General features: G+C 45.1%; 2 protein-coding genes and 1 long non-coding RNA gene across 9 annotated transcripts in view; 2 read left to right on the forward strand and 1 right to left on the reverse strand.

Annotated features, from left to right (window-relative positions):
- LOC121461684 overlaps positions 1-4,997 on the reverse strand; it is a 5,695-nt gene extending 698 nt beyond the window's left edge. Inside the window, exon 1 of the long non-coding RNA XR_005976218.1 lies at positions 4,949-4,997. This is a non-coding gene — a long non-coding RNA (uncharacterized LOC121461684). The remainder of the gene's footprint in view (positions 1-4,948) is intronic.
- Positions 4,998-5,145: 148 nt separating this feature from the next.
- Zbtb21 (zinc finger and BTB domain containing 21) lies at positions 5,146-19,906 on the forward strand. Of its 5 annotated transcripts, none has more exons than XM_041673227.1 (4): positions 5,146-5,245; positions 10,245-10,386; positions 14,317-15,907; positions 16,508-19,906. In XM_041673227.1, exons 2-4 carry the CDS (start codon positions 10,318-10,320, stop codon positions 17,494-17,496), a joined length of 2,649 nt encoding a protein of 882 aa, XP_041529161.1. In that variant the 5' UTR covers positions 5,146-5,245; positions 10,245-10,317; the 3' UTR covers positions 17,497-19,906. The 5 variants fall into 5 exon arrangements, with proteins under 5 accessions (XP_041529161.1, XP_041529163.1, XP_041529158.1 ...); XM_041673229.1 differs by having other exon boundaries at positions 14,317-14,482; XM_041673224.1 differs by having other exon boundaries at positions 14,317-19,906.
- A 22,489-nt stretch (positions 19,907-42,395) lies between these two features.
- C2cd2 (C2 calcium dependent domain containing 2) lies at positions 42,396-115,616 on the forward strand. Of its 3 annotated transcripts, XM_041673293.1 has the most exons (15): positions 42,396-42,977; positions 53,596-53,694; positions 69,320-69,439; positions 76,215-76,319; positions 80,502-80,624; positions 84,347-84,470; positions 85,994-86,102; positions 87,423-87,487; positions 89,684-89,808; positions 90,568-90,736; positions 91,798-91,911; positions 99,934-100,061; positions 101,223-101,544; positions 106,135-106,169; positions 111,412-111,555. In XM_041673293.1, the coding sequence occupies exons 1-15, from the start codon at positions 42,717-42,719 to the stop codon at positions 111,421-111,423; spliced, it is 1,911 nt and encodes a 636-aa protein (XP_041529227.1). In that variant the 5' UTR covers positions 42,396-42,716; the 3' UTR covers positions 111,424-111,555. The 3 variants fall into 3 exon arrangements, with proteins under 3 accessions (XP_041529227.1, XP_041529225.1, XP_041529226.1); XM_041673291.1 differs by lacking the exon at positions 106,135-106,169 and having other exon boundaries at positions 111,412-115,616; XM_041673292.1 differs by lacking the exons at positions 53,596-53,694; positions 106,135-106,169 and having other exon boundaries at positions 111,412-115,616.
- Positions 115,617-120,160: the final 4,544 nt, after the last annotated feature.

Raw genomic sequence — 120,160 nt, forward strand, 5'->3', positions numbered from 1 at the left:
GCAGATTTCTTCTGAATCACAGCCCTAAGAGCATAGGCTCCTGGTATTTGTTTGTGGAGAAGACACCAGTTCCCCGATGGCAGAGACCATCTTCAAGGTATTTATTTTCATAATGCCAAAGCCCAATAGACTAGTAAATAAGTGAAGACGGAAAGTGAAAGTGACAAAGAGGTGGGCTGGCTCTATGTCCCCATATACCTCTTCATAAAACAGCTCATCCACAAGTCACTGACCAAACACAGGCCCTGCAATAGGAAGCTCTGTGCTTCGTGTTTCGTTTTAGCTTGTTCCTGGTTGTGCACATATTTCTCCCTTCCAGATTCACTGTACAAGAGTGTTGTGCTCAGTTAGGTAGTGGTGGCACACGCTTTTAATCCCAGCACTCAAGAGGCAGAGGCAGGCAGATCTCCATGAGTTCGAGGCCAGCCTGGTCCACAAGAGCTAGTTCCAGGACAGTCTCCAAAGCACTGTCTCGAAAAAAAAAAAAGAAAAAGAAAAAAGAAAAGAGTGTTGTACTCTAAACTCATCTTTCCCATCAGGGAAAAGATGGGCTTTTAGGTTAATACATTTAACCTCATGAATCTGAAATGTTCTCAGAGTAGCTTAACTTGACTATCCTGAATGGGTTCACTCAATGTTCTCATGCCCGTCTTTGTGAGCCTCACTTTTTCAGTGTGTGGAATGAGAATTTCTACACTTAAGTATGATAGCTGTGCTCACAGTCACAGTTGAGGGCAAGGGTGGATACAGTTAAACTCGAGTTGCCATCCCTAACCCCATTCTTAGGGGTTTCCCAAAGATACCCTATTGTGCCGAGTTCAAAGGCATTATGTTCTGCATCCTCTTTCCTTCCATCTCAAACTTCCTATTGTGCACAAAGTCCATAACCAGAGTTAGGCATGGTGGCTATGCCTGCAATCCCAGTACTCAAAGAAATGAGGCAGGAAAACTGGGTTTGAGGTAAGCCTAGACTATATGATGAGACACTACCTTAAAATAAAATGATAAACAAATAACCAGAATTACTACACACACACACACACACACACACACACACACTTACTTCCTACTTAACTAAATGCTGAAGGTTATCCATGCAATCCAGTTATTAGTTGTGCCATTTGCTGACTTGCAGGTACAGCAAGGCTGGTGAAGAGAAGTAGGCTGGATACTGCGGGAAAGAGAAAGACACAGTAGTGATTGCTGTTTTCTTAGGGTGCCATCCTTCAGCCTATTATCCATTCTCTTTTATCATATTTTTAAAGAAGTATTATTTATGTGTGTGTGGCTGTGCAAGTTTATGTGTACTATGTACATGTAAATGCTCATTGAAGCCAAAGGGTACTGGATCTCCCAGAACTGGAGTTATAGTGAGAAGCATGATATGGGTAAAGAGAACTGAACTAGATCCTCTGAAAGGGTAGTAACATCTCTCCAGCCTCTTTTATGTGTATGCTATTTTTAAAGACCAGCCTTCTCAGCAATGAAATAAACATTTAATTCAATCCAATTTCACCCATGTCAAAGGAACCATGATGATGCAAGTCTCCTGGGTTTTGTGCCTACCTGGATCTGAGCTGAGGAGGCTGAGATATGGGGATGGGGAATTCCTCTTCAGATATCTTTATACGAGGCAGAGAAAGACTGGGCAGACAGGAGAGCCCACTTGATGGTGGAGGCAAAGGCTTCAGAGACATAGCTATAGGCAGAGTTGCCAGTAGCCACCAGAAGTAGAGAGGCTATTAGGATACTGTGCCAGTACCGCCCACGGGAACAGGACCCTGCAGACACAAGACTTCAGTCTAATGGTACTAACTTCAGACACTTGCCTCCTGAACTGTGACTAACCTACAAAAAGCCTCTAAGTTTGGGGTACTTTATCACAGCAATTACAAGACACTAATATTACCACCTCTACCCTCTATCCCAGCCTAATTCTTTAGAGGAACAACTACTCAAACCACAAGTTGGGCAAACTTAGATGTCTAGGTATGTGTTCAAAGTGAAGTGATATTTAAGAGATGCGTAACTGAGTAAACTCTTCCACTTGCAAAGTTGCAGAAATTCGTTTAAACTCCACCTAAAAGTGCCTCCCCCAGTTTGCAAGAAGAACGTGTTTGTTTAGCACAAGAAATTCAGACAGAATTTTATTACACCACAGCATTATACAGCATTGTAACCCAGTTTTTGAGGGAAAACTCTAGCCATGGGGAGCAACTGGGCCAGGACACAGCCCTAGCAACGAGCCCAAAGGTCTGGGAACACCCAGGTTACTAGGCAGTCTCAATACCAAAGGAACATTCATGCTAGGGAAGTAAAGGGCCTTCAAACAGCCAGAAAGAGATGGCACAGATGTTACAGAGATGCAACTGAAGCATAAAGGAGGCTGTGGTTTGACCATGAGAGAGAATGTGGGTCTGCTATGTAGAGGGAGCAGGGAGCTGGTAAGGAGTACTTGGAAAGGGGTGGTGAGCACTGGTGTAGGACAAGCAGAAAGCCAAGCAGCCATGCCTGGGGTTGCTGAGGCAGCAGACCACTGGATGCCAAGGGAGAGTGTACCTGAGTACAAGTTCATAAGACATGCATTTAAAAGGATGCATTCAGCTAAAAACAATACACTGGGGGAAGGAGAATCAGAAATAGGTCAAGTAGCTTCAGACTGGCCAGAGTTAGGACTGGAACCCACGAAGAGAAGAGTTAGAGCCAGTGAGGGAAGACCTGAGGGATAGTTGAGGGTAACCTGATAAGACCTAGTGACAGCTGAAGGCAGAAACTGAAAAGGAATCCCAAGTTTCCAATTGGGCAGTAGAGCAGGCAGCAGCCCCTTTAAATAGGAAGAGCAAATAAATTCATCTCGGAATCCCCTTCATGGACTCCAGCTTGTGAAACCCATGGGTAGGGGTCATTCAAGTGGTAACTCCTGATGAGGTGGTTAAGTAAACAATGTGTGTATAAACATGTACATGGAGGCAGAGCTAGAGATCCCACTTTAGTGCTTATCAAGGGGTAGAATCATAATGGACTTCTACTTCTATTTCAGTCCAGAGGCAGGCATATCGGAAACAAATCCGATGGTACATACGGGAAGTCACAGTCAACCCCTACAAAAGACACTACTGAGCACAGAGGTGTAGCGTCAATCCCAGGACAAAGCTGAAGTGATCGCAGGAGGGCAGAAGTGGGAGCATCCCAGGGCAATTGCAGGCAACAGGACAGGGTAGAAGGTACAGTTTAGTTCCAGTGGAGGAAGCAAGACACCTGAAGCTCCGAGGTGAGCTGAGAGGAGAGACAACATAAATATGGGCCACACTAGGATAAAGTTTAACTCTCACCTAAAAGCAATGGAGAACCCAGTGTTAACACTGGAGCAAAAGAACATTTTAAAAGACTTGTTTGGTTGCAAAGTCAGGGTGGAGTAAAACCTGGAGGCTGCAAGAGCAGTTATAAAGTGTGTGTGTGTGTGTGTGTGTTTCACAGGGGGTAGTGCTTAAAGTGACTGACTGCATTGCCAGAGCATCTTCCCTGCCACGGATGAAGTGGCACAGAGTAAATGTAACAGGACAGGCAAGGCCACAGCCCTCAGAAATCCAAAGTGTAGGGATGGGCACAAGGCAGAGGAAACAGCACAGAAGGCCAATAAGGTGCAAGTCGGGGGCAGGAAACCCAGGGCAAAGTGACATAGCTGCTGCCATTGGGTCCAAAGAAGGAACAGATCAAATATTACATGCCAGAGGTCACCTGAAAGATCCAAAAGTTTCTTTTGTATTTGGGAAAGTTATGTCAGATTCAGAGAACTGGCAACCATAGCTGAACATGGAGGCACCAAGTGTACAGGCAGCAGGCATGGAGACAGGGCAAATGAGCTGCAGCTAGCTGGGAAACAGAGAGAGGCTGCTTTGCACTCCAGGTGGTTAAAAACAAACAAACAAAAACAATAAGTCTGGCTTTTATCTGGACCTCAGGCTCTGCAATGCAATGATTTTCTAGCCTGAAAAAGAGGGGCAATGATGCATATTAACAGCGTCATCACAAGTGACCTTCTGAAAGCCATCTTACAAAACTTCTTGCTTTAACTGCTAAGCATTTCAAAATACAAAGACATTTTTTTAAAACCCTTGAATGATCGAAAACTTAAGGGTGAAATTCTAAAGTCTTGAAACTAAAGAAACTAAAATATTCAAAACTATTTATTTGAAGACTTTTTTTTTCACTTGGATCAACCCTAATTCAAGATTCCTTCTCCCACATATTTCTCACACACTTCATAAAGCTATTTTACTTTGATTCATGTGGCTAAAACCCACCTTCAGAAGTAGATTTGAAAATCACATGCTTCTTAAAATTTAGGACACCTAATTTAAGAGCTAGGCATTTTTAAGGTCTGTTTTAGAAATGCCTCTTGGTGAGACTGTCTGTTGCTATGTTCCAGTCTCTAGAGAACTGTCCTGCTGTCCTGTGGCCGGAAGTCCCTTTCTTCACAGCTGTGATTTGCAGTTTGGCATTTGTTACCCAGCTGTCTGGTTTTGGCTGAATACAATGTCATCTGACAATGGAACTGTAATTTTTCATACAAAGAAGCTAAAAGAGAATTGGTGTTGTCGAAAGAGTTGTGTGGGTTCTCTCTCTCTCCCTCCCTCCCTCTCTCTCTTTAATGAGACAACGGTCTCACTCTGTAACAGAATTCTGCCTCAGCCTGTCAGCCTGCTTTGTGCTGGGATTACTTTCATAAACCACCTCGCCCAGCTACGACACCGTTTTAAAAGGGAGAGGTTTGAATCTGTGATTGATAGGCAGACGCCACAGAGTGAATACGAGAAACTGCTGATCTGAAAGGGGGCGAAGCCTGAGAGCTCAATTTGTTCACTACAGCTCTTTCCAGGAGGAAGAAATGGAAATGAGCCACTTTCCGATAGCTCCGAATTCAGGGGCTTCCCACACCGCCACCTACCCTCGGGGCGTCCCCGAGCTCCACTGTTCGTCGCTGCACCTCCTCGGAGAAGCACCCACGCTCGGGACCCAACGCGGCCGTGCTCCCGCAGGCCCGCCCCCAGCCCGCCCTCCGCCGCCCGGCACCCAATCCCAGCGCCGCGCACGTGACGAGCGCTGCCTGCGATGACCTCATCCCTGGTGTGGGATGACGTCAAATTCAAGATGGATGGAATCACAGCGGCAGCGGCGGCTGCGGGTTGCTCGAGCCGAGTGTGAGAGGAGAGGGGCCCGGCGCCTGCCCCGGGGCTGAAGAGCGGTGAGTAGCCGTCACGTCCCGCGCCCTAGGAGGACGTCGGGCCCTGTTCGGGGCTACGGCCTCCCCGCAAAACGCGGCCTTTCCTGACGTAACTCTGAGGTGATTTCTCTCCTTTTTTCCTCCACCAGAGGGTTGCGGGCGCCGGGCCCTTCTACGCGTGCGCGGGACCGCGGTCCTCACGGAGCATGCTCAGACTCCCACGTAGCCGAGTGTGTCTTTACACTGCGCATGCTTTATGCCCGCAGTTGGCCTCGCCCTCGCTCCTGCGCATGCTCGGCCTCCGGCCCGCTGAGCTGCTAACCCTAGCCCGGGTGGCCTGGGTAGCTAGGGAGCGCAATCGGGGCGCGCGCCCCCACAGAACCGTTGAGACGCCGCTGCAGGCAGTGGTGCACACTGCGGGCCCGGCGGCACGCGCGCGCTCGAGACCGGGTAGCCGGGCAGCACCCCGCACCTGCCGCGGTTGGAGCGTGACAGCCTGTCGTTCAGCTCCCCCGCAGACACCTCCTGAGCCCCTGCCATCCCTCTCCCTCCCCAGAAAGACCCTCCTCGCCCAGGGACTTAGAGCAGAAGACCTCCCTGCAGCCCTTCCGTCTCCCAGGCCTGGTTATCAGGAGCACCTTGAGTGTCCCTCTGAAGAGAACGCACCTTGTAATCAAAGAACCGTGCGCTGTGCATCCCTGAGACCCTGGGTGCTGGAGAACCACACACTTCAGCACTTTGTTGGGAGCTTTAGACAGATACTCCTTGAGGTTGCCTGACACAGGGTGCGGTGTTGAGGGACACTGAGCAGCCCTCCGAAGCCTGGAATTTTTGCGTTGGTGCATAAGCTCCAAACTCCTCTACGTCCTCAGACATCTGTGTTACAGCATAGTCCGGTGATTGTTCATCAGCATGACCCTGAGTCATGAGTTCCTGGATTTGTTTCATGAACTTCTCCACCTTGTTTAAAAGGGCCAAAAATAGGTTAATCCATGTTAGCGTTTCCACCGAAAACACTCCTCCATGTCTGGCAATTAGTCATTATCCTTAACCTTACCCCTAAATATTGGCGTTAAAGAAGAAATTTGGCTTACTTAAAAGTGACTCTGATTCAGCCTATCCACTTATCAATATAGCATTTTTATTTAGTGAAAGTATAGGGAGGAAATAGAAATTGTCAATAGAAGCTCTCCCTCAAGGAATTGACAGTATTATGTAGTGGGGGAAGTTAGGTATGGGAACACTAAAAGCAACAAAAGGGATCTCCAGACAAGGTGATAACTTGAGAAGCCATTTTAGTTGTCCCTGTACTAGAGCTGATTGAGGACTGGATTTACAGGTATCAGAAACTGGCCAGAGGGCAAAGGAAAGAAAATACCTTTCTGCCTGAAGAGACCTGGCTGACATCACCCCAAACTAAGGAGGCGATGTATGAAGACAAGCAGGGGTGAGGGTGTGGATCACAGTGCCATGTAGGACAAGTGGGATAACTGAAATTGATCTGTTCGTAAGGCAGCCAGGGACTGAAGTCTGAGGAAGTCTGAGCAGAGATACAGGTGGAATCATAATTCAATTGCTAGTGTAACTACGAAAGTTCAGAAAAAAAAACTTAGAAAATGCCCTGTGCTGGGTTCTACAGGGCTCTGAAAAGATAAAGGTGAGAAGTCTAGTGAACTTTCTCTGCTTGGTAGACCCCTGTCAAGCCTGGTGCTAGGAATTCACAGATGAAAACAGGGACTTTTTGAGGGGAGCATGTGGGATCTTCTGAGGTCTCCACATACAAAAGCTGATGCATTGAAATCACTAGGGCATTATTGCAGAGGAATGTAGTATTGCTGTTGGCAAATTGCAAAAGCTTTGTAGTTCCACGGTGGCCAAGTAAAGGAGAAGTAGAAGTTACTTTTAGGTTTCAGAAACTGGAAATGCAGGTTTATGGATTACTTGGTAAGGAGTGACACCCAGGTATGGTACAGAGAGAACTGACATTAGAGAAGCCTGTGTGCTAGTCTGTAGTTTGGGTTTTTCTAGAAAATAATAATTTAAACAAATTGTAGTCTAAAACAGGGCAGTAAAGTGGCCAACTTTATTTGGAGAAAGCAATCAAAGAGCTTCATTTTTACTCCATAATTTGAGTAGAGAGTAGAAAATAATCACATATTTATTCTGTAGGATTCCAAGTCGGGCATCATGGGGAGTGTCAGAAGTAATGTATTGGACTTTAAAGAGCTTGCAATCCTAGTGGGACACACAGCCAGCTAGCATACGACAGTGAATAAACACAATGTAGTGGTGTGCCTGTTCAGTGTGGCAAAGGATGACAAGGGTTTGTAACCCACATTGGCCTGGACTCATCCTCCTCCTATGTCAGCCTCCCAGGTGCTGGGTGTAGAAATGTGCCACACTGGATTTGGTTTACTTGTTCTAAGCTCAAGTAAGTTAATGGCTATGTTTTCTGACCTGCTTTAATTTAGTATATAGACCAGTGACCTAAACAACACAGTTACAGAAACTGGAAATTGGAAAGATGTTGTTGGCAGGCCAGGTGTCTTCTGGGGTCTCTGCCCTTGGCTTGTAGACAGCATCTTCTTATATCTTCATAGGATCTTCCCTCCATGTTTGTCTCTGTTCTAATTCTTTGTTTAAAGATACCGGTTTTATTGGACTAAGGCACAGTTTAATTTAATTAGCTGTGTAAAGACTTCAGCCCCAAATATGATTGCCTTTTGAGGTGCAGAGGTTAGGACTTCTCCATACGAACTCGGGATGTTGGCTGGGAATGTCCAGCCCTAAGGGATTCCCAATGAGTAGAACTTGAGCTGAGTTGGAAAAGGAGTTTATCACAATCTAGGATGGTTCAGGTTGAGTGGTGGAGTGGAGGTGGGCAGATTTGTGTCTCTAGGACAGAAACAGGGAAAAGTCACAGGAGGTAACTAAAGAATTTTAAAAGTAGTCTGAATACAGATGTCTATAGAGACTTAAAGGCCTTTTATTAAAGATTTTGTGTTTTAGCCTCCTTTGTTTTAACTAGGATAGAGGGCACTGTGACATTATCCATTCTTTTCATCTTAACAAAGCATTACAACAAGACGGCTCCTGAGTTCCCTCTGCACTCCTGAGAAGCACACCAGCCATCAAACTTCTCTCTCCATCAAGATATTTAACACATTAAAATCAGCTTTGGGGGTTTCCTTATTACTAGACAGTGGGGCTTTATCTTGAGTACCCATGTGTTCAGATACATTTAACCATGCCTTGCACATGGAGACAGCCAGTGAGCAAGCTGCTTCTGTGGAAGAGATTGTGTGTTGGTACAGTAATGAAAGCCTTGCTTGAGGTATCTCACATATGAAGGATAAGCATGAAAGGCAGGGCAGGATGCAGGGAGCATACAGAAATATGCCAGAACAGAAACTGACTGGTTGAAAAAGAAATTTATTGTAAAAAATACTTGAGGGATGGAGAGATGGCTCAGAGGTTAAGAGCACTGACTGTTCTTCCAGAGGTCCTAAGTTCAATTCCCAGCAACCACATGGTGGCTCACAGCCACCTGGTGCCCTCTTCTGGCCAGCAAGCATACAGACAGACAGACAGACAGAACACTGTATATATAATAAATAAATAAATCTTAAAAAAAATTCAAAAAAAAAGAAATACTTGATTATTCTTGAGGTTTGAGGAAAATCTTTGAGAAAAAAAAAACTTGAACCACAAAGACAAAACCAACCTACTTGCAGGAATGTATGAGTCAGGCACTAGCACGTTGAATTTTCAGCCCCCACTAAGATCAGTCCATCACTTCCACTCAGCTATTGCCCTTGTCTTGTCATGAACTGTAGTCTAGGGAGAAAGTTTCTAGTTGGCTCGGTATTCAGTAGTGTCTACAACCGTCAGCTTGCACTTGCTAGGCACAAGTGTTCTCCCAAAGCAACACAGAAGGTCTCTGCAGACGTGCAGAGGCTGCTTGTCTGCTGTATAGCTAAGAATCTAAACAGCCACAGTGGAGCCGTCCTCTGGCGGAGGCTGACAGTCTGAACTAGAGACAGAGACTGAAATGTGTTGAAGTCGAGTCCAGTAACTTGATACCATGAAGGATCCCCTCAGCCAGTCTGGCTGTGAAACCTGAGGCACTTGAGATAATGTCTAGATGTCTGCAGTGTTACCAGGTGAGTGACGATAAAACTGAAGCTCAGCGCCAGCTTTCTGTCACCATGTAGTAAAATCAAGTGGAGAGAGAAGTGAGGACCTGGGGATCGGCTGTGTGTGTGTAGTCAGGTGTTGGATGTTCACCTGTGTCACCGGATCCCTAGAGTTCAGGATCGTGTTAGGTTTTTGTCAGCACTCTCCAACATGGCACAGGGACAGTGTTCCCAGAACTTAGCTTAGGTTAGTAAAGGGACATTTCCCACAGAGCTGTTAGAGTTTTTTTGACTAGCCCAGAGCCTAGCTCATTTGTAATAATCTTTAGCTATTGAACCAGTCTCTTAAATTAAAATAGGGGAAATCGTTTTGAATCCTTTCCATCTCCTCCTCACCCTCCCTTTGTAGTGTCCTACTGTGGTTTTGACTATGTGCTCTCTTTCTTATACATTTATCCCCAGATACTCTGTTCCAAAAGTACCTACCTTCCTTAAACCCCATGTAACATGAGAATGGAAACACTTGGGTTGAATTAATTTATATTAAGATACAGGTGTCTCACCTCAGCATCTAGTATATCAGAGGCATTTGTGTGATGGCATGAAGTAATTTCATTGAGTCTAGCTGTGAGGGGCCTTAGGGTTCTTCTGGGGAGTTGACTTAAGGTCAGGGCAAACTTCCAAAGATTTTAAGCCTGGGCTAATCAGATAACATTCATGGAAGTTCTGAGCCTTTGGCTTTAACTTCAATACCAAGTGAGTCCCAAGCCTTTCCTGATGTCACTTAATCATCCACCCTCCCACCTCCTGGCCACTTTGACAGTCTCCTGACATGAGTGTTCTTCCATATTCTTGCCTTCTTTATCACATTGTTGTCTGCCCAGTCACAGGAATGTGAGGTGCAGGAGAACAGGAAGCCAGCCTGCAAGCTCACCTCCCACCATCAGCACCTCTGTGATGCACAGTGTGCAGCGGGCTCACAGACACTCGGGAGAGGACGAGAGAAGGAAGATGTGTACTTGCCAGGTGGGATTTGCTCTGGACCTTTCGCAAGTTGCTTTGTTTATGTCTCGTGAGATTGCCACATGGTATAGGTAGGGCTAGCACTGAACAGGCAAGGATACTACTGCTCAGAAAGGATGAGCGGTCCTAATAAGATTGCATTCCTAAAAGATAGCAGTAGACCAAAGACTTCTCTGTGGATAGCAATCTACCATGAGCTTTTACTGTAATAATTCTCTCCTCGCCACTCCCCACTTGAAGCTCCAGGAAACAACATTAAGTAGAACTATCTCAGGCAGAGTTTGGAAAGGTATTTGTAGGGAGATCCAAGTGATGAGGAGTCAGCCTATTTCAGAATCTGGCTTTCTAGGGAAGTTTGTCTCAGCCGCTTCTGCTCTTCAGTGGGCCTTTTCTTCCACAGCCCAGTACCTTCCAGGATTTTCTGCCATGGTTAAGTGATGGGATTTCTGCATTAATGAGTCAGGTGGAGATGAGCACACTAATAGCTGTGTGGTTTGTACATGAGATTTGTTGCTGCTGTGAGTTGTAGCTAACTCATACAGGAAAATGAGTCTGCCATACCTTAACATTGACTGAGAAAGTACACCTAGCAGCATAACTGCTGTTCTGATGCCTGAGCAGCTGAGATATCAACAGGTCAGGTCCAGAGGGTTCGTCTGCACTTCCCCATCATAGCGTACTGGGTTGCCAGACAACACTCAGAAGCTCTGCTTTTGCCCTTTGCTTGTTCTGTCAAGACAGTGTTTATACTTTAGTTACTAAACTCAATAGACAGTTATACCTGCTGTAATCAAATGTAAGAATTCAAATAGTCCTAGTTTTCAGGTAGACCAGGACTGGGACCATGTTTTCAAGTACTTATAATAGAATTAAAGTGAAGGTGAATCATACCACCTAGCCTTCTCTTCCGTCTCTCCAGAGACTGTAGGAACAGGTGTCACTCTTCTGCTTATGATTTCCAGTGTCTTCATTTTGGTTCCCGAAGCCTTTCATCTAGATCAGCGTCATGACACTTTCCAGGAAGACTTTAGTTCTCTCTTGTTTGTAGTGCTGCACGTACTGCCCCTGTGCCTTTTTGGGTTACCTTACCTTTCCTGCCTGGCTCTTCCCCATGCTTTGGTCCATCCTCTGACTGCCTCTCACCTGGGTCTGGTGGCTGTCACCTATACTGCATCTCCTGTGGTATCCATAGACATTGTTCTGTACCTGCATAACTGTCAACAGATTGTTGTGTGCTAGTCCTATGCAAGACTAAACTCCAAGAACTAGGCTGTGCCTGGTTTTTTTGTTTTGTTTTGTTTTGTTTTGTTTTTGATATCCTATGTGGTTAGAGTTTTAGCACATTCTGGCTAACTTGCACCTGTGGTTTTAGGCTGTCTTGGTGTCTTGGTTTTCCTCTCAAAAGTAGAGCCTGAAACAACAGTTTAGATATAGATGTTTGTGTGGGCAGAGATTCCAGGGAGCTCAGAAAAGGAAATAGAAAGATGCAAAGGCAAGATTGATAAATTGTCACTCGCCTGTAGAGTGTCAGAACTGAAACCCCTAGAAAAGGAGAGGCAAAGAGGGAAGCAGCCTGATTTCTCTGCCAAATCCATTTCAACAAAGGCCATCTTTTTCCCTGTCCTGGCAAGGTCCTTGACTCTTCCTATTGCTCTGTAGTTACTCCATTAGGAAAGCTAATGGCTCTGCCTTTACATCCAGTACCAGCCTCTGCCAAGCCGTCGTGGCAGTAGCCTTCTCTTTTGTCCTTTGGTTTGTTGTCTGCTGTCCACAATAAAGCCAGATATGTTATAATTAAGACATAACTAGGGCTTATTCCTTGTGGTCTTCCCAATGCCTCACCCCCATTTCCTACACTGAACAATCCTTTTCTAGCTACGCAGCCTTACAGTCTGACTCCTGAGATGATATTGTCTGTGACTCCCAGCTCTTTTTGGCTCTAGTTCTACATGACCGTAGTATAGTTCTTTCCTCTGTTGTGTTGACTTTACTTCATAATCTCCAGGCTTATGCCCTGCTCTCTTGAGTCTTCTCAAATGTACTTCCATGAGTGATTGGATAGGTAGGTGGATGGATTTTAGGTAGGTAGGCACTATTTGTAGGTACTAAGTGATGCCCCTCAGCAGCATTGTGTGGAAGCTGTTACTATCCCTGTTTGCTGTGCAAGGGAAAGATTGGGACGTAGGTTAACTGACTAGCCCAGAACATAGGTGACTCTGACCTCCCAGAAAAAAATTCTTTTACCACTCATCTGGATGCATACTTGCACACAGAGCATATGTCTGTCTATCTGGAACTAGTTTCTCAAACCCTGACACACTTAGTATTTTCTAACATTTTCTCTCTTGGTGCTTTATCTGTTCTTAATTGCTGGTTTCAATTACTTGAGAAATACCTTCCTATCCTTTGCTTCTGGTCTGCTGTTTCCCTTGTGTCAACATCTCCAGAAATTTTCAGTGCTACAGACTGCTAGTGCTGGCTGAGTCAGTCCTGTGGTTCTGCTGACCCCTGTAAAAAATGAGACGTGTCTTTATTCAGATGCGTGGTTCTTACAGTGAACTAGGAGTGAGGGAGAAATGGAAGAAAAGGATCTAATCCAAGCTACATGTCACTATTAAAGAAAAGCAGGCAGGAATGAAGAGAAACCTGGTGGGTGCTAGATTCATCTCTTGTGGCAGAGCCACACCCCTGTCTGATCTTGTATTCTATTCTTTCTGAAAACCAAAGAGCCTAGTCTCCGAGTGACCAGTAAAGGCTGCCCCTGGAGAGCTGGGGGCTGGGGACTTGTTGGCTTACATCTGGGGCTGGGTGTGGTCCTTGGCAGCATTCCTTCTAGAATAAGCCTGTCAAAGATGTATCTAGTCACTATGGATACATTCTAATAGTAAAAATCAGTGTCTGTCTCTGTCTCTCTCTTTCTCTGTCCTGTCCACATCACCTCCACCTCTCCACCCCACCCCCGTGGTGCTGGTGATGGGATTTGGGGCCTTACTCAACCACTAAGCTACATCATCCTCCCAGTTCTATGACAGTACTGTTAGTAGGAGTCAGTGATAAAAAAACCAGACCACGAGAGGAGGTGCTCATAGAGCAGAGCCCACACATCATGTCCCATGAACAACCTGCTTTATGCTAGAGCACCAGGGAGGGAGTGGAAATCTAGACCGTCTCCTTTGATGCTAACTTAGGCCTATTCTTGCAGTCCTGACAGTTAGCTGCATATTTATTGTTTGCTGTAGAAGCTTGCACATCTAATCTTTGCCACACACTTGCAAGAAGGCGCAGTTGTTACCATACTTCACACACAGCCCTGTGTACAGAGGACATCAGCTCACAGGGTAGAGCTAGCACAGCCAAGTGTCTGTCCCCAAAGCTCACACTCACCAAGTTGCCTTCTATTACCTTTAGGTTTGAGAAGAATATCAGTGACCCTTCAGTTCAAACTCCCTAATCAACTTTACAGTCAGGCTAAAGTTCTCTATGCTGTTGAAAATGACTAGTGAGAAAATAGCATTTAAAAAATCGCAAGCAATTAGTGTAAGAAAGAAAACAACCTTTTAATTTTCTAATGTTTCTAACCTTTATTGAACAGTCTTACCTAGTAATTAGCAAGTAATTCCCTTTCCAAGTTCATTTTAAAAAGTCCACAATCTATTATTAATTTTTGGCAGTCATGTTGCATTTAAGTATATATCTTATAAAACAAAATATAAGATAATAATAAAAACTAAACTAGAATTATAGACTTGAGGAATTTTGACAATTCAAATTTAGTTTATTTTCTGAATAAACTAAATGTAACCAAGCATCAGATGGGTAAGGACCCTAAATGTTAAACCTCATTTTCAAGTGTCACCTATGTGTCTACCTATTAAGTTCGAGCAGGCCTTTCATGGAATACAAATGCTGATGGTCTCACCTTCTGTCTTCCAGATCAATTGCAGGATGGAGGGACTGCTACATTACATCAACCCAGCACATGCTATCTCTCTGCTCAGCGCCCTCAATGAGGAGCGCCTTAAGGGACAGCTATGTGATGTACTCCTGATTGTTGGGGACCAGAAGTTCCGAGCTCATAAGAACGTCTTGGCTGCCAGCAGTGAGTACTTCCAGAGTTTATTCACGAATAAGGAGAACGAGGCACAGACTGTCTTTCAGCTGGACTTCTGTGAGCCTGATGCTTTTGACAACGTTCTGAACTACATTTACTCTTCCTCCCTTTTTGTGGAGAAGGGCAGCCTTGCTGCTGTGCAGGAACTGGGGTATAGCCTTGGTATCTCCTTCCTGACCAACATCGTTGCCAAAGCCCCTCAGGCTCCTTTTCCAGCCTGTCCCAACAGGAAAAGAGTTCCGGTGGAAGATGACGAGACCAGCTCTCAAAAGCGAAGTGTCATCGTGTGTCAGGGCAGAAGCGAAGTGCCAGGGAAAGCCAGTGGTCCAGCTGTGCAGGACCTCAGCCATGCTGCCCGGGCATCCCCGAGTGGTGCAGTCAAGACCAGCACCAGTAAACCACATGTGGCCAAGCCGCCAGAGCAGCTTCACAGCCTGTCCTTAACTGAAAAGAGTTGGCCGAAGGATAGCGCTGCAGTATATGCAAAGTCTGTGGAACAACCTGGGGCTTTGGATGATCCTAACAGGGGTAGTTTGGTTAAGAGAAATGCAGTCCTACCCTCAAAGCCTTCACAAGATAGGGAGGCCATGGATGATAAACCAGGAGTGAGCAGCCAGCTTCCCAAGGGGAAAGCTATAGAGCTGGCTCTGAAGAGACCACGGCCACCTGTTCTGTCTCTTCGTAGCTCATCAGAGACTCCATATCTCTTAAAAGAGACTAGCAAAGGAGGCAGTCAGGGGGAGGATAGGAACTTGCTCTACTACTCTAAGCTAGGCCTGGTGGTTCCATCCAGTGGGCCTGCCTCTGCAAACCAGAGCATTGACAGAAGTGGCCCACTAGTGAAAAGCCTCCTCAGGCGGTCGCTGTCTATGGACAGCCAGGTTCCTGTCTACTCCCCCTCCATAGATTTGAAGTCGTCCCAGGGATCATCCACAGCAGCAAATGAGGCATCAGGCAGTGTGTTCTGTGCAGTGTCTCAAAAGTCCTCTTTAAAAGATGGCAGTGACAAAAAAACCCTGGATGACAGGCCTCAAGTGCTCCAGCCTCATCGCCTCAGGTCCTTCAGTGCCTCTCAGTCAACAGACAGGGAGGGAGCCTCCCCTGTGACTGAGGTGCGCATTAAGACTGAGCCTAGCAGCCCTCTGTCGGACCCCTCAGACATCATCCGGGTCACCGTGGGAGATGCAGCAACAACTACGAGAGACCTGCCCCTCAAAACAGAGGAAGACCAGAGGGACATTAGCAGACTCCCAGCAAAAAGAAGGTTCCAGACAGACAGAAGGTCACCCTTGAAGAAAACAAGGGCAAATGAGCATGGGCCTTCTGTCTCAGAAGAGAACTGTGAGGAGGGCAGGAGCCCTCCTTCCCTTGACAGCAACTTCCCAGATTCTGAATTAAACAGAGAGGAGTTTGGTGAGTTGGAGGGGACGAGACCAAACAAAAAATTTAAATGCAAACATTGCCTTAAGATTTTTAGATCAACCGCGGGTCTTCACCGCCATGTTAACATGTACCATAACCCAGAGAAGCCTTACGCTTGTGACATCTGTCACAAGAGGTTTCATACCAACTTCAAAGTGTGGACACACTGTCAGACCCAACACGGCATAGTGAAGAACCCATCGCCAGCCTCTAGTTCCCATGCAGTGTTGGATGAGAAATTCCAAAGGAAACTGATTGACATAGTGAGAGAGAGGGAGATTAAGAAGGCCCTGGTCATTAAGCTCAGGCGCAGCAAGCCTGGCTTCCAGGGACAGAGTAGCTCCCCAGCACAGCAAGTCATCAAGAGGAACTTGCGCTCCCGAGGCAAGGGGGCCTACATTTGTGCCTACTGTGGCAAGGCGTACCGCTTTCTCTCTCAGTATAAGCAGCACATAAAGATGCACCCGGGAGAGAGGCCCCTCGGAGTGAGCAGAGCTGCTAAGCCGAAAGAGCAGGCTCTGGCACGCGCGGTAGAGAGCAAGGAGGTTTTCCCGTGCCGCCTCTGTAATGCTAAGCTCTCTTCTCTTCTAGAGCAAGGCAACCACGAGCGCTTGTGCCGGAATGCCACCGTTTGCCCTTTCTGCAGCCTCAGGTTCTTCTCCCCAGCGCTGAAGCAGGAGCATGAAGACAGGTGTGAGTACAAAAAGCTGACCTGCCTGGAGTGCATGCGCACCTTCAAGTCTTCCTTCAGCATCTGGCGGCACCAGGTGGAAGTGCACAACCAGAACAACATGGCTTTAGCAGAGAACATTTCCCTGCCTACCCTGGACCACAATGGTGAAGTGGCAGCTGCTTCCAGGCCTCAGTCTGAGCCTAGCAAGGTAAACCATGTGACTGCTCCAAAAGAGGACACAGTGTTTAGTGACTCTTCAGAGCAAGTGAACTTCGATTCTGAGGATTCCTCCTGCCTCCCTGAAGACTTGAGTCTTTCAAAGCAACTGAAAGTCCAAGTCAAAGAGGAGCCTGTGGAGGAGGCTGAGGAGGAGACTCCTGAGGCCAGTGCACCTCCCAGGGAGGCTGGTCCCAGCAAGGAGGCTGGTCTGTGGCCCTGCGAGAAATGTGGGAAGATGTTCACGGCACACAAGCAGCTGGAACGACACCAGGAGCTGCTGTGTTCCGTGAAGCCCTTCATCTGCCATGTGTGCCACAAAGCCTTCCGTACCAACTTCCGGCTCTGGAGTCACTTCCAGTCCCACATGTCTCAGGCCACAGAGGAGCCTGCACAGAAAGAGGCTGAGGTGTGTCCTGTGCCCACAAATTCCCCCTCACCACCACCTCTGCCACCTCCACCGCCCCTGCCTAAGATCCAGCCCCTGGAGCCCGACAGCCCCACAGGCCTTCCTGAGACTCCGACCCCTGCCACAGAGAAACTGTTTGCACCCCAAGAGTCAGACACCCTCTTCTACCATGCCCCTCCCCTTTCAGCAATCACATTTAAAAGACAGTTCATGTGCAAACTCTGCCATAGGACATTCAAGACCGCTTTCAGTCTTTGGAGTCATGAGCAGACACACAATTAAATGACCTACCCCTCTCACCTGTCACAGAACAGCAGCCCCTGGCTTTGTGAACTGTGTCCTAAGACAACTTTTTTTAAAAAAATAATAAAGGTTGGAAACTGTTATGTTTGAATTTAGATTTGGGATAAATTAATGTTGGCTAGGAATGTTCTAACAACTTCAGAAACAAACTCTGAAATATTGTGCTTCTGGACCTCAGCCAGCAGGGCTTTGATTCTGTTACTGTTGAAGTTGAGTTAATGTTGCTGAACTGCATGGTTCCTCATTCCAAGGCGTCGCTATAATCACTTGACTGAGGTTTTTGGGTTTTGTTTTCTGGGTAGTGGGATACTAGGGTATTGTTGGGTTTTTGGTTTGGGGTTTTTTAATTTATTATTTTGGACACCTAAGTTTGAAGTAACCCTTAGCCATGTTTTTAAGGCCAAAAACATACAAGGAAGAAAGGGAGTTGTTTGCAGTATTGAGTCAGATTTTAGAATAACTTAGCAATAAGAAAAAAAAAAACCCCAACTTTAATAAATTATCCTGACACTTGATAAAACAAAAATTTGGTATTTTGTGGTCCTATGAAACCTTTTTTATGAAGATTGTGAGAATTTAAATCAGCAATAGTCACACTTAGTTTTTTTTTTAATAAAATAAGCTGTCAGTCACTTCATATAATCAGTGATGGTCACATGCTAAGGAAGGCAAAGAAATGGAAGCCTGACTGGAGTGCTCAGCCGTCAGCAGCAACAGATCAGTTTGAAAACCACAGGACTCTGCTGTGCCGTCTGCACCACAGCGGCTCACAGCTGGCGCTCCGGAACTGACATGGTCTCTGCCAGCTTGAAACTCGGGTGTCGCTGGGATAGGCGGTGCCAGCATGAGGTTAGCACAGCACAGCCTGACCACATCCTAGCCCACCATTCATTCTAGGCCTTCAGAGATTAGAGGAAGTGCCACATTGTAGCTTCCATGTGCTCTCCAAGAACTCTCTGCACAACATACACATTTCTGCCTGTCTGATGTGAGGACTTCGGTGGGAGTATTGACGTGGATAGCAGTGAGAAGTCACTCTCTGACATGCAAATGTGTATTGAAACACTAGCAAAGGTCCAAAATTAGTTTTTGCAACTTGATTTGGTACTTAGGGTTTGAGCTTTTTTTCTGTTCCATGTAGGTTGTAATTAAAACCCTCTCCATAGGCAATATCCAAAGTTCAGTGGAGTAATTCAAAAGGCAAACTTTTGATTTCACTCCCTCGAGGGAGGAACACACCTGGAAAGAAAATTAGGGGAGGAGAAATTCCCTATTCACTTTTGCTGTATGCTGTGTCTTCACATTTTCAAGGTGTGCTCTAGCAGAGACACCACCTGTCTGCTCACCAGCATTCTACACCCAAGGTAGCAAACGTTTTTTTTAAAATAGTCATTGACTTTATATACTCAAGAAGCTATATGTGGAATTTTGACCTTTATCCTTTCACTTGAAAAGGCTATTGTAAATCCATAAATATGTCTGCATTTCCTATTTCATTCCTTAAATTTTCAGGAAAGGGAAATAACATTAGGTTGCAGTTACTGATTCTTGCCATCTGCTTTTTTGAACTATGCATTTTAAAGATGAACTGAAAGTGTCCACCTTTAATGAATGAAGCTAGTGCCAGGCGAGGTAGCTGTCCATTGAACTCATTCCGTGTGGCGAGTGTCTGGCCTCTCCCTCTAAGCCCCTTGGGGTGTCACTTTTCTTAAGACCATCTCCCTGCATGGTCATCTCCTGTGTAGCTACAGAGCGATAATCTCCAAACCTGGCATTGCTAGTACAGTGCCCCAGGACTTGAACCTATGCTACATTTTTGAAAATTTATAAAATAACATTGTTGTAAAAAAATAAATAAAAGAAGTATTTTTGATCTAAATGTAAGGTCTGCATATCTGTTAGGTTTTACAAATTACCAGTGTTTGTCACCTTTTTTGTTTAGAATAAAACATAAGATTTCAAATAAAATTTTGAACCAAAAACATTTATAATGCAGTTGTGGTTTTTCTATTGCTTTTTATACTGTATCTTAAAGGACGTCAGACTGAAAGAGTTTATTTTGGTGTCAAAAACTATCCTTCCACTCATGTAACTATTTTAAATGCTAAGAAACAAAATAATGAAAGACATTAATCACTGTATTCAGTAAATAGTTTTTTAGAGGATGTTTATTTCAGCCAGCAGGCAGATATTTGGTGTTCAATAAATAGGTCTTTCACCATTGTAAATCTTTAGATAGTAAAGATATTCTTGTAAATGTTTTTCTGATTGTAATTAATTTTTGCAAGTATGGAAAGCACATTGTTTCTTGTAATTATTTAAGATGCCTGCTTTTTATGCAGTTGTGGAAAGAATGTAAACTGTTTTAATATATTCTTTGTTAACCTGAGAACTTGTTACTGAATTGTTTTTCTTTATGTGGGGAGGATTAAATACATTGGAAACATGTTTTTCCCATTCCGGGCTACTGAGCAGATTCTACCTTTACAACTAGTTCTTACATCTGCAGTTTTGCCAGATGTATAGCTGACCAGGACTGTGTGTGACTGTGTTCTTCTCAGTCATTTACCACCTGAACCCACACGTAGCCTGTGCTGGCGCTAATGATAGTGGGACTGAGATGGTAAGATGGGCCTTCTCCTTTTGACAGAAGCCTGAACACCGCCTTCCCAGGCCTGGTGGCCAGAAGGCAGGCCTGCAGCAGGACTGTGTTTCCAGTAGTTGGACTCCCGTGGACGTGTGTGTGTGTGTGTGTGTGTGAGAGAGAGAGAGAGAGAGAGAGAGAGAGAGAGAGAGAGAGAGAGAGAGGGAAGTCGGTGCATTTCCGTAGTACAAAATGAGTAGCTTTCATTCCTTCAGATTTTTTTATCAATCTTACATATTAACCTTTGCTTAGAAATTCAGAGTCAGTTTGTTAATTTCTAATTTCTGATTGGTGGTTTGGGGGTAGTTGTGAAATGCATTAATGACTTAAAGTGTTTTTTTAAAAATAGATTTCAGTTCGGGTGTGGTGGTATGTACCTATCATCACTGTATTCTGTTTAGGAAGCTGAGCCCAGCAGTAGCATAGAGACTGGCTCCAAAAAACTAGTCAAAGTGTTCAAGTAGGTTTCCCTTGCTGTAGCTTTAGCACTTTAAGACATTGGATATTTTCATGACTTTTTTTTTTTTTTTTTTTTTTTTTTTTTTTTTTTTTTAGCAAGCTCTTCAGAGCCCTCTGTGAGGACTCCAGTTGGGAAGAAGACCACTGGGGACTTTTCTCTGGGGCAGAGAGCTAAACTGGGGTTCCGATTATAGAAAAGAAAGGAAAGTTAAGTGTCTGATGTTTTAAAGATTCCTTTTAGAGACAGACTTTGGGGAATCCAAAGTATTTTCCTATAAATCTTTGAAATAATTGGATTCCACATTCTTGGATCATTTGTGTATGCTGCCTGAGTCTCCACATTCTTGATTAATATTGAGTCTCAAAAGGTGGCCATTTATAGCTGGCTTTAATCCAAACTGCCCTGAGCAGTTTTTCATCAAATTCTATCTAACTGAAAGTAAGCAGGTTTTATAATTGTATACAAATTTTGTTGTTACAAGCCTTTACAGAATAGACTGCTTGGATTTTTTTTTTTTTTTAGAAATAATCTTTTAGGAACTGAAAATGCATAGTAAGAGGGATGTAACGATACTCCATTGCTTACACTATCCAATTCTGTAATCTTTCCTTGGTTTAATGGTATCAGCAATGGATGGGTCAGTAAAATCTGTACTGTGCTCTGCTCTGAGTTGTGACACTGGAATCCTCTATACTTTGAAAATCACCAGTGGTGTTGGTGATAGTGAAGGGAGATTCTTCTGTCAGGATGATGGGAGCAGCACTAGAGAGTTTGGGAATACTTGATTTCCTTACCCCACCCTCACCCCTACCTATTCCCCCACCCTCACCCCTACCTATTCCAAGTTGCCTGTGATGTTAAGTTGCTAGAGCTCTCAGTTTTGTGGGGTACCACAGTATGTAAACATTAAGACTAGATGCATGGGCATCTGTGCCTGTCTGCTTCGTGTTATTCCTGCTCAGATTCAGTGAAACCAAGGTTTTCTTTACTTTCACAAGGGTGATCTTGTGTTTGCAAGGAGGGTGTAAATACATGACAGCACCTAAGTACCCTTCACGTTTGAGCAGAGCAGTTGATAAGCTAGTCACATTTCCTGATTATAACACTTTTGCTGTAGGAAGTCTTACAGTCAGTGGTTACCTGCCCCCTGGGGTGTGACCTCTTATGCTATATATGCTTATGTAGAACAGGGGTTCAGCCTCTTTTTCCAGCCTCTCTGTTCCAGTTGCAGATTTTGGTTTCTGATCTCCGTTCAAGCAGAGGACTCTGATTTGTGAGTCTACTCCTAAATAAATAACCATCTATTTCTCAATTCTGAGTTAGTGTGGGATTTCTTTTAAGCATCCTTCACACTTCTTACTGTAATGAGGCTCCTTTATCACAGGGATATAGTCCTACTTTATTTTTGCAAATACCTGGCTGTGGATATGTCACCAAAGTAACAGAAAGGGCACAGAGAGAACAGGCAAACTCCTCCACTGATGGATGGAGCTGCTTGCATCCCCTCCAGTGGCTTTGCTTCCCTTGCCAGCATCCAAAGCTAGACTGTGTTGGGTGCATGTGCCTAGATTTTTTTCAGCATACCACACCAGGGACCAAGGATGCCGTTTGTTAACCTCTTTCCTCCCCCTGCTTACCCAGTTGTTCAACACAGAACCATTCCTCTTGCCAGCCATCAGCTTTCTGGGTTTAGATTTGTTGCTCTCCTGCATCCTCTGCAGACCTCATCATACACAAAATCTCTTAAGTGTCGTACTGCCAAAACTCATGTCCAGTGTCTAATGGTTTCACAGAAAGAGACCACATTTTATCTTGGTTTCTTATGGACATGGGCTATAGGGGCCAGGAGAGCCAGGAGGGCCAGGAGTACCACCCATGCAGGGCATTGGAGAGTACGTCCCTGTGATGCATAGTACTATACAGACTAGCCACCTAAGTCCCAGCTATAGCTTTGGTTTGGAGATGGTGTAACTGGTTGCCTGCCATGTCTTCCACAGTGGGACTGTGTTAGCTCCATGTCATGACAAAGCCCTGAAGCTGATTTGTTCTGTGGTGTCAGAGATTGCAGTCTGTGGTGAGCTGCTCCATGGCTTTGGGCCTGTGACAAGGCAAAAGGTCGTCGTTGGAGCACATTGTAGAGCATAGCTGCTTGCCTTACAGCCAGGCACTCGGTCCCCTTTGAGGTACTTGAAGTTGACTTATTTCAACTAGATTTCCCTCCCAAAGACTATACTACCTCTAATGGGACTCTGGTCACCAAGGCTACAGGCTGTGGACATTTTAGATGGAAACATAACAGATCCCTCAGTCCATCCACTCTAGGGGATCGCAAGCCCATAATTTGCCCACTTGAGTGCCCTGAACCCTACTTGCTGTGGGTGGCATTGTGTCCTCCAGGATGAACATCTTGGCCTCTTCCCATTCTTTTTTCCCCACCCAAAGTAGCTCTTCTCTTAAATGACCCCATAAAGCCCTGACAGCTACTCACCTCCTACTACCTTCTGTCCTGTCCATTTCTTGTCTACCTTACTAGATGAAGCAGGCCTAGGACATGGTATTGCATCTTTAGTATTCCCATGCCTGGCATAGAATGATGCCTACTAGATATCTGACAAATAAGCAACAACTTTGGCCACAGGCAAGGGACAGCCATGTCAACTTATCTTCTGCTAGTAAAAAAACAGTGAGTTTCTATAGCCAGGTATTCAGTGAGATCCAGAGTGTATTTTCATTTCTAGATGAATTGCAGCCCCAAAAGGAACGGCCAGATTCAGACAGGCAAGCTCCTCATACTTAAGTACCACTAGATGCTAGCAACACAGTCACAGGTATGTGACAAGCTAGGTGCTTCTCAGGGTGCAACTCAAATGAGAGCGTCAGTATCCTTAAGAAGAGATGTAACAGCTGACACCAGTGTTTGGAAGACACCAGAGCAGGGCTTGCTTTCTCACTTTATTCCCGTTTCCAATCTTGGGCAGTCTAGTCATAGCTGGTCTTCTTCCATGTGAATATTTCTTAACCTATGATTCTTCTAGCGCGGTCATTTGACAGTTATGAGCTGCTCCTTTGGTAAAGTGTCCCTTGATTGGATTGGCCCCTGCCATGTGTATGTTTGGAGCCAGAATAACACAGAAACTGTATTCTCTTCACATCCCGCCAGGGGTCACAAACATACACAACTGTAGTGTAGTTGTCCTGTTTCTAGTGTGTTCCTTTCATTCTTATGCCTGATGCAAATGCTACCCATCTTCTCTGTACTTTTCCCCCTTTGCTGCCAGAACATAATTTATGGGAGATGTTTCAAGACTCTAAAATCCTATTCCTTTCCTCAACCTTACCCTGTAGTTTTGGCTAATACCCATTGCCTAAGTTATTAATTTTTTTTTGTAGTCACTGCCAAGTAGGGATTGCCTCATCTCACCTTTGCTTCATTTATTTATGGATTTTCTTTCCTGAAAAATAAAAAAAAAACAGCCCCACACTCTCCCATCCTCTTATTTTGACCTACCCATCTAATCGTGTGTGCTGTGGAGTTTCTGATCCCATTCTGTCCAACTGGCTATAGCCTGTTGCCTTCAGTCTTTATTTAATGCTTAAATTAATCTAAATATCCCTTCATGTGTTTTGCTTCAGGGCATACGATGTTATATAACCTTATTGCATTCTTTTCCTCCCACATGTCTGAAACCAGCCATTTCCTTAGTAAGTTCAGTTACTTTGGTAAGGGTCAGAAAGCAGAAGCATGGATACTCATTTGCACGCAAACGTGGATACCCTAAATTCTTCAGCAACCAGACTTAAAGGAGGACAAATACATACATATGACTGAGAAGATTGCTCAGTAAATATAAGAACATGAGTTTTATTCTTAGGACTTGTTAAAATAAATAAATAAAGAGCCCAGCGGTGGTGGCGCACGCCTTTAATCCCAGCACTCGGGAGGCAGAGGCAGGCAGATCTCTGTGAGTTTGAGGCCAGCCTGATGTACAAGAGCTAGTTCCAGGACAGGCTCCAAAGCTACAGAGAATCTCGTCTAAAAATAAATAAATAAATAAATAAATAAATAAATAAATAAATAAAAATAAAAAAATAAAAAAATAAAGCTTCGTATTGCCAGGCAGGGTGGTACTCACCTTTAATTCCGGCACTTGGAGGTCAGAGACAGGAAAATAGATCTCTGTGAGTTTGCAGCCGTTCTGGATACATAGTGAAGCCCTGTGTCAAAGATAATAAATAAGCAACTTAGAATTAACACCTGGGGCTGTCCCGCACACATGCACACGTGGGGCTGTCCCCGACACACGCAGACACACATGAGGAGGAGGATGGGGCTGAGACATGGCTCAGGGTTTAAGAGTGCATACTGACTGCTATTTCACAGAACCTAAGTTTAGTTCCCAGCACCCACACTGAGCTGCTCAAAACTGCCTGTCCTTTCATCTGCAGGGTGATGCCCTTTTCTGGCCTCCAAGGGCACCTGTACTCAGTGCATAAACTCACACATATACTCACACAGGCACATATATTTACTTAGAATAAATATCTATAAACAAAGAAGAGGAATAGGAGAGCTAATTAGGGTGAAGGGAAAATAATGCTTGGTTATGTGTGTGGTCACAGTTTTATAGAACCTGCTTGCCAAGATAAGATACTTCTAGCTTGGAAGTGACTCATGCGTATAGGGGCTTGACGCTTTTTATCTTCATAGGAAACCTGGGTGACCTTGCTTTTCACTTCCAGTGGCCCTCTAAGCCACAGCCTAGAACTTGAAATTGATAACTTGACAATGGATGTCACCTTACCTTTAGGCAGCTTTTACTTACCTTTAAAAAAAAATGTGTGTATATTGTGTGTGTGTGTGTGTGTGTGTGTGTGTGTGTGTGTGTGTGTGTGTGTGGAGAGAGAGAGAGAGAGATGCACACATACCACAGAACACAAGTGGACACGAGAGTGCAACTTTTGTTGTGCCCAGCTTCTCAGGTGCAAAGCTACACCCTAGAGGGGAGGATAGAATGGTTCCTCTGGGAAGAAAGTCCCTGTGGCTTCTCTCTACCTTTGGAAACAGAGGTGGTCTATAGTTAAAACAGCAAGCACACTGACCTGCCTGATGTAATGGGAACATCAGGGAGTCAGGATAGGCATCTTTTGTCTGCCTGATGTAATGGGAACATCAGGGAGTCAGGATAGGCATCTTTTGTCTGTGCCCCTGAGAAAGGACATTTGGCACGTAAGGAGACAGAGGTTTTATTCTGTGAGACTCCATGATCATTGAGATGGGTCTACAAGTTAATTCTGTAGAGTTCATCAAAGGGACTCAGTGCTTGCCTAGCATGAGGAAACCCTTGTTTTGCTCCTTAACATCACAATCTTAGCATAGTGGCACTCAGGGAGGTGGAGGCAAGAAGATCAAAATAAAGTTCAAGGTCTCCCTCTGCTATATACATAGTTAAGGTCAACATAGACTACATGAAATATGCCTTTAAAAAAAAAGATGATGACTTGGTAAAGGCCACCAATCCTGACACCCGGAGTTCAGTTGATCTCCAAGAGTATGGAGACAACTTGTGCTCTGACTTCCACGTGTGTGCCTATTCTTACACACACACACACACACACACACACACACATACACACACACAGTATCTTTTCAAAAAAGAAAAAAAGCTGTCCAGATCAAAGATTACAGGAAGATTATTGAGCTGTGTGTAAAGTCAGGTGCTATTTTTGTCTGTTTTCTTTGTAAGGTCCAAAAACATGTAGTGTAAAACACCCTGCTAGCTCTTTCATTGAGCACAAAAGCACTTGCCTTAGGGCTGTTGTGTCTCAGCAGAACTGGGCTCTTTTCCACAACCCCATCACTACCACCCTGTGCATTGCTATAGAACTGTCTAGTGGGGGATGGTCCTTGTTGTGTGAGAATTTAGGCCTGGTGGTGCTTACCACCAAGGGGAAGTTTGTGGTGCAAGGAACTCTTTCCCACATACTTAGATTGGCCAGAGTGATGGGACAAAGAGGTAATAGAATTCCACTCAGTCTCACAATGCACATAATTTAGAAACTCTAGTCTTGGAGGTCAGCATTTTTCCAGGACACACCTAACAGAAAGGGCGGACGTTCTGTGCTCCTATAAGTGTCAGGCTGGTCCTGTTCCAAGGGGAGGATGAGGCAAGCAGGATTGAAGGAGGAGATTGCACAGGCAGCCAGGAGAGCTAGATTTACAGATATAGGAATAGAAAGTTGTTCTGTTGATGACAATCTCCTGACAGATGTCAGAATGAGAGCCTAGGCTATGAGGACAGAAGTTTTTTGGTTTTGGTTTTGTTTTTTTGTGACTTTTTTGTTTGTTTATTTTTGTTTTTTTAAGAGAGTTTCTCTGTGTAACAGACCTAGCTGACCTGAAACTAGCTCTGTAGACCAGGCTGGCCTTGAACTCACAGAAGTCTGCCTGCTTCTGCCTCCCACGTACTGGAATTAAAGCGTGTGTCACCACTGCCCAGTGAGGACAAAAGTTTTTATATCTATTTATTGTGTGTATGAGTCTGGTCATGTATATACCACAGTACAAATGGAGAGGTCAGAAAACAACATTTCAGTATTTGATTCTCTCCTTCCTCCTTGTTTGAAGATAAGGTCTTTAGTTTCTGCCGCTGTGTTGCATCTGGTAGACTATCTGGCCCTAGAGCGTCCAGCAAACTCTCCCGTCTCCACTTCTCATCTTGCTGTAGGGGTTCAATCCCCAGCATAGCATGATCAAGCCTGGCGGCTCAGCCTTAGATACACTGTGAATTCAAGGCCAGTCTGGACTACCTAAGACCTGGTCAGAAAGAATGAAAGGAAGAGAGGCAGGGAGAAAGAAGGAGTGCACATTAGATGGACAAGTAACATCATGGGGGCTCAGCAGATGGATGTGAGGAGAAACAAATAGCACTTTAAAAAGAAAAATTGAAAAATCCAGAAATGAGTTGATGGACACACTTGTATAGAATGAAAAAGAGTAAATAAACAAGCAGGCACATTAGGAAAAAAAATAAATTCTGATGATGATGTTGGTAAAATATTTTATCCTGAAAGAAATTTCATAAGATGACTATTTTCTCACCTTTCAATATGCTCCAGCTACTTTGATGTTCTAAAAGAAAGCAAACTTTTTAAAATATGGAGGTGGGTGGTGGTGGCACATGCCTTTGATCTCAGCACTCAGGAGGCAGAGGCAGGCAGATCTCTGTGAGTTCGAGGCCAGCCTGGTCTACAGAGCGAGATCCAGGACAGGTTCCAAAGCTACACAAAGAAACCCTGTCTCAAAAACAAAAGTAAAAATGAAAACATGGAGAATTGCTCCTGTCAGAGTCACTGAGTGGTTTTATAATTGCACACGCTTCTTTCTACCTCAGGGATGTGGCTCTGTGACCCACCATAGTGCTTTCCCACAAGAGTGAGAGATATTCCCTGCTAACCTATGTTGGGAAACTGCCCCAGGACCCCAAAGAGGCAACACGGGTAATAAAAGGACCTATGGCTGATTGCCCTGGAGCTACGTGTGTTGTGGGCAAAGGGACTGCTTTCTGTAGGGACTATCTCGTTTTAAAATGGTTTTTATAAGATATACATATTCTCTCCCCTTCTGTAGTAAGGAGGCTGCTTATTCGTTCCATCCACCCAGAACCAAAATAACCACACAGAAACTATATTATTTAAAACACTGCTTGGCCCATTAGCTCTAGCCTCTTATTGGCTAACTCGTATATATTAATTTAACCCATTTCTATTCATCTATGTATCACCACAAGGCTGTGGCTTACTGGGAAAAGTTCCTGCATTCCAGCCTCTATGGGGGATGGGAAGGAGCTCCATGGCTTCTCTCTGACTCTGCCCTTCTTTCTCCCAGCATTCAGCTTAGTTTTCCCTGCCATAGGCTCAAAGCAGTTCTTTATTCATTAACCCCCATCTACTCTCTCCTGTGACCCCCATGCTCCCAATTTACTCAGGAGATCTTGTCCTTTTCATCTTCCTTTGTAGATCCATGTATGTCTCTCTTAGAGTCCTCTTTGATATCTAGTTTTTCTGGGGTTGTGGCCTGTAGTAGTTATTAGTGTCAGAACCTAGACCCTGATGGCCCTGGCAAGCCATACTCAGCAATCTGTCCTCAATAGGCTGCTTATGTGACAAATAGCAATGGAAAGCAGAGAGAGGAGATGCAGTCAATGTAGTCACTGGTCACAAGTGCCATTTGGGGGGTTGTACATGAGTTTTAGGTTTCAAAAGAGGAGAAGAAGCATACATAGCTAAGTAGTCCTGGTCAAGGTGTGGTCCTATCCATCACTAAACTATAATTGTCCCAACTCTTATCATTTCTGCAAGGTGGACTGTGTACCTCTTTGAATATCTTTATTTCTATAAGGATGATTACACTTAGAAGATGCAGAAAGAATCAAAGAATCTCACAGACACAGAAGTGAGCATTTGTCAGTTGCCTTCCATCTCCTGGCACCCATTAACCTAGGTCTGCTCCCAGAGATAATGTACCTCACTTCAAGACCCGTGAATGCTACACAGCATGGCAACAGCTTCCCTCAGAGTCAGTAAAGAGACCTGGATAGGAATCAGCCCATGGTGTAGCTGAGGCAGAATGATGCCAGGGCCCATTTGAGCACAGACTTTGCCAGAGTGAGGTTGAGTCACAAGGTAGGTCAGGAGGACACCAGCATGTGGCCTCAGTCATGTAACCCCAGGCACATTGCAACTCTTTCCAGGTGTGGCCCAGAACATGGACTGCACACCTGGTATTTGATAGGCTATGGCCTCTAGAATACTGAATGAAGAATGAACAGGAGCAAGTGACCTTTCTTTTCTTCATGCGTTCGATGGCCTTCTTGGTATATCCAAGGAAGGAACCACAGCTGAGTACTCAGAATCAGGCATACTTGTGGGCAGGATAAAACTATGTGCGCCAAGCATAGGACTATCCGTGGGGAGCCAGCCTTCAGAGTGCAGGTCTGGGGCTGGTCTCCCTCACTAATTCTTCCACATCTTTGACACATCCTCTACTATCAGTACCCATCAAGATGATGAAGACTATGAAGTCACCCTGATTCCTATCACATTCGTAGATATAATCAAGGATGGAAGAATGGTAAAAACCTTCAAAGAGAACACAGACAATTAAAGAATGGTGGAGAGACAGGAAAGAGAAGACTTTGGAACATACATTGGTGGGAAGTGGGAAGTTAGCAGGGACTCCAGAATCCTTGCCTGACCCTGAGTCAGGTAATAATACTCTCTCCAAAGTGAGTGAGAAACAGTATTGGGGTACAGCAAGTGAAAACTGGCCTGAAAGCATGTAGGACAGGGATGCTATAGGTGTTTGGTAAAAAACTCAGACTCTAAAAACAGAAGGAAACAAACTTTGACTCTATAACAAAAGATGGAAATAAGAACATGAGAAGTGAAGACAAAAGTTAAAAATTGACTCCACACACATTTTGTTTTGCAAAGACATCTTATTTTGCAGAACACTGCTATGATGTCTTCTGACCCCCTTACCAGAACCCATAGTCTCCTTACTCTTTCAGGTAACAAGCAGAGACTCAGTACCCAATGTCCAACCTTTACCAGGGGCATGGGACACCTGAGGACCCAAGGCAAGTGAGAAAGCACCAGAAAGCCCTGATGCTGTCTTTATCGGCACATATCCAGCCTGGTACTTAATGGCATCTCAATTGTCAACTTGATGGGATTTAGAATACTCATGGCAACAAACTTCTAGGCATGCCTGTGATAGAGTTTCTAGATAAGTTAATTAATACAGTGCCATCTGGTGGGCTGAGCACCAGCACTTAGCATTGTCTGCTCCATGAGCATGGGTAGAATGATCCTCCCCCTGGTGTTCCTGCTGCCTTGGCTTCCACAGTCTGATGAACTCTACACTCCGGAACCCTTTCTTCCTTAAGCTGCTTTTGTCAAATATTTTGTCACAGTAACAATAAAGAACTAATAGACTCAGTTTTTTTGGAGACAGGCTCTTAGACTGTATTCCAAGCTTCTCTTACACTCACTGTGATCCTCCTTCCTCAGCCTCTCATATGTTGGCATTATGGGCACAAGCCACCACACCTAGCTCTGGATTTTTTTTTCTGTTCATACAAATCCTCATGCTTTAATTCACAGGTTTCCTCTTTCATCTGCATTCCTTAGTGTGATTCTCTTTATATAAGGATATATACGAAACAGAGTACAGACCAGAACAATTAGCATCAAAGCCAGTCAAGGGCAGACCTTGTTAGGGGATACCTGCTGAGATCAGAGGCATCTGGGAAACAGCCAAGTACAGTGACATCTTATTTGAACTGATATGGAAGGCATCTTCAACTCAGATACCATGGCTTCAATAAGACCATGTCCCCTCAAATTCTCATGCTGCAAACAATCCTTAATGCAACCATATTGGCAATGGGCCTTAGCGGGGGGCTGAAGCAAAGAGGATTTATGCTGAGGCTCAGAGAGTGACTAGCTGTCCTGAGAGAGGTGAGTCATGGATGGAGCTGGCTCATATGTGCTGAGGTAGGTCATGCCATAGGCTCAGTCCTCTTGCTGGTTCTTACTCTCTATTGCCTCACATGGTAAAGTATGAGGCCTTCACAGATACTGGAGTTATGTTCTTGGATTCTCAGCATTCGGTACCCTAAGCGCCAAATGTCTCTACTCACTTACCCCAGATAAAGACAAAGCAGACTATTCAAAGCTAAAGGTAGAGCTTGAGGAGAGGGTGCAACTGGTAAAGTGTTTGCTAAGGACCTGAATTTGATTCCAAAATCCATATAAAAGCCAGGCAGAGTAGCCAGTGCTTGTAATCCCAGCCCTGTGGATGGGGAGACTGATGGATCTCTAGTACTCACTGACCAGCCAGTCTTGCCTACTTTGTGAACTCAAGACCCTTGATAGCTCCTGTCTCAAAACAAAGTAGAGGGTGAATGAGAAACAATGCCTGAAGTTCACACACACACACACACACACACACACACACACACACACGTGGGGGGAGATCTGAGAAATTCTTCCTGTGTCAGTGGGTACAGCTATTTTGTATTTTGTCTTGTTTCTCCTCATAATCCAACTTAAAAGTTTCAGCCCAGAAGAAAGTCTCTGGAAGCATCTCTGTGACCCTCTGCCCCTCAGAGTCTCATGACAGTCCTGTAGAAGTCACTGTAGGCCACATTTTATGTAGCATTTCCTACCAGTGTTTCAAGGGGCCGGTTGAAGGCACTTCGTCTCTAGGACTCTTGGTCTGCAAGGGAGCCGTCCACACACATGTGCCCCCAGCATGAGGCACGTAAGACTCAAGGCCTCCGCAGGAGCCCTGTGCTCAGCAGATGCCTGAAAACTGGCACTGCCACAGCCACGACCATGCTCCTGCCACAGCCACGACCATGCTCCTGCCACAGCCACGACCATGCTCCTGCCACAGCCACGACCATGCTCCTGCCACAGCCACGACCATGCTCCTGCCACAGCCACGACCATGCTCCTGCCACAGCCACGACCATGCTCCTGCCACAGCCATGACCATGCTCCTGCAGTGAATGCCAGTGAGCTGGGGGACCAAGGGCATGTCTTCCTAGGCTCTTGCTCCTTCCCATGGTGCCTTGGACTCAAGAAGGCAGGAGAATTCCAGCAGAGGATTCCCGTAACACCAGTGCCAGGGTTTGGCACTCCTAGGCCAAGGCTTTTCTGAGTTTTTTGTTCTCCTGACAGCTGTCGGGGTCCGATGCCCCAACATAAAACTACTTTTCCCTAACTGGACTGGTGCAGAGGAGCGGGAAATAATGAGACACAGTTCACACAGCAATATCGGAAGGGAGTTTCAGGCTTCATCCTTTCCTGAAGATCACCCGTGTTTATTATTCAAACACCTTTTCTCCCCACCCTGTAAACCAAGGTGGAAACTCATTAATATTCTCTTTCCGGGGATGCGGGAGTCAGGAGTAGTACTGTCACCCCTGCAACTCAGTCACCAGCTCGGAAACCACACCTCCCCAGGCGATCTACATAATAACAAAAGAGAAGGAGCAATATATCCTGATGTTTGTTAGGTAACCACAGCTCATCTGGCAGGATGGTTCTGCCTTGGAATCCAAGCATGGCCAGAGAACTTGGCTGTAAACATCTCTTATGAAATATGGGCCTGCAGACAGCCACCTATGGAACCTGTCCAGGTTCTCTCTCTTTCCACCCAGAATGGAACAGAAGGCAGCTTCCCTGAGTTTCTCTCAATAGGAAGAGGGACTGTGACTCTGCTCACACCTGCCTCTGAGGACATGTCCTACAGAGCGTCGTGGTTGACATCAGTGTGGATGACTAGGGAAGGGCAGGGGCCACTCCTCCTTGGCAGCAGTTGAGGGGTGACTGATTCCCAAAAGCATAGCAGGTAAAACCAAGGTCTTAGAACATTGTTTGTGCTGTTATTTATTACTTTGACATAAGCTAGAGTCACATGGGAAGAGGGAACCTCAACTGAAAAGATGCCGCCACCAGACTGGCCTGTGGGCAAGCCTATGGGCCATTTTCTTGACTAACAATTGATATGGGATGTCCCAGCTCACTGTGGGTGGTTACACCCCTGGGCAGGTAGTCCTGGGTGCTTTAAGACTGAGCAAGCCACGAAGAGCACGCCAATAGTATGCTCTCCTCCATGACCTCTGCATTAGCTCTTGCCTCCACATTCCTATCCTTCTTCTAGTATTGCCCTGACTTCCTTTGATAAATGGACTGCGGTGTGGAACTGTAAGTAAAAGAAGCCCTGTCCTCCCCATGTTGCTTTTCTTTGTGGTGTTTTTATCACAGAGATGTAAACCCTAAGACGCTGTCCTCAGAACAGTGGCTTTGTCATTGCAGCTGCTCTTTTAAAGGTGAATTTGCAGCTAGTGAAGAGGAAGGACTGTTTGTGAGAAGGCAGAGAACCTCACCTGTCTGTTGAGAACCATAGGATCCTTGCTTCAGCCAGATCTCTGGACTTCGTGTTCCTTACTTATGAATGAAAGATAGTAACATTTTTTAATATGTTCTTTTCCATACCACATTGTGTTCCTAAGAGCTAAATGCAAAGTCTGCAGCATCTGATTCCTTTAGTGTTTCTAATTCCCTTTATAGCATCTTTGGTCAGTTTACTTATGGGCTAGTACAAAATCAATAATGTTGGCCAAAGACCTCAGTGCCAGTCTTTGCTGTGCCTGATGGCTTTCCCTGGGATTCTATATCTGAACCTGGTTCTATGGCATAGTTTAGCTAAGGAGTCTCTGGGGGTACCCACAAAATTGACTTCCAGAGAGGCTTCTGACAGGGATGCCAAGGACTCTCAGTCTGACACCCCTGCATGCCTCTCTCCCCCACACAAATACATTTATTAAAATTCCAACCTGATGTGATAAGTTGAGAAGGGGACCTTTGGGAGTTAACTAGGTGGGTAGTGATAAGGGTCTGATAATTAGTGCCCTTATAAAAAGGACCCCAGAGAACTGGAGATATATAACTCAGACGTAGAGCTATGCCTAGCATGCATCAGTTTATATCCCCAGCACCACAAAAAAATGTAATAAACAAATTATTAAATGTACAGGGGATCTGAAGAGCTCTCTTTACCACATGAGGACATCTGAGAAGATGATCATTTACAACCAGTACTGTATTATGCTGCACCCCACCCTTGGGCCTCAGGCTCCAAACTACAGACATTTCATTAATCAGCCACAGGTCTCTGTTATGATACTCCTACCCAAGACACTTCCTTTCATAAGACTGTCTGACAGAGTTTTGAGGTTGTGAGTTGGTGTGGGTGTGACACCAGAGCAGTACTCTTGACTGTGTCCTAAGTCCCCACAGTGTTCTTTCTCTTGCTTCTCTGGGAAGGTTCTGTTGGGGTAGGGTCTCAGGTCTGTCTGCCCCTCTGTGGTCTTACACACTTGCTCCTTAGTAACAAGTGACCCCCGTGCCTGCTTCAGAGCAATGAGAGCACAAGCTCCCTCCCACTGTTTGCTTGTTTCCTGTTCCTTGTTAAGCTCTGGGACTTAGCCAGAGGATACTGGCTGGATTCCAAGCAGCTCTGCAGGTGGGTGGGAGTACAGCTCACCCCAGGTTATACTGGCTCCCTTTGTGACCCACAGTTACTTCTTTCCTGATGCCTGATGTTTCTGCAGCCTAGAGAAAGAGCCTGGAGATGGAAGACTGGACCACTTTCCTCTTGACACTGTCTTCCTGGATCTGTAGCGTGGAGAGTCCACAAACTCAGCAACAGAAACTTGGGGTGGCTTGAAGACCCAAGGACCTGGAGATGGTGACTGATCAGTAAGGCTCTTCCCTCCCCTGGGCGCATTCCAGAGGGCACATGCCTCTGTGCAGAATGATGCTCCAGAGATGTCCTTTGACTCCAGAACTCACTTGTGTAGTCACACACCACTCTGGAGATGCCCATCAACCTCCAGGAAGATGAGGTGTCATGGGCCACCTGTATGTCTGTGCCTCAGGGGCTACCATCTCTGCTGCACAAGGTGACACAGACTGACTTCAAGCATGAGCCTTCTCCAGACTCTTGTTTTGGTTAAGTGTCCTAAGCCTCCAGCTTCTCCCTAGAGCAATGGTACTTCATGCTTCTGACTGGGAGTAGGGTAATTGCAAATTGCCATCATTATACAACATAACATAAATTTGTGATTGATGTGTACCTTTAATTGTCAGTTCCTTCATCCATTTATTTATTTATTTATTTAGATAGAATCTTGTTGTATAGCCTAGGCTAGTCATGGACTCAAGATCCTGCATCAGTCTCTTATTAAGTTCGGGAATTGCAGGTGTATACCACGGCAGCTCATTCTGATGCTGTTCTTGTTTGTTGTTGTTTGACAGTCTCACTGGAGAGCTCTGGCTGGCCTTGAACTTGCAACTATCTTCCTGCCTCTGGTTCCCCAGTGCTGGGATGAAAGATGTTCACCACTACATCTAGTATGCTTTAACTCTTAAAGAGAGTAATTTCATACCAAGAGGACGGGAACTGGGATTGGTATGTAAAATAAAAAATAAACAAAAAGAGACTACTTTCTCTCTGGATTATTTCTATATTCAAATAGGATTTTTTTTAAAAAAAATCACAGAGGAAAACATTGGGTCCAGAACTCAGGACAAACATCAATTATAAGGAATGTACACTGTTCCCTGGCAAGAAATGCTGTCCCATGCCCCAAGTTGAGTGGCCGAATCTGTCCTGTCCTGGCTTTAGGAGTTGACTCCTTTCTGATAAAGCCATTAGGCTTGCCTAATAAATCCAGCCAAGGTTTTATTCTAAGGTCAACTGCTGAGATTAGGGAAGCGAGTCCAGATTGTATAAGCAGTGTTTTTCAGGCTGCCCTGGGAGACTGCATTTCACAAGCAGCTCTGACTCCATTCTGAGGGAGGATGAAGACTGCAGCTCCTGGGTGGACCACAAACTGTCAAGGCACTACCCATAAATCACGGACTGATAAATGACTTGTTCCTGAGACCAGAAAGGGAGTCAGCTTTCTGTTGGGTATATTGGGGTGAGGTAAGACTGTAGGGACACAGTGTGTGTGTGGGGGGGTAATATCAAAATCATATCAAGAAAACCAGGCCCAAGAACTTATTAGACATGCCAGACAGAAGAAAGGAGTACAACTCCCTTGACTGGACCCCATACAAAGATGAACAGCTAGCAGAAGGATGGCATACCCCCACCTACCTGACTCCAGTGTGTGTCAGGGACAGACAGATGTAGCACGATTAATAAAAACCCAGAGACAGATATTGGGGTCTAACTTGAAGGTCAGAAAAGCAAAACAGCAAGCCACTGACTCTTACCTCTACCTTAGTCCAAAATGGCGATCCTGCCTCCAGAAACCGTTAGAATGAAATTGTGTACGAAAGATGTCTCTTCCCATCTTCTATTCGTCTCTAGTGCTGAGATTAAAGATGTGCACTACTACCTAGTCTCCAAGGCTGTCCACTGTAGTTGTTTTACTCTCTGATCTTCAGGCAAGCTTTATTTAATATAATATCACCGCATCGACAGACAGGAAAATCCTGACTCTCCTTGGAACTTCAGCTCACATCTGCTCCAGCTGCGGATATAGCTTGACTGCCTCCCCACCATTTGTTCACCTAATTTGGATCTGAACCCACTGTTTTACTGCTCTGGTCTGCTCTGCTCTTTCACCTTGCAGATAGCTGAATTCCACCCTGAGCCTTGCTTTCAAACCTGACTCTTGGAACTAACAGACCTCTTTAAACTAAGAGCTTCATTGCAGCTTGTCTGGGTTCACACCCATTATCTTATCTATAACAAATTTTATTAGCATTTCTATAAGCCTACTTCTTGGACCTTTTGAACTCTACTGCAGCCTTTTAAACTTGTATACATTATATAAACTACATATATGGAGATTGATGGTATGTTTATTGTATACTTATGATATGACTTAATGTTAGTAATTAATATTAGGTAAAAAAGAAACTGTATCTGTCTGTGTCAGAATTGAAATCACTAAACTTGGTTATTAAATATTAAATTGATTATTATTAATGAATTAATTAAATGTAATTGAAATAATTGTATTAAGTAAAGTTTGATATTGTGGAAAATACAACCATGCCCATCTATAGTTCTAGCATAGTATGATCATAGCATCAACCCTGGAACAACCATGGCAGCAGGGCCACAGAGGCAGATCTAGTGGGCACTGGGAAGCTGGCCCTCAAGACCTTCCCCAACAAGCATGGATGTCAGTTCCCAGGCCAGCTTCAGGTGTGCATGCACAGGAGGGGCCGGTACTCCTTGGAGTTGGGAAAACCCAGAATAAAGGGAAAGTTTTAGAGAATTATCTCACCATGTTGGCTTCCTGCTTTTTGCTCTTAAGGGTATTCCCACCCAATCAAACAAGCAATTGCTCCTGAGAACTCCTGTGGGAAGCCCATTTAAGCTTCCTGCCAGAGGCAGGCTGTCACCCAGCCACATTCCTTTGTAGGTTCAGCTTCAACAGAATCATGGGCATTTCCTCAGTCTGTCCAGGGCAGGTGGCCCTGCTCAGATCCTGATAATACCTCAATGTTTCTGTGACTCGGGCTCATCAGTAGATATCACTTGGGTGGGGATGTGGGGGCATGTCCTGTTGTTTGATGGGTATTTGCACTAGGATGCAGACCCATTAAAATGAACATGTGATTGACTGACCATCTCCACAGAGGTGCTGGGACTGGATTCATTTAGATATTTCCCAGATCTGGCTGGAAGGCATGCAGATACCCTCTACTGTTCGTTAATCGGGTTCCCGAATGACTGATCTCTCAGGTTTAAGAGCCCCCGTGTTTCATTTAGATAAGTTTCTACCTGTGATCAAGAGAAAGGGACTCCTTTACTTCCAGCTTTTGAAACTTGAAGTATAAAATTTGCTTGGCTCTGTCTTTATAAAGTAGGATAGGACGTTGGGTTTGGTCACAAAGAACCCAACGGGGTTAAACCTTAGTTCAGTCATTTTCTTGCTGTTACCTTGGACAAATTTCTCCTCCTCTCTGAACAAAGTTTCTTTTCTAACGTGGGATAATGTTTTCCTTCCAGTGTTTCCATGAGTAGAAAGTGAGTCTATAAAATCCCAGTGTCTTGGGCAGGATCTGATGGCAGCTGAGGTGACCTTCATGAGTGCCTACCAGGTGTCTCACCTAGCTGGTATATCTTTGTGAGTTGGAGTACCATTCCTGTCAGAAGGGGTCCTACTTCATAATACTGTTATTTCTGTTGACCACATTCAAGGGAGACAGCTGACTCTTCTCCACCCATAGAGGCTGCACTTTTTCTTACGGAAAGTTCTGGGAAGAGTCGCTACCCTCAAGAAAGGCAACAGGAAAAAGGACCCAGCCACAAGCTCAGAAAGTGACATGATAAAAGAAAGGGATGTTTCGATTGGGACTGGGACTAGTTCTGATAGGAGGGGTGTGTGTGTGTGTGTGTGTGTGTGTGTGTGTGTGTACCTTCCTGTTTCATTGGCTTCTTGCTTGGGCTCTACAGGCATGACAAGAAGCTGGCCTAAAGTCAACTGGAGACAGGATACTGAGCCAAATGCCTTCTCACACTCTGGTTACTCCCTCAGCATAGCCCTGGGTATTGCACCACAAAGTCAGCTGAAAGGAAATTCTTGGGGTGACAGGGGCATCAGAGTAGAGGCCCTGCTGGCTTAACTGGCCTGGGAGGCAACCATGATAGCTCCCCCAACAACTGCTATCTGCCCCGGTGCTGGGTACAACTTGATAATTCCAGTAGGTACGCCTAAGAGAAGAAACAAACTAGAGAGTTCCTGGAACTCGCTTTCCCTTTTGTTCAGACATTTAAGATAATTATATCGGAAGTTTAACAAAAGTCCCACTTCTTTGGAAGTATGTTTATAAGTCTTTAAGTGAGCTGGGGATGTAGCACAGTTGGTAGAGTGTTTGCCTGACATACATGAGGACCAAGGTTCCCTCCCTTAGTATCACATAAAGCTGGGCATGGTGGTATACATCTATAATCCCAGCACTCAGGGGTCAGAGGCAAGAGGATCAGGAGTTCAGAATTATCTACATGGCTACATGGCTAGTTAAAGGTCAGCCTGGGTTAAATGAGACTGTCTAAGAAAAAAAAATCCCCATAAAATAACTGTTCAACAATAATGAATAATTTCTCATATGAATGAGGATAACTATATACAGACACAAAACTTATAACACTAGATATGTTTATTTCTGAAAATACAGCATCCTCATATCTTCTGAATTTGAAGATGGCAAAATATGCCTAACCTTGACATGTAGATGAGGAAATTGCCTTGAAACAGTGATGCGGGATTCCCCTCTGTATGCTGTGAATACCATTGGTTAATAAGGTAACCCTTGGCCTGTTGATAGGGTAAAACTTAGATAGGTGGGGAAAAACTAAACTGAATGCTGGGAGAAAGAAGGCGGAGTCAGAGAGAAGCCATGTACCCCCACTGGAGCCAGGCAGAACTTTAGCCATTAAGACACAGCCACGTGGCGATACACAGATTACTAGAAATGGGTTAAATTAAAATGTAAGAGCTAGTCAATAAGAAGTTAGAACAAACAGGCCAAGCAGTGATTTAATTAATACAGTTCTGTTTGATTATTTTGGGTCTGAGCTGCTGAGCAATTGGGAACAAACTAGCAGCCTCCTCCAACAAAACAGGGTGAGTCAGCATAAAACATTCAACAGGTAACTCTTGACTGGGTGATGAGCATCTCAGAAATGTCTGGAATGAAAATTGGAACAGTGGGGCCTTTCATTCTAGGCTCTGGGGGGTGGGGGGATGGCTAGCTCTTGGAAGCGTGCTGGAGAGGAATTCAGAACATGGGTCCTCTGCTTTCCTCCTCTCTGCCACTATATGCAGCACGAAGGGAGATCCAGTTTAAGTTCAGAACGAAGCCTCTGGAAGTCCTCCAGGTAGGCAGCTGTTTCTGGTGGCTCCTGGGGTTTGATGTAAAATGCTAGAAGCCCAGGCTAAGCTGCTGGGAAATGTTTCACCATCCACTAACTACCTCAGGGGAGAGTTGACTTGGGGGCAGCAGCCAGCATGCCTACGGTCCTCCTCCAGGCACAGACCCCCTAACCCACCTACTCATAGCAACTCAGAGTCGCAAACTTTTACGTTGAAGAGTATTTCCACCTGAACTAGGGAGATGGATCAGTGGGTAAGAGCACTTGCTGTGTAGGGCCTGAGTTTGAATCCCTTGAACACATGTAAAAAGCCAGATGTGGGTGAAGCCTGCCTGTAACACTGTAACACCAGAGCTGGGGGAAGGGGGCAGAGATAGAAGAGTGCTGGAACTTGTTGGTCAACAACCTACCTCCAGAGTCAGTAAAGAGATCCCGTCTCAAGGGAGTAAGGTTGAAAGTGGAGTGGGACACCCGATGTCCTTCTTATCCTTTGCTGCTGTGTATGGGTGCATGGACCTGAAACACACACAGGCCTCTCTCTCTCTCTCTTTCTCTCTCTCTCTCTCTCTCTCTCTCTCTCTCACACACACACACACACACACACACACACACACACGTGGTTAAACTCAACAAACAACAGTCACAGCCAAATGTGACTGAAAACGAGACCTATTAAAATCGACTGTAGTGAGGCCAGGTGCTCCTCACAGAACTGTATTCTGCTCCCCAGGTCAAAGATGGGTGCGGGAAAGAACAGCGTCCTCATGGGGAGCAAGGAATGTCATGACAAAAAAAGGTAAAAAGGTGTGTATTACTTTTGCCAGAAAACGCCTGATCTCTTTATGAATTTACAAGGTGTTTCTGCTCTAGTTACAAGCGTGTTTTGACTACTTGCATTGTCCCATAAGCCCATGTTGTTTCTAGAAGCAGATACTGACCCTCTGTATATCTGTATATCAACAGTCTCTTTGTAGACACATATGGAAATGTGGCACATCCCAGACTGAGGTGGTGGCTAATTTGCAGTTTGTTACAAGCCTGCAGCTGTGTCAGAGTGTGAGTAGCCCCGGAGACACGTCAGTGGAGGAATAAGACGGGTTGCACCAGTCACACAGGATGGATGAGCTCCTCCTCATCCCCACCCACACAGTAGCAGCCAGCATGCACGTGAACGCACATGAACACACACAGGAGGGCTTGGGCACAGGTAGATATGGTCTAGACTTTCAGGTGCCTGATAAGACCCGCACCACTCAATTGCATAGATCTAGCTATAGGTCAGAAAATAATTGACCCTTTCTTCAAATGAGAACTGATTTCATTTACTTTTGCTTAAAATACCAGGTGTAAAGAGGGGAAATGGGAACAGGTCAGAGCCTCTGGTCTTTGGACTATACCAGTGCTCATCAGCCTATGGTAACTTACTTGGTTTTTAATCCCATATCCTGACTAGGAAAGGCTCAGGTTCAACACCAGCAGCCTTGAGAGGATTCCATTCTGTTCCCACAAGTTCCCTCTGTCCAACTGCCACCCAGTCTTTCTCCTCAAAGATAGAGGTGGAGGGGATACTGATTCTAGGTTCAATTCTCTACCCCCACTCCCGTGAAGCCAGTCATTGGCTAGCAGACTCCTACATAGTAAGAGAAGACTGAATGTTAGGTCCACCTTGCCCAACTCGAAATCTAGTTCCATTGGCACAGCTGCAAATAACACAGCTGAACCATTTTAAGAGATAAGGCTGTGTCAGGTCTTAGAGAACCTGGCTACTCTGTTTCTGACAACTTTCTTAACATTTCTTTCTCAAATTGAGCATGAAGAAGTGTGTCACAAATGCACAAAATAGACACAGGGTGCACCCCCCCCCCCCAAAAAAAGTCAGCGATCCATCCACATCCTGAGCTAGGACCTGGGTTTGACAAGCACATTCCAGGATCTTGAATTAGCACAGGCGTTGACCCCATATGGCAGCCCATAAGCCTACTTTAGGGTGACAGCTACGTGCTGCCTTTGCTGGCTGGCCTTACAAAAACCCAGTCCCGGTGGTCGCGAAATTCTTGGAATTCTCACTTCATTGGGGCATCGCTTACCAAAGCGCACGCGCGCACAGACCACAGCCTGGGCGCCTGGCAGTAGCCCTTGAGGTTGAAGGCGCCAAACGCGGCTCCCCAGGAGATCACCATCTTGCTACCACTCAGGGTTGTGGTGGGAGAGGCCCTGAGCACTTAGCCTGTGCAGGCGCCCGGGACCTTTAAGGGGCGGAGCTGTGAAGGGAGACTCTGCTTCTGCCCGCCCCCAGGCCCGACCTCCAGCGGCTACTGCAGGCAGCGGGCCGGGAGCCCGGGGCTGGAAGCTAAGAGGAAGCGCCTGGCCCCGTACTTCCCTGCCGCGCTTGGGGAGAGGCCGCCTCTGTCCTGCATTCCAGTTCCAGGTGCGCAGTGCTCTATTCGGCACCCAGACCGGTTCCCGCCGCCCTACTCGCGGTCTCTGCCTCTCAGCCCCCGGACCCCACGCCCCTGCGCCCCTGCGGATGTCCTGAGTCGCCACCCGTTCTCTCCGCGCCCCGGGGCCACGGCTGCTCGGGGAAGTCGGGGCGCGCGCGCTGGGTATGCGCCGTCAGCATGGGCTCGTGGCTCGGCGAGGTACAGTGGCTCATCCTGGTGTCCCTCTTCGTGGCGGCCCTGGGCACGGTGGGCCTGTACTTGGCGCAATGGACGCTGGCCAGGGCGCGACCCCCGCCCCGGCGGCGGGCGGAGCCGGACGAGCGACGGCGCCGGGAGTCGGACACGCTCCTGTCCTGGATACTGACACTGGATAGCTGGGAGAGCCAGTGGCAAATGGCCTGGGTGACCGCCCTGAACTACGAGGCCCAAAGAAGAGGGGTGAGTTCCTAGGAGGGCGTGGTGTTTAAGTTTGAGGGGGGCATCAGAAAGAGCCCAGTCGATTGGAGGCCGGCACAGGCACCCGAGGAAAGGCATTCCATCCCTGAAGTTAGGACCAGGGAGAGTGCAACACCAGCAAAGGGGAATCCACAACGTGACTGTTTGATACACTGAACATCAGTGGCTCCCTAGTGTGGGCAGTTTGTGGGAAAATTGCCCAGAGGACCTGAGCCCACCCAGCTGGTTCCTGGTGGATTCTGGGTGGACATTTATTGATTTTGAACCTGATAAATGAATAACTGTGATCCAGATGTTTCCATGTTGAATTTGTTGCACTATGCCTAGAGCTTCTCAATTTAAAAGGGCTTGCATTTCTGAGCATATTGCAGAATAGTGACCATTTGTTGAGATCTCACTGTTTGCCATATGTGGCCCTGGGGACTGTAAGTGCCTCTTCCACTCCCAAATCAGCATGGCATCTTCACCATCATGAAACTGGGGAAACTGATGTCTGGAAGGTTAGAGTTGCACAGTCTTTGGTTGTTGGACCCAGGATGTGGACCCAAAATGTGCTGACCTCACACCTTGGGTTTATTACCTAGCTCTGTGCCTCACACTCTTGTGGTTGTTTCTTTAGTTATTAATTGCTTGCTGACTTATTTTTACTTTTAAGAGATGTTAGTGTCAAGTTCCTGGCGTCTACAATTTGGAGGCATTCCACAGGGAAATTAGGAGTTTGGTGGGACAGAGCTGGCACCTGTCAGCATTGCATCTGTCCCTCGACTTCAGGTACACAGGCACCCACACCTGCTGTGCAGCCCAGTGGATACTTAGACACAGTGAATACTACAGTGTTTAGTCATTGTCGTGGCTGAGCCTGTCCACTTTCAGAATATTTCACAGTGGGCCCTGAGCCAAGATTTTGTGCCATGGCCTTGGTGCATGTGGCCATGGAACAAAAAACAAAAAAAACCAAAAAAAAAAAAAAGGAAGGAAGGAAAGAAGGAAGAAAAAGGAAAAAAGTTTTAAGTATAAATGAGCACAAATTCAACAGTACAAGAGACTTTGCTCTGGACTCTTGGAAAACGATTTTTGGCTACAAAAGCTACAAACTTAGTTGACATCTTCTTGATACCTAGAATAGGTGCCCAGTCATCGGAGCTGGACCTTTACCCAGGGTCAGCATGCAAGCTGTGTCCTCGTATGTAGGCGTAAACACCATCCCACCATGAAGCTGCTGTCACTGACCCCCATTTGATTTGGTGTCAGAAGCCTGGCTTCAACAAGAACACTGAGTTGCCTGAGCTGATGCCAGTCTTGGCCTCTTTCTCTTGTAGGGTGCTATTGGATGTTTTGGTTAATGATCTGTAGGAGGTGGACACTAGTGGCCCAGAGTCAGTGACCCTCCCTTCCGTGAATCTTGGATGTTCTATTTCCTGTCATTTCTTTTTTGGCTTCATAAGATATGATCATGTTCTCAGGGTTCTTTGTGCCTGGAGGATTGACTAGAAAGGAGAGGAAGCCCCTCCTTAGCACTGGGCTTGGTTGGGCAAGTGAATTCCCATGGTTACCTGTAACCCTGGCCTTTGTGGTTGGGGAGGACATGGGGGGAGTGCTGGAAAGACACTGGCTTGTTTTCATGGTCCTGTCTCCTCTCTACTCTTTGCCAAATTTAGCCATTTATCCTAGGAGAGCCCCTGCCTAAAAGTGCCAGTACTGTATTAGGTTCAGGCTCAAAGTAACTGGTGGCTCCTGCTGGGGTTTTGTGTGCACCTTTGCACGGAATTGGTGTTGGAATATCTCTTGGCACAGTCTTTGTTCTAGCTGATTGGCAGCTGCCAGGGAATGCTGCTTGATTGAATTCAAATGGAGGGTTTGGAACTCAGTCATTTACCTCTCTACCACACCCCAGTGTCTTGGACTTTTGCTGTTGTTACAGTTATGTTACGCAGGGAACAGATGCTGGCATTTATACTAGTAAGAGCCTGACCCCAGCGGCCAACCCTGCTGGAGTTTCTCCCTGCTCTCCCCTGCCTTTGAATGCCACTAATCCCTGATTGTGGCTGACATTCCCAGACTGCTTTAGGCATAGACAGCCACATTTTAGAGGTCCCCTACCCCCACTCTGTCCTGAAATCTCTTTGCCCTAGCCAGAGTGACAACTCATATTTGGAAGTCAACCAATACTTGCTCTGTCATTGGTGGAGTGGAATGGAGAGACACTAGTAATATTTGATCATGTCCAGCATCTCCTATGACAAGGGAAACCTTCCACCAAGTGGGAGGAACAGTAACCTACCCCAGTCTAGCTTTTACCCTAGATTTGTCTTTGTGTGTGTCCTGTGTGTGCAGTTGCACATGCACTAGCATGTGTTCATGTGGTGACCAGAAGACCACCTCAAAGACACTATTCACTTTGTCTTTTTGAGACAGAGTCTCTGATTGGCTTAGAGATCACTGATTCAGTTAGGCTGCAAGCCCCTGTCTCCACTTCTACAGTTCTGGGATCACAGCCACCCTCGTCCTCCACACCTAACTAGTTCCCTGGGTTCTAGGAATCGAACTCAGATCCACGTGCTTACACAGCAAGCATTTTCTTACTGAGCTATCGTCCTAACCTCATCATAATTGTTTTAAAATGGAAAGGGACTCTAAACTTTTCTGCCCAACTCCCCCTCTAGAAGTAAGGAGCTGAAGCCAGGCTAGCTCAAGGTCAGCCTGGACCCTGGTCTGGCTTCTTCATGGTCCTGTCTCACCTACTGCCTTGCTTGTGGGAAACGAACTCATCCCTGAGCCCCAACTGTTTCTTCTGAATGAGGTGCAGTGAGGAGGGCCTGAGTGATGGAGCTAAATCTCTGTGATACAAGGACTAAGCCGTGACTCGTGGTGGCTTCTTTGTGCTCTTGTAAGTGTAGCTGGGCCAGTTCCAACCCAGAAATAGTTTATAGGGTGATTCGTTGGGTGGGAAAGAGGGGAATCTATCATGTCCCAGACGCTGGTCAGCAGTTTTCCAGTGTGTAGGGATTATGGGAGTTGTTGGAAATACCCTTCCTGCTTCTGTACCACAGTGCCGCATTCACAAGAAGGACTTGGGTTAGCTGAAGAGTAGAGAATAGGAAATACTTTCCTCCCCTTGGGTGAGAAGCCACTGTGCACCCCTGTCTCTAAGCCATCTGTCAGCCAGAGTTTCGCTGTGCCCAGCAACACGTCCAGCTGGTAGTTTTTTTTTTTTTTTTAAATATTTATTTATTATGCATACAATATTCTGTCTGTGTGCATGCCTGCAGGCCAGAAGAGGGCGCCAGACCTCTTTACAGATGGTTGTGAGCCACCATGTGGTTGCTGGGAATTGAACTCAGGACCTTTGGAAGAACAGGCAGTGCTCTTAACCACTGAGCCATCTCTCCAGCCCCAGCTGGTAGTTTTAATGTTAATCTTGCTTCTCCAATGAGTCTGATATTACAGAAACCCACACTATTGATGGGGCTGATGGAGCCAGAGGACCCAGGAAGTCTTGTATTATCTGAAGGTAGCTGCTCAGGTGAACGCTGTGGCTGTCCTTCAGTCACATGAATGCTTTGGCTTGTGGTAATAATCAGTTACACCAGTGATGACTCATTCCCCTACACCACCCAAGATTACCTACGGTTGCTGTTTCACAGCCCCGGCTTGGGATGCCATCATGCTGGTGGCAGGAGTGCTTCCCTTCCACCCTGATGCTCTGTGTAGCACATGCTGGTCTCAGTCCATGTTCTGCTGCTGGTGTTATGGGCTTCTCTGGTGTTTCCTCCCTGCCCTCAACTGGCAGTGACTCTAGATTAGAAAGATTCTCAGATCTGTTCATTTCTGTAATCCTTCAATCCATGATTTCTTCCAAAAAATGCCCTAACACAAGTGAGTAAGATGAGGATGGGTAGTCAGTGTGAACTTAGAACATGTTCTGAATAGCACTGACTTCTCTGAGATTCTGTAACTTGCATGTAAATAATAGCCAGTCACTGCAGTCTTCCCCTCACCTAAGGACTTTCAAGTTGTACTTACAGAAACCAATGGCAGAAGCTGTGCAAAGCAAGGCTGATAGTGAGACTCTGACAGTCACTCCAAGTAAGGGCCCTGGGTCATCTTGTTCTTTCCACTGAGAAGAAAAATGGGCTTGGGGCAACTCTGAACTCTGCCTTGCCCCTGCACCCCAGTGTACACTCTCTCTTTTTAAACTCAGACACTCAGGCTTCTTCCCAGTTCAAGGGTCTTCTCACAGGGCATCCCCGAGTCCCTTATGTGTGCATCTCTTTTCTCCTTACTTAACTTCTTGAAATCACAGAAGTGCCTGAGTCCTCTTCTGTAAGGATGTTGCCCCACTCCACACACTCCGCAGTCTGCACTTATTCCCCTCTTGATTACTTGTGCCTCCAACTGTTCTCTGCATTGTGAGCCTAGGCAGAGCTTGGGTCTGTCCACACAGAGGCGGACGTCTTGCCTAGCTCAGAAGTGTCTGAGAGCAAGCCCTGTGCACGAACGGCGTAATGACAGTCACCATGATGTCTGGATGCTGACCTCAGACTTGGGAGCCAAAAGGCCCCAAGAAGAACAACAGGCTGTTTAATGTGCTCTGTTGTAGCATTCTGAAGAACAGAAATGGAAAGGAAGCTAGCCTGTGACTGTGCAGATCTCCAGAGTGAAGCCCAGGACAAGTGCCAGTGGAACTGATCTTTGTACTCGGCTGTGCTCCCAAAAGACAGGAATTCAGGAAAGAGTGGGTGTCTTATCCACACCAACCAAAATCAGCCAAAGCTAACCCCAACCCCCTTCTGGTGGCTGAGGAAGGATGAGGGCTCCTCAACCATATGGAAGATAGGTGTGAGCCACTGTTGGAGTTTGAGTCCCAACTCTGTACTCACTAGCTATGTGATCTTGGACAAGTCTGGTTTCTCTTTATTTCTGCAGAAGGGAGTGACGTAGAGATTCGTGAGCTTGTGTGAACAATGCCTGGCATATCGAGGGTCAGGGCTGCTCTTTTGTAAGCTCTCACTTGAGAGCTGTTTGACTTGCTTTTGGATTTGTAGAAAAGTTGGAAAAATAATTGAGTTTCTATGTGTTTCTCACCCAGCATCCCGTAACTATCGGTCAATGATTAGAGCAGAATTGCTGTTGGCACAGGATTGTAATAACTTAAAACTGGAGAAATTTAGTTAGAATAAGGGGTTAACAGTGTAACTACAACCAAACATGCAATAAAATTAACTTTGTATAGAATAGGTGTTAACCTAGGCACAGTTACATTACCAACTGGAACTACTGTAGCTACAATGAAAAATAAAGTGAAATTAACATTGTAACAGTACAAGACATTAACATTATCACAATCCCTTTAATAAGAAAACATAGTATTCCTTAATCTCAGCAGCTTCCTCTGTGCATCATCTTATTGCTCAAGGTCCTTGCGGGTCTCTTATGACCCTTAATTGATACTTCTTAGTCTCCCACAGTCGGTAATGGTTCCTCATTCTATCTTGTTATTAATGAACTTGATAAGATGGAGTATTGTTGACTGTTATTTTGCTGAGAATCTGTCTGCTTTTCGCTGCTGTTGTGTTGAGGCTGTACATACAGAAACAGTACCCCATGACTGTTTAGTACTGAGGTGTTTATGGTATTGGTGTAACTTGCACTGGGAAGGTAGGTCCTGTGAGATGCTTTTGTGCCTTATGTCTCCACATGTGGTTGTAGTTACCATGACTTGGGAGATGGATGTTTCTGCTCTCAATTTAGTGTCCTTAGTGTGGCTTACCAGCAACAATTGCCTCCATGGTGTTTCCTTAATAGTGATTTGCTATTTCTTCCTTTATGTTATTAACTAAACCTCTACTGAGAGAGGCAATGACCATTTCTCCATGTATATTTAACTGGTTGCATACATCACTGTGGAGTTGTGTTTTGTTTGTCCTTTATATTGTTCTATGGGTCCTAACCCTGTACCATTACTGTTACTCTGCTGCCTAAATTGCTGCTGTGTTTTTTCTAGCCAGCTGTGTTCTTCATCAGTTCACACTTGTTTCTTTTCTTGCTTTATGGTTTCACAAGACCGTGTGTGTGTGTGTGTGTGTGTGTGTGTGTGTGTGCGCGCGCGCGCGCGTGCGTGTGTGTTGCTCATCTTGTATTTTCTCTTCCTCTGACCCTGGAAATTTCAGTTCCATTTATTGGAAAAGGATTTAGAGCTGAGGATGTAGAGTTTGGGTATGCATACCACTGCTCAGCTCTGAGTATTTTAGATCCTTCAGCAGAGCTGTGGGCATGAAAACATGTGTTTTTTCATGTCTATCAGTATTCTCATGTCTATCAGTTTTTTCATGTCTATCAGTTTCATGTCTATCAGTTTTTTCATGTCTATCAGTGACTTCTAAGTCACGAGAACATATCAGTACTCTTCTTTTTAGTTCAGCATCAGGGTTCAACTTAGTCTCCTATCTTCTGCTGTGTGGATGTATGAGTCCCCCACCCTCGTGTGTATGTTTGTGTGTGCCAATGGAGAATCTCAGCTGTCACTCCTCAGATGCCATCTACCTTGTTTTTTTTTTGTTTTTTTTTTAAATATGTATTTATTTATTTATTTGTTATGTATACAATATTCTGTCTATGTGTATGCCTGCTGGCCAGAAGAGGCATTACAGGTGGTTGTGAGCCACCATGTGGTTGCTGGGAATTGAACTCAGGACCTTTGGAAGAGCAGGCAATGCTCTTAACCACTGAGCCATCTCTCCAGCCCCAATCTACCTTGTTTTTTGAGACAGAATCTATCATTGGCCTAGAACTCATTGTCAGACTTTAGTAACTTCCTGTATCTGCTAGCCCAACCTCTCTTACTGGGATTGTGAGCAAGCATTAATACACCTGACTGCTTAGGCACTAGGGATGCAATTCAGGTACTCAGTTTGCACAGCAAGTGTTTTACTCTCTGAGATATCAGTCCCTTCTTCACTTTAGGTTTTTTTTTTGCTTGGACAGTTATGTGATCATATTGCTAACGCTGTGCTGGATTACAGGTTCTGTGCACAGTCAGGATGGTCTTCTGAATGTTCTTAATATCCATCCTCATACTCACTTTGAGTGGTTCTGTAGTTCATGTGTCATGCTAGGCTTCCTTGTGAGTGTTTGTTTTTCTATCTAGTTTCTTCCACATCTTTGTTTAAATGTGCTTGTAGCTAAGCCTGCTGACTTGAGTTCAGTCACTGGAACCCACTTTGTGGAAGAGAATTAACCCTTTCAGGTTGTCCTCTGACCTCCACATGCATTCTGAGGCATGCACATACCCTCTCTTACACTATATATATGAAAATAAAATACTAAGGGAAAAAAATCAAACTGGAGAGAAGACTCAAGGGTGAAGATGCTTACCACCATGCATGATGCCCAGAATTCAACCCCTGGAACTCACATGGAGGACTTCTCCAAATGCGCTAAATATTAAAATTAACCACCCCTCTTCCCAGGGCCCTGGGATGTTACTGCTGCCACATGCAATATTCCTTTTTCGAGACAGGGTTTCTCTGTGGTTTTGGAGCCTGTCCTGGAACTAGCTCTTGTAGACCAGGCTGGCCTCGAACTCACAGAGATCCGCCTGCCTCTGCCTCCCGAGTGCTGGGATTAAAGGCGTGCGCCACCACCGCCCGGCTTCCTATTTGAAATTCTTGAACCAGACGTGTTCTTGATGTCTGATTCTGAAATATTTTCATATGCATACTTAGATAACTTGGGGATGGGATCTGAGCCTAAATATGAATTTCTCTTCTGTTTCATATGTACTTTAAAGAGTGTGCATGGTGTCCGGGCCAGCAAATACTGAAGGTGATTTGACACAGATTTAAACAGTCCTGGGCTTGAACCAAAGCTTTATGGTGTGGCGTTTTCCACTTGTGGCCCCGTGACTGAGCATCTGCTTCAATCATTCTGTTCTGGATTTTCCCCTCATTGCCCAGAGCCACAGTTCTAATCACCGAGGCGCTGTAGCATGCATGGGTCAGGGTCCAGGGTCACCCACCTCACTTCTCAGTTTTTTTGTTTGTTGTGTCAGTATATGTGTTTGTAAGGGTATGTGTGTGAATGTATGTTTTCTGGTAGTTTCTACATGAGGTTTTCCTCATGTGTGTTCAGAGTCTTTTTTTTGTTCGGGGCAGATGACTGTGGACTGGTGTTGCTAGTCTTGGGCAGAACGTCAGCAGTGCAGGAATTGGTTGAAAGCTGTGGGCTCGCTCTACTCCAGAGTCCACAGGAGGTGGGTGGATTATAGGTAGAAAGGTAGTCTTCCCCATCCTTGTTTTAACTTACAATGTATGTCCTTTGTAAGGGTATACCTTGACATTAAAGAGCTTTTCAAGGTTTTGCCCAGAAGGCACCACAAGAAGGAGTATCCACCCTACCTGCCCTGCTGTGGCTCTGGGGCAGCGTCTGTGTCCAGGTGGAAGGAAGGCATCCCTGTGCTTCTCAGCTTCTCTGGGATGCTCTGTTCTGCTGGCTTACCTCAGCATCTCAGCACCCTGCTAATGGCACCTGCTTGGCACTGGCCTCTGTACCACAAGGTCAGCTCATAGTGCAGTGGTTTCAGCAGGTTCATAGGGTCCTTAGCCAGCTGCTCCCACCAACGCCAGTTCAAATCCCAGACTCAGCCAGCACAGCCTGGATGGAGATGGTGACTTCATCCCTCCTGCCATGTAGAGTTTACCACTTCTCATGATGTTTAAGGAGTGAGGTAGGTGCTGTTAGCACAGGGTAAGGTTCTAAATCCTAAATAAAAATGAACTATGTATCTTATGCTTGACTTTGATGTCTGGAAATTCTTTTTTTTTTTCCTTTTATTTTATATGCATTGCTGTGAGGGTGTCAGATCCCCTGCAACTGGATCTGTAGACAGTTGTGAGCTGCCATGTGGGTGCTGGGAATTGAACCCGGGTCCTCTGGAAGAGCAGTCAGTGCTCTTAACCACTGAGCCATCTCTCCAGCCCCCGATCTCTGGGAATTCTTAAGAAATAGGGAGAGAGTTATGTCACTGCTCTTCTGCACTAGGCCTGCCCGAGCACCTTTGGTCCCCTTACATGTCAGTTCTGTCTCCTGTCTTTCCTCATATCCGTATAGGAAACTAGCTAACTGCCATGGAGTCCTGACTTACACATAGGGCAGCAGCTTCTTGTCCCTCAGTCAGAACTTTAGACAGGAAAGTCTATCTAACAGGAGAAGGTAAAGAAGGTTTCAATCTAAGGGCATCTTGGTATGTAAGCTGGGACTTTCCAGAAATCTCATTTTAAAGAGGATAGTCCTTGGCTTGCTATCCAAACCCATATTTACTTTTATAAAGTATTGATTTTACTGCCTTATAGTCACATTGACATATATATATATATATATATATATATATATATATATACACTTACATACAGACATTACATACATACATGCATACACCCGAACCAGGAGAAGATGAGCTGTGTGTTTTGGAGATTTGAAAAACAAAACAAAACAAAACAGGGTCTCGTGTAGTTCAGGCTGCCATTAAACTGAATATATAGCTAAAAATGTCCTTGAACTTTGGGTCTTTCTTCCTCCAGCTCTTTTGTGCTAGGATTTCAGAGATGACAGTAGAATCTAAAGCTTCATGTATGCTGGATAAGAACTTTGCCAGCTGAGCTATATCCTCAGCCCTCACTTGGAAATGTTTAACTTGTTAGACTGCTCCACCCCGGACAAAAGGAGAGCTGGCTCAGTGAATAAACCGCTTGCTGTACGAGCATGAGGATCTGAGTTTGAGTCCCCAAAACCCGTATAAAAATCGTGTGTGGTAGCATGTGTCTTTATAATCTTAGAGTGAGATAAGAGGCAGGAGAATATCCGGAAGTTCATTGGCAGCCAGCCTGGTGTGTGTAGACTGTCTCAAACAAGGATGGACAAAGGTGAGGACTGACAATTCGGACTGTGACCGGAATGTGCATGCATTCACATACACAGATGTTTACATACACACTAATAAACATACATACCCGAAAAGAAATAAATAAAAAATAAGAGAGACACAGCCATCCCTGGAGAATGCATGACTGTGCGGCAAAGACGGAGGACACAGCCAGCAGACAGGCTCCTTTCCAGCCAGCAGTGTTCTGTGCCATTTCACATCCCAGAGAGATACCAGGCCCTGGGTTTCTGCCCAGCAGTGGAAGAGGAGAGGGAGATGGCAGTGCCTCTACAACCTCATAACGCAGGAGAGGTAATTCCCTCCATCCAGAGAAGAGCACTTCCTTAGTAAGGAGGAGACATAGCTGACTCACAGCCTGCCCTGGGGCTGCACTTCTCTCCCATCCTCAGTCTTGGGACTCAGCATGATGCTTCATTGCGTTATCTTTGAGTCATTTGTCCTCTCCATCCTTCCCTCATCACAGGGTCCTACTTGCCCAAGTGCTGGGCCAGTCCAGCATTGGCTGGTTCTCAAGGGTGTAAACCTACTGATACTTAACCATTGCTAGCATGTTCTGTTACAGGTTGTTTTTGTTTTTTTAATTTTGTAGCAAGTGTATATTTGAAAATAAAACCCAGGGTTCATTTATGCATTTGTCCTCACATAGCTTCTCTCTTCCAGGGCCCACTGCATCTCTCTTTCCAGCCGAACCCACAGCCCCAGTCCTTGCATCTGACAGTTAGAGAAGTCTCCAGTGTGGTCAAGTCAAACCAGGAGAAGGTGAGCTGGGTGTTTGAACTATGCCATCTTTCCCTGCATGCTGAGTGAATGCCAAGCTGGAGGTGAGCTAGGTGCTTTGCTTCAGAATTACTGAAAATACAGAACCATTATTCTGGGGAGAAATGGTCAGCCTATCATTTTTTAAAAGTCTGCACATAAGAGAATATCATTCAGCAGCGAGATGGACAGAAGCACAAACACATGTGCATACTGGAAAACATGTTACTGGGGGCGGGAGATAGAGTTCAGTAGGGAACAGGATTGCCTAGCATACATGAAGCCCTGCGTTTGATCCCTAGCATATAAATTAGGTATGGTAGTGCATACCTGTAATCCTAATATTCAGAAAGTAGGGGCAGGAAGATCAGAAGTTCAAGGTCATCCTCACCTACATAGTAAGTTCCAAGCCAAACTGGGCTCCACAAGACCTTGTCTCAAAAGAAAACAAACGTCATGCCACATGCATCCATTTATCTTTATAATTACACACACACACACACCACACGCGCGCACACACACACACTCGCATGCACACACACACATGCGCGCACGCACACACAAACACACGCACACACAAACACACGCACGCACACACACACACCACACGCGCGCACACAAACACACACTCGCATGCACACACACATTTATGTGATTCCATTTATCTGAAATGCCCACAACAGATAAGAGATGCCATGACCTGGTGTGTGGAATGACCTGGTGGGCACTGGAGTGGTTCCCAAGAGGCAGAGGGTTTGTCGGTGGTGATTGCTGCCCAGCTACAAATGTGTTGAAAGCATTTGAGTGTATTACTCTAAAAGGCCGAATTTTATGGCCTCTCAGTAAGGCTTGTGTGCGTGCATGCGTGTGTGTGTGTGTGTGTGTGTGCATGCACGCATGTATGTGTGCATGTGTGTGTGTGTGCATGTGTGCATGTGTGCGTGCATGCGAGTGTGTGTGTGTTTGTGTGCGCGCGTATGGTGTGTGTGTGTGCATGCGAGTGTGTGTTTGTGTGCGCGTGTGTGGTGTGTGTGCGTGCGTGTGTTTGTGTGTGTGCGTGCGTGCATGTGTGTGTGCGTGCGCGCATGTGTGTGTGCATGTGAGTGTGTGTTTGTGTGCGCGCGTGTGGTGTGTGTGTGCATGCGAGTGTGTGTGTGTGCGCGCGTGTGTGGTGTGTGTGCATGCGACTGTGTGTGTGCGTGCGTGTGGTGTGTGTGTGTGTGTGTAATCAGCCATGCAAGGCAGTTTTTGAGCCAGTGAGGTGTGGAATAGAATTAGTCCTATTGCTCAGAGGTTATAAGCCAGATGCATACATGAGACTGACCAGAAAGTCTAAGGAGACCTCAAAACTGAGTCCAAGAAATATCATTAACTTTAGCCTGCTGTATTCACATTACCATCTTGTATTTACTGCCTTATTACTAATGATTATTATCATTAATACTATCCATTTTATTTCCTTGGACCCTAAATGTGCCCCATGACAAAAATGACTTATCTGCCTAATAGTCAGCTTATCTTCCCAACTCAGAAACCTTCCCCACATGGGTGGTGGGACATCCTTGCCACTGTGGTTCCCATGGCCATCAGATGGGAAAGTTTTCTTATGAGAGGAAAAGGGACCCTATCAGTGCCATTCATTACAACTCTTCAAAGTGTACTACTGTATACATAAAAAGAATATGGATTCGGGCTAGAGAGCTGGCTCAGCAGTTGAGAGTGCTTGCTGTTGGCAGAGGACCAAAGTTTGATCCCCAGCACTCAAACTGAGCAACTCACAACTTCCTGTAAGCATAGCTCCAGGGCTCTGACGCCCTCATATGGCCCCAAGGATAGGTACACACACACAAATAAAACAAAAGTAAAACAACAACAACAACAAAAAACTTGTTAAAAATAAGAATCTCCTCCCTGCTGTTACCTTGGTCTTTTAAACTGTTCTAACAGTTTAGCTTATGCTTGTAGGTCATATTATACTTATGTGATTCTGTATCTATATAAAAATTTAGGAACCACAAATTAGAGAACTAGGAAATATTTACTCTTCTGAGTCTGGCTTAATGAGATTCTGTCTATTTGTGCCCATTTCCCCATAATTGATATGGCTTTATTTTTCTTAATGGCTGAAAGTAATTCCATGTGTATCTAAACCACATTTTCTTTATGCATCCCTCTGTTGTTGGACATCTAAGTTGGTTTTATGCCTTAGCTATAGTGAATACTGCTGTAGAAACTTTGGTATGCAGTGTCTTTGTGACGAGAACATATTTTTTAGGCTGTGACATAGACAATGGTCCTGTCGTCTGTCCTTGCTTCCCACCCACAGTGGTGACCGTCCTGAATTTAGGCTAGTTTCTTCCTTCCCAGTCTGCTGTGTATTCCTCACCCCTGCGTGTGAAAGACCAGCATTTGCAGATCTATACTCATTTTATTTTCAAGTTTAATGTACAAGGCACGTTTAGCAGACAGCTTGGAGGGAATCTCAGGTTGGAAGAGAGTGCTACCATCCCTTAGCCCCACATATCTTTGTCACCTTCACAGCAAGGATTGTTTGTATTTATTAACTCCTATAAACTTACTATGCATACTCTAAAGTATGCCAATATTTCTCTTCATGGAACTTGAAATTCATCTGATTGGTTACAGCTTTGTTTCCTTAGCTGTCCTGGGTCAGGCTCTGAACAAGCCAGGCTTGTCTATCCCTCTTGCTTGACTGTCATTAGGGTTAGGATCTTGTAGAATCAGATTTATTTATTCCTCTTTCTTGGCTAGATAAATAGCTTGCTTCCTTTTCCCACAGGCATGAGTGACAGGTGCCCCAGGGGCCTGGTTGTTTTCCCAACTTCCCAGGTGCACATTCAAGTTGCCAGGTTGGGGGTGGACTAGGTGGGTCCAAGATATTCTGTTTAAAATTGGCCAGACGCTCCCACATTGATTGCTGTGGTGTTACGCCGTCAACCCAAGGAAGGTCTTATCCTTACAACCCTTGCTAATACAGAAGTCACGTGTCCATGCTACCCCCTTGGTGAGTTCAGAGAACTCTCTGGAAGATACTACAGTAGCAGAAGGAACTGAAACCTGTGGCAGACATTGGAATATAGAAGCTGACAGTCTGTGCAGTTGGTAAGGACAGAGGTAGATGACCCTGTAGCCACCTTCACAGGGTAGAAACTGAGACCTATAGAGCAGAGGGCCCAACTTTCCTGACACTTTTTTGGGAAGTGAATGCTCCAGCAGCCAGCACTGTCTCTGTCCGTGACAGATGAGGAGTGTACTTCTGGGGAGGTGGGCTGCTTGTGTTTGTTTTTTCTGAAACTGCCAAGTCTGAGGGGCAGCGGAGTAGTGCTGGAGCTGTCCTGACACCTGAGAAGGGAAGGAGTCCAGATCCAAGGTCTTCATATTGCCAAAAAAGCAGCGTAGGGAAGTGGGTAGGTGAATGCAGTCCTATTAGTCACTGGGGTGCATGTTCAACCTTTGGGTAAATAGTGTTTGTACATCCTGCTCAGAATAATGTCATTCACCATAGACAAAAGGGAAAAGTGGTCCAAGCTGCGTGAATACATCAGTATGGACAAAGAGTATTACTTGGCCTCAAATGAAGGAAATACTGACATATCCTTCAAGATGTGTGAGGACCTTTTGCGAAGTTGAGCTATAAAAGAACAAATACTACAGAGATATTAGTGAGGCTCTGGGTGTGGTCCATAGAGTCAAGGGCACAAGCAGAAAGGGAGATGGGGGTGGGAGGTGGTAGGAGGAACTGAGCACAGAGTTCATATTTTGTGTGACAGACCTTCTAAAGAAATGGTTGACAGCGATGTGTCCAAATGCTGTTCTCTGAGGTCAAGTGGGCTGGCCAGGCAGGTAGGCAGACCTCCTCTTTACTCCCAGAGTGGTTGCCCTCTGTTGATTACTGGCTATGGGTGTAGGAAGGGTGGGACTTTGTCTTTGGAGCCCCGTAGTGACTCTAAGCTATCCTTAACCTGTGCTCACCTATGGGAGTCTGTGTGTGTGTGTGTAGGAGGGAATGGGGGGACTAGAAGAGTGTGTGTACACTTATGTGTATGTGGAAGAGGTGGCTGGGATGCTGTGTGTGTGTGTTATCTTCCTGAGCTTCTGGGAGGGTAAGACCCTTCATGTGCTTGGTTTCTGTATGTGGCATTTTAATTTTGGACAGATGCCATGGCCAGCCATAACAAACCCACTTTTAGAAAGGTCTGGGGCCAGAAAATAAGCTTTTCTCGTAACGTGTCTCAGTTTGGACATTATTTAACTCCCCCAGTAGATGAAGACCTGGGATTGAGTGTAGCTTCGCTGTATTCTTCTTGTCCATTCCCTGTAGGGTTCAAGTTTCCAGTGAAGTCTTTGTCAGTTTTCCCACAGTCTCCCTGCTGTGCAGAATTCTTGAGAACTCGAGGACCCCAAGTCCATGGCGTATAGAATTGAAAACGTTTGATTCCAAGAGTGATTAAAAGCCTTTCCCTGCCAGCTTCCTCCATGACTTCAGGGGGTTTTCGTTGTTGTTTGCTTTCATCATTTTAACATGGCCTAAATGTTAAATCTTAAATGTTATCATGTGCTAAGGAAAGGACAGATCCTCCCAAGCCCAGCTTGTTCCATGGTTTAATATCTTCTCCCAGCTGAATAAAAGTAAGGACTGTGTACTTGTAAACTTATACAAAGGGCTTTGAGCTTGGACTTTCTCCTGCAGTCTTTTAAAGACATCTGTGTGTCATGGTCGTTGTCTTTGCAAACATGGGTTCTGCAACCCGCAGTGAAATCTCTCATGGCTTCAACAGAGAACAGTACCAAGGACAGGGGTAAGATTTAGGCCGTGCCCAACCCACTGAGCTTGGAGCAGTCTGGTTCATGTAGGGCACTTTGAACATTGAACATGTGCATTTATCTTAGTGTCACAGACTGGGTATCTTCCCATTCTGACCCTCACAGCTAGAAATTAATGTAACTGGCTGGATTCCAGGCTGAGGCTCACAAGCTGGGCCCTGCTATACACCCCATTTCTGATTGGCAGGGGACAAATTGGGACTTTCCAGGACCCCTTTAGTTCAGCAGATAATTGGAATGGCACACGACACAGAAGCGCAGTTTGTGCTGTTTCCAGTTTTTAAAGCTATAGACAAGTGGAAAATGTGTACATGATGTGTGTGGAGTAGGAATGGTCCCCAGGACCCTTTGAACTTGGCTCCTCCCTGGGAACCCCCTTCTCTGCCTGAACTTGGATGGAGGCTTCAGCACTCTGAATGACTGATTATTGTTTGGCTGCTCATTGATGTGAACCTCCAGTTCCCTGACTTCCCTGACCTCTTAGTCTTTCTGACGAGTCCCATCTGGAAGCTGTCTAGGGACTCCCAGCCACCACTTGTCTCATTAGCCACAAGAGACACTTGCTTATCACCCACAGCAAGCTCTGAGGAGTAGTAGCATTTTCCTGTGGTAGCTCTCTTCAGGGGGCATCCTGTTAGATGAAACTTCCTTTAGGCATAAGCCTGGCCCTGCTGTCAGGCACTGGCATAGACGGGCTGCCATACAGAGATGCTTCCTGGGCCTGGGCTCTGATCTCTGCAGGCTTTCCTCCTTCCTTGGCTAGTCTCAGCATGCACCCACTGGTGATTTCTCCTAGACTTAATTACATACTTATAGAGGAACTAGTTCCTACCTACAGTCTCTTTCCTCACATCCTGGGAGAGGTCTGCTCGAGAGTGTTCCACCCAGGAGACGCAAGGCTCTATTTCCATGCAAGAGTGGCCTAGATCCAGTCCGTCCTCCACAGTGCAACGTAGTCCTCCTATGTCTCTCTGCTGGAACAGAGGCTTCCCTATGTGGTGTCTTGACAATCTAGGTGCAAAACCATACTTCGGCCACCCACTTAGTCACATTCCTTTAACAGGTGGGATGGGTGTTGTTTTAAATGTTATGCAGCCTCTGGCAGAAGAGGAGAAATTCTCAAAAGACACTTGTATCCTTCTTGTCTACTGTCAGCCTAGTGAAACAATGAAGCCCAAAGAATTAAGACTTCTCCAGGAATCCAATGCTCAGGGAAAAGAAAGGCTGAAGCCTGGTGCCAGTTAAAGGAACCTGGCTCTCAGGAAGAGAATTCACGGTGCTGACAAGTTATCAGACTTTCTGCCAGGAGAGACTGAAGCTAAGACAGTGATGGATGAGATAACACCTTGACAGTTGCTTAGCTATAACACACCCTTTGCCCTCTATTTAAACATCACCCTCATGTCAGGACCCTGCAGATAGACTTGGGACCACTGAACCGTTTATTGGTTCCTCTTCCCAATTTGACTACAGTGGATACTTCTTTCTCTGCTTTTATTAGTATTTATCACTTTAATAGGTATATTGGGACATGCAGCTGAGCCAGGATATTAGTTCTGCCAGCCCCAGTTTGTACCCTGAGAACTCTGCCTTAACTTGTGTTTGGGAAACTTACAAGTGCCGGCAGTGGTCACACTTAGAACCAACCTTGAAGATTGCAGATGATGTCACCTTTCTGGATGAAGAGCCTGCTGCCCTGTGATAAACTTCAGTTGACTCAAGCCAAGGTTCCTGATGGTATAAGAACCACCTTAGGCTAAAGTTTTAAATAAAAGTTTGTGTTTGCCCAGCATTCAGGAAAGGCCCAGCCAGGCATCTGGGTTGGGGTGGGGGTGCTTGCTCCTCACTCCAGGCCACAGGGTCTGTGTTTGTCATTTGCAAATCCTTCCCCAGTAAAGGAAGGATTGAAAGCAGGGGCAGGATTCTATAGCGCCCCACAACATCCATACCTGTGGTTGCCTTACGTGTGGTGAGCCCAGGTTGTGTTTCTTTTCATTTGGGCTCATGATACTCCGCTGTTAGAAGACAGGCACAGTGCCAGTGGTTGGAGAGGGAACTGAGACAAGAGAGCAAGTCACTGGACCAAAGAACAGTTTCCAGCTGGTAGCACCCTGGCCACTGTGCACAGTATCCTCTGTGGCTCCTGCACCCACCCACATCCATCAGTAGATTTGAGAAAGGGAGATTGTGAAACCATAGTAACAGTGTAGAAAGTGGGAAGGGCACAGCTACCCAGGGTGTGCAGCCAGTGCTGTGCACTTACGTTTACCTGCATGGCTGTTGTCCTTTGTGTGCTGATATCTACCCCGAGAACATTGTGGTTCCTGCTCTGTCCATTCCTCTCTAGTTTGCAGGACAGTGAATCTGGTGAATCTGTCTTTATTTCTCCTAACAGAAATCTCCATTGATCTTTTTGTTTGCTTTGTATGACTTGAAATTCCAGTCGTGCCATTAACCTGGTATGTATGCTAAAATGCTGTAGGTTGTGCAATTGTTTTGAGGTGGGATCCTTCCCAGGGCAGGTGAAAGCTCCTGCTGGGAGGTCCCACCCTCTGAGTGCCGCTGAAGGAATGTGCTTGTTGGGTGTTGATGTGTGGCGAAATGACCCTTGGGAGCTGCTAGATAAGTTGGTTTATTAGAATATAGAATATCATGAATAGATGATAGAATGACCTGGCCCTCAATAAGAAGTACTAAGTGCCAGCAAGGAAAAGACCCCTTTCCTTTTTTTTTTTTTTTAAATAGGAAACATCTTTTCCATGTCTTTTTATGTAGAGTCCTTGAGGGAGAAACCTTATACACAGATGCTTCTGTGCCAAACCATATTACGTAGTCACAATTCCCCCAACCTGCCTCCTTTTTGTTATATACTATTCTGATATGATCAAAAGCATGCTGGAGTGGGAGTTGGAATCCAGAACCGGTGTGGTTCAGGCACACCCCATCTACCCAGCATGCCTTGGAGTTGGCTGCCACCTTGTTTCCAGAATTTTTCATTTTAGCACCCTAGGAAAGATCCTTATGAAATAAGCCTTCAGATCTATATACTGCAATTCAGTGGGCAAGTAGGATGCCTTCGTTACTTTCCCATCAGTGTGACAGAATACCTGACCAAGGCACCTTAAGGGAGCAAGGGCTTGTTCTACTTATAGTTCAAGAAGATATAGTTCTTCATGTTGGGAAGGCATGGTGGCAGGAGATTGGGGCAGTTGGTCACACCATATCTGCCCTCAGGAAGTAGGTAGAGAAGAATACTGGGTCTCAACTGGCTTTTTCCTGTTTTAGGTCCAGGTGCCCAGCCCATGGGATAGTGCTGACCACGTTCAGATTGGGTCTTCTCACTTCAATAAGCCCAGTCTAGAAACTCCCTCCCGGACATTCCCAGTGGCTTGTCTCCTAAGTGATTCTAAGTCCTGTCAAGTTGACAGTTTGTGTTGACCGTTATACAGGGCGAGTGTGTAGATATGATGGTGGTTAACTCGAGTTTGTTTTGCATTTTAAACTGAGGACCTTCTGTTTCAGAGTAGATGTTGGGTTTGATATCCTCCTCCCATTGTTAAGAATGTTTACAGAGGTGAGAATAGATTACAGAACTGGGAAAGACACCTGATTTGGGAACTGGTGCTAACTGGTCTGTAATCTGGTAGGAAATATACTTTAACGAGAGAGAGATAGCCATGAGCCTCCCATACCCCAAGTAACTGCAATTTCTTGAGGATCTCATGCCTAGGAAAGAAAAGAGTAAAATTCTGATAGCAGCTAGAGGAGGAACTTGCCTCCTGAAAAGGATGTCACACAACTGTCAGGTTACACTAGGGCAGTGATGGGCGAGACGCCACCTCCATCAGGACTGCGTAGCTGTGCATGTCTTTTGTCCTCCGCTTGAACCTAAACCTCCTTTTAGCCCCCACTCCACGTGCAAGACAGACTTGAGGGGTAACTGAACCTCTTTATTTTCCTCTTCACAATATTGCCACACGAATAAATCGTCTTTCTATGCCATTCTGCCGTTTGTTTGACTTACTGAAGATGCCTGGTCTTAGGGCTGCCAGACCCTGCTCTCTGACCTGACAGCCCTGGTAATTCCTTTTTTATTTGGTGCCTCCTTCCTTACAACATGTGAGCCAAGTGAAAAATGCCCCCTAGTAACTCTTTAGATGCATTTTGTCAGCTGTGCCCTAGTTCCTTTGGAGGCAAAATACACGATTTTGAGTTCTAGAATGTTTTGAGAGGAGGTACACCGCAGGTGAGTCGGAAAGGAAAGTGAAACAGTGGTGAGATTTTAAAGGATTTGGGGCTTCCTTGTTGGCAAGCAACAGCAGTAATTTGGGAGGACCTTTGGCAGGAGTCTGGGGTTCCTGTTATACACAAGGCACATCTCCCAGCAGTGTTGTGGGTGTAAGGTCTCGAAGCCAGAGAGAAAGAAGGGAGAGAGGCAGGGAGGGAGGGAGGAAGAGAGGGAGGGGAGGGGAAAGGAGGGAAGGGAGAGAGAAGAAGGAGGGAAGAAAAGAAGAAAGGAAAGAAAGGAAGGAAGAAAGAGAGGAGGTGAACAATAGGCTTTGGCTGCTTTTTGTTTTTTTGGTTTTTTTTGTTTTTTTTGTTTTTTTTTTTTTTGGACAGACTGTGTGACAGGATGGTGCCAGTAACCTATGTCTCTCTTCTTCACCCCTGGAAGCTACACTCTTTCATCCAGGAGTACCCTTGACAGATTCTTCCCCAAGCTGTCACCTGCCTACTGTAGCCGCCTTGATCATTCTTCTCCTTGAAAGAACAGCATTTAGTGGGAGGTATAGTTAGCCTTCTCTTCTGAAATGATGGTGCCATTGAGGCTTCTGTGGGCACTTTGGTGAGAAAAGATCTCAGGACTCGGGCAGATCTGTGGCTCACTTTATTTTTATCTAGGAAGCCATTCCTGGGAGGCAAATGCCGGCTTGAAAATAAATACTAGTGACACTTAACCTTTCAAAAGACACTGCTTTGCTTGGGAGATGTGGCTGCTGGTAAAATGTTTGCCTTTTAAGCATGAGGACTCGAGTTCCATTCCCAGAATTCATATTGTTGTTTTTTGTTTTGTTTTAAATGTTAGACCTGGTGGCATGTGCTTGTAATTCCAGAACTAAGAGGTGGAGACAGGCAGGCCACTGGAACCACTTTCTGTACAGCCTTGCCTAATGGTTGAGCCCTAAGGCTCAGTGAGAGACCTTGTTTCAAAACAGGAAGTAGAAATCTTTTAATCCCAGCACTCAGGAGGCAGAGGCAGGTGTATCTCTGAGAGTTCAAGGTTTAAGTTTCAAGCCAGTCAAGGATACATAGTGAGACGTTGTCTTTAAAATCAAATCAAAACAAAACAAAACAGAAAAACCAGGGTGGGCTGGGAGATGCCTCAGTGGGAAAGTGCCTACCGTGCAATCGTGAGGGCCTGAGTTAAAAAACCCAGAACCTCCTTAAAAGTCAGGTGTGGGAGTGTCCATCTGTAACCCAGTGCTGGGGGCAGATGGGCAGATCCTTGGAGTTTGCAGTCTAGAAGAATTGGTGAGCGTCAGGTTCAGTGAGAGATCCTAGCTCAAAAAATTGGTAGAGAAGCAACTGAGAAGGACAGCAAGCATCAGCCTCTGGCTTTCACACCTGCATGCGTAGGTTAGCACTTCTGCACACATTCATACACCACACATGCAAGCTTGTATGTGTTTATGCACTGACATTTCAGAACACGTGCTTGGAACCCACACCAGAAGGACCTAAAAACTATACTTAGGTCCACATAATGTCACTGAAGGGCTAACTAGAAAGCATCGTTACCACCTAACTAGAAAGCATCGTTACCACCTAACTAGAAAGCATAGTTACCACCTAACTAGAAAGCATAGTTACCACCTAACTAGAAAGCATAGTTACCACCTAACTAGAAAGCATAGTTACCACCTAACTAGAAAGCTCTACAGTCACAACCAGCTCCTCATAGGCCCTAAGGTAGGTGCCAGCTCTGGGCATTCTGAACCTTTGAGATGGCTGGAAAGTTGTCAGGGTCCCTCAAACACGTACAGGATCCTGCTTGTTAGGAATTGTTCCTAACGCAAATTCCCAACCAAGCCAAATCAAAACAAGACAAATTAAGAAATATCCAGGTTTAATGAGAGTCCTGTGCTCGAACACGATCACCAGGAGGAAGGAAAAGGAACCACATGATCCTCTTTTGAGGGTGCACTTTAAGTACCCCCAGGGAGGGATCAGGACCTGGCATGCTGGGATTTGGAGTCCAGACCAATACAGCGCTCAGGCCTGGGGGCTAGGATAGATGAGAGGGGCTGGGGTCTACTCTCCCAACTTAACACTGCTTACGGCTGTTCAGTTGAGCGGCCTAAAAGTGAAGCCCTCTGTAGTTTGGGGATCACCATTAATATAGGTAAAGAAGATTACCAACTGAAAAATCATTTTGTTGTCCTCCATTTGACAAATGAGGCACTGTGGCTCTCGGGTGGCAGAGGTGGAACCCTGGGGAGGGGTTCAGCCCTCATGGCTCTCTGTCCATTGAGAGCTGTTTGATTTGACTAGCACCTCAGAGTCTTGAGGTAAGCAAGGTGTGGTGACCCATGCCTGCTAGCTACTCGGGTGACCAAGGCAAGAGGAGTGTCCTGGGTTTGAGAGGAGCCTGAATTACACAGTGAGCTACAAGCCATGCTGAGCACTCTTAATTTTTTTTAAAAGGTCATGATTAAGAGAGGTGTTGTGACATGAACCTGTAATCCCAGCATTTTCAGCTGAGGCAGAAGGATGGAGAGTTCCGTTGCCTGCCTCAGCTGTGCAGAGAGTTTAGGTTAGCCCGGACTACAGAGTGGGGCCCTGTCTCAAAAAAAAAAAAAAGGTGGGAGGGGGAGAACAAAGGCAGTTTTCTGCTCCCACACAACTGATGGGGGGCTCAGAAGGTTTGTTTATGAGCTTTGCGCATACACACTGAAGGCAATAACAAATGCTAGTGTGCATGGCTGATGGGCCACAGTATGGCTGGGGAAGATCTGAAGAAGCCCCATTAGTAATTTGCTAGCTCTGAGGTTAGAGGAAGTGAGTGGCATCTCAGCCCCTCTTCCTCTGACAAAAACAACATCAGGGAAAGAGGGTTTGTGTGTGGTTGTTTGGCATCTGCATTCAGAAAGCAGAGTGACAAATTCTCTTTCATGTTGTTCAAGGCTCAAGCCAGGGGTCCCTCCTCAATGGGTTTTCCCCGCCTCAATTAATTTAAGCAGGATATCCCCATGGGCATGCCCAGGGCTAACCTAATTTAAACTGTTCCTCACAAGTGTGTGTGGGAGGGGGTGGAAGAAGCTTGATCCTGTCAAGTTTACATCTGACATTGACCATTACAAGTGGCGTATCATAAGCTTTGAGGTCTTGTGTTCTAGAAGTCCTCAGGTTCCTTGAATTTAGTTATTGGCCTGATTGCTTCCTAGCTTTACCCAAGTGCTAAGATGCTCTGTGTCTCTCAAGGGATGACTGTTGGGTAGCTTTATGTGTCCTTGGAAACCAAAGCTTCTTACGAGGTTTAAAGCACACCTCCCCACCCCAAGCCACAGTGTTCTTAGTACAGTGCTCCTGGGCTCGGCGTAGAATGTTCTAGAGCCCCTTGATAGTGGTGCAGCAAGCCCTTTTCTGTTTTATTGTTTTATTTCGAGCAGTAACAGGCACAGGCCCTGGGAACAGTGACATTTCCCTGCGTCACTCATTGGTCCGTGCAGTTTCTCTGCTATCAAAATTTCCAGAAAGGATTGTTTATAGAACATTTATTTTTAACATGAATCAGCAACATTTCTTATCCAAACATTTTTTTGTTTTGTTTTGTTTTTGTTCCAACCATCTGTGAACTCTGGGAATGGGGAAGACATAACTAGACCCTGTCATTTATCTTTTGAGAGCAGTGTCATAGGAACGGATGAAAGAAAGGTGAATCCGTTTCTTCCCGAATTTAGAAGCAAGGTGAATTTTTTATTTTAGGTGAACTAGTGCTAGAGCTGTGGACTCAGGACTCTATTCCTAGATTCTGGAAGTTGCCTTAATGGGGCTCAAAGCGCACCAAGTATAGGTTAGAGTATGTGTGTTGTGGGGTAGTGGCAGGAGAAGAGGTCTGTGTTTGGGAGGCCAGAGATGAGAAAAGAAAGGGGGTGGATGGCCTAGCTCTGAACTTTGGGCTCAGGCCAAGCAAAGTATTTATTTTCATAATCTTTCTGCTATGTGTTTTAGATTCTGAGAAATACACCAGAGAATTGAAGAATTTTCTGTCTCCTAATGTGAACCTCAGGGTTAGGGTCAGCCATTCCTTGGGGGAAGGCAGAGGTCTATGCTGTGTCTTCTTCAGACTTCCAGTGACTAGATTCTGGGCTGCCTAGCCACGCTATGGTGTAGTACCTAACATGTCCCATTGCTGCAGCCCCTATATACCTGGCATCTAGCCTTGGTGTGACTTGGGCATACATGGCTGGAGTCTGACTTAGAAGATCTGCTTCCCCCAAAAAACCACTGTGATTTTGGTCATAAAATCACCCCTCTGAGGTGACTTATAGCATATTAGATTGGGGTTTGGTTTATTGTTGATATAATTACCTATCTTTCTCTTCTAGAACTTTGTTCTAAAATGCAAGTTCATTTTATATTTGAACTCATGTTATAATTCTATTTTCATTAGACTGATTTAATTTTTACAATTACTTAATATGTATGTTTTAAAAATTATTCTAACATTAAAAATAATATGCTAAATTATTTGTATTGGAATAATTTTTATGTTCTGGATAAATCTGTAATATTTTTCTTTATCAATTCATGTTACGTTTTTTTTTGTTTTTTTTTTTTTGCTTTTTGAGACTGAGTTTCTCTGTATAGCCCTGGGTGTCCTGGAACTCTGTCTGTAGACCAGGGTGACCTTGAACTACTCAGATATCTGCTGCCTCCCGAGTGCTTGTTTTACAGGTGTGTGTCACCACACCCTGCTAATTTTTATATTTTTTTTAACTTTTAATAACCTATGACTTATTTTCCTTTTTAACTTTTTGTTTATTCTTTGTATCTTTCACATCGTGCATCTTGATCCCTTTCATTTCCCTGTCCCTTTGTATCTACCCTTGCAACCCCCACCTATAATACAATAAAATAAAATTTAAGAGAACAAAAGGGAAAATCAGTCTCATCATGGAAGCTGTAGTGTGACAGTGAGTTACACAGTAAATATCCACACATCTGTACTTGCAAGTGTGTATTTACAAAGAGTCATTGGTCGGATTCAAGGCTTGCTGGACCCTCACTAGGACTCTTCTTGGATATCCTGTTGTTGCCCTGTGTCATGGAAATCCCGCAGCTTTGGGTCTGCAGAACTGGCCCCTTCATGTACTCCAGTATATCATAGATGGGTTGGGTGTTGGGTAGGCCAACTCATAATCCTGGTTCTGGGCCTGGGTGGTTGCAGGATTGGTCAGCCTACCATCTCACTACCGAGGTGAGCTCTCCAGCATTGTTCTGGCTAGTTTACCCCTTGAGTGTTGAGCAAAGGGCAGAGCCAATTCTGCCTTCATGCCCTCAGGATCGACTCCCACACTTACACCATCAGGGCCAACTCGACTGTGTTGTCCAGGTGAGGTGCACGGCCACTCTCCTGAGTGCTGCAGCTGGTGAGGAGGAAGGTCAGCTCTGCACTCTTACGACCTCAGAGACAGTTCCTCCATCTGCCATAGGTGGTGAAGGGTGGGGGCTCTTCTCTCCTCTGTCCAACCATCATATGGCAGATAAGGGGCAGGCCCAGATCTTTCATGCTCATGTTCTCGGACAACTCATCATACACACACCACACACACACACACACACACACACACACACACACACACCACACACACACACACACCACACACACACACACAGACACACACACACACACACACACACACACACACACACTCATAAAGGTCAGCTTTGCTGTGCAGCCCAGACAGGGTTCAGGACCCACTTGTTGTAGTGTTGTAGCTGGTAAACGGGAGGGTCAGCTCTCTTGCCAGCTGGAAGCAGTAGGAGTAAGGGGGGAGGGCATTTTTTCCTCACCTCCACCACTGCACACAGAAGGAGGTGTACCAGCTCTGATCCTCTCACACCCTCAGGTCTGGCTTACCTGTGCCCCTGTCTACAGGGTCAGCTCTCCTACAGTGCCTAGGTGAGGTGCAGGACCCTCTCTATCCATATTTCTGGGTTCTCTATGTCTAATTCCAGTCTGCCAGTTGCTGGGTCTGTCGCCTGATTCAAGGTTAACTTTATTAACCCAGTCTCGGGGTGTCACAGTGTGATCAAATAACCTGCAACAGCAACCTGTAGATGTTGGTTCTCTGCCTACACCATGTCAGTCCTGGGTATGGAACTCATTGTTAGGCCTGGTGGTCAGTGCCTTCACATGGCGCCCCATCTCACTGGCCCTGTCTAGGGAATTTGAAAGCAGTCATTGTGAAAAAATATGTAACGGAGATTTTTTAAAGAAAAAAAACCCTTCATTATATATGGAAAAATAATGACAATTAGATTTAATCAGGAAAGAATTTGGCTCTTGAGATTCCATCAGGAATCGAGCATCTGAGACAGTATCTGTTTGTTTTTTCATGGTATAAAAGATGTGAATCTGAAAATTTATCTGAGGTTGAGACTCAAAATTCTTTCCTTGATCACATAGAAAGTCTAGATTATTCAGTGAAATGAAGGTGTCCATGGTAACCATTGTCCTTGCTGTCTCCTAAAGACTCCTTGTCCCTTGTCTCTCTAGATGGTGATCTGTCATGTAGGGGGAGAGACCCTTCAGTTCCTGGTCAGTGCAGGGCCTGCCTCCCCCACCAGCTCAGAATGCCAGCTGTATGACGTCCGGCTTTCCCCATTTCATTTAAAGGTAAGGCTGTGTAGATGCCGTCGGTCACAGGTAATCCGTGGTAGATATAACCTTGTGTTCCCTGCCATAGGAGGGACACAGGGAGAATTCGTCCATGCTGAGTTTCAGAGTTCTGAATCTCATGGTGTTATTAATTATGAATTAGGTCACCCATTATCTTAAACTCACCATGAATATCACTCAGAACAGCACAATACACTGTAGTAAGGTCTGTACCCAGCATGGATGATGACTCCCCAAGCTATGTAGATGGAGAGCTCTGTTGAAGGAGCTGCGGGCTGCGTTCCTGCCACCCAGCTCCCGGCCACCTGCTAGCTTATGCTCCCAAATAGTTACACGGAAACTGTATTCTTTTAAACACTGCTTGGCCCATTATGTCTAGCCTCTTCTTGGCTAACTCTCTTGATTAACACATCTTTAGTAATCTGTGCAGCTCCAGTCTTACCAGGAAAGAGTCAGCATGTCTGACCTGGCGGCGTGCTCCATCGTATCTGCCCTGAAGAGCCGAAGCGTGATGTCTGAGCTCACTTCCTCTTCCTCCCAGCATTCTGTTCTGTTTACTCCACCCACCTATGTTCTAACCTATCAGGCCAAGTGGTTTCTTTATTAAGTAACCAATGACCTTCCTCCATCAGAGCCCCTTCTCTAATTCCTCTCAGCCTATACACTCGCTGAGGCCATGTGGAATTAGGACAGAATTGTGTAAAACTGCTTTGGAGAAGTAAGTAGATTCTGGGTGAGGGTCCTGTGACCCACCCTGCCTCTCCAATGAGGAAATGTCATTATTCTGCAAGCCCAGCTTTGATGATCCTTTGTAAGCAGATACAGATGATCTGATAAAATGGTGGCAGTTTGACTTTGAAGATAGCCGTCTTCAGTAGGGTCCTTGAGGGTTATAGGACTATGGCGCCATGCTCTTGTTGGCTATATATTAATTGTTAAGAGCTCATATACCACCTCACTCTGCATGGTCATTGTGCCTTATACGGCTTCAGGTCAGTCACCATGGGTGTAGTTCCCAAACCATACCTATTGTCCCGTTCTCCTGCCAGCCACCTGGAGACATAAGCTGTTCTCACCATCTTAAAGTCCAGCCCTAACCACACCTACCAAGTCCCCTTTACTATGCCTGGTCCTATATCTGAGGCTGTCCAGGATGAAGGTCTTTCCCATCTTTCCATGATTCTGCCCCATCTACATGAGTAGGACTATTCAAAACAGCAGACCAGTTGAGGCTTCCAGAGTGGCTTGGGTGAGAGGGGTACCATTATATATGGTACTCCATATATAATCCCAGGGACATGTGGACACGGGTACCGCCCATGGCCAGCACTGAAGACAGGGTGCCCTAGGTCACTTCGCTCCCTCCACTCTCGTATGCCTTGATAACAGAAAGAGAAGCACAGAGCACAGTGAGTTCCTTATTTAAATAAGGCTGCACAGAGTGACACTTGGCCTGGGCAGAGGAGAGGCTGGAAAGGAGTTTGGGGGGTGGGGAGGTCTTCACATCCATTCTGAAAGAACATTTTAGACTGAGGCAGAAGCCGAGTCATTGTCTTTAAGAACGTGACTAAAGGAACACACACAGGGGCTGGAATGGTGGCTCAGTAGTTAAAACCACATGCTGTTCTTGCAGATGACCTGGGTTTGATTTCCAGCATCCTCATGGTAGCTTACAATCTTCCCATAACTGCAGGTCCAGGGGCATGTCACCTCTTCTAGCCTCCAGGGGCTCCAGGCATGCACACAGTACACTTACATACACATAGGCACCTCATATACATTATCTGAATTATGTTTCTATTGGTGTAATAACCACAACTAGAAGCAGCTTGGGAAGGGGAGGGTTCATTCTAGCTTACAATTCTCAGGTCTGAAAAAAGATTTTTCCATCTCGTGGCAACAAGCCAAGGAATTTATAAGAAAATGTCCTACTTGTTCTTTGTATAACCAAACTCCACTACCTGCAGGAAGTAACCCAAAGGTACTCAAAGAAATGAAATTTGGAAAATAGATGCGTTTTATTTTGCAGAGTTTGGAAAATTAGAATGTGTATACCATACCATAGGTACATATTCAGGGTTTCAGTGGAAAACTGCTTTGAGTTCTGAAGCAGCTGGTTCGTTATTACACATTTATTAGAAGTTATGGCCATCATTTATACTCAGGTGTCTGTTATCTGCTGTTGTTCCTTCCTCAGCAGTCAAACAATTCAAGGATAACAAATACCTGTACAAATTAAGACTGAGCAATGCTCCAACATATGTCCCTAGTAAAAAGAAACAGTTTTTTGCATATTACAACATAAAGCATATTACAGGTATATTACACAACCCTACAGGACAAGCAATTATAGAAAGATCTAATTGCACTCTAAAAGATATGCTTAATAAACAGAAAGGACTAATAAAGATTCCCACTGATAGATTACAAAATACTTTATTGACTTTAAATTTTTTTTAATGGTAATAAGAAAGGAATGACAGGTGGGCTGTGGTGGCACACACCTTTAATCCCAGGAGGCAGAGGCAGGATCTCTGTGAGTTCGAGGCCAGCCTGGTCTACAAGAGCTAGTTCCAGGACAGGATCCAAAGCTACAGAGAAACTCTGTCTTTAAAAAAAAAGAAAGAAAGAAAGAAAGAGAAAAGAAAAGAAAAAAGGAACAACAGCTGAGGAGAAGAGACATTAAATAATGGAAAAAATTCTGAATTAAATCAGTCTATATACTTCAAAGATGTGTTGACTTCGAATGGAAACCAGGATATGTGTTGTATTGGGGAATGGGTTTTGCTTTTGTTTCCACAGGAAAAGAAAAGCTATGGATATCATCAAAATTTATAAAGATTCCATCTAAACTAATGTATAAGACTTAACAAATGACTTTCATTTGATCAATATAACCTGCAAAAAGGAAACTCCCCAAAGTTAGGGTTAGGATGGGGTTTTGTTTTTGTCTTTCCAGAAAATAAAGGCATCCAACTAAGAAATCACACTCCATCACAGAGGAGGTCAGGGCAGGAGCTGATGCAGAGGCCATGGAGGAGTCCTGCTTACTGGCTTGCTCCCCATGGCTTTCTTGGCCTGCTTTCTCATACAACCTAGGGCTACCTACCCAGGAGGGGTAGCACTGCCCACAATGAACTTTGCTCTCCCACCTCAATCATTAATCAAAACCCCCACAGACTTGTAGGCTAATCTGATGGAGGCATTTCAAAGTATGTCTAGGTTTCGGTTAAGTTGACAAAAATCAACCAGCACATACATAGAATAAAAATAAATCTTAAAAAATGAATACACAGAGAGCATCAGTACACATATACACAGCATATACATAGAATATGCATGCATGCCTTGTACAGACACAACACACAGTGCACACATGCAACATGCATACACATATAGTACATATGCATAAAATATGCATGTACATTGTAGTAATATGGGCGGCAGGGCTGCGTTCTCAGCACCCCCGGCCGCCTGCCCGGCTAGCTTATGCCCAAAATAATTACACAGACACTGTATTCTTTTAATCACTGCTTGGCCCTTTAGCCCTAGCCCTTACTGGCTAATTCTCACATCCTGATCAACCCATCTCTAATAATCTGTGAGAACCGGTCTTACCGGGAAGATTCTAGCCTAGTCCATCCTGGGTCGGAGCTTCATGCCGGGAGCGGGGCATGGCGTCTCTCTCAGGCGTCTGCTCCTGAGAGTAGAGCTGTCGAGACTCTGACCTCACTTCCTCTTCCTCCCAGCATTTTGTTCTGTTTACTCCACCCACCTAAGGGATGGCCTATCAAAATTGGCCAAGGCAGTTCCTTTATTAGCCAATGACCTTCCTCCATCATTTCCCCTTTTTCTGTTTAAACAAAAAAAAGCTTTAACTTTAACATAGCAAAATTACATATAACAAAACAGTTATCAAGTAAAAGTTACAATAATCTTTATCATAACTAAGGAAAACTATAACTATAACTAACTATTCTTAACTCCATCAAAGACTCCAGAAAGATACAATACTACCTAAGCAAACAAGAAAAAAGCAACTTTTAAAACTCTAGAAATGACAGAGACATCTCGCTGCCTGGACAGTCACCCAAAGTTCCTCTGTACCGTTGGGGCATCCATCTTCAGCCTTCAGGCCCATGGTATCCAGCAGACATTTCCATAAAGCAGGAAAATTCAAAGTCAGTTCAGTCACTATCTGTTGTGTCCTGCAGAATGTCTCGCAGACTCTTTCATGAATCAGGAACCCCGAAAGATCATCTCACCTTAGGCAAGTTCAGTAGTCCTCTTTCTGTGGGTTCTCTGTGTCCAGTTTATGCAATAGTCCAGGCAAGAGCAGTTTCTTGCCCAAATGGCTATCAAACTCCATAAGGAGCCTCTTCGATGCCCATCTTCCTCTTGAAGTAGATTGGTGCTGCCAGGAGCAGAGTGTCTCATTGTCATGAAAAGTCCTATATCATATCCCCCTTTAAATGTTAAAGAACGTTTATAAACCATATTTGGGAACATGGGCGCAGTTTTTTTCTCTCCAAACTGCTTCCTGCTGAATGGGGGCGTCGTTAATTAGGTCTTTCATGGTATAACCTGTGTGCTAGTTTCATCTCAGTTGGCAGTTGAGTGAAGCAATTTTCTGAAGATGTTCACTGCAACCCTTCAGGAGGGCGTGGTCCATCATACCAAATCGGGATAAATGCAATCCACAAGGTCTGATCCTCTGTGAAAACAAAAGAAGAATCTCTTTTCCAAAGTATCATATCCTTAGATCCAAATTCTGAAATCATACCCTCATGATATCCGTTCTGGTTCCATTTGGCAGCCCATATAATGAAATGTCTCTCTGTACTTAGCTCCTTCACAGTCAAAAATTTTAAAGAAAACACAATGTACATAATCCAGACTCTCTGTGAATTTTCCATTTTTACGTGGCTTATTTTTCTTTATTTCTTTTAATCTCTTAACTATCTGTACTCTGTCTCTTTAAAGACTTTACTTTTACTTTTTTAAACCATTAACTTTATTCTCTATATTCTTTTTCTTCTCTCTCCCAAGCCTACGTACATTCATCCACAGTGTGACTCATTTAGTGGTCTGAATCTGTCCTATTGTGAATCTGCAATTTTTTACTATCCAAGGGCACTTTTGATTTGCGCCTTTAAATCAGTAGGCACTTAAGAATCTAAGCTGTGACATTCCTAGGTTAACTTTTTGCTTTTTGAGCGTATATCTTTGACCTGGAATATCTCTGTAGACCAGGCTGTCTTTGAACTCTCAGAGATCCGCCTGTCTCTGCCTCTCAGGCAGTGGGATTAAAGGTGTTTGCTACTACACCTTGAACTCACAGAGATCTGTTTGTCTCTGCCTTCTAGGCACTGGGATTAAAGGCGTGTGCTACCACACACAACAACTCTCTTCCTTTTTTTTTTTAACTTTAAGAACTTTAAATTTTAGTCTGCATATATTTTTAACACACTTTAAACCATTTAGAAATTTTCTTTGTCTTTGAAGCTCTCTTTACTGTATATCTCTCTTTTTCTGACCACATGAATCTTTAATTTACCAAGCAATCTCAGTAGGACTAAAGGCGTGGCTTTGCCAGCTAGATCCAGTCCATTCCTTAGCTTTCCAGCCTCATGGCGGATATACAGGCTGTAGCCATGTTTACTGCCACAACTGTATGGCATTTCAAGGTCCCTGCCAGCAACTGAGCTACAACAGACAACACTCAAGTCCTCTCTAGGTAGCCGGCCCTCCTGCCTCAAACAGTCAGAGTTTGCCCTGGCAGGATGGCCCAGAAAGCCGGCATTTTTAAACGGCGCAGCTTTTTTCCTGCTATGGCTGAAAACCGAAAAGCATGTGTTCAGCTTTTCGTCAACACCGTTTAAGTGTTTCGTGGCAGGAACTCTTAATGAGCTGCAGGGTTTTGCAGCTAAAGCTGAGTCAGGAAGCCTCTCTCAGATGAGGCGCTTGCTTGCCTCTAGCAAGCAGAGTAGATCCGAGAAATTGTCACTATCAAGAAAACATGCTTTACTCTTTCCCAAGCTTTTTCAGGCTTTATGTGGAAGCAGTTGTCCACGTGGGCGCCAATTTTGATAGGCCATCCCTTAGGTGGGTGGAGTAAACAGAACAAAATGCTGGGAGGAAGAGGAAGTGAGGTCAGAGTCTCGACAGCTCTACTCTCAGGAGCAGACGCCTGAGAGAGACGCCATGCCCCGCTCCCGGCATGAAGCTCCGACCCAGGATGGACTAGGCTAGAATCTTCCCGGTAAGACCGGTTCTCACAGATTATTAGAGATGGGTTGATCAGGATGTGAGAATTAGCCAGTAAGGGCTAGGGCTAAAGGGCCAAGCAGTGATTAAAAGAATACAGTGTCTGTGTAATTATTTTGGGCATAAGCTAGCCGGGCAGGCGGCCGGGGGTGCTGAGAACGCAGCCCTGCCGCCCATATTACTACAATGTACATGCATATTTTATGCATATGTACTATATGTGTATGCATGTTGCATGTGTGCACTGTGTGTTGTGTCTGTACAAGGCATGCATGCATATTCTATGTATATGCTGTGTATATGTGTACTGATGCTCTCTGTGTATTCATTTTTTAAGATTTATTTTTATTCTATGTATGTGCTGGTTGATTTTTGTCAACTTAACCGAAACCTAGACATACTTTGAAATGCCTCCATCAGATTAGCCTACACGTATGAGCTTATTAAGGCTCAGGTGATGAGCTCAGCTACCCAATAACTGTTTCTCCGTGGTTTGTTCTCATAGATAGAATTCCACATGGAAGAGAAGAGAGAAGACATTCAGATCAGATGGTCATTCACTCATGTACCAGAAACAGCCATCAAGATCCAGCCCCAGACCCCAGGGGAGGTCAGTCCGTAAGTTTTTGTCGTTTTTTTCCACTGGTTTACGGATGCATGGCTAGCTCTAAGGTGGGTAGCCCCTGCTAGTCATTCTCCTCATGCTGGCGTAGGCCACAAGAGACAGGGCTCTGTAGGGGACGGCTTTGATGGAGAGGACACTTTCCTTTCCCCTTTCTGGGGCCTCAGTGTGCAAGCTTCCGTGAGCGTGTGCAAAAAAACCCAACTTTTCTTTTCTGGACAGGGAGTTCTTCCTGTGGCTTTCACAAAATTCCCTTGTAGTTCTGCTCTGTTTCAACTAGATCAGCTACTGAGGCCTCCCCACAGTAGAGATCTGTGAGCTTTGTAGTGTGTCTCCAGTAAGAGACTCATCTTTTCCTCCTTTCATCTCTCTTTGTCTTTTCTCTCCATTTTTTCTCTGGTGCTAGGAATGGAGCCCAGGGCCCTGAACGTGCTTGTTAGTGTTCTACCCCAGACCTGCCAATATTTTAGCCTTCATATTTTGACATAGATGTGTGCAGTGTGAGGTTTAAGGTTTGGTTGGTTTGGCTTTGGTTTGGTTTTAGCTGGTAAGTTTCACACACACACACACACACACGCACGCACACATACACACACACATACACAAATTCTGACCGAGGCAATTAACTAATATCAGATTGGTAACACAGCCATGGGGTGTGGGGGGAATGACTCAAGGAATCTTGAATACAGAATGGTCTCCTTCTCAGCAGAAGAGACTGAACATGTCAGGGCTTGTCTGTGTGGAATGAAAGTCTGGACAAATGATGTCATTGTTTGAGAGAAGCGAAGAGCAGAAGGAAGGAGAAAGAGAGAATGAATTGGGGTGGGGCAGCCCTTGCTTCTCTTTCCTTCTGCTGCTTGCTTCTTTCTGATGATGGCATAATTTATGTAGGCCTGCAGTACACACAGGGAAGCTCAGCCATGTTGAATTTCTCAATGCAAAGAAGGGCACAATTCTGTGTGATTCCTTGAGTCATTTTTCACCATGAGTAGCTGTGTTACCAATCTGATACTGACTTGTCTCAATGTTCAGGTGTAGGAGATCCCTATCTCTGTTGTTTTGTATATTTATTTTATTTTTTATATAATTTATTTTTATGTGTGTGGGTTTTGCCTGCATGTGTGTCTGTGTATGATGTGTGTGCAGTGCTTACAGAGGCCAGAAGAGGTCACTGAATCTCCAGGGATTGAATTTAGACAAGGTTGTGAGCTATTTTGTAGATGCTGGGAATTAAACTCAGGTCCACTAGAAAAACAGCCAGTGTGCTCTTAACTACTGAGCCTTCTCTTCAACTCCTTGTATATAATTTTGACTATTGAAAATTTGATGGTTCTGCAGTTAAGAGCACTAGCTGCTCTTCCAGAGGTCCTGAGTTCAATTCCCAGCACCACATGGTGGCTCACAGCCATCTATAATAGTATCTGTTGCCCTGTTCTGGCCTGCAGGTATACATGCAGAGCACTCATGCATAAAATATAAATAAATTAAATTTAAAAAAATAAAGAAAATTTTATCTAAAGTCAGCACCACTGACAGATTGGGAAAAAGCTCTGTTCCCTTCCATTTGGCCTTACTGATAACCTGCATAAAACAGACTGGGAAAAAGCTCTGCTCCCTTCCATTTGGCCTTACTGATAACCTGCACAAAAGTGACTTGTGTCATTTTATGAAGATGATCTCATTCATTCCTCCTCCTGAAGTCAACCAGCAGCATGCTGTCTACACTGTATAACTCCCTGTTCCTCATCCTCTAGGCACCCACAGATTCCCCTGTGGAGCATTCTGGGGACCACTTTGTGGCTCAGTTGCAGACCCACAGCTCACTGATGAATGAGTACAGCACTGGGGATGGGGAGAGGCTATGAAAGGAAGTTGTCCTGGCCACTGTTCTTGAGCCTGTTAGATAATACCTGCCATCAGGCAGAGTTCCTGTCTACTGAGTAAGAAGCAAATGTCCAGGTCAGACAGAGAAGTAAGAGCCCATCCTGAGGCACAACCATGCTGTGCGGTATTATTCAGCCAGAAATGGGGTGACTTGCTGGTGCACGCTGTCTCCTGACTAGCTTTGCAAATGATAAAAGAAGCCTGATGCAGGAGACATAAGTGTCAGCATCACGACACGTCTCATCCAGAAAAGGCAATCCACAAAGAAGGAAAGATGGATGCCAGGAGTTAGGGATGTGACTCCTGATAGGATGGAGTTGGGATTCATCTTTAGGAAGTAGTAAGAAGGTTGAGAACATATTTAGTGGGTGCTTAGTACGGTGTGTGTACGAAGGAGCAGTGAATGGTACATTTAAATAGTTATTCTATATCATGTGACTTTTATTTAACTTAAAAATGAAGGCTAGGCTATCAAGGAACCATTGAGGGGATAGGTGATGGCCTCCTGGTTCAAAGCACAGACCCTTAACTGTTTTAGCCAGTGGGATTTGATTCTTGGCTCTTCTGTTTATGGACTGTATGACTCTGTGAGTGTTAATTGACTTTTCTATGTCTTCATCTCTTATCTGTAAAGTGGAGGGAATGTGATGTGAAGATTAAACCAGTTAATACAAGTGTATATGGGAGGCTGGTCCCCAGGGAGAGCCATGGCATCAGCCTTTTGGGTTTTGGCATTTAGAGACCTTACATTTAAAGATTAGTAGATACAGGCCAAGTTCACTATAGGAAGGCCTGACCATGAGTTTAAGGCCAGGCTGGGACACACAGTGAGATTTTGTCTTAAAAACCCAAGGTCCACTCATAGAATGCTTGCCTAGTATTGGCAAAAACCCTGGTCTCTATCCCTAATACTGAAAAATAAAATAAAACCCAAAACCTGTGCACTAAAAACATTTATAGTAGTGGTTCTCAACCTTCCTAATGCTATGACCCTTTAATACAGTTCCTCGTGGTGTGGTGACCCCAAGCATAAAATTATTCTGTTGCTACTTCATAATTATAAATTACTTCATAATTTTACTGCTGTTATAAATCATAATATAAATGTCTGATATGCAGAATCTCTGATATGGACCCCTGTGAAGGGTCCATTCAGTTAAGAACCTCTGATTTATAGAACTCTGCTGCACAGAACCATGCACACATGAATGGGTGCTGTACCCTCGCCAGTACCAAGCTAGGAATGGTGAAGGATGAGTCCCAGGAAGGTTGTTGTGGTCCCTTCATAGGCTTCACATGGGGTACTTTCACCTTGACATCTTGAATATGGGAGCTATCTGAGCTGCAGAATGGTGACAGTTAAATCTTGATTATATGTTTGTTTGTTTGTTTTTCAAGCACGGTTTCTCTGTGTAGCCCTGGCTGCCCTGGAATTTGCTCAGTAGACCAAGCTGGGCAGGAACTCAGAAATCACTTGCCTCTGTCTCCTAAGTGCTGGGACTAAAGGTATGCACCACCACCACCCAGCTAAATCTTGATTCTTAAATTGATGGGATCTACAATCACCGTGAAAACAGACTTACAGACAACTCATTGAGGGAGTTTTAAAGTTAGATTAATTGAGGTGGAAGACCCACCTGAATGTGGCAACATTATCTCGTAGGCTGGGATCTCAGAATGAATAAAAAAGAGAAAGCAAATTGAGCACCAGCATTTATCTTTCTCTGCTTCCTGATATTCTCTATGATCAACTGCTTCACATTCCTGCCACCTCACCTTCCCAGTCATGAAAGACAGTGCCTTACATCTCTGAGCCAAAACGAACCTTTTCTTCCTTAAGTTGCTTTTGTCAAAGCAACAAACCAGGTATAGCCAATAGATCCAACAGTTGGAAGCAGTGTGCTTATTGCTGTGTGGTGTCTGAGATCTGGAGTCTTTGCACACCTTGTCTGGTCCTAAACCCTGACTCTCTCTGCCTTCCATCAAGTTCTTGGCTGGACTGTGCTTCTCTGCAGCTCAGGGGCCTCTTCAGCATCACACAGTTGTTAGCACAATTGGTTCATTATGATCCGAGGTCCCCCTTTCCTTACTGGCTGTGCTCCTGGAGGCTGTTGCTGTTCCTAGCCTGTCATGGGTTAGCAGGACAGTTGCAGTCCCAGTGATAAGAGCCAGCATAGCCCTCACACCAAGGTTGCTTAATGTAGCCTGATGTTGTAACATCTGGCGTGCCTGTTAGGTACCTGCATCTGGCGTGCAATGATCTGATGGCCTTTCCCTCTCCAGAAGCAGGTGCTTGAGGTAAACGTGCTTTCCGAAGCCCTTGCAGATCTTCTGAAGTACCTAGTTGGTGTTGCCTCTCCATCTGTGTTTCTGAGCACCAAGCCTTCACGGGCCAAAGAAGCTCAGGTAAGCCCAGATCCCAGGACACAGGTGATTCTGACTTGTGTTTCCAGTGCTTTCACTTCTCACGGTGGGGCTGACACTGCACAGGCAGATATTGTCCATGGTGTTAGATCAGAGCCCCATGGTGAGAGAGGTCGCCAGGCTACTCATGGGTGTTCTTCTCATGAGGCTATGGTCCCCTACATTCATCAGGCACTGTGAGCTGATGGTAGCGTTTGGTACTAAATTCTAGGTGACTAGGGTCACGGGGATATGAGAAGTCATCTTTACTTTCCTTTGCTTGCAAGGTAGCAGGAACAGCTCAGCTAGCAGATGAAAACACAGGGGGTTATAAACTTCCCTCAGGGCCTCTCAGAGGGATAAGATATAAGGTGACTCCCAAATACTGGAGTCAGTCATACATCCACAGAGGTTGGAGCAAGCCCCAGCTACTGCATCTCCCAGTAAATCTGTTAACGGTAGATTCTTGAAAAGCAGAGGCGATTTGTGACCATAAATTTATATAAATTGGAGACAGTTCACAAAACAGTATTGTATTTTCATAATCTACAGATTGAAAAAAAGGACCTATGCTATTAAATCCAGTCACATTCCAAAATGAAGTTGTCCAATTTAATTAAGTACTATACCCATGACAAACCTTTCCAGAGAAATTAAGCACTTGGGCGTGGGGGTGAGAGGGACTTACAAGATATATTATGGTGTTGTGACTGATACATACACGGTGTGATTCCAGCCCATATCTGAAGCCTTGAACACCAGGAGAGTTGATAGTTTGGCCTCAGTCCAGACTGACCATAGGCTCAGAGCTCAAACCCAGGAAGACCAGTGTTTCTGACTGATTCTAAGAGCAGAAAAAAGACCATGGCCTGGCTGAGGTGTTCGGAAGGAGGAATTCCTTCTCATTTGAGGGTTGCTCATTTTTCTACTCAGGCCTCAACTGATGGGATGAAGCCCATCCTATTAGGGATAGCCATCTACTTTACTCCGTCTGCCTGAGAAACGTTGATCTCTCAGGCTACAGCTTACTTTGAAGAGTGCTTGCCTAGCATGCAGCATGCATGGAGTCCTGGATTTGCTTTCTAAGACCATATACATTGGGCATGGTGGCAAATACCTATAATACCAGCGGCCAGAGGATCAGAAGTTCAAAGTTATCCTCCAATCTGGGTGACACCATACCCTGTCTCCAGAAAATAAAAATCTGTCCTGAACATTGAACTCATCTCAAGCCACCATCACAGAAACACCCAGAATGGTGTGTAACTGAGTAGCTGGGTATTTATGGCCTAGAAGTGGAACCCTCATAGCTTAGTGGTTAAAGCACTTTTGTGCCAGTATGGAGACTGGAATTTGTATCCCTAGAACCCAAAGTAAATGCCAGGTGGACATGGTAGTCTGCCTATAATTCTAGCATCAGAAGGCAGAGATCAGGGGATCCTGGAGCAAGCTGGCTGACTGGACTAGCTGCATTGGTAAGCTTTGTGTTCAGCAAAGAGACCCTGCCTCAGTAAATAAGGTGGAGAGTGATTAAGGATTACACCTGCTGACAACCACAGGCTTCCATATGCATAGACATGTCCATGTTCACACACACACACATGTAAAAACTCATGTATACATGTATGTAGTAATAAGGGCGGCGGGGCCGCTTCCCCAGCACCCCAGCCGCCCGCTCAGCTAGCTTATGCCCCAAAATAATTACACAGACACTGTATTCTTTTAAGCACTGCTTGGCCCTTTAGCTCTAGCACTTACAGGCTAATTCCCACATCCCGATCAACCCATCTCTAATAATCTGTGAGAACCGGTCTTACCGGGAAGATTCTAGCCTATGTCCATCCTGGGTCAGAGCTTCATGCCGGGAGCGGGGCACGGCGTCTCTCTCTGAGGTGTCTGCTCCCGAGAGAGCTGTGGAGTCTCCGAGCTCACTTCCTCTTCCTCCCAGCATTTTGTTCTGTTTACTCCTCCCACCTATCCTCTAACCAAGCCTTTTTTTTTGTTTAAACCGAAAAAGGGGAAATGATGGGGGAAGGTCATTGGCTAATAAAGGAACTGCCCTGGCCCATTTTATTGGTTAGGACATAGGTAGGTGGAGAAAACAGGACAGAACACTGGGAGGAAGAGGAAGTGAGGTCAGAGACTCCACAGCTCTCTCGGGAGCAGACGCCTCAGAGAGAGACGCCATGGCCTGCTCCCGGGCAGACACACGCCATGAAGCAAGCCGCCAGGTTAGACATGCTGAACCTTTCCCGGTAAGACCGGTGCTCACCGATTATTAGAGATGGGTTGATCGGGATAACAGAATTAGCCAGTAAGGGCTAGGGCTAAAGGGCCAAGCAGTGATTAAATGAATACAGTTTGTGTGTTGTTATTTCGGGCATAAGCTAGCCGGGCAGACAGCCGGAGTGCTGGGGACGCAGCCCCGCCGCCCCTATTACTACACATGTACACATACACAAAAATGAAAGAAAAATGTAGCCACACACATACAACTGACAAACTATTAAGTCTCCATCCTATCCCAGTGCTTTAGGGAAGTTTACAGTCCTTCCTGGCCTCTGGTTCAGAACAATGTTTGTTGGGTGTTACCATGAGTGTCTCCGGAGATGTTAGGAAGCTCAAGTGCAGTCAGCAACCAGGATGGCTTTAACTGTCCAGCATCTCTCAGAGAACCTTAGGTTCTTGAGATAAATTTAAGAGCCCCTGTGAGCACCATCATGGCAGCTAGTGCCTGATGCCCTTCTGAGAATGCAATAAGACTGTACCTGCCTCTATACCCTCATTTGTGCCATGTCAGAGGTTCATAGGTGTTCTTCCTAGAACGGTGGGCTCTGCCTGGAGACAAGAGGTGATCACAGACTGATGGCCATTCATATCTACATATTGTCTTGTCAAGCACTGCAGCGTGAAGGCCAATTCACTACCCCACCTGGGTCTAAACATGGAACCATGTGCTGGCTAGTCTTCACTGTCCTTGGAAGTAGATGACAAAGCAGAATTTGAACAGGGACATCACTTTCTGAAGGGTTCTTCAGTAGGGATAAGAAAAGGCTCACCATGGGGCTGGAGAGATGGCTCAGTGGTTATGAGCTCTTGACTGCTCTTTCAGAGGTCCTGAGTTCAATTCCCAGCAACATGGTGGCTAACAACCATCTATAATGGGATATGACCCACTCCATTGATGTGCATAAAAACAAAGCACACATATACACAAATAAATAAATCTGTTAGAATGGAAGGAAGGAAGGACGGAAGGAAGAAAAGGCTCACTTCAGAAGCAACAGAACCTTCTCATGAGATAGGACCATCAAGTGATCCTGGCAGTCAGATCCCCTGTTCTAGTATCCCTGAAGACGCTGGTGTCAAAGATATCACCCATATAGAAGCTAGTGCCCCTGGCTGTCCTATTTCCTTATAAAGGTCAGTGCCCATCATGGGAATTCATTTAGCCGATAGTCTTTAGGGTACTGGCCCATTAGGGCGTGATCTGAGGTACTGTGTATGGACAGAAAGCATGCTTGCTATCTTGGATAGTGGTTGGAGTTCTGTTCGCAGCTTCCAGTGCAGAGGACCATGACTCTCTACCCTTGTTGTGAGTTCTTCCCCAAATAAATATTTGTTGTCCTTTATTCCGGGCTCTCACGGACTTCCTTAATTATGCCTACATTATGGAGCCTGACCCCTCATATCTTCACAACTGTTACTCTGCTTTCTTCCTACAGACCCTACAGTGCATTTCCTCCACTGCTCAGGAACCCTGCCCTCCCAAACCTCCAAGGGCTCATGAACTAAAACTGCAGGTGAAGAATATCCGAGTCTCCCTGCTAACCCACCCTGGTGCTTCAGGTGGGTGCTGATGCCACCAGGGCCTCATGGGGCTTCCCACTGCTGTGGGAGGGACCTTCCTTGGCTTGGGCTGGTGAATCCTTGTATGGCAACATGGTTGGGTCTTCAGTATGCCTTCCTTGGCAGACATACAGTGAAAACCTTGGTCTTTGGCTAATGGGCTTGGGGTCCAGATTCCACAAACTGTAACTCCTTAACATGGTAAGCAACTGTGTTTTTCTGCGCATACCCAAAGACTTTGTGGGAAAGATTCTAAATGTTCCACATGCAGAGAAAGGGCAGATGTTTGAAACAGTGGCAAGGCTAGTAACAGAATCTGACCATTACACAGGCTATACATGCCACGACCTGTCATACTGCACCCCGTAAGTATGCAGATGTTGTAATCTAAACTCATCTCATGCACGTGAATGCCAAGGGAGCGCAGTGTCGTGGTTGCTTTGCTCTCAGCAACGGTTGCTAGTCTTGGCTTTCTTTTTTTTTAAATGAGCCAATAAATTCATGTAGAATACCTCCTAAAAAGTGGGGTATGAGGGTGGCTGATGGGGGATCAGAGGACTTAGGCTCCCTGCTGCCCCTGGTGTTGCTGATGGGAAGAAGGCAGCTGTGAGCCCTGGCCCTTCGCAGTGGTCACTGAGCCACCCTCCCCAAGCTTAGCAGTCTGATGCAGGATATGGCTCTCCAGTTGCAGCTTGGTGTTGATGAGAATAGAAGTATGGGGTTCGGGTCATTGTCTAAGAATGTTAGGAATTCTTGTTACTATTTGTTACAGTTTACAAGGCACAAAGAGACTTCATTTGAGTTGTCTACAGGTACTTGCATGTTGCCTTTCACACCTGTATCAGCTAGTGGGGAAGTGGGTCCCCTGCACTACCAGCCAGGGGTGGGAGTCCCAACTTTGGGGTGCACATGCTATGAAACCAGATCCCATTCCCTATCCACACTAACATGCCCACATATGGAAATGGATCTGAGTCTTCCCTTTCACAGGAGACTGTGAAAGTTACCCTGACCTGATGCACTGTAGTAGTTACTAACCACCGAAGACCTCAGGACTGATCTGTAAAGGAATGGTGGTGAGATTTCACGGTGCCTATACCAAGTACCCCAGAAGAGCTTTGGGTTAGATGAGGAATGAAAACACCTGCTTGTTGTAAGTGAGACATGGGTTGTCTGTGAGATGTGGCTACAGTTGAAGCTTAGGACCGGCTATCCTGTAGGCAGGTTGTTAGTCTCAGCACATTGGCATGCTGCTTCTGGGTGAGACTCCATACCGGAGAGTCCTGCAGGCTGTCAGAGTTGATCAACTGCTGGAAGGAAGCAGTGCATTGGAGTCAGTCCAGGGCTGTTACCACCAAGGTATTGCCCAAGCTTTGAGAGTGTATAATGGCAAGTGAAAGAAAGGTCTCGTAGTTGTTGGTAAACAGATCCTTGTCAGTTAATTTACTATTCCTTGTGTGGGTAAGCAAAGACAATGCATTAAAAAATAAAAACTAATACAGCCTTGCTTCATCTCATCACAGGCAGCATTAGCCACGTGTGTGTGGCCCAGCTGAATGAGCCTGCACAGCAGTTTATCAGCACCCTAGTGAGAAACACTACAGACCTCTCTTGGGAGGAGGAATTGACCTTGTGAGTACAGCCTGCATCCTCATGGGCTTGGTGGCAACAGCTAGGTCTGCTCAAGATGGACAGATCCTGGAGTTGTTGCATAGTACTATTAATACTAAAGATTAATTCAATGAAAGCAAGCCCTGAGTGTTTGAAAGACAGCCAGCCGTGTGTCCAACATGAACTTCTTTTTAAAGACTGTTCTGGGCATCACCTTTCTCCTCATTCCCTGTTATGATGAAGGGCCTATTAAGGGAATCCCTGCTTCCCTTAGCAGCCAGTCATACAGAGTGGAAGGAAATCTCCAACTAATCCCAATATCTGGTGGGAAAAATAGAAAAAGGACACTCAAAACCACTTATAAATCACAATGTAAAGATCCTAACTAATACATGCCATCACATAGGATCCAGAATACATTAAATATTAAAATACATATGTTTGGAAGCTGTGGCTCTGGTCAAGGGCATCGGCTGCTCTTGCAAAGGGTTTGGGTTTGGTTCATAGTAACCATATGGCAGCTCATAACAATTCCAGGTGATGGATGCCCTCTTCTGGTCTCTGCAGGAGCCAAGCATGCATGTGGTATACATACTTGCAGGCAAAACATTTGAACACATAAATAAATCTAAAAAAAATGTTTGACTAGCCATTCTAGCATAAATAAATTAATTAATAAATCCAAGCCAGATTTGGTAGTACATATTTTCAATCCTAGTACCTGGGAAGTAGAGGTAGGCAGATCTCTTGAGTTCAAGGTCAGCTTGGTTTACATACTAAGTTTCAGGACAGCCAGAGCTAAGTAGAGAGCCTGCCTCAAATAAATAAATAAATAAATAAATAGATCTACTTGAGTTTGCACCAGAAATATAAAGGTGGCTTGATATAAGAAAAGCTATTAAAGGTGATGGTGGAAATAGATGGTGGAACAGGAATACTCCATGTATCTCAAGTAAAAGGCATCTTAGAAGGAGGAGGGAGACTTGTTGGATATTCTGTGTTCTGTGCTCAGTTAATTATACATAGTCGTTGTTTTTAAATGGTAACAACGACGTCTGACTTTTAATTTAATTTAATAAAAATTAACCTAATGAAATCAAGGTCTCCATGGCTGATGTATTAGCTTGTCTAATATACGTCTTGTCATAAAGGGTCTTCCATGGATCCCCTCTGAAAGGCCAATCCCTGGATACATCAGTGGCTATTTATGAACTGTCAGGCTGCTGCCTTTTAGGACTGATAACTTTGTGTTCCTTTGCATAATTAAAAATATACATTGGAGGGGCCCAACCTGGTAGCGTTGAGCTTTGAAGTGTTCACAGGACTTTGTTCTTTCCACAGTGAACTGAACGCCAAATCTAAGGAGCTGCTCTTGCAGATCTCAGAGAATGGGTGCTCTCGTGAAGGTGGGTGGAGGATGCTCCAGACTAGCGCCCCGACCTGGACTCTGGAACGGGGAGGGGAGAAACTGCAAAGGAGGTAGCCCCTCAGCTGAATCACAGGTCTCCCAATGAAATGTTTGGTACACAGTCAAACGTCAATAATTGCTTTCATTTTGGGGACATGCTTGTCTGGTTTTTAAATTTTTTTTCCTTTGTTTTGTGTATAAGAGTGTTTTGCGCCAGGTGGTGGTGGCACATGCCTTTAATCCCAGCACTTGGGAGGCAGAGGCAGGCTGATCTCTGTGAGTTCGAGGCCAGCCTGGTCTAGAAGAGCTAGTTCCAGGACACGAACCAAAAAGCTATGGAGAAACCTGTCTCGAAAATCAAAAAAAAAAAAAAAAAAAAAAAAGAATGTTTTGCCTGCGTGTATGTCTGTGCACTGTGTGCATGTAGTACCTTCAGAGGTCATAAGAAGGTGCCAGATCCTCCAAGACCAAAGTTTCAGATGGTTGTGAGCTGCCACATGGTGCCTAGGAACTGAATTTAGGTCTTCTAGAAGAGCAGCCAGTGCTCTTAGTACTGAGTCATCTCTTGTGTCCCTGTTTCTTCAAATTTAGAATCTTTCTTCAATACTTTTTAGATCAGAGGAGCAATTTTCCTTCAATTTTAAGTTTAAAAAAAATAGTAACAAGCCAGGCAGTGGTGGGCACACCTTTAATCCCAGCACCCAGGAGGCAGAGGCAGGTGGATCTCTGTGACTTTGAGGCTAGCCTGGTCTACAGATCTAGTCCAGAGCAGCCAGGGCTACACAGAGAAACCCTGTCTCAAAAAACAAACAAACAAAAAAAAATGAAAAGAAAAAAACTGAAACAAACTTTCCAACATAGCCATGGCAGCCCCTTTCCTAATACCTCTCTTTATAAGTTTCAGCTGATGTTTCCCTACAGAATAAGCCCCTTGGGTTTAATTTAAAGTATACACATGTTTCAGACACAGGAAAGCAACAATTGAGGGTAAAGTCACCAACATAAACATGGGCGTGAGTGTGCACTTTGGTATACATTGGTAGTGCCAATGTTTGTCAGATTCTTCTGTTTTTACATTTAGTGCTGTGTCTGTATAGGTCAGAGGACAACTTGCAGGAGGAGTTAGTTCTCTCCTTCCCATCTTGTGGGTCTTAGAAATCAAGCTTAGTTTATCAGGCATGGTGACAAGTACCTTTACCTGATGAGCCATCTCACTGGCTCTTAAATTAGTTTTTCTTTTTGTGGTGCTGGGCTTTAAGCATGCTAGGTAAATGTACTACTGAGTTACATTCTCAGACCTTTTGGGTGTTTTAAAAGCCATGTAAACATTAAAATTGGGAAAGAAGAGACCATTGGCTTATCTAGCTGTGCCATCGAGTTTCTTTGTTATCTCCTGAAGGGAAGCTGGAAGACAGGTGACTGACCAGGTGATCCTGCCCTAGTTACCTTCAAGAGGTCTGTGCAAGCCTCTTTGAGTCTGCCATCTTTAGATGCCTGTAGAAGTAGTAAGAAAAACCTTCTTTGAGTGAATATATGAGACACCCTGCAATTAGGCTGCCATGGGCTTCTCATCCTTCCTGGTTCATGCTCCTGGTGGCTTAACCCCCTCCATTCCTGGTTAGCCTGATGGAGCCCCTGAAAGCTCTGTGTAGCTTTACAGATGCCGTGCAGAGTGTGCCCATGCAGCCTGTGTTTATATTCTCGTTCTGAATGTTTGCCATGTTGTCCATAATCTCTATGTTCAGTTAGCTATTGCACACCATCCGTCTCCCTTTTCCTCCTTTCTCACCCTGTCTCTCCCTCTTTCTTACTTTTGCTTTTCACACGCAGGCACATGTTTGAGAATAGGTCACTGTCGTTATGACCCCGACCCCTCCATCCTCCCATATATGCTTTGCCCAGGGCATTCAGTAGCTTCTTCATTTTTGTTGATGCCCTTCCCCCTCCCATCCCCTACTGTCCCACTGTCTGCTTCCCTGTTCCTGTCAGTGGTTCAGGGATGTTGATGCAGCTCCACACTCTGTGTGGTTTACATATTGCTCTGCCAAACATGGCAGAAGTTTCCTGGATTTCCTGCAGCCTCTTTTTATTTGGTAACACTTGATTGACACTGTGTAGTGAAGCTAACGGGACATCCCTTAGGGTGTATGACTGTGGGAACATCACCATTGCTCCTTTTTGTCTTCCACTCTAGGTCTGCTGGGAACAACAACCATTCACCTAGACTTATTTAGGAAGCAGCCTAATGGCCCACAGACGTTCAGACTGGTCAGCGAGACAGAGCCTGACAGCTTGGTGTTAGGTTCAGTCACCGCAGAGGTATGATAACATGTTCTGCTACCGTCCTGTCTCCTGCCTGCCTCAGCTCGGACTTCCATCTGACATGCTAAGTTCACCCAGGAAGCCCTCTTCTCAGCACAGCCTTCAGGCTCAGGTGGACACATCTTGCCACAACTGGCTTAAGCTGGCTACTGTAGGAGATGACCTTTCCTAGTGTCATTTCAGCTAACCCAGCTGCTTTCCTTTTAAAAATTCCTCTTCTGAGTCATGCTTAGACTTTGATGAGTTTGAGCTTTGCTCTCCTGAGTCTTTGTCAGTCTGGGTTGATAAAACAAACAAAAAACCCTAAGGAACATAGGTGAAGTAGCGGAAACCAGTGTACCACTGTTAAGTCAACTTGTTGCTGTCATCTTCAGAATCTATCCATATCTGCAGGTTCAAGTTGCAGCATGCACCAGCCAATCTGAAAATATTTAACAACAACAACAACAACAACAACAAAAAAACATCCAAACTGCATCATATTGAACATGTACAGACATTTTTTTCTTATCACAATCCCATGGGCAGTACAGAAAAATAGCTAGTCCCTTGCATTTGTATCATATTTAGTATGAGAAGTCCTATAGAAATCATTAATCCACCAGGAAAGGAAATGGCTATTCTATGCTCTCATGACACCATGTTCTGTGAGGGGCTCATTTGTGGGTGTGGATCCGGTGAGTGTGGGAAGCAACTGTCCACCGAAGCCTTGGCTCTACTATGTTTCAAAATGAATTTCTTTTTCATTTGCCACAGTTTTCTTACATAGAACCTGGTGAGCCGAAGTCCTGGCCCACTCCTGTTTCTCCTGCAAAGATAGAAAAGGACCGTACGGTGATGCCATGTGGGACTGTGGTCACCACTGTCACTGCTGTGAAGACCAAGCCTCGCTTTGACACTGGGAGGGCGTCCCCTCTGAGCTCAGGTGAGACCCCAGAGTGCAGTCTCATTGCAGGAGATGCACAGGTCCTCTGTGGGGTGGGTCTCATCCTGCAGCACTGAGCATTGTAAGCTGCAGCACCAAGCTTTGGCAAAAGAAGTCCGGTGGCATGGAAAGAAAGACATTGGCATTGCGCAGTTATTTTTATACGCTATGAAAAACAGTTGGCAACGAGCCAGGCATGATGACAAATGCCTTTAATTCCAGCAGTTGGGAAGCTGAGGCAGGTGGCTCTCTGTGAATTCCAGGATAGCCAGAGTACAAGACCCTGTGTCAAAAGAGAAAGTGGTTAAGGGGCAGAGATGAGGTTCTGCCTGGAAGTTTCACTAAAGTCGCAGTCTGGTTCTAAGACTCCAGCCATGTGGGACTCATGATGGCTAGATCTAGTTAGTTGAATGTAAAACACTGCGGATAAGGCGACATGATGTAAAACTGAGGATGTGGCTCAGTTGGGCAGCGTTGGCCTAACATGGATGGGTCCCCAGCATTGATTGTATCAAGTAGGCATAATGGCGCACATTTGTAATTGCAGCACAGGGGAAGTGGAGGTAGGAGGATCAGGAATTCAAGGTCATTCTTGCCTAATATGAAATTTAAGGCCAGCTAGGATATATGATGCTGTGTCTCAGAAAAAAAAAGGTAATTTTGTTTTAATGGGGGCAGCACTGACCTTCCTATTGCAATGTATCAGGGCATTGTCAGGAGACATGGAGAATGAAAAACACATTTTATTGGTATATTGTTTCTGTTTGTGTAAAGGAATTATCTTCCCAAAATAGCTCCCTTGGCACAGATCAGGGACCCACAATTCACATGAGAACTCCAGTTTCATTAAAATGGCTCTGAATTTTTACTCCAGTTTAGACTCCTAGCCCCACTTTTGCCAACATGGTAAAAGAATTAAGAGGATATAAATCTTAAAGCCCAGCCCTGGCCAGTAACAACTGCAGGGCCTCAAGGTGCAGCCCCTTCTAGAATCTTCTCACCTTCTAGAATCTTCTGTTGGCTGTTTGCATGCCCTTGGTGATAGAGTCTTGTTCTTACAGAGTCCCCCGTGAGGACACCCATCAAGGTGAAGGTCATTGAAAAGGACATCTCTGTCCAGGCTATTTCGTGCCACAGCGCTCCCGTCAGCAAGACGTTCTCCTCTTCAGACACAGGTACGGTGTGATCTGTTCTCCATCTCTGCACTTCTGAGCTTTAGGAGTGAAGGTTTTCTTTACTTTATCTTTGGGGAGTCTTTGTTTTAGTTGCAAATAGAAAATTAAAAAGGAGCTGGGACTGTCAGAGGAAGGAAGATGGAAGACAGAGCAGGGTCCCCGCTAGGTCTGTGGAGCACTTTAACAAAGCAAGCAGGTAGGTTTGTAACTTTCTGAAAGCCATCTTTCCTATCATTTGGCACATGGGTGATATCAGTGCCGTTGGATAGGCAACACAGGGAATAACACGGGCTGGATGCTGTGTTTGGTTTATACTGTGTGCTCAAGAACTTGAGAACAATTTTCTGAGCTCTCTGGGTGTTTCTTTTAGCTATTTTTGTATAGCTGCGGTGAACAGCTGACAGACACAGCCTCATGGTGGGAAAGATTGTTTCGGCTCCAGTTTCAATCCATCATTGCGGGGGAAGGGGAAACATGGCATTGCAAACATGTCATGGAGCCAGTACTCCATTAGCCCAGGAAGTAAAGAGATTCTAAAATCAGGGGCCAGGCTATACCCTTCAAACGCCTGTCCCTAGTGTCAGATGTCTGCCAGTGAGCCTCCACTTTCTAAAGGTTCCACAGCCTCCCAGAATAGTGCCACTGGCCGGGGAACAAGTGTTTAGAACATGAGCCTGTGGGAGACATTTGATATCTAAGCTGTAGTATTGCACCCTGATTCCAAAGGTTCATAGTTGTCTTATAATGCAAAATGCATTTGGGCCAACTTCAAGAATACTCATAAACTCAATAGTTCCAACATTGTTCAAGGATTGGATCTAAGTGTAGAGTTTTGTTTTTGAGACTCAGGAAAGTCCCTTAGCTGTGAGCCCCTGTAAAATCAAAAGAAAAGTCATGTATTTCTAGACTGCAAAGGTAGAGTAAATGCGCCCATTCTAGAAGGGAGAAATGGGAGGATGAAAGGAGAGATTAGACTAGAGGGAGACTGAACCTCAGCAAGGCACTGGGTGCTCTAGCCCTGTGTGGCCTGAAATGCTCGTGGTGGAATGATCTGAGTACCAACAGACACAGAGAGTTCCACTCCTGTGGCCTTGCCATTTGCAGCCCATGTGACCTCTCTCTGGGGCTAGCTCCACCTACAGCTTTCCTTGGGAGATGTCCCATGGTCCAAGGGTCTCTACTGCAGCTTAGGCTTCCTCCTCGGAGACTCTGCCCTATGAGATGCTCCTTACAGGAAACGCAACCCTGAATTACATGGCCTCACAAGCTTTCCTAGCAACCCTGAATTACATGGCCTCACAAGCTTTCCTAGCAACCCTGAATTACATGGCCTCACAAGCTTTCCTAATTTAGGCATATTTTTTTTCATAATGCCATAATTCTTGTATACTGCATGTATGAAAATCTCGCACCATATGGTCAACACTAAGTTTCACCGATCGCTTCTTACGTATCATGACCGCAGTGACTTCTGAGTGACCTGTGACAACACTTCTCTAAGCAGCCCTGTTCAAGCAGGGTGCCCTGCAGCTATGTCCTTTAAAGAGAACTCTTTCAAATGAACAAGCAGTTTTACGTTCTGGAGCCTGTGATGTCTGGGGTCTCACCAAATCTTGAAATTCACTAAAAGCATCCTCTACATCCCAGTGCAAACCATTTGACTTCTTCCTTATGGTGCTTATCTCAAGTAACTATGGCAACCTGTCACACTTGCTTTGGCAGGTTGAGATGTTTTCCTTTATTGGCCAAATAGTTTATTTTTCATATATTTCTACTCTAATTTTTATTCGGACTCCACTGTAAGCCTGACTAAAGCAGTCAGCCATAACCATACCATAGCCTGAATGCTGTGCTGCCTTGAATTACTTTGGAATTCAGCCTCTTTATAATTTCCAGAACATAGTTAAAATATAGGCAAATTCTGTACCAAAATATGTAAATGGAGACTGTTCATTTGTGTTCTGGCCACCCAGACCCAAATAATCACACAGAAATTATATGCTTCATGTATATTTCTGGCTAGCTCTTACATTTTAAATTAACCCATTTCTATTCATCTGTGTATCATCACAAGACTGTGATCTGCCAGTGAGATTCTGTGTTCCAGTGTCTTTCTCCTTTGGCAGCTACATGGCGGCTCTTACTCCACCTACTCTCTTTATATCTCTGTTCAGATTTCCCGCCTGGCTCTATTCTGCTAAGCCATTGGCTGTAACAGTTTTATTCATCAACCAATAAAGCAATACATATAAGAAAGGACATCATCTCCCCTTTTCTGTATAATTAAAAAGGAAGGTTTAAACTTCATAGTAAAATTACATATAACAAAACAGGTATCAAGCAAGAAATACAGTTACAGTATTTCTTTATGAGTCTAAATTTTCATATCTAATTTATCTTTTATCATAACTAAGGAAAGCTATATAACTGTCTTCAACTCCAGCAAAGACCCCGGAAGGATATAATATTATCTAAGTTAACAGGAAGTGCATTGTAAGCAACTTCCAAAACTCTAGAATTGACAAGAGACATCTTGCTGTCTGGACAGTCACCCAAAGATTTTCTATAATGTTGGGGCACCCGTCTTCAGCCTACAGGCCCATAGTTCCTGGCAGACTTTTTCATGAAGCAGGAAATTTGAAAGACTGCTTTGCCTGTATTGGCAGTTTGTCAGTCACTTTCTTCTGTGTCCTGCAGAATGCCTGGCAGTTTCCTCTGTGAAACAGGAACCCTGAAGGACCATCCTGTCTTTTGGAAAATTTAGCAGTCATTTTTCTGTAGGTCCTGCATGTCCAGTTCATACAGCAAACCATCAAGCAGTCTAGGCAAAAGCAGTTTCTTGCCCAAATGGCTAGCAAACTCCATAAGGAGCGTCTTTGATGCCCATCATCCTCTTGAAGTAGCTTGGTGCTGCCAGGAGCAGATGTGTCTCATTGTCATGAAAGTCCTAGGTTAACAGTTAAATGCCATATTCTATAGGTCTTCGAAAGGTTTGAAGAATACCTACCCATGAAAACTTAACTAACATGACTACAAGTTTGACTGTTATAAAAGGCTATCTATTTACCTATAATTTTTAATTATACAGTACATTTTTAATGAGCTGTATAAAGATGCCTTAAACAGGAGTAGATATATGAATATAACAAAATTGACCTTAAATTGTATCAATAAACCAAAGTCCATCCCAATGCAAAGTATTTATCTCTATATCATACCCCCTTATTGTTTTAGAAATTGATTGTGCCCATTAATCAATTATAATCAATCCTTTTAAAATAAAAATTAATCAATTGTAATCAATCCTTTTAAAATAAAAATTAATAAATTATAATCAATCCTTTTAAAATAAAAATAACATTTATAAACAATCATTTTTGGAATTTAGGCATTGTTTTCTCCAAACTGTTTCCTGCTGTTTGTCAGGCAGAGTATTTTTAGGGTTTATGGAGACAATTCAGGCAGTCTTGTTCCATTGAACCACATTAGCCTGGAAGGAATCCACAGGTTCTCATCTTCTGTGGAAACAAAAGCAGAACCTTTTTTCCAAAGCAATATATTCTTAAATCCAAAATTTGAATTCAAGATACCTTTATGTTGGTTTAACTTAGCAGTCCCCAGAATCAAATGTCTCTCTGCAGTCAAAAAAAAAAAATCAAAGAAAACACAATAATATACATAATCCAGACTCTGTGTATTTTCCATCTTTATGTGATTTACTATTTTACTCTATTTTTAATATTTAATTATCTTTGCTCCTTTAATCTGTTAATTTCTGTACTCTTGTCTATACTCTTTTTCCTCTTTCTCCCAAGCCTGTGTATAATTTTTAAACACACTGTGACCCGTTCAGAGGTTTATTTTTGTCTAAATCTGTCTTTATCGCATATCTGTAATCATTTCCCAACAAGGAGTGTCTTTTTCTTTTAATTCCTAAGTGGGTATGGCTAGGACCAACTCCATGGCCTTGCCTGTTGGCTCTGCCCCATCCAACATGGTGGAGGTTTGTTCATTGCCTCTATGGGCCATGCTCACTGCCTCAGCTCCAGGGGTGTAGCAGGTCTATGTCACAATTAACTGGAACCATATCCAGCACTCTGCTCACAAACCCCATTTAAGTGCAGGACCTCCCAAAAGAGCCAGAGTTCCTGCTGCCAGCTCAAATCTGGTTCTCAGAGGAGCCAGCTGTGCAGTTTTGCTGCTAAGGCTGAGTCAGGAAGCCTTATCCTAAAGGAATCATGCCTCTGCTCACTGCCAGCAAACTGAACCTATCTGAAAAAAATGCTGCTACCAAGAAGCTTAACTCTGTTCTTTTGTGTCTAGAATTCCTTCCCAAGCTCTCTCAGGTTTTATGTGGATGTAGCGGGTCCACATTGGTGCCATTTTGTAATCGTACCAAAGAATTCCACAATATCCTGAAATGGAGTATAACAAAGGTTTATTTATTTGGGGATAAACTCAGTAAGGATAGCAATCCACAATCCTCTCTGTGCACTGGGAACTGGAGCCAAATCCAGCAGCAAAGAAAGCTGGGTATGCTTCTTGTCTGCCTTTATAGTACATGAGACCACACCCAAAGTGGGCTGGTGTCTTAAAGGCTATTGGCTGAAGGAGTTCCTACCACAAAAATGTGGCACAAATAATCTCTAGTCCTGTTCTCAGTGGAGTCCTTGTTCCCATCCCAAAGAGCAGAAGCTCAGTCTCACCGACTGCATTTCTCTCAGCTCTCAGATCTCCACACACCCACAGGAATGAACCTAAGGCTTACTTACAGTGTTCTAAAGCTTTTCTTCCTTTTTAAAAATTATATTTTTATTTATTTTTGATAATGTCATACTTATATACAAGATACATTGTATCTTGATCATAGCTCCCTACAGCTCCCCACTCCCCCTCTTCTCAGTTCTTCCCTAACACAAACACCTCCCACCCCCATGTCTTAACTCTTTTTATAACCTACTGGGTCCCTGCATATATATGGGGACATCCATTAGAGCATGGGTAACTCACTAGTGATGACAACCCCTGAAGAAAAATGACTTCGCCTCCCACAGCAGCCATCAACTTCCAGTAGCTCTTCAGATATAAACCCACTCATCCATGTTGAATATTGTGGCTTGATCTTGTGAAAGTAATCACTGCTGCTGCGACTTAATGAGTGTGATGGCCGTTTCCTATCCAGAGGACAGCATTTGTTAGCGCTCTTTCCTACCCTGTATCTTCTCTTTTCTCCCTTTCTTCCAGAATGTTCCCTCAGCCTTGGGGAAGTTACTTATTCTCAGCATTTTTATTATTTATGAGTCTCTGCTTAAAGGGGGTGGGCTTCTCTGAAAAGCAGTTGAGATTAACACTAGTCTATGGATATGAACAAATTTTTGACACCATATCTATTTAGCAAAATAACAATAGAGGGCTCCTTCTCGTTGTTTTGTTTTTTTCTTTTACCAGTTTATAGGATCAGGAGTGAATTCCTATGCAACAGACTTCAAATCCAATCAGAAGCAGTTGGGTTATTTCATAGTAGCCATGGCACTATTGTGCTAGTAGATACATCTTGCCTGTTAGGTCAGTATCATAGGGTACAGGGTCTACTGCTGAGTAAGCCCATTGATTCTTTTTCTCCCCCAGCAGCCTGCATAGCACCTTGCAGCAGGGAGGAAATTTTCAGGGCAGTTCCAGATTTCTCTGTGTTCTAAACAAAAGTGTGTGGTGTCTTCGGCAATAGGTCTTACCTTCTAGTTATGGTGGACAGCAAGAGCAATGGCAATAGCCTGTGTCATTTGGGAGCCTCTAGAGCTTCTGGAAGGTTTTTCTAGTCCACATTTCCAAATTCTCCCATGTTTTTCCCACAAGCTATTTCCAAAGGCCTAAGAATCACATATCCAGGTTTGGCAGAAGCAACAACCTCACTTCTCCACTACCAATTTTCTGGATTAGTTTTTTTGTATATTTTGTATTACTGTTACCAAGGAAGCTGGCAGAAACAGTGTAATGGAGGAAAGATTGTTTTGGCTCACTGTTTCAAGAGTAAATTCATGTTAACCAGAGTGTGTAATAGAACCTATTCACATCATGGCCCACCAGGAAGCAGAGAGGGAGCTCTGGAACCAAGGCCTGAGCCTTGACCTTCAATGGCAGTGGTTTTATCCCTAAAGGTATTATAACCTCCAGAGTAGCACCCTCATCTGGGAAGCAGGCCCTTTAAACACTGTGGGGGACATTTGACATTCAAGCTCTATCAGTATCAGTTCTCCAATTTTAGGATTGTTTTCATGTAATCCTCATCTTGAAGATACATTTTCCTTTCTATAAGTCAGTGTGGGGACCTAAGTTTGATCTCCAACATCCACTTAAAAATCGGGAGTGGCCAAACAAGTCTATAAGCCCACCTCTGGGGATGTAGAAAAAAAAAGGTCCCTGGGGCTTGCTGGCAACCAATCTGAACCAATTGGTGAGCCCCAAATTCAATGAAAAATGTTGTCTCAAAAAACAAGATGGAAGCCGGGCGATGGTGGCGCACGCCTTTAATCCCAGCACTCGGGAGGCAGAGGCAGGCGGATCTCTGTGAGTTCGGGACCAGCCTGGTCTACAGAGCTAGTTCCAGGACAGGCTCCAAAGCCACAGAGAAACCCTGTCTCGAAAAACAACAACAACAACAACAGAAAAAAAAAAAACCAAGATGGAGATCTGTTAAGAAGAGACCCATTGTCAACTTCTGGCCCCTACCCATGTGCACAGAATTGAATGAATACATACATATGCACACACAGAGACACATGCATACACACATACAACATGCACACACACACTCATGCACACGAATGAGGCTTATAAACATCACAGAAAGTGTCAAGGTTTTAGGAATTTTGTGCCATGCACTAGGCAAGACTAAGTGTGTCACTGACTGTGGAAACCAGACCCTGTGACCTGCGGCCATGGCCATTCTTAAAGCATTTTTGTTGTATTTGTTTTTTTCATTTGCTTCTCTAGTCCTGGAAATCAAACCCAGGGCCTTGTGCATACTCCGTAAGTATCTATCATGGAGCTACACCACCATCCCTCTTTGTCATGTTTAATTTTGCCTTAGCAGAACAGTGTAAACTATAAGTACACGTTCTCTGAGGGAGAGACTCCATTAAGCACCTCCACTCTACCACCTGCCTGATGGCCTGGCATCATTCTCCTTGTCAAGTGGAGATTATTTTTAAAAAATAAAACAAAAGAGAGAGAACAACTCGCCTCATGGAGCGTGCAGGCTCTGTCAGCAGTACTTGGTATATTTATGACACAGGAAAGGCCAGCTCTTAATTGCTTTTATTAGCGGCCTGTAATTAGTGTTGTGTGTCAGCTGCTTTTGGGAGGGAGAGTTATGTGCCTTTGTGAGGTCAAATTTTTCCCAGTGTTTAAAGAATTTCTTCTTTTTCCTTTCTTTTACTTTCTTTTTGGTGTGTGTGTGTGTGTGTGTGTGTGTGTGTGTGTGTGTGTCAGTTACTGCATGCATGTGGAGGTCAAGGGGACAACCTGCAGGCATCTGTTCTCTCCTTTCCCCCACTGGGTCCCAGGGATCAAATTCAAGTTCGAGCGTCCGGCACGGTGCCTTTACTCACTGTACCATCTCATCCACCTACAGTTTATTTGTTTTTGTCTGCTGGCTTTTGCCACTTTGCATAGTCTTCTTGACAAAAAGCAATCAACTTGTAAACAGTAAAACACGAGTTTTACGCAGACACATCAATGAGTAGCTCATAACTGCGGGGAGTAGATGATGATGACCCTCCCTCCTTTCTAAAGATGAAGTTTTACAGGGACCAGACCTTGCCTGTTCATTTACATTTGGCTCCTGGCTGCTTCTACTCTGTGGAGAGATGAGTTGCAATAACACCTCAACCCCTTACTTTATCCCTCTTTCTCCAAAATGTTTGCCATCCACTGCTTATAGACCATTTGTGCCCCCTCCTCTGGGAGTTCCAGAGGAACCTTTTAATCTTGCTACTGAACTCAGTGCTACCTTCCTCCTGGCAGAGCTACTGGTGCTGAATGGCTCAGATCCTGTGGCTGAAGTTGCCATTCGGCAGCTCAGTGAATCCTCAAAGCTGAAGCTGAAGTCCCCACGGAAGAAAAGTACCATCATCATTTCAGGGATCTCCAAGGTAGGTGAAGGCAGCACCCCAGTCCCTCATCCACCCAGACGGTCCCCTCTACAGAGTCTAATACAGTTCCTTCCCACCAGAGAGGTAGTTACTTTGGGACCACGGTAGTCATTTGTCCTGTTGACACAGGAAGGTAGCAGCCATCTGCTTAGTAATGCTCTGAGGCTTGAGAGCTTGGTAAGTCATTTCTGGAATGATTACTAAGAGAGAAAGAAAAGCACATGGTAGAGGGTCTACCTCACCACCTCCCAAGTTCATTTTTTCCATATTACTCATTTCCAAAACATTTAAATATTTTATAATAAATATGTGTATTCCTTTTCATTACTGATAGAAACAAAGATTGTTCTGCAGAATGTTCTAGTTCAGCTCCCCTGCTCTTCCACTCTGTGGTAACTTTTGGGGAGCAGAAAGAGGGTATGAACTGCCTCTGTTTGCAGCCATGCCCCTGGAGCGCAGAGCAGGCTAGATCTTCAGTGCCAGGGGCCATGGGAGAAACTGGTTCTTTCTAGACGTTTCCAAATGTAGATGGAGAGAGAGCGCTGCAGTAAGCTACAGTAGTTGTAGCCATGACTAGGGAGGGTGGTTGGGTCTTACAAGGCAGGCAGGAGAGCATGTTGGAAATGACTCTCTTAGTTGCTTTCAGTCATTCCTGTTGAGCCACTGTCCCAGCTTTCCACATTACCTATTAGTTTAGTGCCTGTAACTTTACAAACAAATACAATCCTTAAGAGGACCCATCATCTTCTGGTTAATTTCTACTTTGAGATAGAAAGGTGCTTAGTAACAAGAGTGTAAAAGACTAAATCTGCCCAAGTTTATGCTCTTTGCTGAGCTATACCCTGTCTACTTTGAAGAAAGTGATAGTCATTGCCACTCACCTCTTCTTCAGCACCCACAGCACCCTCCAGACCACCTCTGGATGCCTTGTGGCTCTCTGACTTGGCTAAGATGGAAACGTATTTTATAAGCATTTACCATGTAACACAGGGACCTTTGGGGGCTAGCTGTCCTTGCTACTGCTTGATATATCTAGTCACAATGCCTTGGGAGGCGATATTCAGGTGGTGTCAAACCCTTTCTGTCTTCCATGTGCTCATGTTACATCCATGGGCTGGTTTTTCATTTACCCTCAGCCCTGTTGTACATCTCCCCTGACAGACCTCACTGTCTCAGGACCACAATGCTGCCCTCATGCTGGACTATGCAGCTTCTATGGACAGCACCAAACAAGGGGATGCCCCATCCACTCTGTGCCCTCAAGAAGCAGCTGCAGCCTCTTCCACCTCCCCACCTGAAGATGAGCCTGCCCAGGCCCTACCTACCCTCAAGCCTAGAGAGGATGATTTAGACTCCTGGGACCTGGAGAAGGAACCCCCAGCAGCAGCATGGAGTGGTCCAGCCTTACAGGAACCAGATGGGGACGAACTGTCAGAGAGCTCTTTGAGTGCTTCGGAGCTTGGAGCCATCAAGAAGCATAAAGGTACCCGTTACCAAGCCCCGCAGCTTCTCTCTTGGGCTTCCCTCTCTGTGTTCTTGCTCCCATGCTGGCCTCCCTTCCTTTTGTCCTCTCTGAGGCTGTCCTGGCTTCATCCCCTCCCTCCCAGTATGCTCAGACACTGAGAGCTGGAAGGCAGGTAGGAAGCTTGCATGTGAGCAGCTGGGGCTTCATCTTCTCATCTGGGGCCACTGTGTTTTCATGCCTCCAAGCACCCTCCCTGTCTGGCTCTCTCCATCTGGAAACAGCTATCCAAGGCATCAGAGTACCACCAGGAGTTAGGTGCCATAGTGTCCAGGGACAGAGCAAAGTGAGCAGAGATTGGCATCTAACCTTACTTGCTCCTCTCAGTCTCTTCTTTCAACTAGAACCAAACGAGACCTCACCACCTGGAATCAACAAGATCTATAAGGCAAGAATCCCCCCAGAATAACTACTCACTGACTTGATACACACATAGTAATGAAGTCATTTGTTAGCACAATCAATTTGTTTTCCTCATGAGCAATGAGCCCTTATTTCAGAGCCTGGCATTTCTTGTGGGTGAACACTTGGACCTAGACCTTTGGGAACAGTTCCAGGACTTGGAGATTTCAGACTCACTGAGCTTCACCTCTAAGACCTAGAGACCATCCCTAATATCCACGTCCTCAAAAAGATGAGTGCTGAAAGAGGTACCTGAGTCAACCCAGGAGCTGTGGTGGAACTCAGGTCCACTCCTAACTCTGCCTTGTATCTGGGGCTCCAAGGCCCACTTACCTCCAGCAGATTTCTCAGGATTCTCTTGGAGTGTGCACTGGGCAAAAAGCTTAGCCATCCCAGGTGTTAAGAATCCTGGCCAACTTCTTCTGCTAGAGACAGGTGGGGTCTCCTGCTGGGCAATTTTGCCTCATGGAGGACATAGGTGATGTTTGCAGACAGCTGCGCTGTCATAGCCAGGAAAAGTAGTACTATTGGCCCCTAGGGGGTAGAAGCTACAGGTACCACACTCTTTAGGGAGCATGGCACAGACACCACCACACAGTGGAACACAAGTCCCAGGTGCTGAGGTTAAGCTGTTGCTGTTTAGCTTCTTGCCTGTGACTTGTGCCCTTTGCCAAATGGATAGGGGGAGCAATTGAACATTAAAAGGAGCAAGAGGGTGTTCCTGGGGAAGATTTCATATCACCCCAGCCTCTGTTTCCCACAGCTTGGCCTTGGGGACCCTCGGTTGAACACTGTACCTTCCCTGGGTGAGCTGTGTCCCAGGGTATCAGGTGGACTGTCTACTGACTACCCCATGTGCATACTCTGACCTGGTCTTTGTCCTGGGGTCACAGAAGCCTCTGGGAGGTTGCTGGGAAAGTCAGTGAGCAGGGGAGAACAAGGAATACTAGGGTATATCCTGTCCTCCACTTGTTTGAGTTAATAGTCTATATATTCATGTCCCTGCAGAACCCAAAGCTCCCTCTGTGCCCTCCAGGTTTCTAAGAGATGCCAAGCCTACCACCCCTGTGCATCTACCCACCGCTCCTTTTCTTCCTTCCAGCCTTTCCTGTTCCTGCTAGCTTTGGTCTCCCTTGGGGTATCCTCCTTGCTGTGCACCTAACATCCTTCTCCCTTCACTGGCCAGACGGATGAATGCCTCTTAGGAGTCTGGATGTCTGTCACATCTTCTGGGGGCTGGAAAAGCCTCTTTGCATGAGAGCTTCCCCCAGAGGCTGGGCATTGGGTGTCTAAGCATGTTTGACTGATTTAGGAGCTGAGGTTGAACCTGCCCTCGGGTACTTGAAATGCCTTGACCTAAAGTTTTCTGAAAGAGTATTTGGCAACATATTAAAAAATTATTTTGTAGAGCTCAGGCATGGTAGCACATGCCTTTAATACTAGCACTTGGGAGACAGAGGCAGGGGGATCTCTGAGTTTAAGGCTAACCTGGTAGATATGGTGAATTCCAGGCCAACCAGAACTAAATGGTGGAACCTTGTTTTAAGGGGGGGGGGGGGACTAGAGAGATGCTCAGTGGGCAAAGTGTTTACTATGCAAGCATGAAGAACCAAGTTCAGATTCCCAGTACCCATGCAAAAACATATCCATCTGTAATCCCAGTGCTAATGGGAGACAAAGACATAAGATCCCAGGAGCTCTCTCTAACCAGACTAGCCAGTGGGTGAGCTGCAGGTTTAGTGGGGTATTCTGTCAAAAACTGTGGTGGAGAAAAACAGAGGAAGATACCTCATATTAGCCTCTAACCCCCACACAGATGTTTAGGTGACTACACCTGCAATATGCTTCCCCACCACCACACACATACGCTTAGTTTATATCCTACAGTTTCTAGAAGCTTTGTACTTAGCCTGAGATGTTGGCAGAATGTTAAATAAGTCTAAGTTGGGTTGTCAAACCATTTCATTTCATGATATTTTTTTCAATACCGGTACTACAGGAAATGGCTTGGTGGGGTTTAGTTGGTTTTTTGTTTGTTTTTGTTTTTTAAATTTATTTTATGTGGGTGTTTTTTTAAAATTTATTTTATATGGGTGTTTTTTTTTCCTGAATGTATATCTGGGTACCACTTGCATGCCTAGTGCCTTCAGAGGCCAGAAAAGAGTATCCCATTCCCTGGAATTGGAATTATAGGTGGTTGTAGGCTACCATGTGGGTGCTGGGAATAGAACCTGGGTCCTCTAAAAGAGCAGCCAGTGTTTGTAACCTCTTTTTAAAATTTTACATACCAATCCCAGTTCTCACTCTCTCCCCTCCTCCCATTCCCTTCACCTATCCCCCACCCCACCCCACCATCCACTCCTCAGAGAGGGTAAGGCACATTGCTTTGGGGAAGGCCCAAGGCCCTTCCTACTATATGTGGGCTGAGCAAGGTATCCATTCAAAGAGAACAGGTTCCAAAAAAGCCAGTACAAGCAGTAGGGATAAATCCTGGTGCCACTGCCAGTGGCCCTGCAGTCTGCCCCAGCCATACAACTGTCACCCACATTCAGAGGGAATAGTTTGGACCTATGCTGTTTCCTTCCCTGTCCATATGTAGATCCACCTGGAAAGGGAAATAAACAAGATGGCCTGACAAAATTGGGATACCAGGGTGGGGGGAGTAGGGAGGGCGGAAGGGGAAGAAGAGGGGAGAAGTGGGGGAGGAGAACTTGAAGGAATAGGATAGTCAAGATGGAGGAAGGACAGAGATGAGAGCAAGGAAAAAGATATTTTGATTCAGGGATCCATTATGGGGTTAGCAAGAAACTGGCACTAGAGAAGTTCCCAGGAATCCACGAGGATGACCCCAGCTAAGACCCTAAGCAATAGAGGAAAGAGTGCCCAAACTAGCCTTGCCCTGTAGTCAGACTGATGAGTATCTTAAATATCACCATAGAACCTTCTCCAGCAACTGATGGGAACAGAGGCAGAGACCTGCATTGGAGCACTGGACTGAGCTCCCAAAGTCCAGTTGAAGAGTGGGTGGAGTAAGAATATGAGCAAAGAGGTCAAGACCCTGATGGGGACGCCCACTGAAACAGTTTACCTGAGCTCTTAACTTCTTAGCCATCTCTACAGCCCCCAGGGATTGGTTTTAAACCAAGATTTACGTATAACTTGCAAACCATCTGCATCTTCTAGTATAGTCAGGAGAGTGTTGAAGGCTTTGGATTTCCATGGAACTGGAATTCTCCTGGACTCTTGCTGAATGGGAATTTATATATTATATTTAAGCCAAAACAGAAAATTGATTTCCCAAATCCAATTTAAGTTTTTATTTTATTTTTATTTTCTAGACAGGTTTCCCTGTAATTTTTGGTGCCTGTCCTGGAACTAGATCTTGTAGACCAGGCTGGTTTCAAACTCCCAGAGATCCGCCTGCCTCTGCCTCCCGAGTGCTGGGATTAAAGACATGCGCCACCACCACCCAGCTATTTTAGGTTCTAAAAGCACTGGCAGGACTGGAGATGTAGCTCAGTGGTAGAGTGCTTTGTATAGCATGCATGAGGTCCTGGGTTTGTTCCCAGCACTTGAAAAGAAAGTACTGCCACAGCTGTGTGATAATAAGCCCACTGGAACTGTACACATGGGTCTGGGTGGTAAATTTTGTCCTGTGTTCATCACAAAGGCCCTTAGAAAGATTTGAGAAAAAAACTGGAAAGAAACGTTGCCAAATATCTTGGATGGCAAACTTGCATGTGTACATGTGTGTGCTTAAAAATGCATATACATGTACATGCATGTACAAATAGGAGCATGACTGCCCGTGTTCACATATGTATGTATGTACGCATGTAATGTATGTGCATGTGTGTATGAGTCTCTGCTATGTGTGCATGTGTGTGCCTGTATACAAGTGTGAGCATGTGTGTGCATTAGTGTACTCAGGTGTGCATGTGAATGCGTGTGTGAGCATGTGTGTGCACTGTGAGCATGTGTGTGCATTAGTGTACTCAGGTGTGCATGTGAATGCGTGTGTGAGCATGTGTGTGCACTGTGATACAATGACTCCAAGCTCTAACTTTCATTCTGACTCTGTTCTTGCGTGCTCTTCTTTTTGCCTCTCCACATCTCTGCATCTCGTGCTCGTTCCCTTTCACTTAAGAGGATCACTATGCCAACCAGAATTAATTATCTGCACAGTAAGTTATTTTTCATCTTGCATTTTTAAAACATTCTGTGTAATTGACTATGTAGAGAGTACCGGCAGAGTGAAGGGTTTCCCACTGCCTTACCTTTCCTGTGGCTGGTTTTCTGTGGTCTTAACTTCTAAGTAGATTGTCACCTTCATCAGCCATCAGACAGGATACTTCCTCTGTCCTCTGATGGTGCAAAGCCACCTTGCTGTGATGGCTTCAGCAAGGTATCAACCTGGGCAGCCTGGCTGGGATAAGGGAGCCTGGCAGAGCTTTACTGGTTTGTTGTCTCTTGAGTTGTCTCTTCTATGCATGGTCTGTCTGAGACTTCTTTTGAGATCTGAGGTTGCTTTTGGACACCAGAGAACACGCTTTCAGGTTGCCAGGGCCATTGTCTTCCTACATGCAGATTTTAATACAGATTCTCCTATTGGCTATTTATATCTGCCCCTCCACAGAAATAAATAGGATAAATTTAGGAATGTGACAGCAGGGCTAGAATTTAGAATAATTTTCAAATTCCTTTCTGTGTCTATTCATACTTCAGTCTTCTTGGGGGTGTTTTTAAAGGGGAGACTAACACCAGGAAGAGAATTTTTCCTAGTGCCAGCTCCCCATTTAAAAACTATGTGATTTGCCTCAGATTTCACATAACTTCAAATGCAAGTTTGAAAACCCAGTGTGTGAAAGTCAAACCAGTACAGCCAGGGCTCATGTCTCCTTAAACACTGGAGGCTTTTTAATGTCCACAGACTTATGCTAAGCAACACCCCCAGGAAGGCCAGTGTGATATTTTAGCATGTGGACACTCACCTAATGACAACTCAGGAGAGTTTCCTTCTTAAGACTTTGTGCATGGAGCCTTCCTACTCCTACACATAGGCTCCTTCAATTGACTTCCTGTGAACTGTGGTCATCTGGTGTGCTAGAGAGCTGAAAAGCTTATCTCTGTGCGTGACCTCCATTGATCCATATTCCTCAGCTCCTAGCAGACTCTACCCTGTCTTCTGAGCCCACTACCCTCAGCAGTGTCTCTGTGCCTCTCATCCTGACTGATATGTATATATGTGACCATGGTAATTGTGGTGATGAGGGTTAAACACGTAGTAAATGTGTTAGTTCATAACTGGGAGTACGGTTCTGTGGTTCTGTGGTAGAGTTTATCTGGTACCCGTTAGATGTGAGTTTGATATCCAGCACCACAAAAGAGAGACAAAGATCTCTATGTGATTTGCCTCAGATTTCATATAACTTCAAATGAAAGTTTGAACACACACACACACACACACACACACACAGAGAGAGAGAGAGAGAGAGAGAGAGAGAGAGAGAGAGAGAGAGAGAGAACTTATTTGAGTTATTCCTCAAGTCACAAATGAACTTTTTTTGTTGGAATGTCCCATCCTCCCCACATCCTGGTATCCTTCTTTGGAGACAGGATTCTTCTGGAATCCTGCCAAAGGCCATGCCAGTGCCTTGATCTGCCCACTGTGTCTATATGCTCCTCCCTGAGACCATGAGGCACCCTTTGCTCTAGACACCTGGCAGCCATTTCTCAAGGGTGGGTCCCATTGACATTCAAGGCCAGACCCTTCCCCTAGCAGCACAGAAAAGCTAGACCTGGGAACACTGGTTTCAGGAGCCAGCTCACCTTAGGCCCAGACATATGTCATTGTGGGACCCGAATAGTCGCTTCTCCAATGCAGTGAAGGTTCCCCCAGACTTGAGAGTGCAAGCCTGCTGAGACAGTATCAACACCCATATCAAAGGAATTCCCTTCAGACTGGAAGACCATGTCATCCTCATAGAAGTCATAATTTCCAAGGTCTTACAAACCAATGCAGGAAGATTGTCATGTCAGTGCATAGCATAGGATAGCATCCATTTCTGACGGATGCTGGAAAGTGAAGTTTAGCACACCAGCAGAGGGACTGCAGCGATCATGAGGGAGGCTGGAAGAACAGAAAACAACATTGCTATAGGCCGCATCATGGTGTGGGACCCGAGAACTGGTGCGCGTCTGCTGAATGCATACTGCAGCTTAAACCTTGGACAATTTGTAGAGATCACAACAAACACACACTTAAAGCCTTCCTTTTTCTTCCTTCTATATCTTTCTGCAGTTGATCTTAGCCAAACAGCTGAGAAACAATAATACTTAAGACCCTCAAGTCAGTCAGTCTTACAATCTTGTTGAAAGTCTTTGACACTTCAGGGCCGGAATTTGACGTTAGGTATTTATGCTGCAGTTTCTCTTGAGGAAATTGTAGTGATGGCCAGGAAGTGTGACGATTACCTTTTAAAACTGTTTGAAATAAAGATAATTTTAAAAAGCTGTTTGAATATAGTCACCCTGTGCCTGTCTTCATGGTCTGACTTCCTGCCTTAACCTGGACGAATCCATGTTTGTCCCTTGTGAGTGAGGTACCTGTGTTGTCTTAAATGGTAGCTTTATGATCTTTTATTTCTATACAAACCTGAGATTGGAGTGTCGAATGAACTGGCTTCTTCTGAAGACAGGAGGAAGAAACTGCTCTGGCCTTTCCTAGCTTCAGGGCTTTGCAACAGTTTGTGGTCTTCCTTGCCTTATAGATATCTCTATCTTTACCTCCTGTCCTCTGCATCATTTTCTCTCTGTGTCTCTTCAAATTTCCCTTTCTCATAAGGCCACCAGACATCAGGAATGTTTTATTAGGCCCATCTTAATTATCCCCTTTTAATTTGATCACCTCTGGAATGACTCCATCTCCAAAGGGTACATTCTGAGATTCTGGGGGCTAGGAGTTCAACACAGGAACTTGAGAACAACACAGTTCAGCTCATAGCACTATACTGTTCTAAAATACAGTCCCCACCCCAGGCTAGGCTTCAGTCCAGGGACATGCAGAGTCCGTCCTACCAAGGGTTCTGGGGTCTACAGTTGGCACAGCGCATGGATTATTATGTTCTTTTTCTCAGGCTTCCTTTTACCCTCCAACCTCCTCTACTTCAAGTGTGAGTCCCCCCGCTGTTTGTGCTCTTTGGGAACTCCAAAGCTAACCTAGAACAAAATCTAGGAGGTGCTTGTAAGTCTGAAATCCTCACAGACCCTCCTTCCCACCTCTAGCCCAGGTAACCTAGAGCTTGGAAACCACTCAAAGCCAGGAGGGCCTATGCCTAGAGCTTGGTTCTCTGCCTGCCTCATGCTTTTGATATGAGAGAATTACCTACACGAGTGTCTTTGTATTCATGCACGAACCCGCTCCAGTCATGCCCAGCTGGAGGTTAGTACCCAGCCATCCAAACACTAACTGGTGATTGGCCTCTTCCTCAGAGCCGAGACTCTCTCTAGGAACAATCCCTCTCACCTGTGGCAACACCAGGCTGTGGCTTGGAGCAGAGTTGTTTGCTTGACCATGTTTACCTCCTTTTCCTTCTCTTTCCAGCATCCCCAGACCCTAGCAATTGCTCTGGGATAAATGTGAAACTCTGTCCTAACTCGCTTCATGACAAGCAATTTGTTTGTTAAAGGAGAGGTTTTTAAACATTTTCTGGCAAATTTGTGCAGATTAAATTAGCTTACTCCTCTGAGGCAGTCCAGCTTTTCTGCTTCTGCCAACAGGACAAGGAAAACTCATTACTAAAGTCAGGCTGCCATGGTGACTGTTTGTTTGTTTTGGGGGATCTTTTATTTGTTTTGTTTTTGTGGTTTGTTTGTGATTTGGGGTTTCCCTTTGTAGCCCTGGCTGTCATAGAACTTGCTCTGTATACTAGGCTAGCCTCTAACTCAGAGGTCTGCCTGCCCTTGTCTCCCTAGTACTGGGATTAAAGTACACCCCACCCACCCAAGGTGGCTTTTTTTTTTTTTTTTTTTGGTTTTTCGAGCCAAGGTGGCTTTTTAAAGCAACCAGCTTCTTTCTCCATTGTGAATATGGATGATAAGGAGATCCCTACCAGGTCTCCTCCCCACCCTCAGATGCTAACATGTTGGCATGTGTTTCATGTACAGAAGCACATGCATGCTTTTCCCCCATCCGTGAGCAACACAGGAGGCCATGTATGTGTATCAGGATTGCTGAATGTGGCTCATATGCCAAACAAACCGTCAAATTTAGGACAGATCTCCCTGGCTTCGTGGCCAGACTTCTCTTTTTTTTTTTTTTTTTTTGGATTTTCGAGACAGGGTTTCTCCGTAGCATTTTGGTTCCTGTCCTGGAGCTAGCTCTTGTAGACCAGGCTGGCCTCGAACTCACAGAGATCTGCCTGCCTCTGCCTCCTGAGTGCTGGGATTAAAGGCGTGCGCCACCACCGCCCGGCCAGGCTTCTCTTTTGAACACAACTCCTTGAAGCAAACAATAATGAACTTCATGGGCTAGCTTGGCACTGCCCCTGGCCTTGCTGGGCCTGGGTTAATAGGATGCTAAACTAATTGGTGAAAAGGTGATGTTGAGCTTCCTCTCATCTGCACTGTGCCTGCGCTTGACTTTCAGGGACTGTTTTAACCCCACAGGTGCTACCACTCTTGGCTTCCTGTTTTCTGTCCCATACACCATACTCGGCATCTGTGCCAAGGAGTTGAACCAAACAAAATCCAGGGCTTCTTTTCATTTTGTCTTGCCCACTTCTTTTTCTTTGTTTTTACTATTTTCATTGTTGGGTGAATGTGTGCTGGGAATTGAACCCAGGACCTTATGCACGCTAGGCAAGTACTTTACTACTAAGTTCCATTCTCAGCCTAGCATGAGACTTTCTAGGTTGAAAATGGTCCACTAACAAGTTTCATATGACTTAGTCTAGTGTGGGTGAGTGGGTGAGCGTATGAACAGACTGGTAGATAAAATAGATATAATATCCTTGTGCAAGTCTAAAGAATGATCTAGAGTTAATTTTTAAAAATAAACCTTATTCCTCAAAGAACAATACTGTATTAAGAACACAAGCTCCATGATTTACAGGGCTCTAAGCTTGCTGTTAGAAACATATCCTTCATTCCTGGGCATACAGGATGGCCTTGCTTATTTATCACAGAGTTCCTAGTAAAGGGGAGGGGTCATAAGGGACCCCCAGCCCACCGACTCGACAGTGCAGGCTTGCTAGTCTTGCTGTTATAAGGGTCTTACTTTAACTCTGCCTCTGTGGGCAGTGGCCATTCCTTGAGGGAGTGCCTGGTTTTGTTACAGGTTGTACAGGTGTCTGGGAACTTTGCTTCCCCCTTGGCCTGGGTTCATTCTCCCACAGCCCTGACCACTCCTGTGCTCCCCTCTTGCAGGAGGAATTCTAAGGAAAAGTGCCAAGCTCTTCTTCCGCCGGCGACACCAGCAGAAAGACCCAGGCATGAGCCAGTCACATAACGACTTGGTATTCCTGCAGCAGCCGGAGGGGAGGCAGAAGAAGGGGGCAACCCTCAGCCGGCTCCTGAACAAGAAGCTGCTTACCAGGCACAGAGGCAAACACACCGTGAATGGAGCCACCAGTGAGCCCTGCACGTAGCTCGTGTTACCCCATCATCAGAGCTGGAGAATGGGACCACAAAGACCCCCACCAGAAGAGCAGGAACCAGTCCCATCGGATGCGTGCTTTGTCTAGCTTGGTTTTTTTTTTTTCTCTCAATAATCTTGATTTTTAAAGGGAAAAAAAAAATCTGCCTGTTTGTCCAGGACACTTCCCCGAAGACGGCTGATAATGCCGTCCAGTTTGCCAGCAGATATTCAGGGAGAACACCTGGCTCGAGCTGTCACCATGTAATCCGAGTATTGAGGTGGACTATAAGATAGATATTTACATCAGTAAAGGATGTGTGCTCTGATGGACTATTGATAGTAGGCAGGAGGGATCCCAGTCCACCTACTTCTTCCTCTCTCCTTCAGGGACTATTAGGGTTCATGTCTGGACCATGGCATGAGGGAAAGGTGGGCTGTGGGCTGTTGCTATGAGCAGAATGGCCACCTCACATATCTTGCTATTTAGAATTAAATAGTGCATCTGGCCCGGGGGGGGGGGGGGGGCAGTGGTATAGATACAGGCAGGATTTTTGAGCCATGAAGAAATTATAATAGGAAAAAGATATGCTTTGACAAGTATTAGAAGGTGTTCGCTTTTGATATTAGCCATAGACGTTAAAAACTTATGCAAACACTAAATGTGTCCTATGCAGATTATGCCAGACACTTCCAGGTTTACTTGAGCCTTCATGCAGGTAGAGGTGTAGAAATTCAGATATGTTTATTTCTTATGCTAGGGTTCTGTTTTTTCCCATGGCACAGGCAGCACACTAAGCTCAAATATGCCGAGGCTGACATTGGGAGCAATGACTGATATCTTATAGGACATGATCACACACATACATGGTTCTTGCCAAATATAGTCAACGGCCAAAACAAGGAACTTTTAGGGCAACTGAAGAAATTATTCTGTATCTTGGGTGCCAGTTAGTGTTAGGCATAGAAGTTTTATAACAATGGGCCAAACTTGCAGGGATTCTTTTTATGGGCTCTTGAGAACTCAGGGACTTCTGGTCACATCTTGAGGTATCCTGGTTTTTCTTTACTGTGGGAAAATGATAAAGTTGGCACCTGGGTTCAGTATCCCCTGTATCCATAAGGTAGTGTCCCTGTCTGTGTGCCTGGCACTGTAGATTCCCTGGGTCTCACAGCCCTCCAGAGCCACTGTTCTTGGCATGTTTTGACCCGTTAATAACATCCGTTTTCTTCCTATAACAATGGAAGGGCTGACAGGAAAACCTGAGTTCTGTCACTGATATGAAGTCAGGAAACTCCTTCTGGCCTCTTCTATTCATTAGAAATATCAGGGGCAAAGTCACTGTTGTTGACCAAAGATGTCTATGAAAGCCAAAATTATAGGAATATGTTCTCCCCCCCCCCCATTTTAGCAAGAGAGATTAGAAACCCGTATTAGAAATCCTTTTTCTTTCTTTCTCTCCAGTTACTCTGTCCTGGGGATTAAACCTGTGGCTTTTTGCACACTGGACAAGCCCTTCTCTACTGAACTATTTCCCTGGCCCTCTTTTTACTTTTTTATTATTATGAAGTTAGCTGGGCTGCCTTGTAATTCGTTCTGTAGCCCAATCATACCTTGAAACTCTGGTCCTCCTGCCTTCGTCTCTCAGGTAGCTGGAAGTACAGGCCTAAGCCACTAGGCCCAGTGAATTTTACTTCCAAATAAACATAGAATTAAAATGAATTTGAAAATTCTTGATGGGTGTGGTTGTGTAGGCCTGTAATCCCAGCATTTAGAAGGTGAAGAAAGGAAGATGTTAGCTTCTAAGCCAGCCTGGGCTACATGAGACCCCCTTCTAAAAACAGCAACAAAAATAGAAGAAAAAGAACCTGGAAGAATCTCAGGTGGTTTTTAGGTGACTTTGAAGAGACATTTTAGTATATTTTCACCTTTTGTTAAGTCACTGCAAATTTCCAGAATGGAGCTATCAGTACCAAATTGGTTCCCAAAGCCAGTAACCCCCAGTACTCTTTTTGGGAATGGATGTGATTTAACTGCTGTGCTTTACTTGAAGTGTTGATATTCCATACAGTGCACAGAATTGTGACACATAGCTGTCCATTCCCAGAGACTGTGGTGTGTCAGGAATTCTGATTTTGATGCTGTATTTTCAGTGTGGGGTTGTAGCCCTCATCTAACATGTGTGGGGCCAGGAGAATTTGAGACACCTTTTGGATCTGGGAATATCTTGATAAGTTTTTACCATCTGAGCATCCCTGAATCCCACATATAAAAGTTTCAGAAATATGAAGCTCTTTGGACACTATGGTACACACAGAGTTTTGAGGTTTAGACTTTTGTGTGAGAGATGCTCAGCTTATGCAGATTTTGTTGGTTTGATTGGTTTTGATATTTATGTTCAGTTTTTCAAGTGTGAAGGCATCAGAATTTTAGGTTATACTTCCTCTATCAGCAATGACAACAAAAAAGAACAAATGGTTTTTAGCCATCCTAGCTTCCAAATGACCCTGTGAGCATCCTGCTCCTGGTGCCCTACCCACATCTAAGACCTGTCCTGTAGGGTCTCCATTGAGCAGCCTTTGCTAATTGAGAACACCATCACAGCAGAGGGTGCAGAGATGGGGGACACAACAGGTGGCTTCAGGACCTTCCTTGTACTGTGAAGTCTCCTCTCCAAGCTGTTTATCCTCTTCTGTTTCTTCATGGTATAGGGCTGAGACGAATGTCCTAAGATTATGTACCAGTTGCCCACAGCACACATGTGTAAGTCACCTCTGTCCTACTATCTCCACTGCATTCTGTTGTGGCTTCAGGTTCTGTCTTGATTTATGGCAGAGTCCTAGTTTTAAAGAAATTTCTCATGAACACTAATTCAGGTGTCTGTAAATCTAGAAGCAGATCTCAGGTTGGCTGGAGTGAGATGGCCACATTTCCCCTGCCCTTCATGCAAGGACTAAATAGAACTGTTTGTGTGTGATGTTGGTGTAGCAGTAACAAAACTAGGGCTCTTGCTCTGGTTGAAAACCTACTATGAGCAAGAGGATTTAGACAAAGCACTTTATTTTAAATTTTAGTTTAAGTTCAAAACCAGCCCTGCTTCCTGGCTGTGGAAGGAAGCAGGCTATTTACTGCTGACCAGTTCCAAATCAGATTTTTGCTTGGGTTTTCCCTGGCCACATTTACAGAAAAGAGTTGCAAATGTTCTTCTCAAGCAGAAAGGGAAAGATTAATTCATATTGCTGCCACCCAAAGTGGTGGTTTTTTTTTTTTTTTTGGTTAATAAGCTCAGGGCTGTCAATCTTCAACTTTTAAAGTACAAGTTGATAGTTGGTGGAAGGAAAACGTGTCTCTGTCACACAGAAACAGGTGTGGGTACTGACCCTGATGACAGGCACTGTCCCCACCATCTCAACAGGCCAAGACCTGAGGACCAAAGCACCTACATGGAGACAAAGACACTATTCAAACCAGCAGTGCAAGCTTCCATCACCTCTGGCTATTCATGTAAAATGTCCCTGTTCTGTGTATAAATAAGTATTGGAATCACGAAGCTGCCTGGTTCACTTTGCTGATGGAGAGGAGATGTGATTATCCCCGGGCTGTAAGCCATAGTTTTCTGCCCACTGTCATGTCAAACCTCTACTGCAAAAAGAATAAAAGTAAAGGCTTCCCAGGTGTGCGGTGAGCCTGATGCTGGTGAGTAGCAACTGGCATCTGTGACAATGATTGTATTTGTTGCAGCACTTTGGATGTGGTTGTCACCCTGCACCACCCTAGGCAGCGAGACATGGCTGCAACTCTACTGACCTCTCAAGAAATAAATGTGCTCATGGAAAACATTGAACTGACTGGTTTCCAAGTCCTGGGTTGTCCTGAGAGTACCAGGGGCTTCTCTAATATTTGAATTGCTACCATCCTTTGTCCCTTTGTATGACTGGCAACTGACTGAAAATACACACGGATACCTTCTTTGACCCTCATTCCTGTCAATGGACTTTTCATCCTCGTGTTCCTATATTTTGTGTGCTATTGAGTTCCACCAAGGCTGGGGGTAAAATTTACTGTAGGATTTTAGCAGCTTCAGAAACCTTCTGGGGAGTGATGAATTGTGGGTGCTGCAAGCCAGGATCTATCTTGGGCCAGGTCCCCCAAAGCAGTGCTGACATGGCCTGTGAGACACGTTTGGGGCGTGAAGGCTGGGGAGCGTTCATCAGTCTGGGTCCCTGCTATCGGTATCCCAGATGAGAGCGGAGGGAATAGGTAACAGTTTAGCCATGGGTATGTGACAGTGTTTATGCATGCACAGGATCTGGCAATGGTTTCTGGGGTGGGATTGAGGCAGCCTTGTCCCTGCATCTCATCCCCTTTGTGTTCTTCAGTTTCTGTGGTCTCCTTCACTTTGCCCGGCCACAGGCACAAACAAAAGCATTGTCTTTGGAGCTGTGCTGCACTGAGGAACCACCAGGGAAACCACAGGTCACACTCTCAGAAGCCCTCACTCTTCAGCTCTACTTCAGCCTGCTTTCCTATGGGACAGCACGCAAGGTAGCCAGCCACTCCTGAGCCAAGCCCCATCCATTTTCTGCATCAAAGGGGGCTTCTATTGTGGAGATGTCGTCGCTGTAATAAAAATACCTTGACAAAAAGCAGTTTAGGGACGAAAGGGTTTATTTTGGCTCATAGTTCCAGAGGGATGAGAGTCCATTATGGCGGGGAAGGCATCGTGGGCAGGAGTGTGAAGTTAGCCGATCACATTTTTATTCACACAGAAATCTGAACAGGAAGTGAGGCAAGGCTATAAACCCTGAAAGCCCAGTGGAGTACTTCCTTCAGCAGGGCTGTACCTCTTAAAGCAGTGGTTCTCAACGTGTTAGTCAAACCCCTTTCGGGGGTTGAATGACCCTTTCACAGGGGTTGCCTGAGACCACTAGAAAACATAGATATTTACATTATGATCCATAAAAATGGCAAAATTAGTTATGAAGTAGCAACAAAAACAATTTTATGTCTGGGGTCACAATAACATGAGGAACTGTATTAAAGGGTTGCAGCATTAGGAAGGCTGAGAATCTCAGTCTTAAAGGCTCCATGGCCTTCCCAAACAGCAACATCAACTGGAGATCAAGGGTTCAAATACTCCAAACTTTTTCAAACTAAGGTCTGTTTTGTGATTACATTCGAAGAGAGGACTAGAGGACTTGTCAGAATTTACCAGCTGTCCAGGCTGATCTCTGCTGGCACCTCCAGAGGAATTCTGGGTTCCTGACAGTCCATCTTCCCTGCCTGGGTTAATCCACACCAGCTACCCTTGGCCACTTTAGAATTCACACCTTCAGGCTCTGACTTTTCATGAAGGGCTACCAAGGGCCCACAAGGACAGCTGCCTGCCATGGCTAGTCCCCCATCTGTCAGGCTCTACTTCTGTGACTCATCTTTCTTCCCATCAAAAATATCACTGTCATGAGGATGGGTATCAGCTAGCGGCTTCCACCCATCCTGTCCCATTCACCTCATGTCAGGACTGAGTTAGATGCTGGAGGGAATGTAGGTAACATATTGTTTGGACGTCAGACATACCTACAAGTGCAGGGTGCTCTAGGTATATATCAACCAGTGCTTCATAAAAAGGGAGCATGCAGGGTGACTCACAGGCTCGACACCAAGGTGAATAACCACATAGTAACCTCCTTGAAGAGAAGACACCAGGCCAGACTCTTGCGGGTTTATCCTCTGACCACTGCACAGCACAGCTCTGTGCTACGGCTGCCCACAATGAACATTTCCAAGTCATCCTGAATGTAACAGATTCAAAAGTGTGGCCTCTCTCTGTTGGTGCTATTGACATACTATGGCCTCCACTCCCCAACTCTGCCTGGGTTAAATGCAGAGATTAAGGACTAGTTTAATCTGGCTTTTCTTGCACTCTAATCTTGCCTTTTAGCTATGGATGCTATCAAGTGGAACTCAATGCTGTGCACATAGTTGGAATTACCTTCTTGATTAGATTTCCCTCTTTATCTGTAAAGAAGTATCCTGGTGTGTGTGTGTCTACACACGTGTTCTTGCTTGTGTTCATGGAGGCCAAAAGAGCATGCCGATGTCCGCTATCACTTTCTACCTTATTCCCTTGAGACAGGGTCTTATTGAACCTAGTCCTGGGATGGACAAGAAGCCCCAGTGTTCCTGTCTCCATCCTGCCCCATACACGGCTCTAGTGCTGGGGCTGCAGGCATGCAGAGCCTTGTTTGTGTGTTTTTACATGGGTGCTGGGATTCAAACTTCTGCCCCATGTTTGCACAGCAAGCACTTCCCCAGAGTCATCTCCACAGCCCCTGGTCAGAGAGGTGGCTGGGATGATTGTAATGCCTTGCAATGAAGGATATATATATATATATATATATATATATATATATATATATATACATACATACATATACACACATATACATGTATGCATGTTTGATTTTTTGAGACAAGGTTTCTCTGTGTATCAACCTTGGCTGTCCTGGAACTCACTCTGTAGACCAGGCTGACCTTGAACTCATAGAGACCTACCCGCCTCTGCCTCTCAAGTGCTGAGATTAAAGGCGCGTGCCACCACATCCAACTAAGAGTTTTACATTTATATTAACACAAAAACCAGAACTGAGGAGGTATGTTTCTGGGAAAACATATGTTTCGGGTGTTGTGTTAGCCTTTGTTACTGTGACAAAATGCCTAACAAAGATACTGTGTGTGGGGGGGGGAGGGTAGCAGGGGAAAACGAGAAAAGGGACGAGTGATGTTTTGGGCTTACTCATACAGGTTCCATCCATGGTCACTTGTTTCTGGGCCAGTGTTGAGGGTAGTATATCATGGGAGCTTATGGGAGAGGTCACCTCATGTTCAACATGAAACATAGGAAGAAACCTGGGACCAGGTATAACCTTCAGAGGCACACCTCTAGTTAGGCCCCACATCCCTAAGTCCCCACTATCTCCTAAAAATGGCATCGTCAACTTGGCACCAGGCATTTGGCACAGGAACCTGGGAGGGCAACTCATGTTTGTCTTGGTTGGTATTTTTGTTCACTTGACACAAGCTAGAGTTATCTGAGAAGAGGAAACCACAACTGAGAAAATGTCTTCATAAGATTTACCTGTAGATAAGTTTGTGGAGATTTTCTTAATCAGTGGTTGATGTGGAAGGCTTTGGTCCAGTGGTTCTCAACCTTCCTAATGCTGTGACCCTTTAACACAGTTCATGTTGTGGTGACCCCCCCCAACCATAAAATTATTTTCATTGCTACTTCCTAACTGTAATGTTGCTGCTATTATGAATCGTAATGTAAATATTTGTGGTTTTTGATAGTTTTGGGCAACCCCTGTGAAAGGGTTGTTTGACCCCAAAGGGTTTGTAACCCACAGGTTGAGAACTGTTGCCTTAGGCTATTGTGGGCCAGGCCATCCCTGGGTAGATGGTCCTGAGTGGTATAAGCCATGAGGAGCAAGCCACTAGGCAGCATTTCTCCATAGCTTCTGCTTTAGCTCCTGTCTCCAGGTTCCAACCCTGACTTCCTCAGCGATCCAGTGTGATCTGAGAGTTATAAACTCTCCCTAAGTTGGTTTTGGCCATGGTGTTTTATCAAACAATAGAAAAGTAACTAATATAGTATTTAATCCTTAATGTCCTATCTCTGAACCCCAAAGGGTATTGGGCATCTTATTAATGGAAAATACATTTAGTCAACCGTGGGAGTCCCAGATATCTTAGTTTAGGTTTAAAGTTTCTTCTAAGATTCAAATGCAAAGTCTTAGCTGTAATCCCATTCCAGAGGAATGGATGCAGAGAAAGCAAAGATGGGATCAAACCAAGACCAAAGCTCAGCAGAATAGACATGAAGTTCTGTAGATCCATGCTTCTATATCCCATTGTGGAGCTATGTGAGCCCCAATGGGCTTACACAGCTGTGTTGCTCTCTGGGTTTAACTTGCTGAATGTAGCTATTTTAGCAGGTATTCCCACACTCTGGGCATCTCTAACTTCCCAGCCCCTTCAGCTTTTACTCTGCTGGCTTCAAATATTAATCATTCACTCAGGGGCTCCCCACAATTATTTTGATCCTACGACATATCATTTGGTCTCCATACATAACTTTTGTATCTTGCATGTGTGCAAAACCAGTATCATGTGGATACCACCAAGGACTCTTGCCAGCTCAAATAAATAAATTAATTAATTAAAATAAATAATAATAATAAAAAGCTGGCTTCTTGGGTCACCACTGACAGTGACCTGAGTGCCTAGGCAGCTAAATATGATGAAAACAATCATGAGGTCACAACTTCCTGAGAGTTAAGGTGGAGGGTAGGAGCAGGGGGCCCTGACAGTGAGAGCTCTCTTCAAAGTGGAAAGTCTTTCAAGTAATTTTGCTTTCATAACTTTGCTCCAAGGCAAAGTTCATAGCCTAGTAGTCAATAATCCATTCCACTTCCATGTCTTCCTTAGCCCCAAATTTACACTGGCTTTTCTTGCTGTGACCGGTCACTTTTCCCTCCTGT

Source organism: Microtus oregoni, unplaced genomic scaffold (genome assembly GCF_018167655.1).
Source record: "Microtus oregoni isolate MIOR12 unplaced genomic scaffold, Mior012 000023F_ref0000262, whole genome shotgun sequence".
NCBI classification, from domain to species: Eukaryota; Metazoa; Chordata; class Mammalia; order Rodentia; family Cricetidae; genus Microtus; species Microtus oregoni.

Bases quoted from the DNA above. Each gene is read 5' to 3' on its own strand.
- Zbtb21 (XM_041673224.1), top strand. From the start codon at position 10,318: ATGCACAGTGTGCAGCGGGCTCACAGACACTCGGGAGAGGACGAGAGA. The intron at 10,387-14,316 runs GTGGGATTTGCT...TCTGTCTTCCAG, and splicing joins GGAAGATGTGTACTTGCCAG to ATCAATTGCAGGATGGAGGG.
- C2cd2 (XM_041673291.1), top strand. From the start codon at position 42,717: ATGGGCTCGTGGCTCGGCGAGGTACAGTGGCTCATCCTGGTGTCCCTC. The intron at 87,488-89,683 runs GTGGGTGGAGGA...CTTCCACTCTAG, and splicing joins GAATGGGTGCTCTCGTGAAG to GTCTGCTGGGAACAACAACC. The intron at 101,545-111,411 runs GTACCCGTTACC...CCCCTCTTGCAG, and splicing joins AGCCATCAAGAAGCATAAAG to GAGGAATTCTAAGGAAAAGT.